General features: G+C 42.0%; 1 protein-coding gene across 2 annotated transcripts; it reads right to left on the reverse strand.

Annotated features, from left to right (window-relative positions):
• Positions 1-15,435: 15,435 nt before the first annotated feature.
• Positions 15,436-67,966, reverse strand: SEL1L (SEL1L adaptor subunit of SYVN1 ubiquitin ligase). Of its 2 annotated transcripts, XM_032797593.2 has the most exons (21): positions 67,800-67,966; positions 56,091-56,128; positions 53,447-53,672; positions 49,601-49,768; positions 48,096-48,201; positions 45,386-45,548; positions 42,100-42,153; positions 41,961-42,020; positions 40,617-40,698; positions 39,783-39,937; positions 38,160-38,216; positions 36,322-36,390; positions 35,501-35,578; positions 33,840-33,902; positions 32,001-32,088; positions 31,515-31,663; positions 30,074-30,239; positions 28,150-28,224; positions 25,420-25,592; positions 21,383-21,511; positions 15,436-20,048 (listed from the first exon to the last, which is right to left on the reverse strand). In XM_032797593.2, the coding sequence occupies exons 1-21, from the start codon at positions 67,870-67,872 to the stop codon at positions 19,845-19,847; spliced, it is 2,376 nt and encodes a 791-aa protein (XP_032653484.1). In that variant the 5' UTR covers positions 67,873-67,966; the 3' UTR covers positions 15,436-19,844. The 2 variants fall into 2 exon arrangements, with proteins under 2 accessions (XP_032653484.1, XP_032653485.1); XM_032797594.2 differs by lacking the exon at positions 41,961-42,020 and having other exon boundaries at positions 17,644-20,048; positions 67,800-67,942.
• Between the last annotated feature and the right edge of the window lie 56,063 nt (positions 67,967-124,029).

Raw genomic sequence — 124,029 nt, forward strand, 5'->3', positions numbered from 1 at the left:
TCATGTTGTCGTAGGTTTCCTTCATATGGACTGCATGACCAACTGGAATTGATGGCAAAACATTGCCATTATGCAGCAAAACAGCTTTAAGACTCGTCTTCGATGAATTAATGAACAGTCTCCACTCATCTGGATCGTGAACAATGTTGAGGGCTGCCATCACACCATCGATGTTGTTGCAGGCTACAAGATCACCTTCCATGAAAAAGAATCTTGTCCCATTCTTCTGACGGTCACGGAACGTGGAAACCCTAACATCACCTGCCAGGAGATTCCACTGCTGTAGTCTGGAGCCCCACAGCTAGACTAGAGCCAATAAACAACTTTAAGCATCATTTTCGTTCTCAGTGACCCAGAATTAGTAAAGTTTGACTACATTTATTTCAGAAGCATTTTGGCTGTAGAGCAGTGCTATCAGTCACTCTTAGGATTTTTAAATCCATCTTTTCACAGAGAACTTGTATTCAGAATTACAGGTCTCTTGCAATTTACGTGCATTTAACATGTGCGATTTCAGCTTTACGATGAAAGGCCTGGAGTTCGGGAGGGGGTGTGCCCTCAAGTAGAAGAGGCGTGGCCTCAAGATTTAAAGGTCCTGGGGCACCAGCTGTGGCTGGGAGTCCCAGGGCCTTTAAATCACCCAGGGGGCTCCCAGCTGAAGCTCGCCCCCTGGGACTAACTGAAGGGCCCGGGGCTCCAGCCACCATGGAGCTTCAGGCCCCTTAAATCCCGCCTGCAGCTTTGGCAGCTGGGTGGGGGAGGGAGCCCTTTAAATCCCGCCTGCAGCTCCAGCGGTGGGACCGGAGGGGCATTTAAAGGGCTCCACCGGGTTCCCCACTGCAGCAGGAAGCCTAGCAGAGCCATTTAAATCCCGCCCGCAGCTCCGGTGGCGGGACCTGGGGGGGGGCATTTAAAGGGATCCATTGGCCCTTTAAATGCCATCCCCCCCAGCCCCGCCGCCAGAGCTGCGGGCAGGATTTAAAGGACTTGGAGTTTTGACTATACACAGTTTTCACTTTACGAGATAACCGCGGAATGGAACCCCCGCCTAAGATGCGACAAACCTGTACTTTAATTACTGAACCATTCATTAAAATTCTGACTGAGCAAAGTGTAAAAGGGAAGTTTAAAGTTAACCACGTATTTAAATGCTGGCCTGAATAGAAACTGACTTCAGTATGTGGCAGGGGTGGGCAAACTATGGCGCTCGCAGGATTGCCACCTCTGTGGCACCACAGGCCCCATGCCGCTCCTGGATGTGGCTGGCACCACTTCCCTGTGGTCCCTGGGTGGGTGGGGCTGGCTGCTTCCGGGAGTGGCATGGGGCCAGGGCATGCAGGCAGGCAGGGAGCCTGCCCTGGCCTCAGTGAGCGCTGCTGCCACCCCAGAGCCACTCCAGGAAAGCAGCAACGGGCCAGAGCCTGCATCCCAAACCCCTCTTGCACCCCGCACCCCAACTCCCAGGCCTGAGCCCCCTGCTGCATCCTATACTCCTCCTGCACCCCAACCCCCTGCTCTGAGCCCCCTGCTGTACCCCACACCCCTCCTAAACCGCAACCCCCTTCCCTGAGTCCCCTCATACACCCTGCACCCCTCCTGCACCCAACCCTACATTCATGGCCCTGCGTGCAATTTCCCCACCCAGATGTGGCCCTCAGGCCAAAAGGTTTGCCCACCGCTGGTATGTGGGCACAAGCTTCCCTGAACTAAGGACTAAGAAAATAAACTAAATACGGTTTATGAAATATTCAGAGTGAGCAAATCATATTTATGACTGAAGAATAAAGACCATTTTCACCCCACTATTTTCAGAACTAGGACAACAAAGAAGCATACGAGCTAACATTGCATATTGACCATGGCATATTATTCTGTTCCTGTGATATTTCCAGTTGGTCTGCATTCTAAGTTTTATTTAATACACAGTTAGAGTATCTCAGCTTATTCTGTGAGTGGGCATTGGCTGCACTATTTCAATAAGAGCAAAAGATCTAAATATCCCCTTCTGTAATCTAGTCTGAATATACAGAAACGCTGCTTTTGTTCATCTAATTTGTCTGTTTAAATTGATTAGGTTTTTTTATATGAAAACTTTATTACAAAGATTATACTAATAATTGAGGCTATTTTGGGAGGCCCTGGGATTTTCTGTTTTGTTTCAGTCCAAAATGTGGATGGTTCTCAAACAAATCCCACTGTATGCTTAATTGAATTAGATTAGTTAGCACAGTGGAATGTTTCACTATATTGAACAAAGTGAGGTGTTGTGGTGGCAGTGGGGTGTCTGCCTCCCAGCAGAATTATAATTTAACCCTTTGGCGACTACACCTTAAGGTCGTGATTCAGCAAAGTAAATGCATAACTTCAAGTGTGAGAGCAGTTCCATGGAAGTCAACGTGCTTAATGTTACACATGTGCTTCAGTACCTTGCTGAACTGGGGCCAGAATTATTTATACAGAACCATGTAAATCACATGCTTACATACACAGCTCACAGACCTACATGCTCCTCGGCATTTTCACACACCCCACCTATAGAGAGGGCTGTCCCAAGGCTCTCAGCGCCATGTAAGACCTACAAAGGGACCATGGAAGAGGTGTCTGGTTGCTTAGAAGCTACATCGGGGTGCCTGCTCATCTTATATGTGTGGGGGAATGTTCTCTGCTCCTGCGCATGCTGGAGACTACTCAGTCTCTCTCGGTACTTACATGTTCCCCATCACTAAAGTATCTAAGTGCCTAACATTCATTAATTGGGGACAGGCCAGATATGGTCTAGGGAAAGGAGCCACTGAGTTGCGTTTATGTGCATCTAGTGGCCTTGGTACAGCGCTCAGCCATCTCCGGGTTTCTGGACACAGCAGCTTGTGTAGACAGGGCTGGTGCAACCATTTAGGCGACCTAGGTGGTTGCCTAGGGCACTAGGATTTGCGGGGGGCACCATTTTCTTCGGCAGCGACCACGGTGGCCGGATCTTCGGCCACCCCGGTTGCTGCCAGCATTTAGGCAGAGGGAGCTGGGGTAGGGGAGCGCAGGGAGGGCCGTCTGCAGCAAGTAAGGGTGGGGGGCGGCATGCAGGGGAACTCCCTGCCCCAGGTCACCCCTGCCTCGCCTTCTCCCCGAGCATGCCATGGCTGATTCACTTCTCCCACCTCCCAGGCTTGTGGCACCTAAGCTGATTGGTGCCGCAAGCCTGGGAGGATGGAGAACTGAAGCAGCCATGGTGTGTTCGGGGTAGGGGTGGAGGAGGGGTGAGCTTGGGAGGTGTCTCAGGGTGGAGGGGGGGAGCTGCCACAGGTGGGGGCGCCTCAGGGCAGGGGCGTGGCGGGGGGAGGGCGCAAGGTGGAAGTTTCGCCTAGGGCGTGAAACATCCTTGCACCGGCCCTGTGTGTAGACATACTCCGTCTAGCTCGGATACTAGAGCAGTGAATCTGTGGCAGAACAGGCTTCAGCATAATAAATACCCTGAGTGGTAGGCTGGCTTGTACAGCCGACACTTAAGCCTGCGTTGCTGCAACTTCACTTCTCGGGTATGTACATAAGAGCTACAGTCACACCCTGAGACTGCAGTGTAGACATACCCTTTAAGGGGTCGCGGCCATTATTTCAGCCCATAGGCTGGAATAGCAGAGGGAGGGAGGGAAGAAGGGGTGTGTATGTGTTAGAATTCACATTCCCAGCCACCCTGCATCCTACTCACCTAGAATGTAGTTACTCAGGCTTTATGCAGCAGAGGTAAATTTCACCTCTAGTGTGCAGTGCCCAGTGCCGTTGCTTCAGTGGGAATTGGGGACATCAACAAGTCCTAGGCTTGAGCCATTAGTTATCTGCCAATTTGTACAATGCCAGTGTTGCATGGGTTAATTTCATGAAAAAAGGCAGGGAGACTTAAAAGCTTGGCAAATATGCTTGACTATATCATTTGAAATCCATCTCTTCTCCAGCTGCCAGAAATACAATAGTCACTTGTGCTGTTTTCTGTATTGAAACATGGAACACTAACATTTCAAAGGAGCAAGAAAGACTGATGCAGAACCCAAGTATTTAGCTAGCAGCTTTCACAGTTCCTGTGTTCCAAGGGGCTTTATAGAAGAGCTACTGGTAAGATACGGGAAGTGTCATGAGTAGAACTGTTGTGAAGGTAACTCTGTTTTCTGTTCATGAAATAATCATGTTTTCACCAACTGTATTCATTATTCAGAAGTATTTGCTGAATGGTTTGTTCGTACAATTTTCACCAAATGGATAATTTACAAAATGGTTGTTTTGACTATTAAACTACAAGGCAGTCGCAGTCCATGGGGATGAGCATAAATACACAGGCAGACTAAATGTATCTTTGAATACTTGCTACTCATTGTGTGTGGTGGGTCACCTAAATTACACACGTGATCTGTGATTGGATTATAGTAACTTTTGGAGCAGAAAAATTGTGAAATGACAATTAGTGAACAACAAATAGGAAGCTTCTGCTACAAGTGTCTAAATAAATCACTGAATTTTTAGGGTCCCAACTCTAGCACAACAAATAATAATAAAACAGAGAGAATTCACCATGTTTATCTGCAAAACAGTTTAACTGCTTTTTGTATCACTGCACCCGCTCTTGCACTGAATGTGTACCAAACACAGCAGGCAGTAGTAGCTTACACACAGACTAAGCCAACAGAATCTGTTTTTAACTGGGAGAAGGAAGATTGACCAAGACACTGGAATTTATCTCATTTTTTTCTTAAAGTTCCATGAGTTCTTTAAACTTCCACCTGGATGCACTCCTCCACCACCCTGAATTTGACAGTTAGTTGGCCCATAGGAACCCCACCACGCCTGTCTGGTTAGCAGAGTGGCAGAAAAATCCAACACAGCTGCACATAGTGAGATCACATTTATGTCACTATTTAGATTCTCTCATTTTAGCCACCTCCCTCCTGTGCAACCTTTCCCCTAACTATCAGAATTAAAGGGACAAAAATCAGTTTAGGCCCAAAATTATTTTAAGAAACTTTAGAAGAAAAAAGAGACCAAAAAACCCCAAACCCACCTGACTATGGAGAAATGACTTTTCAGAATTCACTACCAGTGGAACACTTTTTACAGTGGGGGTGCTGAAAGCCAGTGGTCCCCAAACTTTTTACTTCATATCCCCCCTTACCTGTGTCTGTGCCCCTTCTCCCTGGAGCTCTGGCTAGGACCGGGCTATGGCTGCGGGAGGATGGGGGGGATGTGGACAGAGGTATGGGGGCTGAGGCTGGAATCACAGCTGGGGCCAGGAGCAGAGTCCCAGGCACGGTTCCTGTAGCCAGGACCCCAGGAGTGAGGCCAAGAGCAGAGCTCCCGGGGATGGGTCCTGCAGCCAGAACCCTGGGCATTGGGCTAGGTGCCGGTGGTGCCAGGACCCTGGGCATGGGGCTGGGAGCAGAGCCCCAGGCGCAGGACTGGCGGCACCGGGACCCTGGGTGTGGGGTTGGTGGCCGGGACCTCGCACAAAACCTGGGAGCGCTGGAGAACCCCAGCACCCCTAGTTCCCACAACTATGTTCACTACAAAACAGTGTTTTTGTGGATGCTCTCCTTCCCATGCAGTGTGGTGAGCTTCAGTCTAACAGACTTGGCTGATGAGAGCCAAAGTGAGAACCAGAGAATGAAACTAAAGTACAAATTGAAAATGAACCTAACCAAACTCATCTCAATGCCCTGAGGTCAAAGGAAAAAATTAACAAAACAGCATCAGTAATGAGGGTAATTAACCATTGGAACAACTTACTCAGGTATATTGCAGATTTTCCATGGCTTGAAGTCTTTAAATCCAGACTGGATGTCTTTCCCAGCAATATGCTTTCACTGAACCAGAAGCTATGATCTTGAAACAGGAATCACTTGGTGAAATCCTTTGGCCTGAGTTATCCAGGAGGTCAGATGGTTGTAATAATCCCTCATAATCTTAAAATCTATGACTATGAAATATTAATTAGATTTTTTTAAACATTAATTTTCAATAATCTAAAGCTGCTATTAGCAATATGGGTAAGATTTTAATTTAAAATAGATTGGCAGAGACCCTAGGGGTTTTCCACCTTCCTCTGCAGTGTGGAGCATGCTGCTTTGAACTAAAGTAAATGGTGGATTCTCTGTAACTTTAAGCCTTTGACTCAAGAGTTGAGGACTTCAGTAACTCAGACACCAGTTACAGGCCTACTACAGGATTGGGTGGGTGAGGTTCTGTGGTCTGCAATGTACAGGAGGTCAAACTAGATCAGTCATTCTCACCCTATTTCCCACTGTGGGACACGTGTGCAGCTCTCTCTGTATTATGTGGGCTGCATCCACATACTATATATACTACCTATATGGCCCTGAGGATGTCACATGGGCCACAGCTGTGTGTTGACTGGGCCACAGGTTGAGAATGACTGGACTAGATGATCACAATGGTCACTTCTGGTCTTACAGTCTGTGTGTGATTTTAATCTTAAAAGGGTCCTTTCAAAACCAGAGCGATAAACACATACTTAACTGCTTGCTTCCCCTCCAAATGCATAATTAACCTATGGAATTCGTTACCAGTAGATAGCAAGGCTAAGAGCAAAGTGGGCTTCAAACCAGGACTGGGCAATTATGTGGAGTGAAAACACCTGTAGCATGAGGGTTTATACACAAATCAAATGTAACTATGTTCTTATTGTCTGTATAACAGTGATTTTTTTCTGAATCTCCATTCTAGTTTAATGAGTCTGACAAGAGGCAGGTGGCATTTTGACCTATTTTAATGAGCAGCAGTGTCCACACTCTGACACTGGCTAGTTATCAAATACTCCAGAGGCAGGTGCAAGAAACCTAGTACTGGACAGTTATGGAAAAATCTGTAGGAAAAGCTGCTTCCTAGCACTAATCAATTAAGAGTCCAATATAAGATTTTCAATAACCATTATTATCCTCTTAGCTGCAGGCCCTCTACTTCACCTGCTGTGTTTCCCATAGGTCTGACATTCCACTGAAGTCAATGAGAAAGCAGTGTTGCAACAGCTTTCTGACTGGAGTATTTAGCAGGAAGTAGAGATGTTTTATGTGAAATATTTGGGAGCATGGCAGGGGCATTATGTGTGGATGTTGAACCAGCTGTGAGAACAGGGAGAGGTTGCAGGAACACAGTGAAAGAGCATTACACTGTACCAATATTGAGAGAGGGAAAGAAGAGAGACAAAGTGAAGATCAGTTTAGGCAGAGGGAGGGTTCATTAGAAAGGATGGGAAAGGAAGCAAAGGGGTTGCAGGAATAAATAAAGCTTATTTCAGAGCATAAAATGGAAGGGTTTTTAAATAATTGTTGTTTGAATTAACTTTGGTTAAAGGGACAGCCTCAACTTGCAAGCTTATTATTTTCAAATACAGATTAACAATAGCATCAGGCACCATGTCTGTCCTGGAGTCCCCCACCCCCTTTTGTAAATTTATAATAAAGAACCTCTCCCCCAGTTGTGTGTGAAAGATCCCCACACAGACATACAAGGGACAGTCTGTTTATTTATAGCTTGTGTATAGATACTTTTACTCTCTCTCTCCTAGTGCTATGAAATGCACAAATTAAACCAACTGAAAAAGAGGGAAAATCTACCATGCAGATTTTCTTAAAAACTATGTAGACTCAAGTCTTCTGAGCCTCACTAACAGACCTAAAATATCATTCTTAAAAAGTGTCTGCAAGCTAGGTATCTGGGGCCCTCTGCTGGCTGAATACACACCCACATCTTGGACACATCCCATTTTCATAGCCAGAGGGATTACAAGTGACAAGAGGTGGGGAGGAAAATGGATGCACACCTTGCTCCTGCCCCAGCAGCTGCCTCCAATATAAGACTACTATAAACACACGTGTTCTGAGAATTTTCAGAAAATGAAGCTAGTGCAGAATACACCCAGCTACTTATTACATGATGTGCCACACAGTCAACAGATGACATCATATAGTTTGGGATCTGTCTTGGCTTCCCTTTGCTCAGCTTGAGGGTAAGGAGCAACTCCAGGAAATGGTAGTCAGGGGAAAGCTTCTGTAACTTCTACCAAGAGGCTCTCCTAAGTTAAATTTCCTTTCCAGAGTCTTGTAATTCCTTCAAGAAAAATCCCCTGGATTCTAAAGGCCCTGGTGGTTTTTTGGGGTTGTGGAGGGCGGGGGTGTTTCTAAGAGAAAATAAAATCACAACACTTTCTTAGGAAGGAAATAAAAAGGGGAAGATTGGAAATGGGTTGATAACTAGCCAAATTGTCAAGATCAATAAATCTCTTGAGCAAATGATACATTAAAGTCTCCTTCAAACCTGCTGATATGCTGAAGGCATTAACAGTCTCCACCAGTAATAAATGCTGCACTTCCTTATGGGCCTTAACTAGGAGGGATGGGCTAAATGGACAGCTGATAGCTCAAAATACTAACACTTTGGTGAGCAACACAGGATGAAACTCAAGCTGGAAAAACCTGTTTGTGTCCGTCTTCCCTTCCTCCCCGCCTCCGCCCAGCATGTTGTTGTGCTTCCATGGAACTGGAGAATTCAGCCCACATCTGACCAGTAATAGGAAGGACTTCAATTAGCAACCATGCCCACAACTGGAGACCAACCAGCTGACTAAGATTTTCCAGATAGTATGATGGAGGCAAAGACCCTCTGCTTGGCCACCTGTATAACCCTGGCATAGGAAGTCAAGAAATCCTTGTGGTACAATTGATCAGATTTGCCCTGAGACATCCAGCAGTAGCTCTTTAGCTAACTTCCCACTTGGTTTGTTTAGTACAGATCTATAAACCATGGTGGCCTGTGAAGATGAAGCCACAGAAAATGACACCTGTCTACATGCCAAAAATATCCCCATAGCACTGAGTCTCAGAGCCTGGGTCTACAGACTCAGGTTTTTGCTACAGTGCTAAAACTAAGTGTGTAGTTGTTCAGGCTCAGGCTCTGAAACCCACCCTCTTCCCTAGGCTTCAGAGCCTGAGTCTGAACATCTACAAGACTATTTTTAGCACCATAGTGCAAGCCTGGGCTCTAGACCCTCTGCTGCAATTTTTTATTTTTATGTTTCTTGCCTTGTAGACATATCCCTAGGGGCCAAAACATCAATGGCAGAAGACAAAACTGCTCTAGGGTCGTTTTCAGGGAGATTATGAAGTCACAGCTCCAACTACATTCAGCTGAAGTTGCAAGTGCTTGCACTTCTGAAAGTCAGGCCCATGCAGTCCTATCAAGTGACTAATCAAAGTGAAATGGTGAAGGAACATGATCACACCAGAGATCTGTCCCAGCCTCCCAACAGCTGTTTCCATTGCTCAGGAGTGGGTAGCTCTAGAAGAATCCACTCCTGCCTTTCCCCCAATGGCTGTCTGCTCCTTCTTCCAGAAGGTGAGGCTAGGATCTGATCTTGATTATCTTAGTGAGGAGGTCTCATGAACTCATGCTCAAGTGCAGGGTGCTTCATTTTTTATATATTGGGAGCGGAGAACATTCTGCTCTCTGCTAAAGTCCATCTGGGAGAGGTTTAATTCAAGGTACATTTCACCATCAAGCCCAAAATACAGCCATGGAAGTATTGCCATTCTTTTCTATCCACAAGGGGAAAAAAACACTAGTGATTATTTCAGTTGGGTCACTCTTTGGCTCTTGTTTCACTCACGTAATAAGACAGAAACTCCTTCCCTGATCTTCCCCCCTCCAAAAAAAAAAAAAAAAAAAAAAAAAAAAAAAAAAAAAAAAATACAAGCAAAAACCTTCAGAAGATTAACAATTATGGATTTGATTTTTAGTTTTTTTCCTTCATCATTAAAAATCTAATTTCTAATGCTTCAATACTCTTGATTAAATCCTTAGTAGGGCTAGTGTTAGACTCAATGGGGACCAGGGCAGAAACTAAGGAGTGGGCCCCCACCTCACCTCCCAGGATTGAACCCTGAGCCCTGGGGGCTGAAACCTGAGCTGCCTGGCATCACTGCTTCCCCCCCAAATGTTCCTCCAAGACCCGATAGGCATACCTCACCATTTGAAAACTGCTGCTTTAGGGAGATTTATTTCCACTTTTAGAGATTAAATTACTGTAATGGTCACATTATATTTACCCACATTGTCTGACTATATATGTTGCAACTTGGCTTTGCAGGGCCCCAGGCAAGTGCCCTGCTTGCTACCTCCCTAAAGCTAGTCCTGGTCCTTAGTACATTTTATTTCCAAGATTTTTGTTCCCTGGGATGACATCTATGCCCTATGTTATAAATATATTTAAGAATTATGATTAAGTATCACCCTCTGAACGTTTACGGCCATTTCATGCCCCTGACCTGTATTAAAGCTACTGGGCTGAAGGTGGACAGAGATTATGAAGGGAACTTGCTATCACTTGCTTTAGAGATCCCACAGAAGATGCGCATGTTTCAGTTTGTTGTGAATTTGAAGCATATGTTTTCAAACAGAACTCTGGTCTCATACTGAAGTAGTTAAAGCAACTGACAACAAGGGAGGACGGTAGGGCTAAGAGCCAAGACAGCATCAATAACACATGCCTTTCACCAGCAAGTTTTAGTGGTCATTTTATAGCATTGTAATCAGCCAACTTGAGGCTCTCTTCTCCCATGGCAGAATATGATAACTTCTCCCTTGACCACAATGTGAGTGATTCAATAGCCTGCGTGCGCAAACAATGGAAAAAGGGTTGCCAACTTTCTGCTTGCAGAAAACTGCACACCGTTGCCCTGCCCCTGCTCCGCCCCTTCCGAGGCCCCACCCATTGCTCACTCCATCCCACCACCCTCGCTCATTTTCACTGGGCTGGGGCAAAGGGAAGTGCAAGAGGGGATGAGGGCTCTGGCTGGGGGTACAGGCTCTGGTGTGGGGCTAGCGACGAGGGCTTTGGGGTACAGGAGGGGGCTCAGGGTGTAGGCTCCAGGCCGTGCTTACATCAGGTGGCTCCCAGAGGTGGCCAATATTTCCCTCCGGCTCTTAGGTGTCCGTCTGCCCCCACAGTTCCAATTAACCACAGCACTCAAGGCCGCAACTCCCCCTAGGAGCTGGAGGGAAACACTGGGTGCTTCTGATAGCCATGCCTTGGTCCCGCTGTGCTGCTGACCGGAGCCGCCAGGATCTCTTTTCAGCTGAGTGTTCTGGTCAAAACCAGATGCCTGGCAACCCCAGATGTGTATTCCAGTTAGGTCTGTGTGCACTTAGTGTGCTGGAGTGGGAGTATTTTCCTAGCAGTACCTGTAGAGGGATGATGCTTGCACTTCGTGGCCATAGCCCCTTCCCTGGGTATATGAGGTGATGCCACCCCAACCCCTCTTGGTTCCTTTGCACCAAAAGCCAGGAGACGAGACTCTGATGCAAAGAGACAGAGGGTGGGTCATGGAATACATGTCTTCATCACATCTCAAAGAACCACAGTTTCAGTAAGTAACCACTTCTTCCTCTTCTTCGAGCAGATCCAGCCATGTACTCCACTTAGATGACTCACAAGCAATACCCCTCCCAGGAGGCGGGGCTCAGAGTTTGTCTAAACAAGGACTGCAGCATCACCTTTCCCAAGGTCGTATCCACGCTGGAAGATGCAGTAATGGCATAATGTTCATAAAAGCATGCACGGAAGACCATGTAGCGTCCCTGAAAAGATCCCAGATGGAAACGTATTGACATTTCTTGCACTCTCATTGAATGAGTTCACACCCTCTGAGGGGGTGTAGCCAAAGCTATTTCATCCACAGTCTTGATACAGGACGTTATCCATCTAGAGATAATCTGTGAAGAGTCTGTGCTTAGCCCTTCATATGATCTGCATATGACACAAACAGGCAAAGTGAAGCACAAAATGATTTAGTCCTGTACTATGAGAAGGCTGGACATTGCCTAATGTATGGAGATGCTGTTCCTCTGGAGACTAATGTGGCTTAGGAAAGAATAGAGGTAAGTATACCAGCTGGTTCAAATGAAACTGAGAAACCTCCTAATGACCACATCCAAAATTTTTGCCTAAAGTCACCTTGTCTTGAATTGTGTATAAGGAGGCTCTGCCATCAAAACCTGCAACTCATACACTCTCATTGTGGATGTTATTGCTACCAGGAATGCAGTTTTCTGACAAGACAGGAAAGGGACAAGATTTAAATGATAGGTTACATACCATATTTAATAGTTCTGCAATTTCATATCTGAGTTCCTTCAGAACTCTTGGGTGAATACCACCTGGTCCTGGTGACTTTAATTAGTGTTTAATTTATCACTTTGTTCCAAAACTTTCTCTAATGACACCTCAATCTGGGACAATTCCTCAGATTTATCATTTACAAGAATGGCTCATATGTGGGAATCTGCCTCACATCCTCTGCAGTGAAGAATGATGCAAAGAATTCATTTAGTTTCTCCACAATGGCCTTATCTTCCTTGAGCAATGACTGGAACATCGCTCTGGATGAAAGAGTCAAAATGGGTGTTTGAGAGTTGTTGGAAGAGGGCACATAGATAGCCTGAACCCATCTGCTTCTTTCTGTGGGATCTATGCCCCTTTCTGGGGTAGTACTGCTGTCTTGGGGAAGAGAAAGGCTGCCCAAACATGCAATACAGATGTTACTGCAGTTGTTCCTGTTGAATACCATACTGGTGCATCTGTAGTGCCAGTGTTTACACCCCCAAAGGACCTAACGGTAGCCCTAGCATCCCTTAAGGGGTGCAGTCTTCTCTGTTAGCTGAGAAAAGTGCCTGGCAAATCCTCAGTGGCCTGCTGGCACTGGGAGCAATGCTCAAGTTCTGCAGACAGAAAGACCTCCTCATGGTCATCGCAGAGGCCATCACTCTGGCTGAAGTATCTGTGACATTCTGCACGGACTGCCAAGAAGTCTTAGCCACTATGCTGCTCTTGGTGACAAATGTCCGAAATTCCTTCTGCAGGGAATTTGCTGGTTTACAAATTTAGATATAGCTGTCCAGTTGACAAAGTCACATTTAGACAGTAGTGCCTGCTGATTAGCAATCTGCATCTGCAAAGAAGGGGAGGTGTAAATCTTTCTGTCATCAGGTCCCTTCACTTAGTCCTCCTTGGGAGTGGACTTAATCTTGCTCTTGGGCTTTATTGTTCACTACAGTTACTATCAAGGAATTTGGGACCAAATGGGAATAAAACCCCTCAAATCCCTATGTGGGAACGAAGTGGCACTTTTCCATGCACTTAGCTGCAAGCAGAACCAAACCTGGGGTGCTCCAGGAGGACCGTAGCAGGCTCAATGAGCACATTGTTAATAGGGAGAGCAACTCTCCAAGGGGCTGATGGCTGCAGGATATCCACTAACTGAGTGTTCTGCTGGGACTCCGCTTGAATACTCAGGAAAGCCGCCTTGCCCCGCAACAGGTCCTGGTATGCCTTGAAATCCTCTGGTACTGAAGGGGAGGTAGAACGCTGCATCCCAAAATTGTCCAGGGATGAGGCAGTTAACTGTGTCAGTGCTGGATCCTGCTCCAGGGCTGACAGGCCTGGGCAGGATGACTTTGGAGGCATCAAGGGGAAGTTTCACTGGTACCTGGACCTGTGGTGGATCGACTGTTATTACCACAGAGCTGGTTGGTGATCTCGGCTTCGAGTGGGACAAGAAGTGGGACCTCCATGACCCAGAAGTGGCCCACAGAATCCACTGGTATAAATAGGGCATTGGTGGCCAGTAGGCACTGGGCCAGGGGTCCCAATCCTAGTCACAAGATGAGCGCCAATCTTGGTACCCAGAGCGCTCCACGAATGGCTTTTGTTCAGGCAATGGAGAGCAGGAGGAGTAAGATCCTGACTCAGACGCCAAGGAGTCTCAGGATTTGGGATACAATGGTGGGGTAAGAGTGCAGCCAGTCTGACTTATCCATAGCCCAGAATGATGAAGGGGCTGGTGCTCACAGTGGAAATGGTACTGATGACACCAAGTATGCTTCCATCACTTCCAGTGCTGGGAGTGGTATTGGTTCCGAAGTAAAGATTGATACCAAAAGTAAGTAATGGTGCTGAAATGGAGGTTGGTGACTGCCGCCACGGCAACACTGGTGGCGCCAGTTATGGGGGCACCGGAGAAGTTTCGAGTGCCAAGGAAATCCTTTGTGCCGAGTCTGGTACTGGCCTCATTGCCACTGAGTGTGGGGTGTAGTGCTGATAGGTGCATAGGTTCAGTAGTCTACCCTGCCAACAGGGCTATAAAAGATACAGCCCTGGCAAAGTACTGGACCAAGGGAGAGGTTGGGACAAAAAGAAGACAGATTTGCTTCTGCCTGATACACCACTGGGGTGGTAGCAATTGGTGCTGGTATTGGTCTTGTCGGTATCATACTCAATGGATACCCCAGGGTTGGAACTGATGTCAACAGTACAGCTCCGTGCATGGTGGTGGGAACAGGTTGATGGCACCTCCTCCATCATGCACACTGGAATTCACCCTGTGCTGATCTACTCTCCTTCTGGAGGAAAGATACGAGTCTCCACAGGACCTGGAGTGGCCTCAGTTGGCCTTATGTGAACTTTTCCTCAGACCACTCGATGGGGAACGACTCCTTCATCTCTTTGGAGAGGTGCCAACTCCAGGACGCAAAGCGGGAGCACTCCTCAAACTCAAGAGTGACCTGAAATCTTCAATGCTGAAGTAGGCTGCATGGCCTGTTTGAACAGGTGCTGCTTCAGACAAAGATCTCTTGCCAATTGAGTCAGCTTAGTGAACAATTTGCAAATTGAACACTGCTGTTTGACATGGGCTTTGCCTAGGTACACCATGCATCACATGTGGGGATAGTTACTGGGAATTTCCCCCACCCCACAATAATGTTTAAACTAATACTGGGGTACTAATGAACTATATACAATTAAAAAAAAAAGTCACTGAATAGAGGATTGTGAGGTTGAACACTATAGAGTTCTGACTCCAGCTGTGGGCAGTAAGAAGGAACTGAGAGAAGTTGGAGCTGCATATAGTCAAGGGTGGAGCTACAGCCATGAGACATGAGCGTCGTCCCCCTACAGGTACTGCTAGGCACATTCTCTGGCAGCGTGCTGGGCATGCACACCTAAGTGGAATACATGGCTACATCTAACTCAAAGAAGAATCTAATTCACTGAGCAGGTCACACACAGTTACGTAAAATTACAGATCAGTGTTGCACAGCAGCTCCATGTCTGCAACAAGCATTATTTCCATTTTAAATATTGGAAAACGGAGGCACAGAAATTAAGCAATATGTCATAGACTTGGTATGTGGACTTGTGCAGATCTGGCATTACAACCCAAGTTTCCTAACTCCCAGTGCCTTACCAACCCTGAATTCGCAGATGCAATGCCTTTGTGGGTTCAGGGCAGCATTTGGAATGAAAATACAAAGAAGCAGAACTTTATATATAGTTTTAGCCTATAGTTAGAACCCTTTGTTATCAGAACTACAGTATCTTACAGCATATAGGCTAACCATAGAGGCGGTAACTTTATTTCACAGGATTAAAGATACAGTACAAAATGAATCTGTACATCTTCCTATTAACATAATTTGTTTACACAATTATATTACACTTTACCAGCCTTTATGCTGCATTTCCTTAAATACAAAAGAAATTTTAAAAATCCCTATAATATCCTCTTAACTGTTGCAGCTGATAAAGACAAAAAGGACTTTTGCCAGTAGCCCTTGCCTGCCCTTATGCACTTATAGTAGTTCTCAAGTCATATTAACCCTTTTCATTGTTGTATACTTGTGAATATTTCTGGAACTCAAACATAAATATCAACTTATGGTTGCCTATTTATAAAGGAAAAGATTGGTGAAGTTGAGCTTTCCCCCTGTAATAACAATGTGCCAAACTTAATTTGTATATTGATGGCAACAGGATTGGTACATAATATTTTTGAACACTATAAATGCTTTGACAATATATTTAACCTTCTTGAAAAGTCACATAGAAAGACAGGTTGATGAGTTTTACTTCAGCAAGTTTATCACAACAGCCAAAGTCTCAAGGAAAAATTAAAAAAGTTTCACTTTTATGTTTTGAAAAAATGACCGAAGGACATTTGTATTAACACAAGCTCCCTTCTTCTGCTACTTATTCCCCATTTGAAATTATTAGTAATAGGGTGAAATATTTCCAAACAAATGAACAACAACAACTGATGTAAGCCAATCCTTGGACAAAAATCACCAAGGAAAATGCAGATGACAGAACCCTAAATTCTCAACTGGAAAGTTAAATCAACTATTTAAGAGTTTTGTTTTCAAATTACAAGCAACATTTTTAAGTTGACAGGTACATAAGGTTAGTGATTTGGGGTCACTGGAATAAAATTCTCTCCTCAGATCTTCATCTTTCTAATTTCTTTCCACATGTAGAACTCCCACTGATGGCATTTGGCTGCTCTACTGTTCAGTACAGTAAGCACTGGGAAGATCGGATAGATAAAGTTTGCACTTAAAATACTGCTAGAGTGGGGTGTGGGGAGGAGGTCTATAAAATTATTTCACTCAACACACACCACAGTTCACATTCAGAAATCCTGTTCTCATTCAAGGTTCCAAAATAAAGAATGAGAGAAAAGGAATATAGGGGAAAATAAACTGAGTAGAATTCAGTGTCTAAATTTTTAACCAATACAATCTCAAATTATCACTTATTTTTGACAGAAGTTACCTAACTGCCCGATGGTGAAGTATTCAGCACTTGCATATTAGCCTTCAAAGTTAGGCAGGTGCATACTCAACTTTAGTAACATAACTTCACTGGATTAGAAAAAAAATTTCAACTGCCACACCATGTGATCAACTAAATGGAAAATTTTATTTTAAACCCAGTTTCCTTTCAAACTGCTCTTGCACACAACTAGAAAGACAACGTGTGCCACTAAAAATGAAAAGATGCTCTTTAAAAACAAATAGCAGCAAGATAATTAAAAACCCACTCCTACTTACTTAGGAAATTGAAAGAACTGGTTGATAAAACTGTATGCACAACCTGAAATAATTCACTATTACTAAGTCTTTTTTTTTGTAAGAAGCAAAAATATGCTGCAAAGTTTGGAGCAGAACAGTAAGGGATTATCAGAAAAACTAAACCACACAGTAGGCAGCTGACCTAGAAAATCTACTCATATTTCTTTAATCCCTGAGTTAGTTTGATGTTATTCATATAAACTAGTTTCTGCTTATTATCACTTTATTCAAATGGATGCCATTTGACTAGATTAAGCAATGGTCAACAGTAGGGGAAAACTTCCTTATTGCTTATGTTGTACTTCTCAAAAGGCAATTCTATATAGTGAAAAATGTTTTGATATATTGCCTTCTGTTGATTTCTTTAATGTAAAATGTTTCAGCTCTGTGCAAAGCCAGCTACAAAAGACTAATGTTATAAACCATTTGGTGGGAATGAATTCCCACATAGCTAGGAGTGAGCCATTAGAATTTAGCTCTATTAGATTATAGCATCCAAAACCTTTTAAATAAAAATTAAAATTAGCAAATGGTAGACCTGTTAAAAAACAAAATAGATACACAATGCATTCAGTGGTGGTGAATTGGAAAATGTTTTCTATATCCAGCCTTTAACTACCTTATGCTGAACTAGAGAGATCTACAAAATCAAGGGAAGAGGTAAAATACCGCACAGGGAAAAGGTTCGGAAGTTCACTGATTTTTTTTTTTAAATAATGCAGTTAATGGACTGCTGTACATTTTAATCAGATCATGCAGAAATTCAATCCTGTTCCCTCTCAAACAGAACTGAAACATCCCCCTGCCCCAGAACGGAACTTCCATGAAGACCTGGTGAGATTCTGACTCCACACTTTTGGAGTATCTAAAAGTTTTTTCTGTATTCATAATACTGCAGTCAGCCGCAAAACATTAGCTTCCAGGAAAGAATATTTAGCCCTTTTCCCAAAATGCAACAAGTTAACTGCAAAGAAACCTTGCCCATTCAATTCTTTATAAAAACACATTATGTACAAAACGCACAAGATCTCAGTTTCGAAACCTTTTCATACAGGCTGGTTCTTACTTAAATTCCGATCTACTGAACAAAAGCCTTTAAAAAGGAAGCAGTTAACTCTTTAAATGCACAATGTATGATCTAGAGGCAGCGTGAGAGTCTTGAATATTCAAATTTCATTTTGCTTTAAGATAGTGTATCCACAGGGTATAGTGTTAATATGGAAACAAATATCCATATCTGCTGCTGAGAAAAAGAGTACAGATTTCTGCCTTATTCTCCCAGAAAGCTAGTCTCCTATATTTACTTTGTGCATTTAGCTTCCAAATGGTTATGATCAGTTAAAACAACTATCAAGAATTTTACAAAACAAGAACCTTGAGTTTATGGGTCTGATTCTCTACCGCAGTGTGGCACCTTTGCACTGCTCTGGTAACATGAAGGAGCCATAATCCACTGGGACCACCTCCATTCTGGATTCCCCCATCGAGGCGAGTCCTCAGATGCTATAGCCATCTGTTATGTCATTCTGACACAGATGACAGAGGGGACACAGCTAGATGCTCCTGTATTCCAGTGAGGGGCTGTTACCAGCCAGCACATTTCTGAGCACTCCTTAGGCTACTCTGAAGTGTAGCAATGCTGATGAAAATTGAGCTCCAAGAGTAGGGAGCTGGAATTCACCCCTTTGTACCTCCCCTCCCTTCATTTAGGTGTGCTCAGCAGATAGAGGCAAATTCTCTGCTGCACCCACTAGGTATGTAGCAAGATATGTAGATTTTAGCTGCATAAAGACCTTGTGATACAAGTCATTTCCATTGTACTTACTGATTGGATTGCTGAAGTTGTAAGACTAGCTGGAGAAACACGAGAGTTCCATCTTTTAATAAAAGAAACACTAGAAAAATAGTCTACCTATAACTGAGCTGAGAAGGCTTCTGGCTATGTCCCCCCATCAGAGTCTTTTCTTAACAATAATTCTTGCTGCATTCTACAGTTAGCCACTCTCTCAGCTTACTATTGAGACAAGATTAAAAAAATAAAGCAGGAAGACTAACAAACTGCCCTTTTGCTCTTGTGCTAAGAAATCCCACAAGTTGCACAGAGGCTACAAGAAAATATTCACCACTTTTCCAAATGTTTGTGGAGGACATTCTGTGGAGGATTTGTTAAATCATTCTTTTATTTTACAAATGGAATCTATCCCTATTCACCTTCTTGAATAGAGATTGGCCATTAGCAAAAAGGTGTGCTGCAAGGAAAAAACAATACGCCAAAGTGCAAATCACAGAGAACAAGAAGTTTTCTCACTAGTTACAGATTTTGCTTTTGTTTTTGCTTCTTCTGAATGGAACATCCAGGTTAAGTCATCAAAGGTAAATAATGAGGTTACGTGAACTGTGAAACTATTATTAAGGAATAATTAAAATAAGGTCTGTAGGAATACTTGGGATGCAGATAAGAAAAACAAATTCTCTTACAGTTCTAGAGGATCTCTTTTTTCTCAGAAGAGGTCTTCAGCCTTTCAACATTTTTCTTTCTTTCTACATGGGCCAGCTCCTATTAGCCAATGTATTCCACACACTTTATGCGATGATGAAAAAACTTCAAATAAAGGAACTGGATATAGCAGGCATCACTTTTGTAGTAGCACACTTGTGTTTCACAAAAAAAGCCATTGTGTTATTCCACTGGCACTGAAATAACATTCAAATCAGTCTAGAAAAAGTTACTTATCCCTGAAAAAAGGCATCATTCTAAGCAGCTTTCAGAAGTTATGCTTCTTTGAGCCTCTTCTGGGGGCGGGAAGGATCATTGATCTGTTCTAAATCACAATGAAAATAGTTTCTGCTGGAGAATACAGTTCTTTTCACTGAGATTTCTGTTGCTGCTATTGTGGCGGCTGATGTTCTGGTGGAGGTTCTTGTTGGGGGACAGCTGGCCGCAGCCCCATCGGTCTGGGGATAGCCTGGTGTTGCCTCTGTCTGTAAGCTATAACTGTTCCTAGGAGCAAAGCGATGATAGTCATAAGGTAAAGGTCCCACTCAGGGCCCAACAGCTGGTCCATGTCAAGATGTGACAATATCTCTCTGATCTAAAAAACAAAACAAACAACTCACCATTATGTTCCTCTGGCTGCATGAGTCAGAAATGTCGTAGCAGTTTCAGACATCTTTAATTCTGGGGAAAGCCACCTGCATTTTTTATTTTTAGCAGTTTTCTTTTAATACCCCAGTACCAATATTTGCCACTACAGATTAACGAAAATCAAGCTCCAGTTTCAACAGCTACAACAAAAAATGCTATGCACTATAAAAGGAACACCTGCAACTACTTCTTATGTATTTACATATCTTTCATGTGAGCAAAGCCTTTAACCCACCAGTCTTAAGCCTGAGGCAAAAATAACCCACACTGCCATATTAACTAGTAGAAACTGTTCTGCTCCTCTTGCAAACTGAATTTTTTTCCTATCATATTTTCTTCCTTGGAGCTCAAGACTTAACATCTGCATGAAAACTACAGGAAAAGAATTTTGCAGTAGTTCAGGTACCATTTGCTTATTTTCTGATGAAAGCTGAAATTTCTTTTTTTCTTTTCATTTGCTGGAGCCTGCCAAATGTCCTGAACAAAAGTGCAGAAGTAGAAACCAGAAGTGGAGAAACAGAGAGAAGGCGATGATGGACTTATGCTTATGGCACTGAACCAGGTCTTAGGGAACTGAATCTATGCCTCCTACTCTGCCAAGACTTTCTGTTTGACCATCAGTAAGTCAATTAATCTCTATGCCTCAGCTCCCTTTCTGCAAAATGAGTATGATCATTGCTCTCAGCCTTTGTCGGTCATGTCCTTAGGGGTGTGAGGGAATGCATTAAATTAGTGAACATCGGAGGCAGTCAGATAATATGGTGATGGGGCCATATAAGTACCCAGACAAACATTTCTTTAATGCCTATCACCAAGGACTATGTGGAGATCCTGTTGAGAGAACAGCACAATACAGTATGATCAAGCCAGAAAGAAGGAAAGCAAGCAAACATTGGCATGCTGTCCCTGGGATGGTAAGCTTAATTCTGGGGAAACCTGCCTGCTCACATACATAAGTTATCAAGTTTTGGGCCAGGAAAGTTCTCCTGAAGGGAGTATTAGCATAGCATCTAGAATACTGATTGGGGGATTAATTATTAGGATAAAATGAGTATATCCCACACAGTTTCCTGCAACCTCAGGAGGTAGGAAAGGCATTGAGACCTTAGTTCTTTCCATTTCTCTTGTGAAATAGAAGAAAACAAGACAGGGCAGAAAAGTTTATCCTAAAAGGTACGGAGTTTAGGGTGAGGATGTGATGTTTTGCTTCCAATTCTAAGAGGTTCCAAAGTTAGGAATAAGGATTCCTTGCTATCAATCTTAAGAGTTTGCATTACTTACATTGGTTTCTCGTACATACTGCAAGGAGTAGACAATCCCGAGTTTACAGAGTGCTAGGAAGACAGGAACTTGAGCATCTGGGCTGGCTTCAGCTGCCATGTCATAGAAGCGTTTTGCAAGGTGAATATCCTGTAATTAATACATAATACAGTGAAATCTATTTCCAAAGAAACCCAAACAAAATTAAGGTAGTTAAGTTGGTGGTTACCTCAGGGCCAAGAACTTCTGATACTAAAAGGAGTTTTTAGACTTTGCTTGTTTGCCAGATAAGAGCCAATAATGCCCATTCATTAAAAAAACCCTTTTCAAAGGAAGAATCGTTTTGTGGCCAACTTTCTTTCATTAAGATCTGTTCTATCCCACCTCCTTATGTTTCAGGCCATGTATATGCATCCACATCCATGCTAGGTTTATCTCTGTGTGAGAGTAAAACTGTTGAAATTGATGCAAGAGTGGCTGTTCAATCAATGTATTTTAATACACACAGGACTTTGCAAAGCAGTAGGGGAGCCTTAACTCTAAACCCCTCTTCCGCAGACACTCCTATAGCAGACTGGCCACATACATTAGAGAATATCAACCAACCAATCAAGCCCCAGTATTTTAGGCCTCATTGAATCCATTTTAGAATGCAACCCTAACTATGCAGATACTGCCAAGTGACTCCATAATCTTTCTGCTTGTTGCTATATGACAAAGCCTTAATTTATATTGGAATTTTAAGAATTACAGAAAACAGTTATATACACCTTGTGCTAATGGGTTATGTTAGCTATTTTACAGTTGGTTGTTTTATTTCAATAGAAGAAAGAAAGGTTGAGAGAATTCCTTAGAAATCTTCCCTAGCAAGCTTTTTATTCAAGGTGATAGTGAACACTTCCCTTTTCACACCTGTGCTATACTAACAGTAATAAGGGAAATGAAGTTCGCCATCAAGTTTGTTAGGGCTTTTCGTTAGAATTATAGCTGTTGTGTTCAGTTTACACACTGCTTTATACATCTTGCATTTCCATTTCCTTCTGCTGAAGGAGACTGTTTAGTGAGTTTGGTCCCTTCACAAAATATTTGCTATAAATTCGTAAGGTGTAAACTCAATTTTGAATATTAATGATACCCAGTACCTGTTAAAAGCAGCCACTCCCCGCTCAAGTCTCTTTTTGAGAAACCTTTGTAAGAAAACCTAAACACAACACGGCAAACTCATTTTTCTCAAATATTAAACCAACACAATAAAAACAGTTCTTCTCAATCCATTCTCCATCCCTCGAAAAACTTCTGTTTTTAAATCCATAATCAACCATCTCTCATTTGGGACAAATTCTAGAAATATCGATGTTGTTAACAACATTTATTTATTTATTTTTACAAACACTTCAAAATTTGAGAATTATTGAAGTGTGGAAGCACTTGTAAGAGTTTAAATAAAAACCATGAGTTGACTAATTCTAGTGAAGGTGAAAACAGGGTATGTTCATATTCTTGCTTACTGTAAACTCAAACTTGGGCTTTCCTTTAAACTCTGTAAATTTCTGTGTTTTCTTAATGGCAAGAGTCTTATTTCTAATTTCTTATTATAATTCTTTAATGCTACTTTAATGTGAGTAATGATCCATATTTTAATACTTAAGAAGCTGCCTGAAATTCCCGCACCCCCCCTCTCTTATATACACACACGCTCTCTCCCCCACTCCCTAGAGGCAAATAAAGATTGTTAAAAGAACATTAAGGTTGCAAAGCCAAGCAATCAAATTTTAGGAAATGCCAGAATTCAGGCTGCCTATGCAATTTTTGGAAAATTAGATGCTAAAATGTAATAACTCTACAGAGCACATAGTAACGATTTTTGAAAAGGTTATAACATTGCCAGATTTGAATAGACTTTCACAGAGATGGCAAAAGGCACATTTCTGATTTCAAGTCCCTGTTCCAAAGCATGGTGACAGGAAAGCTTTTGAAAGAAAAATGTGTGATTTAAAAAAAAAAAAAAAAAAAAAAAAAAAAAAAAAAGAACAAAAAACATTTCCCTAGCCTCATTCTTGCTGACCCATTTGGCTGAAATTATCCACAAAGTATTCAGCCTCAGGCTGACACCCAGCATTGCAAAATTTCTTCCCAAACAGTTAAAGTTTAGCAAAAAGTTATAAGCAACTGAAAACAGTCTTATAATGGGAAATGTTGGGCCACTTTCATAACAGGTGTTGCTACCTGCTCTGCCTATTATTATTATAACATATCACCCCATACATTAAGAGAATATTAAAATTTCAGACGCAAATACTCAAATTATGAAGTGACAGATTTATGGTTGCCTATTGCAACCATAATTCTGGCTCCTTGTGTAACCAACCTATGCACTGAATATGGTAGAGATTCTGTGGAAAAACAGTATATTACAGTGCAAATAAAGATACATAATGCATACATATAAGGTGGCAGAATGAAGATAGCATCCGCAATCGCAAATCTGGCATTTCTTAATTTTCAATGGCTTGACTTGCCAACCTAAATACGTTTTTTTTTTGGCATGCAATTTCCTGCCTGTGTGTGTACGTTAAGGAAAGGTAAAGAAAAATTGTACATCTGGAACAATCTGCACTCCACCCCTCTCCCATCATCACAGTTTGAACCCTGAACCTTCAGCATTGCATCACAGACTTCTACTGTTTGAGTTATAGAACTAATCACACTAGCTCATAACAGGAGAAGGCTGCCATCAAAGGGGGGGATTTTTCGGGGAGGGTTTATGGGTCTACAGAGCCATGTGCTAGTTCCAAGAAGTGGATGAGGAGGAGTTTGGCTTGGCTCCTTTCTTCCCCCCCTGCAGAGGTGGGGGCTCCCCTGCCCTACGTAATGTTACCACAGTGGGAGACAGGACTGTTAAGGACATGTGCTGGGTCCATGGCCTGGCTCCTTGTCAGCCGGGTGTTCTGTATATTGTCTGCTGCTGTTATGGCAACAGCATGGGTCCAGCATTTTCATAATGAATTATCCTGGCATGCTGCCAAAAGTTTTCTGAGGTACCCAAGAAAAAGGAGAAAAATAGAATTTTTTTAAAAAAAGTTTTCTCCCTGAGAAGTTTGAATGAATTTCATTTGGGATGTAGGGTACAAAACAAAAGAAAACCAAAAAAATGAAGCACATTTGCCTGAGTGTATGCTGGATTTCAAAGACCTGCTGCAAAGGAGGTGAGAGATAAATAAAAGGTCTCAATAATCCTTTCTAGATGGAAAGTAATAGGCAACACAGAGATAGGTTGCTACTAAATGCCCCGACAATAATGTGAGTTCTGAGCAGTTCTTACATGTACATATATTCTTCACCATGCTTTACACAAAAGAGTGAGAGAATAGGGTTGAGGTTTACTAGACCAAAAGATATATTTATTCATGCTTTCCAGGTTCCTTTAGATCCTAAAAGTGATTCACAAGTGGTGAGGAATAATGTTTCCTCAGGAACCAAATGTGTTGGCTTCTCTTTAAAGGAGCGTGGTTTGGGGAGAGAATCATAGCTTAGGTCAATGTGAAAATCACAACTAATATTGCAAGATAGTAAAGGCTACTATTTGTTGCTTAAGAATACGGATGCATAAAGCTTGACGGGCAATCTCCAGAGCACCTGAACACGACCTCTGAGTGGAAGGGCAATCTTGGGGTTAAAGCACTGGATGGGGACTCTGGGCTGAGATTTTAAAGATGTCTAAAGGATTTGCACACCCAATTCCCTCTTCCTAAATCCCTTAGGACGCTTTGGAAGTGTTAGCCCAGGAGATCTGGGTTCAATTCCTGTCTGCCACAGACATCTTGCAACTTTGGGGAAAGTCACTCTTCTCTGTGATTGAGTTCCCCATCTGCAAAATAGAGATAATATTTCCTGCTTTCTACCCTTTGTCAGTCTGCTCTATTTAGGCTTGTATATAGTGCCTACCACGGAAGGGACTGATGTCAGTTAGGGCTTCCAGGGATTACTGCAATACAAATATATTTATTAATAAATAAATACTTTGAATAAACTAATTATTCATATCAAGCTGTGCTCACCTGTTTGATGCCCAGTCCCTTCTCATGCATGTACCCCAGGTTAAACATGGCTTGGGCACTATGCTGTTGCTCTGATGCCAGTCGATAGTGAATAAATGCAGTTTCATAATCAACATCGGTACCAAAGCCATAGAAATGGTAATCTCCAAGCTTAATTCTAGCAACAGTGTAACCTAATTAGAGGAAAGACAGTACAAGTATAAGATGAGTGAGGTATGCAACGTGTGCCTCTAGTTTCATTTTAAGATGCTTTTCTAGAAATCAGTGAATTTTGTTTCAATACGTCTTTTAAATCATATCATTTGCTTTATTTTTCTTCTTGCACAATGAAAACACAGAATCTTTTATTCCCAAGGTGTTCATAAGAGCATCAGCAGCTGAACTGTCCTGTTTTCATGCAAGTGTTCAAAGTAATAAAATGATGAAGGGTTCCATATTCACAGCAGTATTAGCAAATTAATTGCAGTTTAAGACCAACCGAAGCCTCTGGGAAAGCTATAAAGCATGTTCGGTTGTCTTGCATAATGGTTCAGCTACTGTTTTATTTGCTAATTTTCTGCCTTACAATGTCCTTATATTGGCTAATTTAAAAATATACTCCCACCCCCGCCTGCTCAGAAAAGAGACATTTTTACAGTTTTAGCTTTTTCAAAAAATAATTGCCAAATGAGTTGGTGTCTTAGTCCTTTTCATACATCAATTTTTCCACGTTTCCTATGTTTTGTTGGAGCCAACACTATAGATCTGTGCCACATGCCCAAAGACTTTTGGTATGTCTACACTATAAATGCTACAGCAGCACAAGTGCAGCTACATTGTTATACCACTGTAGCATAGACAGACACTTTCTACAGCAACACAAGGGGTTTTTCCATTGCTATAGTAAATGCACCTCTCCCAGAGCTGTTACCCAAGCCAATGGAATTCTTTTGACAACCTAGCTGCATCTACCGTGAACATTAGGTTGACCTAACTACATTGCACAAGGTGTGAAAAAAATGTAACTAGGTCAACTTAAGTTTTAGATATAAAGTAGGGTTGTTTTTTTGGCAATTCCTTAGGCCCTGTCTACACTGCAAACTTGCCTCTGTTTAACCCATTGGTGGCCAGTTACTGATATGGCTGCACCAGTGCAAACCCCTAGTTTAGAAAAGGCAAGTTGCAATTTGCAGTAGTGGAGCTTACCCCTGCTTTAATCAGGGTATGCCCTATCAACACAAATCATATCCTAACTTGTCTACACCAGGCATTTGCAACTACACTAGTGGTTGGCCACTGATTTGGGGCACACTGCCAATGAGGCAAGGTCTCAGTGGACAAATAGCAGTGTATTGTTTACAACAACTGATACTTGCAGCTAGTCTTAAAAACAAGTCAAAGTTGAGACAGATCATTTGACACTGTCCCTTCAACGTTAAACTGTTTAAGATCTTATGTATAATTTCACACTTTGCATTGCTAGTTTGAATGGTAACTGACGTTATTATCCAGAAAAATAACGTAAGTTTATACATTTATACAAGGCCTTTCACCTGAAGGATTCTCAGATGCCTCGTGCACTGAAAACTAAGCTATCATCATATGCAGTGTACTTGTAGCTGTGTCATTCCAGGATACTGGAGAGACAAGGTGGGTGAGGTAATATCTTTTACTGGACATTGAAAGCTTGTCTCTCTCATCAACAGAACTTGGTCCAATAGAAGATTTACCTCACCCACCTTGTCTCTATTATACCACTGAAATACACCTCTCTCTGGATTGAAGGGCACTAGGTATGCACTACAGAGTGTACCTGATGTGGAGAGGAAAGTTTCCCAACCACACACAGGTAAATCTCTATTCTTATAAAAGGAGCCATGGGACAGTCAGTGGCAACATTGTGCAGAGCCTCAGTTTATAAGGACCCATTCCAGAGATTATCATCAAAGTTAACCGCATGGCACTCTAGCTTGGAAGGATGAAAGGCTCAATCAAGACTGTAGGGATTTAAATGTGGAATTCCAGTGAGCCTACGTAGTTCAGTGTGAGTACTTAAATAATTAAATTATGTCCTTCAAGGATCAGTTCAGAGACAGTTAAACCAACATATGCTTGGGAGGATGTGCCACCTCCAAGAATCTTAAATATCTGACTTTTTCCTTCTCATCTACTCTCTCTGTAACAGCACGAGGACTTACTTTAATCTTGGCCAATGGCCAGCAAAACAGCTTTTTGGAAAATAAATCTGTTCTTTGAGTCATAGGAAAACATGACCTCCAAGAGATAGCTCACTGCTTTGGAGCCTATTGTTTACACTCAAATCAAGGACTATCAAACAGATTTGATACAGACTTAAAACACTGCCTGATTATTGTCAAAGTAATTATAAATCCTTCAAAGTAGTGATTCAGAAGGCAAATCACTGGGAGCAGTAGCCATGCTAGTAGGAAAGCCTATAAAGGTAGGCAGAAAGTGTAAGACTGAAGAACTGAAAATCACTGAATCTCTTCTAATTCCCAGAAGACTCAAGTTGTATGTGAGCTAATTCTCATATTGAAAACTGGATAAAGAGTAAGTCTTGGACAGACAGCAGACTACTTGGGTCAAGGAACTACCCAGAAAGTAACTGTCTGTTGATACTACATTTGTTTTATTCCAAAGGAGAGAGTAATTTACTTAATAAATAACCTGTAGATAATAAACTAGACCATGTGCTCAAAGTGAAATGGTCATCATTGAACTGTGACTCACCTTGGGAGGCTGCTCTATTCCAATGCAGCAAGGCTTGGGGATAAGTCTCATTCTCTCCTACTATGCTGGCCTCTTCTGCAGGAAAAAAAGGAAGTAATTAAGTCAAGCAGGAACAGGACACAGAACTTCCATAGTGTCTTCCTGAATATGTGCATGTCAGCGTGCATGTTCACCATTTACAAAAACCTTCGCTGAGCTGGATTAAACAGCTGTGCCTCAGAGATGATAGGTCAGATTCTGACCTTTGGTTCTTTCTTCTCTATGCTGCACTTGTGGTGCAAAGGGAGCAGAATTTTGAGCGGTGTAAAGCTGGTGTAGCTACCTCTATGCCTCCCATTCTATACCCTTTTCTAGGTTCCCATGTGGACCAGAAGTACAAAGGGGCAATCCACATATGGCAAAGGGGAAATCCCTAGATTTCCCTAGCTGGAGTAACAGAGCAGCCAAGTTAGAAAACATATGATGTGTTACAATATAAAGTTTATTTCTCTTGTAGACAACTTGTGCTGCAGATAACAGAGTACTTAGCACCTTTAATGAGGCCAGATTATCACAATTTTAGCTCCCATGTTGGCATCTAATACAATGGTCAATGGTTCCCCCCCCCACCCCCCAAGAGCTTAGCCCTCAGCAACTCCCATGGTTATCACTGAAAGCTGGGAAGATTTGAAAATGTAGCCTTAAAAAGCAGTTTTTGAATAAAAGAGTTGAACAATTCTAGTTATTTTAACTTGAGTTACACGTTTCAAAAGCATGTAACTTCCAAGCATGGTTGAAGGGACAGGATCTAAGTAATTAAGAAAAGTTACACAGTGTGCAGTGCTAGAATCCATTTCAGAAATGTGTGGAAGTTTTAGGCTTTTATTGACACAGTGTCACACAAAGGGATGGCTGTGGAAGTGCTGCATAGGTCAAAAGATTAACATTCCATTTCAAATTCTTTCAACTCTAAAGTAATATTTCAAATTTGAAATATTATGTGGCAGTAAATGATACCCTATGTAAAATGAATTAGTGTCAGTCTAGTCCTCAGTGGACATGTGATCACTTCTTAAGAGTGACACCACAAATGGCAGTCTCAGAGTCCATGGAAACTTGTCCTCTTACTCTTAGAGGTGATGTCTTCCAGATCAAGACTGAGATATACGGGCAGAACAAGCTTCCAAAATGCCCTGCCACTGTTGTATCCTTTCTGGATACTGAAGCCATCAATGTGCTCAGTGTAGCACCTTTTAGCATCATTAAAAACAAAACAAAACTATGATGTCTATTAGCAGTCAACAGGCTGACTTACTTAGTAAGCTAATTACACAAAGCCCATAGCAGTTGTGTTTTTGAGATCTGCACAAAACTTAAATGTTGGGTTCCTGCACTTTCTGATAAATGTCTAGGTTGTTAAAAAAAACAAACAAACACAACATGTATCACTGTACTTCTAATATGTTCTGATAACCCTGCTGTATTGCAACACTTTACTCTGGTCACCCATTTTTAGTGAAGCTTGATTTAATTACTAAGCAGTTCTTTCAAGTCTAACTAAAGAGCTCAGCTGCCCAGCTAACTATTTGTCATCCTTTCTAGTCAAGAATAAGAGGGTAACAACTCTTCACTAAGAAGTAAAGCACTAGGCCTCACTGTCTCACCCTCTCCTTCCGTAACACAGGTAGGTCAGACTTCAAAGGTTCATTAACACTCAGATCAGAAAAATTTCTTTACAGGGCAAGAGAAATAGAATCAATAACTTCTGAATACAGGAAGCAGTCAGGATGGGGGAGAATTCTTGCTTTCCAAGCAACCTTATTAGTTCAGACCAGCTACTTAATCCTAGGTATGCCTTGCTTGATGATGCATTGCATGTTAAATGGACAGTTACCACTAACCCACAATGAGCTATTATTTGACACAAGCTAGCACAGCCCCTTACTCTGATCAAGTATGAAGGCAGCATTGCTCTGTGCCACTTCATAGCCTTGTTCTGCCAACAGGAGATATTGAACCACAGCAGCATTTGAATCACCATCTTTATAGCTATTGTAGGCAGTCATGAGTCTCTCAGACCAGCGCCCTCGTTCACATACGTTCTTAAATAACTGTAGGGAAAAAAAGAACACCACACAATTATCAGGGGCTTCTTCAGAAGTTTATTGTTTAAAGGATAAGAGGCGGTATGTCTTAGACAGCTTTTCAAACAGTTTATTTAAGTGGGCAGTAATGGTTCTGGAAACAGGAAGAAACGTATAAGAAGAAAGACCTAAGTGGCTTAATAGTCTAATAGCACATCCTTAACAATGCAAGTACAGCAGAAATACAACAGCCTCAGAACAAACCAGTAAAACACTCGGTTTCTTTGAGTTTAACTCTAGATCCAAAAGGCAGTCGCAGTTGTAGGAGGTCCATACCTCAACCAGTGTGAAGAGTAAGTGGCTAACTCAGGCAAGACAGTATAAGGAAAAATGAGGTCACCAGTTTTTTTGTTTTTTAAGAAAGCGCTGTTTAGAATTCAAAAAATTGTCTGTATTGCATGTGTTTGTGCACAGGGCTCACACTTTCCACAAAATCTGTGGCAGAATCCACATTACTTCAGAATCTCAGCTTAAAAGCAAACAAGCAAACACTTTCTAGCTCTCTATTACAAAGATAATCTTGAAGCTCTCCCTAGCTGGAGAACTCACGTTTCAAAATAAATAGGGACTACCATCTTGGTTGTATCATTTGCGTTCATATTAAAAATCCTTCCCCGCTTTTTTTTTTTCTTTCCTAATTTAAGTGAAGCTATTGCAGCACTTTCAGTCTGCCACTGCAGAGTGCTAAAGAATTTAGGAACTTTGCCTGGAATATATAGGTGCTTGTTCATTTATCAAGTTCCAAACTCAACAGGAAAAATTCAATACTAGTGGGGACTGATTTCAAGTGGGTTGCTGCCTACTTACACAGTCAGTAAATTTCACTCAGTTTCACACATTACTAGAACTAGATGGGAAACCCTTTTCCTGTCCCAAGAACGTTTAAGAATTTGAAAATTTTCCTGTCCTGTATAGGGACAAAGTCAAAATCTTGAAGATTTTCACAAACAGTCTGGAAAAAAAAAATTGGTTGGAATCAACTGAAACATTGTTTCAATTTTGACCTTTTTTTTTAATTAGCTTAAATTTCAAAACAAAAAATAATTTCTAAGAAAAAACCCTGGAATTTTTATTTCAGAAGCATCAAGACATTTTCAACTTTTTTCAGAACAAAACTGACTGCTTCTCATGAACAGTTTTGTTTTGACAAATCAGCATTTTCTACAAAAAATCAAATCATAACATTCCTGACCAGCTCTACGACTTAGGCTGGGTTGTAAGTTTATGAAGAGAGGTCCTTACCTCAACAGCAGTATGACAGGAGCGCATCACCCCGGTGCCAGTGGCGTGCATCTGTGCCAGATTATAGAAAGCCAGAATATGACCACCCTGGGAGGCCAAATTAAAATATTTCAAAGCCTGTTTATAGTCTCTCTTCACTCCAATGCCATCTACAAAGAAAGAAGCCACACGAGAGGTCAACACTATTCAGAGACTGCGAACGAATACCTCACAAAGGCAGAACTGCAACCAAAATTAAGGATATAGTATTTGTGTTTTTAATTTTAACAATTAAAAAACAGTAGCTGAAAGCAATTTGTTAAGAAAAGGTAAGGTCTAAGTATTCAAACTGAAGGAACATGAAGACTATTTCACTATATTTTGTGCTAGGTGGTCTAAATTCTTGTGATGAATATACGGTACTGACTCATATATGTTAAACACACTCCTAGTGTCCCAGCGCCATCCAGTGAATACTTAATGCAACAACATTCTGAAACCACTTACTGTAATACATTGAGCCCAGCTGAAGTTGTCCATCTACCCACCCTTGTTCTGCAGCCTTCTGGAAATACTTTAATGCCAGTTCATAATTCTGCAGGAAGACAGGTTGAGTCATTATAGAGCCTAGCAAGGTGGCACACTAAGGAGATATATCCTCATCAAAATGAGGATGGACTTGTAATACATTCTTGATGTCCAGATACATTCATACATGCCCATAAATCTGTATAAGATAGGTTTTTGCTGACAACAGGAGAATAAATACATTAATGCTTCTTGTCCAGCTATGTAGAAAAGTTACACAAAAAACACAATGAAGAGTTCTGTTGAGTAAGACAACAGCATGATGCAGTTGTGAAAAAAACTATCATTCTTGGTGGGGGGGGGAGGGTGTATTAACATTAGCATTGCATGTAAGAGACCGGAGATAACTGTCCCGCTCTACCTGGCACTGGTGATGCCTCAGCTGGAGCATGTGGCCAGTTATGGGAGCCATATTTTAGGAAAGATGTGGACAAACTGGATAGAGTTCAGAGAAGAGCTACAAAAAGGTTCAGCAAACCTGATCTATGAGGAAAGGTTAAAACAACTGGGTATGTTTAGTCCTGAGAAAAGAAGAGTGAGGGGGAACCTGATAATGGTCTTCAAATTGTTAATGGCTGTTACGGAGAAGATGGGGATCAATTATTCTCTATGTCAACTGAAGGCAGGACAAGAAGTATTCCGCTTAGTCTGCATCAAGGGAGATTTAGATTAAGTATTAGAAAAAACTTTCTAACTACAAGGGTAGTGAAGTTCTGGACTATGCTTCCAAGGGAATTTTGGAATCCCTGTCACTGGAGGTTTCTAAGAACAGGCTAGATAGACAAACACCTGTTGGATAGGACTAGGTATACTAGGATCCTGCCTCAGTGCAGGGGACTGAACTAGATGACCCTCACAATCCATTCCAGCCCTATGTTTCTATGCTTTTTATGTACTCTTCAGAGTAGACTATTCTCTAGCACTTGATGGCAAGTGTCCAAAATTGGGCTATTATCTCAGTCTTTTAGGACACCCAAGAAATCACTAAATACTTTACACGTTCTCCAACAAACCTCTGCTTCAAAAACCTATGCCAGTAGCTATAGGATGGGTATCCATAAAGCTTTGATACTACAATGGCTGATTGCAATGCTGTGCATGGATATAATTAGTTTGTTTAGATAAATGGAATGGACACATTGTACTGTTTCAGGAGAAAACAGCTCTAGAACCTCTTAGCTGCTCTATATAGCTTTGAAATAGTTCAGCTCAACTACAGACACACCTTGAATTTTGAATATATCTGTTTGCAAAGCTGAACACCTAGAGCTCCAGGAAGGTATGCTTGCTAGTGATCCCATGTGCAAGATAGGTGATGTAAGCATTTGTCTCTGCAGATTTCCATAAAAATCTACACATAGACTTGTGTGTCCTTGAACCAAGAAATAAACAGGAATAGTTCAGAACTATATCTAATTGCAAGACAAAATAAAGCTGGATTGTAAAAGTATTTTATAGTATGTTTTGTATTTTAAGAATTATTTCAGTCCTGTGACTACTAACATCTTTAATGGGCACTGAGTGTTCAAGTTATTTGAAAATATCAGGGTATTATGTTTCTCAGTACTGGAGTTTTACTTTCACGACTTATATCCATAGGATTCGAGCAACTAAAAAATGATAACTTTTGAAGGAAAAGTCAGCAAATAAGATTATGTAACCTAAGACTTATCCCTCTCTTCTACCAACCAGGTATTTTAGAGATTGACTGATTTTTCCACTAGGCGATCAGGACTAAAAGATACTATTCAGACTTACCACTGGAACTCCTCTTCCATACAGGTAAGCCATTCCTAGTCCACTCTGTCCAACTGGATTACCCTGACAAAGAAAAAAAAACACTTAAGGAGGAAAAAAAAAAAGTGGGGGACCTGGCTACAAGTTATACCAAAGTCTTTAATATGTCCTTTAATGTCCTCTAGGATAGCTGTTGATGATTAACAGATTTTCAAAAACTCTTTAATAGGTCATTGTCCCTCTTTAAGCCCTATGGTGCTAGCCTCTCCTTGGCGCCTATTGTGCTACCCTTATTCTGCTACCATTCCATTGATTTCAGTAGAAAACTAGGGTGTACCCAATGCCAGAAGTGAGATCCTGTGCTGTACCTCTCAGAGACCCAGCACAGAACTTGCAGGCCAAGGGGAGGTGGCACTAAGGTAGCTTTCAGCCATCTATGTGCTCCTGAGTCTGGGCTGTTCTGAGCACTGGAGGGGCCCATGGTGTAGCAAATAGCCTTGGGGCCCTAAGTTATGACAACCTCTCTGGAATGGTCAATTTATGGCCTACAGCACTGCCTAGAATCTCTACAGCACTGCGTGCTATGGCTGTGCCCGACACCCACCTCCAGGCAGCAGGGCTTGTGAGCGTTCCTCTGAAGGCAGCTTTACACAGCTGTCTTCCACAGTGCATACACTGGGGAAATCTCCCCCAGCCAGGGCTGTTAGGATCCTGTTATGCTGGGTAAAAAGTGCTGGAGTGGTGTAAAAGGTCTGGAAAAGCGGTGAGAATCTCACCCCAGGTATCTTGACAAATTCAAGCAGTAATCAAGTTGTTAATGTTAGTTATCTTGCAGGGCACAGAAGAGCAAGAAAAGTACACCTCTACTTCGATATAACGTGACCTGATATAACATGAATTTGGATATAACGCGGTAAAGGAGTGCTCTGGGGGATGGCGGGTGGGCACGGGGCTGCGCACTCAGGTGGATCAAAGCAAGTTCGATATAATGCAGTTTCACCTATAACGCAGTAAGATTTTTTGGGCCTCAACGACAGCATTATATTGGAGGTAGAGGTGTACTAGGACTTTATCCCCAAACCCAAAGAACTGCATTCTCACCACATTTTATACATACACTGTATTTCTTTCCCAAAAAGCTACTTCTGTCTCGAGCTAATCTTCCCGTAAAATAAACATTTTAAATGCTCAAGCTTCTTTTGTATTTAAAACTCAGTGAGATAATCTGAACATATTATCAAAGGAAATGAAAGCATATGGTGCATGGACAAGAGAAGCAAACTGCAGTCCCAGGTAGAACACAGTGTCATTTTAATTTACAGCTATGCTATAAAACCATTTCAGAGAGTAAGTGAAGACAACACACACCCCACACACAGTGCAGGGGAAATTTAGAGATGGGATTTAAACATCTAAAACAGAATCAATAGTTGCATGTCATAAGAGAACTGTTACACCTGTTGCATTGAGCAGACTCCACGAAGCACTGTGGTCAGGAGCTTAATTTTAGGTCTTATGAAACAGTCTATGTTTGTAAAGTACTTTACATATGAATTTTTAGCTATTTAAGTTACAAAAAATGAAGTCAAAGGGAGACTTTTGTGAACCACTCACGATCTACCTTTCAGCAGATATGGGCTTTATATTTCTAACTCATGAGTTAAAACAACAAAAAAACATACCATATCAGCAGCTTTCTTGAAATACTGAAGAGCGGTCTCATTGCTCTGGGGTATGATGTCACTTCCTTCTGAATACATCTGGGAGACAAAAGCACAACTAACAGTTAATTAAGAAAAGGGCATAGTTTAGTTTTAAGTGGGAGAAGTAAAGAACCTCGATTAATTTTTGATGTTGAATTCATGTCCGTTTCTTTTACTGGCTGTCATTGAAAATTTACAAAAAATTTAGTGCAGATGTGTTTTTAGACTAAGGCTCAATAACTGTTTTTAAAAAATAAGAAAACCCACATCTATGAAAAGAAATTGCTCTTTAACCAATAAGATGTCGTTGATTAGGAGGTTTTGTTATGGGAAAACAGGAGCTATTTCATCAAAAGGGATTCTGGAAGAAGCTGAGGTACCATATTGCTCCATTAACAGTAGGGTATACAATACACACATAGACCTAATATGCTGGAAAGGCTTAGGTGTCAATAAGGCAGAGGTAGAACTCTTGTATTACTGCAGCTGCTCAGGGAGACAGACTACTGTGAAGTTTCTTACACCTTCCTCTAAAGCATTAGGATTTGAAGAGGAGTTCTTTGTAGCTCAAAAGTGTCTCTCTTTCACCAACAGAAGTTGGTCCAATAAGAGATTACTTCATCCTCTTTGTCTCTCTAAAGAGGCTTTATTTGTTTTAAAATGAATGCCTAATTGAGGAGCTGAAGTCTTTAATAAGGCAACTAAATAATCATCCCGATTTTCAAAATGTGGAGAGTACCCAGCAGCTCCCGATGAAACAGTCATCCACATTTGAATGCTCTGGAAAATATTTGTCTTACCTTTCCTAGAAAGGCCATGGCATGCGAGTTACCAGCATTAGCTGCTTGGTTGAAGTATTCAAATGCTCTCTGTGAGAAAGAATTCAAAAGTATTTTAGTCAATAAAAGCATTTACTCCACAAACAAATAGTGTTTGTAGATTCTATATTACACTCCATTGGTAACAGGTATATTACCAAATATTGCTTGTGATGTACAGTAAAGGTTCCAACATGAAGATGAACATCTCTTGGCATGCCATGAGTTAGGAAGAGGAGTCAGAAATAATGCAATTCATTTCAATTTACAAAGCAGCTTCATATCAACCTGTCTCAGAAGATTAATCTTCTAGGCACTTGCATAAGGTAAATCCACTCTATAATTACAATTCTTTTTCCATAATCCATTTTGAGAGCACTGCCCCCAGGTGCTTTTTTTTTTTTGCTGCCACAGAAAAGGCTACACACAATGTCTGAGGACAGCCTGCCATGCATGAAACCTGCCTGGTCTTCTGCAGAATGGCTCTTGCTTTTTAAGCACAGAATGGCCAAAATCCTGCCCAAGATTTTAACACAAAGTTGAGTGTCACTGTTGGGAAACAGGAGCTGTTTAATTAGACAGTTTGCCCGAGTCAACTGAATGATTAAATATACATAATAGGAGATTTCCTCCACATAATTTGCATACCTAGACCAGCAGCCACTGTTGGCCTGGCATACCCCCAAAATTCAGGAGGCAATGCCTCATTTTTCCAGTTGTGAGCAGTCTATGCAGCTGAACCCAACTAGCCAGGCCTAACTCATCCCAAAAAACTTAATTGCAGGGACATGTGTGTCTATAGGATGTTTTCCAGTCTGGGTAGGTATTTAGATCTGATTTTGTACTATTCTGAGCTGAATACCCAAGATTGTTTGATGTCAATAGGGAAAGCTCATTTAAGTCAGGTAAATTTAAAGTTCAGTTTGACCAGAACTAGCTGCTGGCTCTAAGAGGCGTTCTTGGTTTTAAATTCTTGATTGATACTTGAGAGCAAGTGGGAACACTTGATCATTCTGGCAGTCACAAAACTGCATGTTAGGTATTCCAAATTGCCTCTATCTTCAGTGCAGTCTCTGTAGCTGTGCCAAGTCTGAATGATACATATGGATCAAAAACAATGCTGAACAAAGGATGTTTTTGTTTGTTTTAAGTTGACTTAAAGACAAATGCAGGGTTCATTCACTCCCTTGTTGGGAATTAGTCTGGAATAATCATCTTCATGGCATGCCCACTCTGAGTCTGAGTTGCACCAGCTCTTCATTTACCATCACATCAGCTTTTTAAAAATTCTGCCTGCCTTTGCAGCAAGTCAATTTCTTCCTGTTGCATAAGCCAACCCAGCATAGAGCTGGGAATTGTGAACACCTGGCAGTACTGAAAGCCACACATCCATTTGCTGCTTATTCAGCCATGAAAGAGTATATTTAGTGTATGGCAACAATTCTCGTAAACAACATGGGCCAGATTCTAATTTCAAATCTATGCATCAGCACACCACGAAAAGCCTCTTATGCATGCAAAAGCTCAGTCACTGAGATGTGCAATGAAGTCTGTTGTCTCTTCTGTACGGGAATCTTGCACCATGTATTTTGACTTCATCTCCAATGTCTTCAGCTAATGTGGGGCAGGGAGAGAATCTGGGTCTTTCTACCAATCAGAATAGTTCATATAACAAGCTAGAAAGCAAGTCACAATTGCTGTATCAAGCCAACATTTAGACAAGAGTTTTAGTTTTTCAGGAGGACTAGACAATTTACTCTCTTGTAATCATTATATTTATCACTAGGGCATAAATGCCAACAATGACGTAAAATGGGTACCTGGTGATTTTGCTCCACTCCTCTTCCTCCATGTAAATGTAACTGACCAAGGCCAACCTGAAAAATAAAACAAAAACTTAAAGCATCGTATCCCCCTGTATACAGAAGCAATACAATTACAAATTGAGTAAATTAAATCACATGCACAGCAAACAGCATACCAAATTGTTTATCAGAGATAAAGATGACAGGAAATAAGCTTGAAAACAAAAAATATTCTGCTTCAGTAGTCACCACAGTTTGAGGCAAAAGGGTGATTAAGGCAAATGAGTTGGCTTCCTCAGGTTTAAGATCCTTGTTACGATATAAAAAAAAAGATTGAGCATCTTTGAATTTGTTACCCTAGTTTTTAAAAATCATATCCTTTCAATTTTTTATTTGTTATGGTCAGACCTCTCTCAGTTCTTTCCGATTCCTTCCGTTAATGTGGATTAAATATATGGAAGGGAGTCATGTTTACACTCTGCAGATAGCAAAATCTTCTACCTAGAGAACAGATACAATGTGGGCAGTGGAAGGCCAAGCTTCCTCCACCTGGCCCTACTAGCGTGCCCCAAAACTGACCTGGAAGGGCTACTTTATTTTCAATGGTCTCTCTGCTGAGATTGCTAACAAAGGAGCCAATTAATGATAGTTGTGATGTGGACGCTTGTCCAGTGGTAACTTGATTGAAAACAATTAGTTTTACACGCAATGGATTATTTGCCATCAGTGACCACACAGCAGTATAAGGAATGGAGTATTTCCATATATTTATAGGAATTAACTACAGCATCTCAGATAACACTGCAAGATCCCTGCTGGCAAACACTTACTTTAAATGATGACTACTGTACATTTCTTCATGTCAGCTTTTGAACTCCACCAAAGACCCTTTGGCTTCTACTTAACTGTGTCACTGCTGCCATACATGGTTGGTATGTTGTTGGTCCAAAGGCCACTCCAGTGTTGTGCCACGTTTATTCCTTAGGGTGAACATTTCTAATGTAATGCGAGGTAGAGGCAGAGAACAGCAACGAAGGGGGATGGAGAACATTCATGGCTACAGATGACAGTTCTTCTAGTTAAATCTAGCCACCTTACAACCACAGACAAAATACCTAACTATGGTGATATTGGTCTCTCCAAGGTCCTCAGCAGTCCTCTACTCCTCTGTCCTGAAGGCCCTGCACTCTGACAGTCATTCTGGCCAAGGCTCCCTCCAGAACAGCCAATTCTACTCCTAAACTGGCCAGAGGAGTTGGAGTATTGCAAAGCTCTCTCCTCCTCAGGGTGTGAGGAAAGCAACCATTAGAATGTTGATCAAAAGAGGAATTTTAATTTTCCAAGCACACACCAAAAAAAAGAGAAAAATGTTCGTCAATTTTTATTGGTGGAATTTTTAAGTTTGAAAGTCAAGAACATTTCTCAACAAATACCTGAAAATTTTAACAAAACAAAAAATATAATCAGAAAGCTATTTTCCAACAAAAGAAGTTTCAGTGAAAAGTTTCTGATCAGTTCTAGTAACCATGTTGGTCTAGGAGTAAGAGAAAAAACTGGATTCTTGAGAGCTTCACACATTTGCAACTGCTCCAACAGCCTCCAGAAGAGTCCTACCCCATCATGTCACACTGATCATACCTGTGCTTGTACATCTCCTTTTTCTGCTAGAAACTGGTAATATTGAATCAAATCTTCCTCCAGCATTCCACTAGCCATTCCTGGATTTTCCACTTCATCTGCCAGGCGAATTCTCTGCACAACTGTGCCTCCTGTCAGAGATATATCGCTAGCCACTGGTGACAAGAAGATGAGAAGAACAAGAAAAAGAAAGTGAAGTTAACATACTAAGACATATGAAGTAAGCCATTTGCAGGCATCTTTCAACTGAGCACTACATTTTTGGCACATCACCAAAAAGATTGGTTTTATCAAAATCAAACATCCACCCAGATCCCATAAACTGGGCAAATAAGGCTGTATATTAGAGTAAGTACTTCTCAAGAACAAACGAGTTATACTATGATTTTGTGTATTGTAGGCAGGTGATAAAGAGGAGTAGGCAGTTTTAGCTGTGACTCTGCCATACGTGGATGGTGCATAGTGCAAGACAGCTTAGGTTCCACAACCAACATAAACTCTGAATTTCCAGAATTCAAAGAATATTTTTTAAAATAAATAAAAAGATCTATTAAGGTTTTCTAGAAAGATCAGTTAATTTAGAGATTAATCATGCCTGGGAATACCCATTTGTGAAGTCCTTTGGCATCCTTCAGAATTAAAAGTTTAAATTCAAAGGTTATACATGGAAGAAGATATCAAATTGGTCTACAATATCTGTAAGAGCTAACCTACCAGTGTGTTCAACTAAAGAAAGTATAAGAATAAAAAATTCTAAATATTCTGAAGTATGCCCAGACAAATATAGTAGGTAATTCTAGATTTACACCTTCGTTAATATGAATTTTTTTTTACCATGATTAGCCACAAGTCGATAGTGAGTGAGAGCAGATTCACAACTCTGAAGGACTCCTATTCCACCCCAGTACCGGTAACCCTGCAAAGATACAAAAGCAAGAAACCATCAGTTGTTATACAGCCACTTATTGGACATTTTATGCAGTTAAATAGCTGGCTGCACTCGTGTGACTTTCATCAACTTCTCATAGTGGAAGGAATGCTTACGATTAGATGTACTCCTAACACAAATGAATAGGGCCCAACCAAAGTCATTTTGGTCAATTTCATTGTCTTAGGATTTAAAAAAATTGTAAATTTCATGATTTCACCTATTTAAATCTGATGTTGTAATTGTAGGGGTCCTGACTCAAAAAGGAGTTGTGTGTGTGGTGCGGGGGGTGTTGCAAGGTTATTGGGTTGCAGTACTGCTATCCGCACTTCTGCACTGCTACTCGTGGCGGTGCTGCCTTCAGCTGGGAGACCAGCTCTGAAGGCAGAGCCGCCGTCAGCAGCAGCACAGAAGAAAGGATGGCATGGTATGATATTGCCACCCTTACTGCTGCACTCCTGCCTGCAGAGCTGGGCCATCAGTCAGCAGCCGCCACTCTCTTGCCCCCAGCTCTGCAGGCAGAGCTGAAGTAAGGGTGGCAATACTGCAACCCCCCTAAAATAACCTTGTGACCCCTCTGCAACTCCCTTTTGGGCAGGACCCCTAATTTGAGAAATGCTGGTCTCCCCCATGAAGTCTGTATAGTACAGGATAAAAAAAAACTTTCCTGGGGGAAGACCAGATTTCATGGTCCATTATGCGTTTTTCATGGCTGTGAATTTGGTAGGGTCCTATAAATGAATGCAAGAGTAGTCAATGAGCCTTGTGTTTTAAATCAAACAAAACAACTAAGCAGATTTTGATGCCTCAGGAGCAACAATTTAACACATTCTGTTTAAAGGGTTTGAATTTTATATGCCATATTCTATGTGTGTGTTTTATATGTGCTGTTGGAGAAAAACAAGATCCTGCTTTGGTTTTTAAGGGCTTGAGTCTCCTCTCATTTATACCAGTGTAACTTCACTGAAATCCCTGGAGATAAATAAGGACAAAACAGTTGTGAAAGGAGACTCAAGCCCTAAGCGTTAGCTTCCACCTTCTGTGGAAGGTTTCTGTATTAAATAGTAATGGAATGGGTAGGCAATGAGCAGCACTGTATAGACATGCTCTTGTGTTTAAAAACTGAGCACCTACACTTTTAGGAGAATATAAAACGTTCATGATCTTAATAATCAAGATATAAAATTAGATTAAAAAGGGGCATTTCTATTAACTTTAGTTCTGTGTATTAGCTATGAAATCTCACTTACTAAAATCATGTGCGCTATCAGATTTCCTCCGAGAGCTCCAAAAGTGTAATAAACCAGGGCCTAGAATAAGAATAGAAGGTATTTAATCATTTGCATCTGAAATGAAATAAAAGCAAAAGTGAAGATTTGACAGAGTTACCTTAGCTTGACTGGAATTAACACCAAGACCAGATGCATAGAGAAATCCAAGAGCCTGAAATAAAAATACAACTCAATGAATATTTGGAAATTTTAGGATTAGGTTTGTAGACTAGGAACAAAAAAAAAAAAAAAGGTAAATATGTTGCAGTGACCTGGAAAACAGTTATTTGAGTGCATATAAGCAGACCAAAAAGTCCACTTTATTTGGGTATCCTCCATGCCTAATTCATTTATTATTAAACATAAAGTACATGATTTCTCCAAGGTCAAGTAGGCTAGCATGGATTTCTCTTATGTTCTAGAAGAGGCAGTGCCGTCTAGTATCCACTGGAGCGTAGGGCTGCAAGCCAAAGACTCACGAGATCTAATAATGATTGACAAACTTCCTGAGTTGCCTTAAACAAGCACCTTAACCTCTATGCCTCAGTTCCCTCATTAGTAAAACAGAAATAACTTCTCTCTCACATGGAGTGTTTTGCAAGGATTACTTAATTTTCAATGCTCTATACAAAAAATTAAGTTCTATATAGAGAAGGAGCTGCCGATAGGGTGTTCTCCAAGAAGGCTCTGGGACTGTGGAAATTACTTTCCACCTTGGCTCAAAATAGCCCAGAGTTGATGGATTTTCAGGTATGCTGCAAAATCTATTTGACATAAATCTGGCCAAGGCAGAGTCTGAGTGTATATTCCTGGGGACAGGTGCTTTAATTTACAGGTTGACTGGGCTAATTCATTATTTGTATATGATCAGTTTTGCTGCTGGGCAGTAATCATTTGTGACTGTAAATCTAATTAGTTATGACACCTAGAACTTTCTGAAGAAAAAACAAAAATAAGTACTGTTCTAACTCCGCCACCTGGTACAGCTGTGTGGGCCATCAGAGAGGGAACATAGAAGATACAGTGTCACACACAAATATAAGAGCTAAACTTCCAAAGTTTGACATGTTAGGATAATCAGACTTCACCTAGAGTGAACAGTTAATATAAATCCACCAAAACCTGAAGTCTGTTGTAGCCACACCAGCTGATCAGTTATCAGTGATGGCTGCATACTGTATTTCAGAAGTAACACAGCTATGGGCAAGTCATGAATCATGTATCAGTCTTGATCTGGACCTCACTGCCTGAAATTGTGGAGACAGGATAGTCAACAGGTTTATATATATTAATCTACAGACATCTGTAACCACAATCAAAACGTGTGTTCTGGAATGAAGACTAATATGTAATTCCACTTAAAAACCTCCAGTGTAGATGTATGGTAGTCATGATACTGCAGTATGAATGCAGCTAGTCAGTGGGCCTCAAACTTTTTTAATGGCGATCCCTTTCACACAGCAAGCCTTTGAGTGTGACATCCCCCCCAATAAACTAAACATACTTTTTAATATATTTAATACCATTATAAATACTGGAGGCAAGCAGGGTTTGGCACGGAGGTTGACAGCTCGTGACCCCCCCATGTAATAACCTCACAACCTTGAGGTGTCCCAACCCCCAGTTTGAGAACCCCTGTGCTAAGTGAATAAGGAGCTTATGAATTAGCTCTCTCCCTCAAGAATTTTTTCTTGTAGACAGTCTTTAGTAACTGAAAAAAGATACAAGTGTTCCTGCTGATATTTCCAGCACTCAGCATCCCTACACTGTAACAGTCACTGAAAAAGTTCTATTGTTTGTCATTTGCTCTCAAGATATTCAGGGCTGCAGATGCAGGGCTGAGGAATAAGGGAAGGGGAACAGTACTCATTTAGACAACTGTTCAAACAATAGTCCTACCCTTTAGACAAGTTACAAACAAACCTCAGTGCTGCTAACATGCCTGTGAATCACCTCCATTTGTTTGACAGAACATGGATATTAAGAGAATGAACTTCACACAGCATGCTCCAAGATTCCTTTATTTTCCCAGGAGGAGGGGTTGAATTAGGTAGTGGAGTGAGGGAGTTTACTTGAATGGGGCAGGAGAGCTTTGAAGTAATACATTACTGGTCATATGTTTAGACTGTATAATGCCTTTAGACAAGCATAGGCACTTTTTTAACAAAAAAATTTCACTTAATGTGATTATATGCACATGGTTATATTTCTAGGAATAGCTGCGTTCTACTCCATTGCCACAAGTTTGTATATTTTTATAAAAAACATTTTAATAAAAACTACAAAAATTATTTTTCAGCCTCCTACTTAGAGCAGGTACTTCAACGACATTAAGGTGTGTGTGAGGAAGTGGATGGAGATAGAAGAGAAATTAAGGGATAGAAGTGTGAGGGGGAAAAAAAAAATCTCAGATTCAAGTTTAAGGTGTCAGGATGAGGCTTTCCTTCAGAATCAGATATCTAGACATACACTTTATACAAGGTTCAAATATTTAACAAAAATTCTGTGTTGATACCTACTGCCTTTGAAACCAAAAGTCAACAATTCTAGAACATTTAAAACATGTATGTTTGTGACTAAAAGGGCAATTATGTTTCATCCAACAGTTGTCAAATTTCCAGTGTAGCCTAGATAACCTTGAAAGAGCTTAACTATCAGCAGTTATCCTTATGGAAATCCCATAGCCAAACAAACAGCACCAGGCCATTGACTCAGAAGTTTAAAAGATATTTGGTTGGCTAGAGTCTTCAAATTGTAGCTGCCTGTAGCTTCCTGACCTGTACCCAAGCTGGTAGTTAGTAAAAGCAATGAACAGACCAGAACTCACTACTTACACATAGGTTTAAGAAAAATAAAAAAAAAGAATTTCCTTTTAAACGTCATTAGGTCAAAACATAAGTTCTAGACGTCAGATTTATTTATTTAAGAGCAAAAAAGGTGCTGGATTGCAGCCCAAGAGACTTAAGTCCTGTTTATACACAAAACATTTATAGCCCAAGGAAAAGCAGAGTCAGCTTCCCCCATCAACGTTCCTCATCCCATTCTAGAGGTGAGAAGAGAGGTCAGTCTTCATGGCCCATCCCACCCTTGGTCATGGCTGAAGCTGACAACACGAACGCTAAACAAAAGCTCCCTTTAGAGCAGTGCTCCCCTACTGTAATCTGCCCGTGCCCCCTTGGGAGCAGAGCTGTGGCTGGGGTCAGGAGCTGGCAGCTGAGGCTGGAAGCAGAGCCGTGGCTAGATCAGGGCTGAGCTGGAGGCAGAGTGGGACTGAGTGGCGCTCCTTCCCTGACCCCCATGGGGACTGGCCCAGGTCCTGCTGCATTCCTCACAAACATTATTCTGCACCCTCCTAGACAGGCATTTCCCACAGTTTGGGGACCACTGCTTTAGAGAATACATACCGTTTGCCCTTTAGGAGATCCTTCCTCAGTCAGTTTCTCAAACAGCTCTTTAGCAGACTGGATGTTTTGCTTCAGGTAATCCCCAAACAATAGAGCATAAGACACTTTTTCCATTGCCTTGGTATGGTTCATGTCGGCTGCTTTCAGAAGATACTGATATGCTCTTAAAGAAGAATGTAATTAAAAGTTTAGTCACCTTTAAACAAACAAAACAAGTTCTATCAGCAAAGCTAAAAGTTACAGAGGAAACTTTTCACTGCCTCACTCTATCCTAATTGCCATTCAGTATCTACCACTACTTAATTTGCAGGCATTTCCCTTTTTAAACATAGTATAATATTCAAAACCTCACATGACTAAGACACCACAAATTAAGAGCATATCCATGGGTTCACAATCCTCCACATTGTTAACATATAAATTAATATTATTCATGAGCCTTTTTAACGGTTCACAGAGTCAGACACCTGCTCACTACAGAGGTTTTTTTCTGTTGTTGTTCTGGTAATGGAAGACACAAAAGTAAAGTTATCATCACCACTGCTTTTTAATGGTTTCATATGTCGCATGAGGCATCAACTCAATTATCTTGATTCACTTCAATATTAAATCAATTTAAAACTAAAAGCACCAATGGATTCCATACAAACACTGGGCTAAAATGAATTCGTAGTTGTTACTATTGTAATGAAGTGGCTAGATTAACCATGAGAAGTTTTCGGGAAAAAGACCTTTTTGCTAAATTAGTTCAGCTGATTTTGCAAGATCCTTGATTGAAATAGACAAAAGCTCTCTTCACTGTGATTCTGACATCCAGAACTGTGATTCCCCAAAAGGTACCATCTAAACAGGTTAATGTATAAAAAAAATTGTTTTGTATACTTTAATCTGTGTAAGATATTAAAACTACCCTGAAGAGTTTAAAGGAAATTGTCTCACATCCTTCTTTGCTCCTATTTGTTTGCTTTCCAGTTTCTATTCTCTGGACTTCTTCTTTTTCCCCTATAAATAAATCTTTATATTTCAGGCTCCATGTTGGTTTCTTTCACACCACTCTCTTGTAGTCTTATGTTTAACAGAAAGGTGAGTAGTGACCTGAAACTGATAGACCACTGCTACTAATTCCTATAATATTTAAAGCACAAAAAGTAGGATGATCTTGCAGCTAAGACACTGGACTGGAACCAGATTTTCAGAGTCCAGTTCCTGCTTTGTCAAAGATTTCCTGCATGACCTTGGATAAATCATTTAGCCTCTTGTGCCTCAGTTCCCATGTGTAACATGGGAATAATGCTTCCTTTCTCCCACCATGTCTTGCCAGACTAAACTTTTGGAGGTCTTTGTCTCTTATTGTGTCTATGTAGAGTGCCTTAGTACAAGAGGCTCTAATCTTAAGTGTGGCCTCTAGATGCTACTGCAATACACATGATTTGTCGTATTTACAGTAAGTCGGAACTACCTGACATTGCTGCTGATTTACTAGATGGATGGAGCACAAAGAATCCAGACTGAGCAGAATGAGAGTTTCATCTCACCCTTGCTCTTCCTTAGTTTCCTCTTTTGCATTTATCCATTTATGTTATACAAAACTAAAAATTGTAGTAACTGAGTTAGTTAGCTAGAACAGAGAATACAATCAATACTTTGCAGTTATTGATAGTGTTTTCATGGTAACAAGCAACAGTAGAGAAGTTCCTACTGAATCTTGTTAATCTAATCTTTGAAGAAGTCAGTGAAATCCTGAGTTGAAGGGGAAAAAGATCTCAGGAGTCTCAAAGGTGCCAAACAGGCCCTGGATATGTCAAATGTCAGTGAATCCAGATTTGAGTTTTTAGAGTTCATATCAGGGCAGCTGTTACATTCTGCAGGGGTTGTTCTAAGATATTCCTCTCTGCTGCTGAAGTAGGTACCACATTACAACAAAAACATTTCTACAATTCATGATCTCAGTATAGTTAGGTATAAAGAGGGCCAGGAATTTGACAAAGTCTTTTTCTGATTTTTAACTCAGAAAATATTTGTCAAAAACGTTTCATGTAAACATAGTAGCTTCAATGAAACCAGAGACAAGTGGTTAAGGACTCACCAGGCAGAGCATGGACTTGGACCTGGATCTCCCACATCTCATGTGAGCATGCTAACCACTAGACTATTGGCTACTCAGGTTGTTGGCAGGGAGGAGGGGAAGGGGTTGTCTTTTTTTCCATTAAAGATTTCAAAAGGTTTTAGGTTTGTCCTACTATAGGATGGATTTAAAAAAAACACAAAACTTGAAATTTTGTCTGTGGAAAAAACAAACAACAAAAACAAAAAAGCCCAGATTCCTCCTGCCCAGCTCTTGTTACATGGCTAGAGAAAAAAAAATGGTTCTTTTTCTGAAGTAGAGAATTGCACTGCTTAGCAGCACAATGAACACTGTTAGAATTACCTGCACACATTCCATAATGGAAAAAGTCTAGCTACTTTTTGTGGATCTACTCAAAGAAAGCTGTCATGAGTTTCTGCTCCTGTGAATATTCTCCAATTACCATTTATTCTCAATGCCACATGACTGATTTACATAAAATTAAGTCTATATAACTTCTAGTATCACTCAAGTCTAAAACCCAGTGTCTCATTAAGCTGTGTCCTGGTTACAAGACATCATACCAAACCAAGTCATCCGTGTCTCCCAAGAAAGACCTATGTTAATGTTCAAGCATGGACTTACTCTTTCTTCTGTGCCTTTTTACTGCTCTCGTTAAGGATTTTCATCCCAGTCTGGTAAACATCCTCTGCTTCCTGCATCTGTCTTCTCTTATTAGACTGCTCTTCAGCTAAAAAATAAAAAGATAAGTGGTTTAATCAAATGCAAGAGGCTGGTCTCTTAAACATCTGTTTCTGCTGGTTGTCATGGCAGTCTTCCTTGGCCACATGATTAGGGCGCTACCAAATTCACAGCCATGACAAATGCGTCACAGTCCGTGAAATCTAGTGTTCTCCCGTGAAATCTGGTCTTTTGTGTGCTTTTACCCTCTACTATACAGATTTCACAGGGGAGACCAGCAATTCTCAAATTGGAGGTTCTGACCCAAAAGGGAGTTTCAGGGGTGTTGTGAGGTTATTTTAGGGGAGTCGTGGTATTGCCATCCTTACTTCTCCACTACCTTCAGAGCTGGGTGGCTGAAACATGGTGGCTGTTGGCTGGGCACCCAGCTCTGAAGGCAGCGCTCCATCATCAGCAGCACAAAAATAAGTGGGGCAATACCATACCATGCCACCCTTACTTCTGCGCAGCTGGAGGGTGGTGGCTGCTGACTGAGGGCCCAACTCTGCAGGCAGCAGCCTAGAAGTAAGGTTGGCAATACCATATCATGCCATCCTTACTTCTGCGCTGCTGCTAATGGCAGCTCTGCTTTTAAAGCTGGGCTCTCAGACAGCAGCCACTGCTATCCAGCTGCCCAGCTCTGAAGGCAGTGCAGCTGCCAGCAGCAGCGCAGAAGTAAGGGTAGCAGTACTGCAACCCCCACTACAATATCCTTGCAATTCTTCCACAACTCCTGTTTGGGTCAGGATCCCTACAAATTACAACACCCTGAAATTTCAGATTTAAATAGGTGAAATCATGAAGTTTACAATTTTTTAAATCCTATGACTGTGAAATTGATCAAAATGGACTGTGAATTTGGTAAGGCCCTACACATGATCTTGTAAGATCTGGAAGACAAGATACAGAGGTTGTGCTGGCAATGAGGGATAAAGTTGTCTCAATGGGCTGTTAGGTTTTTATAGCCACCCGTTTTTGTGTGTTTGCCTAGTCTTTCATTTATTTTGCTATCACCATGCCGCTCAAATCATCCTCCAGGAAGGTGGGGATAAAAGAGAGAAAATATCCTCAAAAACACGTTTTGGCTTCCTTTCTGCAAGAGACAAAAGGGTCATATTTGTGCAGCAAGCCACCGACTTTAGTGGGAAGTATACAGTGAATTCCCCATGTAACTCTCAAATTGTACCCATTAAGGTCACTTTCAGTTTCCATGAACCCAGGAAATGGGAGTACCACATGATAGTGTGGGAACAGGTATCTATGTCACTAGGATGGCTCTCCCTTTCCCATTACTTCTACTGTGCAAACCTTATGTTTATGGAGACACTTGCCCACAAGAGATAAGAAGATCATTAAACTCAGTAAATATTCTTTGATGAAAGAAAACAGAAATGTATCTGGTTACTTACTTTCACAGAAGCCCCACTTTTGATCTCTCTTGTAATCATAGGTTGTTGCACACCAAAGCCTGCCATCTTCCCTCCCATCAGCAGTACATTCTGCATACTCCTTCTCCAGGAACAGGAAGGGGAAGTGGCAGGGCTCACTGTCTGCAGTGCCTCCGATGGCTGTCAAAACTGGAAAAAAAACCCCCACCAGGAATGAGCTCTCTCTCATGATTTCTTCCCAAGTTAAAGTCTGTCTCTCACGCACATAGCAAACAAACTGTTCACCACCACTGGGGGACTGTTCACTGTACACCAGGTTTCTGAATTTCAGTACGACAAACTCATTAAGCTAAAGTTTCCTTATTCATGCAACACTATAAAGAAGGGAAATAAAGGGACATATTTGATAAAAAAGATTTGCATTTTAATGTTATCATTACTATACTATTAGCCATTTTAGATTATTAAAAGTCTTAAGATATCAAAGCTAGAATTTGAAAATCTAATTTCGTTTCCAGTGCCCATATACTACTTGCTTCTGTACTGCACTTCACTCAGCCAGGGCAATGAAAAAGACTGATTAGATTGACATTTGGTTATAGGAAGTTTGATTGCTGGTTCTCATGTATTAACTTCCGCAATACTGCAGTTTGAGTCTCTAACATCATAGCGAAAGATTTAGATCTAAATCTCACTGAATTTTTATGGATTTTTAAAAAATGGATGACATTTCTATTAGTTTTCATGAAAGCTTCCCATTTTACAAGCACTGCCAACTCTCATGATTAAATTGCAACTCTCACAATTTTCATTAAAATCCCAGCTCCTGGAGTCATGTGAATAAAAAGATACTCTCAACTTTAAACAAAACCGTAAGTTTCTAGCCATCAGGATTAGAGAGAAAAGCTTGAAAACATGACCCCCTGAAGGCTCAAAAACTAGAAAGCCATAAAACACTTTAAAGATTGTGGGGGGGGGGGGGGTTTAAAGTGAGCCCAACTTATGATTTCTGAATGGTTGGTGGTGTCAATAATATTTTAAAAATACATTATTTTACAGGTTTGGTTTAAGTCACCTCTATAAAAAAAAGCTCAAGTTGTTTACATACAGGTCTTCTAGAATTACTAGGAACACTGCTATGCTGGACAATTCCAAAGATTTCATTTTTGGGAAGACAATGACATATGAGCAAGTTAGTTGCTTGCCTAACAGTACACACTAAATAGTGGCAGAACGATTTTTCTTCAGAATATGCACACAATTATTTGCCAGTTCCAGCACTTATGGCACAGTGGCTTAGCACAACAGTCATGGGTAACTGCCAACTCTGGAGTAGTCTGTGGAATTAAACTGACTACATGTATATTCTATTGTCACCTGTTCAACTACTGAACTAAAAAATGTCCACAGTGAACAACAAACTCAGCACCTTGGCATCAGCCCTGCTGAGAACTTGGATTTTGTCTATATTGCAGTTATTATTTTGGAAGGTCTGACAATTTTTCCCTGTAAAGGGGAAGTTTTAAAGTTACTTTTTTGGTGTTTCCCCCTTATAACCATGTTAATCAAAAAGCTATGGAAGAATATTCATTCACTTTTTATAAGAATCCTAAATTTACTTAGCATTATCCCCCTAAGCTGGTTTCACATAACACTATGCTGAAGTCAATGAAGTTAGAAAGATTTTTAAGTACTGGTGACATAGCATAGCAGTGAAGAGGGAAAAAGGTAAATCAGCTTAGTTGCACCTGCTGTGTCAATGTAGAGTAAAACTGAAACTCTGGTAAAGAACTTCTCTCTCTCAAAGTTGCATAAATAGACAAATGATGGTTTCATATGAACCAATAGCAACGAACATTTCCCCCTCCTCCACTCAACAGTTCACCTTTTTGGAACTCAACAGCTGTTTACAGGCCAAGACTAGAGTTCAATGAATATAGAATTTGCCATATCAGATCAAACTACTGGATTCATCAAGTCTGGTTCCTGGCCTCTAGTAGTGGAAAATACTGGATGCTTCAGAGGAAGGCAAATAACAAAACACATAAAATGCACCAAGCAAATCATGTAGTGCTTTAGATGGTGGCATTAGTTTACAACTGCCTCTCACACCTTATTGCATAGCTATGATATTAGTAGGCAAACACTCAGCAAGCCACATCCCATTTCCTTCCCCCACCTCCACCTTCTTGTTTTTATTTTAAATCCAGGCACAGTATTTGTTTCTCCCACATACAGTTGTTTTTACTAACACCTAAAAGAATGCAAGATGCTACAGTCCATACACTGTGATAATGCTGTTATGGGAGAAAAATGGAACCATGAACTTTGTATGAGAGGCAAGTATAAGATGAAGTTATTTATAAACGTATACATATTAAGATATCAGGTATGGGCTAATAAGCATATTTACTCAGGTGATAATCTAAGCGGCTGCACACAATCAAGTCTGGGATTCAGCTATCTTGCTATAGTAGGGAATGTTCCACGCAACCAGCTCAGGCATTTTTACAGATCAGATTTGAACAAATGTGAAGACAAAGCCCTTTCATGGCATTTTGATGGGAAGATACAAAGTATCTTAATGAAATCTCACTTTCAGTTAAGAGGCCTGGCTGACTAAACACGATGCTTGAATCTGAAGGCTACCAACAATTGCGTATACTACTAAAAATGTCTTTTTACTCACTTTTCCACTTCATTGATATATCTTTCATCTCTGTACAATGTCATATGCACCTACAGCAACATATACAAGTGCCCAAGAAAAGTGTAGAGCATTTTGTATTAGCTAAAGGCTACTTACGTTTAATAGGAAGTCACTTTTTTTTTTTTTTTTTTTTTTAAGCGTATAGAGCTGGTGGAGGTTAGCAGATTTTATTAGAGGTAGTTCTGCACAATTACTGCTTTCTTTCACCATGCTAATCTGCATTTGTGAAAAGGCATATGAAAAGAACTGCTAGAGACAAAGTGTTGAGTTAAACATTACGTTACCATGCAATCACCCTGTTCCATAAGGTTAGAGTAAAAGTTAGTTTACTCTGGGCACATTAAAAATGTTTCCTTTTTATGTACATCAGCCTACGTCAGGGATATGCAAATGCCAGCTGCAAGGCAAGGATATTAATCAGAGGAACTCTTAACTTTTCATTATGAGTTAAAAAGCAATTCCTACTCAGTCTCCCTGAAACATCTGAGAACAGCCAGGCATGGTTATGGGTATTTTTATTTGAAAAGTACCTATTTTATATGAAATAAGGTGCTGCCCTACAGCTCCTGAGAGGTTGTCAATGCACAAAGTTGCCTCGGTGTCAAAGTTTGCTTCCACTCTCCTCAATTTAACTCAAACCTGCATACAATCAACTACCAGAACAAGACGACCACTTATAGTCTTCCCCCTCTTCCCCATACGACAAAGCTATAATCAGGCCAAAAAAGTGACTACTTCTGGGAGAGAAAAGCTTTAGATCATAATCTATGCTTCAAACTAAGAAGATATGAGTCATGTTCATGTTAGAACTTCAGGATTTGGATTGTCCTCTCCATTCACAAGTTGTTTAAAAAAAAAAAAAAAAGGAGCAGGGCACTCTTACTAACTTGAGTGAATTTTCTTATGCTGTGCAATCAACAGAAACTATGGAAAACATTTTAAAATGCATCTAAAATAAATGATATAGGTATTAGCCAACATTACAGTTGGGAAAATTAAGGCTGCAATGACCACTTCATTCTGAAACCCTCTATCCAGTTAGACAATAGAGACAAATGAAGACTATTTCTGGACCCCACTAATCTTTCAAATTTTTCCAGATTGATTTTGCTTCTTGCTGTTGGTTTATGAAGCCTGTAGAATTCAAGGAAAGTTACCTGGTTTCTGTATTTCTACATCTTCCAAGTTCTTATTTAACAGGTTTGACATTTCAAGAGAGTTAAGCTTCTCCAACATGCTTTCTTTCTTCTCTTCTGGGCTCCTAAAGCTCTCTTCATCTTCAGTCTGAGAGTCTGATTCCTCTGACTCATGGAAGATCTGACCTGCTACAACACGGGTTCCTGTGGAACGGTCCCCCACCTGTTCTTCTGAAGCCAAGGAAGTCTAGAGAAGAAGAGAGTAGAATTTAGGATACTAGTCCTCTCACTGACTACTACTATTCATTTTCTACCCCTTTTTAGTTTATAAAGCTTGCCAGGAAACTGAACTTAATATCAGAGAGGTAGCTGTGTTAGTCCAGATCTGTAAAAAGCGACAAAGTCCTGTGGCACCTTATAGACTAACATACATATTGGAGCATAAGCTTTTGAGGCTGAATACCCACTTTGTCAGATGCATGTGTCATGTGGGTATTCACCCACTTATGCTTATGCTCCAATACATCTGTTAGTCTAAAAGGTGACAAGACTCTGTCACTTTGAACTTAACATGTTACTTCTCATTCTTGAGCTTAAGATAAATGTGTTGAATTGTTTCTTTCAGCACCTATTCCTCACTTCCCCTTTAATTCTTATAAAAACACCAGACCTCTTTCCACAATGGAGACGTCCCAAAACTCTCTCACAAAATTGGTTGCTCTTCATTTGTGCAGATTGTGGGCACATCACTTCAGCTTATGTGAAAAATGGAGCTTCATTTGCGTTGATTTGGAATGACCTGTTTAAAGCTAAGGCACTCAACTACAGTCTTGGAAGTATAGCAGAAGGGGAGACTAGTTCCCTTTGTACTTAAGGGAAAAAACTCTCTCAAGTCACAGGAAAATCAAATTTGGACACATGGACTCAAGTATTTAGTGGAGAGCTGACTGAATAAGGTTTTCTAAAGGGGAATCCTTTGTCCCAATGGGAAACAGCTAAGTAGACTGAAATTTCTCCATACAAGGGTAAAGTTTTTCCTGTACTGTCTTGTCTTCCACCAACAGCTCTTGACTCCATCTGAGGTATTCCATCTGAATTGTAACAGACTTTTCTATTACACTTAATTGAAAACTTCCTACGGGACTTCACTTGCTCTATCAGTTTTGTAATATTAGTGCTCCCAACAAAGTTTCAAGTCTATCACTTTCTGACCACAATTCTTTGTTTCCTCTCTCCTAAAATCTCTCATTTATAGTCTAATATTTGTGAAAAATTAGAAGGCAAGTTGTCTACCATTTAGAGCAAAGAACTAGAATTGAAGATTGATGGGTTTTAGCCCTAGTACAGCCAAATAAGGAGGGAGAAAGAAGTGGAAAAAACCTTCACCCCACCTAGTCTCTTTGCTTCAGTTTCCTCACCTGTAAGACAGGTATATCAACTATCTGACAGATATACTATAAGGCTAAATTTGCGTTTCTTAAAACTTTGATGAAAGGTGCTACAAGAGTGCATCATAAGGGAAAACAACCTATACTTAAGGCTGTGAGTTTGTCACTGAGGTCACAGAAATCACAGATTCTGTGACTTTCCTGGACATCCGTGGCTTCTGCAGCAGCCGGTGCAGTTGGCCCGGGGGGTGCCTGAGCAACTCGGGCAGCCTGTGAGCCACATGCACTGGCCCTGCTGAGGCAGTCTCAGTCAACTGCCCCACTCCCCCGAGCCCCAGCAGGAGTTTGGATGCATGTGAGAGGGGCCTGAGGCACAGGAGGGGGTGAGGGCTCTGGGCGGCGCTTACCTTGGGGGGCTCCCCAGAAGCAGCGACATGTCCTTCCCTCAGCTCCTAGCTCTGCGCACTGCCCCCACAGCTCCCATCGGCCATAGTTCCCGGCCAATGGGAACTGCAGAACCAGCACTTGGGGTGGAGGCAGTGCGCTGAGCTAGGAGTTGAGGGACAGACATGTCATTGCTTCCAGGGAATCTGAGGAGCCGGGTAGGGAGCCTGCCAGCACCCAACCCCAGCAGTAGGGGTCCCAGGCCATGCACCCCCTCCATTCCCCCAGATTTAGGCAGGGGTATATAGTATGTCATGAGTGGGTCATGGGCCATGAATTTTTGTTTACTGCCTGTGACCCGTCCATGACTTTTACTCTAAATACCCATGACTAAAACGTAGCCTGCAGATGCTACAATTTTAATACTTCCACAGGTCTTTATTACTATTAGTTAACTAAACCCTCAGTGCATGAGGTAACAAATATTCTTTTTTTCAATGAGGTGAGCTGAAGTTCAGAGATGTTAAGTGACATGACCAAGGTCATATAGCCAGTTAGTGGCAGTTTCTAAACAGACTCCATTGAGTTCTGATTTTCAGACCCTTGTTCTAGTTCAGCAGTTTTCAAAGTTCTGTACTGGTGACCCCTGTCACATAGCAAGCTTCTGACTGCGCCCCCCCCTTCCCTTATAAATTAAAAACATATTTAACACCATTATAAATGCTGGAGGCAAAGCAGGGTTTGGGGTGGAGGCTAACAGCTTGCCACCCCATGTAATAACCTCATGACCCCCTGAGGGGTCCTGACCTCCAGTTTGAGAACCCCTGCTCTAGTAGCCCCACAAAGAGGGAGAAGAAAATGGAATGCATTATTGGGGGAGACTTATTGCTTACCTTTGAGTCTAATGACTCATCCTGACTTCCTTCTTCATCTGTAAAGAATTTTAAACTTTAGTTCAGAAGCTATTTTAACATGTTATTGCCTAAATAAAAAGCAGTAAATTTAGCTAGAACAAAACCATATTGCTTAGCATTACTCTTTTGAGATATTCTAGAGTTCGCTAGTACATCTAAAAGGCATTTAAATTAGAATTGCTAAGAAGCTTCAACTTTTAAGTTGCCAGAGAGTTTAATTATCAAAAGGCATTGATCAGGAAAGCCAGTTAGCACCTTTTTAGTTAGATATATTTAAACATGGCTAGAAAGGTGCCTATGTGGTTTATCAGGCCAGCATATTCAAAGCCTCAGAGTGGAGATTTAGTCATTCAAATAGAACAATGTCAAGTTATCAGGGCACTAGACCATTATGTTGTCATACAAGGATCCAAATTTAGTTCCAGCCTGCAAACAAAAAACAATCAAACTCTGTTCAGCCCTGGGGAAAGAGGTATTTGTTAGACTCAAGTCAGCAAAAGGACAAGAAACTCTAGAACACACAGTCTAGAGTTTGTTTGTTTTTATGATCTCAGGTAAGAGGGAAACAGAATTGTTCCACAGATCTATTTTTAGCAGCTTCAAATCTGTTTTGTAGACTCCGGTATTTCTCATATTGATTTTCGCTAGGTCCTATATAGTTGATGCACTCACTCTATTGTAAACAGCTTTTCTTATTTTTTGTTTGCACTAGTCTTCTTGACCAAGAGTCTCGAGTTGTCACACATGATGTGGGACCTTCGCAAGTATGAGAGGAGACCTGAGCATTGTATCATGCCTAAACATAAAATACAACTTGCACAAGCAAAAATACAAGATAACCCCCCAAAATACAGCAGTGTGTTAAAACACTGAATATTTCACTTAAACCAAGAGTCAGGACAAATAGGGTTAAATCTACAAGTCTGTCCTTAACTCACCTTACTATGTCCAGGTTATGCATTGCAGAGCCTTAAAATGGGAAATCTATTGTACTTCAGAAGAGATGGAACAGGCTGAGTTCAGAGAGACAAACCTTACTCTCGTCAATTTAGGTACCCTTCATATAAAATAATAGCTGTTTGATACCTTGAATACAAAATTCTATTTGAAGTGCTAAGTATATTAGCCACTTAAGGGCTTCTGTATATACAGTAAGTGGAATAAAACACATTTCTGCTATTAACTTACACACATTGCCTTTGGAGCAAAGATGTGCTGGTGGAAAACCAACAGAAGGCCATCACATTCTGCTGCAGCAAAGGGGCTGAATACTTGCAGATTTTCTATCCCTAACAGCTCTGAAACAAGTGATGGAAACTGCGATGAACGTGACATTTTACTGACTTCACAGCTCTGATGATTCTACTGACACCATCTGGGAAGCACTACAGTTTACTGCCATGCAATAGCCAGTGTTAGAAGTCAGCTACTAGAAGCTGATGCCCTTGCCCTCGTTTGCTTAGCCTGACTTCCTGTCATGAAAGATAAGTACCAGGATTTATTCCTGAACCACTCAGGCTTGCCCTGGCAGATTCAATAACGGCAGTAGGAAATTATAAAGGCACCTTAAAAGTTTAAGAAAGAAGCAATGCCAGCTGTATTTTCCATTCTGAAGCAGACTATAATGCTTTTCAACTCAGAATCTCACACACTGCAATTACTTCTCCTACTACTGGAGTGCAGCACCTTCATGGTGACACGCAGTGGATTTTTAGAAGCGCATAGTAAAACTGCACATCAGCTTAGGTAAGAAAGTGAAGAATTCAATATCTGTTTTGCAACTGTAGGGGAAATTAGGAAGCAAAATGTAATTAGCAGTTGGAGTTTAGATAAAAAGAACAGGAGTACTTGTGGTACGTTAGAGACTAACAAATGTATTTGAGCATGGTGCCACAAATACTTCTGTTCTTTTTGCGGATACAGACTAACACGGCTGCTACTCTGAAACCGGAGTTTAGATAGGACACTCAGAATAACATCTTCACTTTCGAAAGCGGTATAGTTTAGGCCAAGTCTACACTAGTGAGCTTACGGCAGAGCAACTATACTGATGCAGGTGAGCCGCTGTAAGAATGCTTGTGTAGCCACTCTATGCCGACTGGAGCTCTCCTGTTGACATAATAAAACCACCTCCACAAACAGCAGTAGCTATGTCAGTGGGAGAAGCTCTCCCGACAACACAGCCCTGTGCAAGCTGCCACGTATGCCAGTAAAATCTAAGCACCAATAGATTTTGATGACATAACTGATAGACCTGGCCCTAGTGTTCTAAATACAGACTAGCAGTCAGGAATCCTATCCCATCCTTCATTTTAATCCTGACTTTGACAACCTCTATGGCCTTGGGCAAATCACTTATCCCCAGTGAGGAAGGTCAGGTTACATTACAATGGGATTAACTGCTTGCAAAGCATTCTGAAGATGTCAGCAACACTGTTTAATGCGTTACAAGCCCAAGGATATTTTTAAAGGCAACAACTGCTTAGGACATGAGCTTTAGGTGTTGTCATAAACAGATAGTTAAGGGTTAATGTCTTTTTTATCTGTAAAGGGTTAACAAGCTTGGTGAACCTGGCTGACTCCTGACCAAAGGACCAATCAGGGGACAAGATACTTTCAAATCCTGGGGGACCAAAGTCTGTTTGTGCTTTTTGGGTTGTTCTTTGTTCTCTCTTGGGATTAAGAGGAGCCAGTCATGCAACCAGTTTTCTCCAATCTTTCTGAAACAGTCTCTCATGTTCAAAATAGTAAGTAATAGCTAGAAGATGGAATAGTCTTTTTGTTTGTTTTCTTTGTTTGCAAATGTGTATTTTGCTGCAAGGATATTTTACCTCTGTTTGCTGTAACTTATACTTAGGCTAGGGGGGAGGGAGTCCCTCTGGTCTATGTAAAGCTGAGACCCTGTAAACATTTTCCATCTTGATTTTACAGAGATAATTTTTACTTTTCTTTCTTTAATTAAAAGCTTTTCTTTTTAAGAACCTGATTGATTTTTTCCTTGTGTAAGACCCAAAGGGATTGGGTCTGAACTCTCCAGGGATAGGTGGGGCAAAGGAGGAGGGGAAAAGGTTAATTCCTCTCTGTTTTAGGATCCAAGGAGTTTGGATCAGTGTACCTCTCAGGGAAAGTCTGGGAGGGGGAACGGGGAGGGAAAGGTTAATTCCTCTCTGTTTTAGGATCCAAGGAGTTTGGATCTGTGTATATCTCAGGGTAACCCAGGGAGTGGAAAATCTGGGAGAGGGAAAGAGGGGGAATGGTTTATTCCTCTTTGTTTTAAGACCCAAGGGATTTGGGTCTTGGGTTCTCCAGGGAAGGTTTTTGGGGGACAGAAAGTGTACCAAACACTATATTTTGGTTGGTGGCAGCGTTATCAGATCTAAGTAGGAATTAAGTTTAGAGGGGTACATGCAGGTCCCCACTTTCTGGATGCTAAAGTTCAAAGTGGGAATAAGACCTTGACAGGTGTCATCTACAGATTCATTGTAATCATCAAATATCAGCTAATACGTTCCTAAAAGAAAGATTTAAAAATAGCACTGATAGCCAGCCCCTCATTGCTAGTTGGCATTGCATATTTTATACATACATACACACACTATATATATTATATATATATTCCAAGGCGAAAAGGTACCATTGTGGTCATATAGTCTGATCTCCTGCACAACACAGGCCAGAGAACTTCCCTAAAACAATTCCCAGAATTCTATTTTGATTGAAAAATTGTCAGTGATGGAGAATCCACCACAACTCCTGGCAAGTTGTTCCAATGATTAAGTACCCTAATTGACAAAAATGTACACCTTATTTCCAGTCTGAATTTGTTTAGCTTCAACTTCCAACCACTGGATCATGTTATACCTTTCTCTGCTAGACTGAAGACCACATTACTAAATATGTGTTCCCAATGTAGGTACTTGAAGATTGTAATCAAGTCACTCCTTAACCTTTTTTCTTAGTTAAGCTAAATAGATGGGTCTATCCCTATAAGGCATGTTTTCTAATCCTTTAACTTTTCTAGTGGCTGTTCTCTGAACCCTCTCCAATTTATCAACATCTTTCTTGAACAGTGGGCACCAGAATCGGACACAAAATTGGAATACCAGTTGCATCAGTGCCAAATACAGAAGTAAACTAACCTTTCCACTCCTACAAGATTCCTGTTTATGCATCTGAGGGTTGCATTAGCTCTTTTGGCCACAGCATCATATCGGGAGTTTATGTTCAGCTGATTATCTACCACAGACTCAAATCATTTTTCTGAGTCACCACTTCCCAAGATAGAGTTTCCATCCTGCAAATATGGCCTACATTCTTTGTTCCGAGAAGTATACACTTAGTTATATTAAAAACACACTGTTCGCTTGCACCTAGTTTACCCTGCAAACCAGATTGCTCTGAATCAACGTCCTGTCCTCTTCATTATTTACCACTCCCCCAATTTGTGTGTCATCTGCAGACTTGATCAGTGATGATTTTATGTTTTCTTCCAGGTCACTGCTAAAAATTTTAAATAGCAGAGGGCCAAGAGCTGATCTTTGTGCGATCCCACGGGACGTACACCCTCTTGATGATGATTCCTCAGTTACAACTACATTTTGGGACCTATCAGCCAGTTTTTAATCCATTTAATACATGCCATGTTAATTTTATACCGTTCTCATTTTTTAATTATGCAGTATCAAGTTAAACACCTTACAGAAGTCAACATCATTACTTTTATTAACCAAACTCATAATCTCAAAAACTATCAAGTTAGACAGGACCCATTTTCCATAAATCTATGTTGATTAATTACATTACCCTCCTTTAGTTCTTTGATTAATCAAGAGACTTTATTAATTGTATGGCAAAGTCATGCAAAAGCCAAGTCACATACAGAACAAAATACCAATAGTCTAAAAGGGTGTATTCCCTCCATACACATTTTATTCAATGGACAAACATTGGTTAATAATTCCCTCTTATTTCCAACAGTGACCTACCACTGCTCATTAACAACAATTACATGTGTATAGGGACATGAATGTAAAATTAAGGTGGGAAGGTAAGAGGAATAAGTAGTACAAACCAGGACTAAATTTGTTTTGTTTTGTCTCAAAAGCAAAACAATTGAACTGTTTCATTGTAGTTGCATCATGTAGCTTCTTTCAGAAGAACCAGCTCTAAATTAACAGACTACAGGTATAACACAGTTAAGAGGCTGTTACACAGATGTTCTTTCCAAACCAGACTGCTAAAACAAGGTAAAAACAACTTTAATTTATTTAGCTCTACTGGGCCCTTAAATGATTTTCCAGCTAAATTAGGTGGACTAACTTGCAGCGATACTGGATAATGCTAACAGCAAAGGGATCATTTACAGACCTACAATTCTTGACACAGGACTGCTGAACAGTACATGGACATTACCGTTATAATTAAAAGCACGCCTACTTTGAGAGATAATGAAAAATGATCTTTTGGAGGTGTTAATGAGGGGCTAGTGGTAGGTCACTGTTAGAAATAAGAGGGAATTATTAACCAATGTTTGCCCCTAGAATCACAGACATTATAATGTTTATGCACTTGCCAAACAGTGATTAGAGCCAATTGTTCATTTGCTTTTCTAAATGCAAATCCAAGCTCAGAAAAAGTGGGTCACTTACAATTTGCTGGATCTGTTTGAAGGGTTGCCTAGTACTATAGATGTTAATTCTGAAAGGGCTGATTAGAAATTAATCCTACCATTTTTTAAGCAAATGGAGGGATAGTGCAGATTATTAAAAGGTAATGAGCCAACGGTACAAGACAAACAAAACATTTTAGTTAAAAATTTAATGCAAAATTTCTCCATCAGCCCTGAACTTTCTTGTACCCCAAATGAAATTCTACCTACTTAAGTATGAGGCATTTCATGAGGATTAATTACTTGTTTTGCCACTTCTTTTAAGCACTCACACGCTCAAGAAAACCCAACCTATTAATGATGAAGAAAGAGGACTGATAGTACACACTATCCACATTAGAAGTACCTCTAGGAACAAGGGCTGGGTAAGACATTTTTAGTATTTTGTGTGATGAACCAGAAATTAGGAAAAAAGTTGTGCAGTGCAGGCCACCTGAGGGTAGACCACCACCAGAGGTCAGACAGGTTTAGCCTAGATTCCGGAAGGGGAAAAAAAAAAAAAACGGACAAGTCCGGTGTCTGTGCGCAAAGCTGTGGAAGAGTCAGCATGAGCAGAGAAATTCTGCTAGGTTTAGTCTAGAAAAGCATTAAAATTACAGGTTAAGATGGCTACTCATCCTTTGGAAATAGGCAGAGATCTAGTAGCGCCATAAGGAATCTGCTAAAGCCTTATGAATGGCCCAACTTATCTTTGAGAATTAAGTTTTTCCATCCAGATTTTTGTAAAAGATCCAAATTCTGAACAATACAACCCACAACCCAACCAATACTCAAGATATTTCAGTAATAGACCATCAGTGCAGGGTCTTGTGTGTTTTTATTAACTAGGGAACATTTCCTTCATTTTGGGGGGGTAATTGATTGTTTACACTTTGGAATAAAATTTGGCCTTTACTTAACAAAAAAAAAAGAGGATAAACAAACATGAAACATTAAAAAATGACTTTCCTCATATGGATAGATTTTTCTGACTATGCCAAATTTTGACACAAAATGCACTTCAGGTAATAGACACATGAACCAAGTTTGTACACAATGCATGCTTATTACAGCCAATCACAAGGCATGCAGTGATTCAGTAAATGTCACTTCTGGCTGTTGCCTCAGCAAGATCAGTTTTAAATTGTCCTGTTCAGTTATTTGTCCCACCACTATTCCGTTAGTGCACTACAAAGACTGTAGTCAGTCAGTATTAGTCCTCTTACGGCAACATTTAAGGTTCCTTCAAACTCCCTTCGAACTATCGGCTGAACTTTTCCAAAGCTACCTCTACAGCAGTCCCCTTCTATAAATTACGATCTGGGGTTTAGGAACTTTGAGGGAATATTTATTTTTGTATGAACAGACTTCAGCACACTACTTCCCACTCAAGTCAGAGAGTAGGAGCACAGCACAGCAGCAAGAACGGAATGGAATGGAAAATACCTCCTCCCCAGTCAGGGGGAGGATGGAGAATGGGGGCGGGGAGAGAGAGACAAAAATCCCACAAACAAGCCAGGAATCAAACTTGCATCTTCAGCATAATTAGTGCAGGACACAGCTTCAAATCAGACCAGCAACAGCTATATGCAAAAACAAAAGAATAAAGGATAAAATTTTAGGTGACAATTATTTGGTTTTGAGATTTTAGTGAAAAGGAATGAAGCAGAAAAAACATCATTCTGATAGCTCACAAATACCAGAACACCTTGAAGTACAAATGAAACATTTCCAATATGTAACAGCAGCAAATGATGTGAAACCTAAATGGGTGTACACAAAACAGAAAATAAATAAATAAATAAATAACTAACTCTTCCCAGAAGCCCATGGTTACATTGAACCTTCATAACTAAGAATCAAATTTCTTTTATCCCTGCTTAACCCATCTAAGTGTTCTCACTGGAGGACTGTCAACATATTACATAGAAAGAATGTGATTAAAAACGAATGGATAGCATTAGCCAGTACAATACTGTGACTGAGACAGTGGGTAAAAAAAACCAGAACTGTATATGAAAGTCTGCAGAAACATCTCTAGACTTAGCAATTTCAGCATTTGTATTTTACACAGACTTTTTTGGAAGCCACTTATGAAGCCAAAATAATTAAATATCAAGCCTTCTCTTAGTACTTCCACAATCTGGAAACTGATTTGTTGCAAGAAGATCAGTAATACCTGGTCAAGATTTATTTCTGACTCTTTGAGACATGAAATAAATCAACACATCAACACAAGTATCATACTCCATAAACATACCTAGAAGAACCCAAATAAGTCAATAAAGGAGGGACTGATTTGGAACAGTCTTTTTCAAGACCCCACTAAATAACTGTTTAGATATCTCCATACCATATCTCCATACCCAATACAGATTAAACAAAAACAAGCTTCTCTCTACAGTGCTGGTTGACAATCATCCAATAGCAGGAGGGAGTCCAACAACACCAGAGATTGCAAACTCTACTAACAAGTTGTGTGTACAGAACTTTAACCAAAACGGTAGATGTAATCCTTGCCACATCTTCCAGTTGCTCCCCCCGATTTACCAGCATCTCATCAATTTTACCTGGATTGAGCTTCATCATGAGAGTCCTCATCTAAAGCACAATCTCTACCAAACAAATTTACATCTTATTCTATAAACAGATGGTGAGGCTCATTCATTTGAGGCCAACAGCAAGCAAGCATGGAAGTCTCCAATAAATTACCGATTTGAACAAAGTTTAAGATTTTCATTAAATTAAGATTTCAAACTAGGATTGCGAGTCTTGGTTATAAGGTCAAAGACAGTACTTGATAAGCTATGTACCCAAATAGAAACCTTATCAAAAACTCTTGAATCCAGACAATTAAATTGTAGATTCAATAATTTGAGTGAGGCTTCTCAGAAATCATTTTTCCACAAACCAGATGATTTAGGATTAGCCTCCAGAAGTTATGGGTGAGTATTTAGGAATTCAAATATCCACTTGGAAGGCCTGCTCCAAGCATAAAACAACTGAGTTAGTATTCAACAGCAAGCCTCTAGGCTTGTACTGGACCCTGTCAAAGAATGTTTCAGGTACCAATATTTTGCAGGATATCAGATAATCCAACAGTAAGAATCACAAACCAGAACCAGTTCACAAAATAACTTTCTAAAGCAAATGTTAATTAAGAAATGCCTTTCCAGGATCACAGTGGCTGCCAAAAATCATTATGGTACATTCAAAGCTATATCTGGATCTTGACATGATGACCATTCCAACTTTTAGCCATAGCAACCCCCTTAGCAATATATAACAAACCAAATACACATTACTTATGCATTTTACTACAGCTGTTTGTACCTAACTTAAGCATCTGAAAATTATAATTTGGTGACAGCATCAAACTCTGCAATACATAATACACAGGTGAATGTGTGTTCCAAGCCCCGCTCTGTGCTAATCCACAGAGGATATGAGTTGTTACAGCCCTCAGCTACAGAGCCTTGGCTCTTTAGCTGTTCTTGTCCTTAGCTTTGGATGTTCCCAGAACAAGCCTCAGTATTTCAGCCAAGAGGGCGGCCAACAGACATACATAGTGCCACGTGTTTTAAATGTACCCTATTGTTGAGGTTATTCATTATACCTTCAATATACTCAAGATTTAATTTTGTATAAAAAAACCCTTTGAATACTAGGTTCAAAGTTCAACTACCAGGATATCACACTCAGAGAACACAGCCCTGTCAAAACAATTACATCCTGCGTAAGAGCCATGCTAATCATATGCAGTTAAATATCCTGCATGTACAACTGAGTGATTCATATGTGGTCGGATGAGACCAGTTTTCATTTTTAATTTCTTTATAAGCACTCTGACAAGTGGTAGATGGCAACTGTATTGGGTAAGTGGGTTATGTTATCTTTTTGGCTTCAGAGAGCTAGATGCTTCTGTACTACACTTTGGGAAACATGCAGGTGGCCAATTATATTATCTACAAAAGCCGTGACAACAGCATTTGAGATCTAAGTTGTCCTTGAACAAGGCAACCTTAATTTATTAACCCTCTAGTTCAGGGGTGGCCAACCTGAGCCTGAGAAGGAGCCAGAATCTACCAATGTAATTGCCAAAGAGCCACAATAATACATCAGCAGCCTCCCATCAGCTCCCCCAACCCCCTCCTTCCGCCCACCGGCAGCCCCCCACATCAGCACCTCCTCCTCCCTCTCCACATCTCCTGATCAGATCAGCTGTTTTGTGTTTCCAGGCAGCAGGAGGCTCTAGGAGGGAGTGAGGGCATAGCAGGCTCAGAGGAGGGGGCAGGGCCTGTGGTAGAGCCAGGGGTTAACCAGTGAGCACCCCAGGCACACTGGAAAGTTGGCGGCTGTAGCTTCAGTCCCGGGAGTCGGTGACTGTACAAGAAGCCACATATTAACTTCTGAAGAGCTGCATGTGGCTCCGGAGCCACAGGTTGGCCACCCCTGCTCTAGCTGGTAGCATATGCAAAAGACAAAAATTCTAGGACTTGTTTACCAAAAACCTATCAGACTTACTGTGAGATCATATTCTTGAGTGACACCTTGCAAGATCACAAATCTTCCAAAAAGCCCCTTTGGAGAGATCTTCTTCCCAAAAAGTTCAGGGTGAAGCTGTCTCTGCCTATGTCTACATTATAGCCATTACAGTGGAACAGCTCTACTGCTACAACTGTGCTGGTGTAAGGTCTCCCATGTAGCTGTTCTATGCCGGCATAATTAAACCACCCCTAACAATTGCTGGTAGCTATGTCGGCAGGAGATCATCTCCTGCCGACATAGCGCTGTCCACACCAATGCTTTGGTTGATCGGGGTGTGTTTTTTCCCATCCCGCTGTCCAACAAAAGTGTTATTGTAGACATAGCCTCTGTAGCCAGCTAACATCCTTTCAAGCATCTGTATGTAAAAACAAGGGGTGTGTGTGTGTGAAGTGGAGGCTGAGAGGATGTGAATGAGAAATAAATTAAACAATGTAATTAACAAGAAATAAGTATTTGGAATGACATAACTAAGCACTGTGGATATATTATGCACACTTACAACACAATAGATGTTTTATTAATGGAAAAAACTCCAGTACTGCTTACTGAGTAAAGACATGTCTAAATTAGGGAAAAGGGTATTTTAATTATATATATATATATAATATCTAACACATTTTGCTTACAAGATGTTTAAAAACATTGGCACCCAGTGTGGACAATGCTTATCACCTTCCAGGATCCCCCTTAACAGCAATTCACAAACATGCTTAATAAAATCACTTTTTTTCTACTCTACATAAGACCTAACAGATTTGGGACAGTTGACATGTTAACTGAAGCTATGATGTTTTTCAGTCCTTCCCTAAAACACTTTATCAAAACAGACAAGTCCCTCACCAGCAGCAAACCACAGTCAGAAAGCTAGAATATATTGACATGTGTTTCCACCTAATGCTATACCACAAGTTAGGTCAGCCACCTTACTGTTACCCTTCCCCTTCCTCTCACCCTCACAGCACCCCATCCATCCTGCTGTCACCTATACCCCAACACTCTCTCCCCATCTTACCCCCAACTACAACCATCGCTGGGTAGGCCACTCTGCTTTCCCCCATCCTCCCACCACCCCAACACCGTCTCCCCACCCCATCCACCCCGCTGTCACTCATCCCCCACTATCCCGACACGCCCTCCCCAACTGACCACACACCGTCCCCCCGCCCCAAATCCCACCATCCCATCCTCACTTAACCCCACACCACGCCTCTCGCTGGATCAGCCCCCCCGCTGTCCTCCCACTATCCCGACACGCCCACTCGCTTCCTCTCACTACGCCCGTTCCCGTGTCGCTGAGCCACGAGTCCCCCGAAGCCCCGCGTGCTACTGCCACCCCAGTGCCCCCATCCCCGCGCCACCCTCCCCCCAGCTCTCGCGCTGCCGTCCCCGAGGGGCGGCTACCCCATGCGCAGGGAGGCGGCGGAGAGACGAGCCCCTTGCCCCGCCCGGGAGAGGGACGTGGGGGTTACGCCCTCGGGGTCCCAAATACTGACCAGCGGTGGCTAGGCCGCAGCTCAACAGCGCCGCTGCGCAGAGTAACAACGCCAGCCGCTTCCGCAGATCCATCGCAAGGCTCCTGTGAGGCGACAACGCCGCCGAGGAGCCCCAAATCCGGCTTCCCCACTCCGCCCACCTGCCTCGAGGGGGCCAATCACGCCACACTAGCTCTAGGAAAACAACCAATTACTGTGAGTCGTTCACAGCGCGGGTGGCCCATTGGACGATGGCTTCTCCGACATGGCCCACTCGGATTGGCTGAGCACGACGGATACCTTCGCCCGGCCAATCGAATGTCAAGAAGGAAAACGCTACCCCGACCGCTCCAGCCCAGGTAGATCAAATGTCCGGACTACAATACCCAGAATGCATTACGGGCCTATCACCACAATGCCCACAAGGCATGGCGAAGAGTGCGTCATACAGCAGCTGAGGCGGCCAGTGTTAGGAGTCAGTTTCTTGTTCACGCTTCACCGTGGGCTGGAAGAGATTTGTGCTCCCTCAGCTGGGGGTGGAGGCGAGGTGCAAATAAGAGCTGGTGGGTCCCAACAGCCCTGTATTATAAGCGACATCCCTGTCCCTACTAAATCTTCAGCATTTTATCCTGCGTTTTACAGCGGGGTCAGTACTCACTGGTGCATCATCTTTCCACTCTCCTCCCCTCTGTGCTGCGGAGGGAAAGCTGCCAGTTTTGGTTGGACATATTTTCGGGAGGTTGCATCACATGACATAATCTTTAATTAAACATTAATCTTTAATAGCTGGAGACTCCAGGACAATCTTGGAGGTTGGCAACCTGAGCAGATGAGGCGGTGCTCAAGGGCCAGGGTTGGGAGGGGAGTGGAAAGATGCACTCTGTGAGTACTGGCCCATTGCTGGACAGGGTCCCTGCTGACTCCAGCCCTTAAGCACAGCAATCACATCTGCTTTCCCTGCACAGGCTTTGTCAGGCAGAGCGAGTGTAAAGACTGTGTGTCCTGGCGCTGCACCAAAGGGTGGAGTCAGGAAGGAGCTCTGTCCAGTAGTGGGGGTCATTACTTCCAGGGTGTAGAGTCTCTGCCAATGACCCCAGCATGATGCACAGTGCTGCAGCAGGGAAAGACCAGCAACTGTAGTCTCCAACTTGGTTCCTGGCATCCCTACTGAACCTCAACAGGAGTTTCAGGGCATCTGGCCCAGCAACTGAGGCCCTGAGTTCTCTGCTACATCCACAGCTGGAGAGAGAGAGAAATCCTAGGAAGCCTGGGGGTGGGGAAAGGCATAGGTGCTGACTCAGTGCGTGCTCTGCACCCATCAGCAGCCAAGTTCCCCGCCCTCTCCCAACTCACCTCCATCTCCACCTCCTCCCTTGAGCATGCAGCATTCCCTCTTCTCCCCCTAGCTCCCAGTGCTTGTCGCCGTGAAACAGCTGTTTTGCAGTGGCAAGTGCTGGGAGGGAGGAGGGGGACCAGAGCAGAGATTTGGGGAAGGAGTTCAATAGGGGCAGGGAGGGAGCACAGTTTGGGGGGTGGGGGGACCTTGGGGAAGAGGTGTAATGGGGGAGGGGCAGGGGTGGGGGCAGGGCCGGTGGCGAGAGGGGTTGAGCACCCACCAGTGCCAGGAACAGTTGGCGCCTATGGGAAAAGGGACATGTCCCCAGAGGTTCAAGTCAAAATTGGGGTCATCTGAGGTCTGTTCCGTAATTTTTAAATACAGTGTTGGCAACCCTCTTGGAAAAAACCCATCAAAGGGCAACACCAGAGCTAATGCACACCCTCTGCCCCCAGTTCCTGAGGAGTGGAGATCAACCACCAACCTCCCCTGTGGAGCTAATCAGGAAAAACTTTGTAGAAAATTCTTCCCATTTTATTTAAATCTCCAGATTTGATTAGAATTACAAAATTTGAAAACTCCCACCCTGCCATAAAACTGAACAGAAAACACGGCACTGGTAGCGAATTGTGAACCTCTTGTCAAAATGTCACCTACTTTCTTCCAGAAATTTTGAAATTTAATAAGAAATTGAGAAGTGTTGACCACTTCTACTGCTAGCAAACCCAGCAGGAATTAGTATTGCTCAGACTCATACTTTGTGCTACCATATCTATGCAGAGGGGGCGAATGGCAGCCTCTTAGCTCCTGAAAAGTTGGGAATGGCTATTTTAATTAAGCTGGGAAACAGAATGTGCCGATACAAGAAAGCTTATTCTTGGAAGATTTGGACAAGAGCCGATGAGTAAGAAGAGACTAAGTTGCAAAGGGCCTTATGGTAAATACTAGAAAATTGAATTTGATATGGTGAAGAAGAGGGAGCTAGTCCAGAGACTCAAAGAGTGTGGAGGGTGACATTGTGAGGAGGGGTGCCATTTCAGATTTTGTGAAGTGTGGAAATTTTAACATGTCATTTCAAGGGCATATTCATATTTTAAGGAAACTAGTGAAGAGACCTATTCCAAGGCTGTAACAACCTAGTAGGATTAAGAGCCCTCCAGGGGTACATAGACTAATTCAAAAAAGAAAACGGTGACACTGAGCCACAAAGGGTTATGCAACTAGCAGGCTAAATGACCCAAATTCTACCTTTAGAGACATATTAGAAAAGTATGCAAATAGTAATTAGGGCCATTCCTTACAAATAGCTAGCAAAGCCATGTTAGATAGAATAGAGCTTTGAAATGCAAACCTGTATTGTTAGAGAAGTAGAGGTAAATAATAAAAGGCATTTGTACGTGTTTACTCATATCTTGTTAGAGGTTAATGATGTAACCAGACATTTCCTGTCTGTTACTATATTCTATTGATTCAGAGATCAGAAGGGAATATTACATTTAGATGGAACTTGGGTGTGATAATATCATTGGGTATATTTCTCTTTGAAGTTTGTAGTAAGCTGTCTATGAACTGCTTAATGGATAATTACCTTATGCTGATGAATGCAACTAATTACCTGTGTATACATAGGAAATAGGAGGTTTTATTTCAAAGCCACAGTGCTTCACCCAAGGAATACCTGCATCCAGAGATTAGCAATATCCTGCCAGAGATCTGTAAAAGAACTCTAGGGACCAGATCCTGTTATTTCAGATCTGCTTAAGCTTGATCAGGGGGAGCTTGAGTCACAAGACTGAGGTCTCCAGCTCCAGTCTGGATTATCCTGCTAATTTTCATGGAAGAATTTGAACAAACTGTATATGGACTGCCTATTTGGACATAACCTGATGAACTGATTCTGGAAAGTATCAGAGGGGTAGCCGTGTTAGTCTGGATCTGTAAAGCAAGCAGAGAATCCTGTGGCACCTTCATAGACTAACCGACGTTTGGAGCGTGAGCTTTTCGTGGATGAATACCCACTTCGTCAGACGCTCACGCTCCAAAAACGTCTGTTAAGTCTATAAGGTGCCACAAGGATTCTCTGCTGGCTGATTCTGGAAAGAACTTTTTGCAATTACAGCCACTACCACATCTTTATTATAAACCTGACCTGACCTAGTAACCACAATACTCTCTCTCCTTTCTTTTTCATAAATCGTAGTTTGTTAATAAGAATTGTTTGATTATGTACTTTGGTGAGAATCGAAGGTTATTCCATTGACTTGGCAAGTAAGTGTCTGAATATCTTGAACTGCGTAGAACTTTATCTTTGAGGAACTTTCATATTTGACTTGGCTGTCTGGGTGGCACCCAAGGATGGATTGTTTATAAGGGAGTCTGTGTTTTGGCTTGTGGGTAACCAGTAACGGTATTTGTATAAGCATGTGTTGTTGCTGGTGTGGTGAATCTGATTATGTAGAATAACTAATTATAGAATATTAGTTTGTGCAGGATTATTCTGGCCCCGTTTCTTGCAGTGTCCGTGATCATGGAATCAATAGAAGATCTGAGTTGGACGAACCTCAGGAGGTCATCTAGTCCACTCCCTGCTCAAACAGGACCAATCCCCAAATAAATCATCCAAGTCAGGGCTTTGTTCAAGTCAGGCCTTAAAACCTTAAGGAAGAGATTCCACCACCTCTTAGGTAACCATTCAGTGCTTCACACCCTTCTAGTGAAAAAGCTTTCCTAATATCTAACCTAAACCTACCCCACTGCAACTCGAGACCATTGCTTCCTTGTTCTGTCATCTGCTACCACTGAGAACAGTCTAGATCCATCCTCTTTGGAACTCTCTTTCGGTAGTTGAAAAGCAGCTATCAAATCCCCCTTATTCTTCCTCTCTCGGAGACTAAACAATCACAGTTTCCTTCAGCCTCTCCTCATTAAGTCATTCGTGCTCCAGCCCCGTAATGCATTTCTGTTGCCCTCCACTGGACTCTTTCCAATTTTTCCACATCCTTCCTGTAGTGTGGGGCCCAAAACTGGATGCAATATTCCAGATGAGGCCTCACCAATGCCGAATAGAGGGAATGATCATGTCCCTTGATCTGTTGGCAATGCCCCTATTTATACAGTCAAAAATGCCATTAGCCTTCTTGGCAACAAGGGCACACTGTTGACTCATATCCGGCTTCTCGTCCATTGTAACGCCTAGGTCCTTTTCTGCAGAGTACTGCTGCCTAGCCATTCGGTCCCTAGTCTGTAGCAGTGCATGAGATTCTTCCGTCCTAAGTGCAGGACTCTGCACTTGTTCTTGTTGAACCTCCTCAGATTTCTTTTGGCCCAGTCCTCTAATTTGTCTAGGTCCCTCTGTATCCTATCCCTACCCTCCAGCATATCTATTACTTCTCCCAGTTTAGTCTCATCTGCAAACTTGATGAGGGTGCAATCCACGCCATCCTCCAGATCATTAATGAAGATATTGAACAAAACCATCCCCAGGACCAACCCTTGGGGCACTCTGCTTGATACCGGGTGCCAACTAGACATGGAGCCGTTGATCACTACCCATTGAGCCTGATGATTTAGCCAGCTTTCTATCAACCTTATAGTCCATTCTTCCAGCCCATACTTCCTTAACTTGCCGTCAAGAATACTGCGGGAGACCATATCAAAAACTTTGCTAAAGTCAAGGAATAACACATCCACTGCTTTTCCCTCATCCACAGAGCCAGTTATCTCATCATAGAAGGCAATTAGGTCAGTCAGGCATGACTTGCCCTTAGTGAAGCTATGTTGACTGTTCCTGATCACTTTCCTCTCCTTGAAGTGCATCAGAATTGATTCCTTGAGGACCTGCTCCATGATTTTTCCAGGGGCTGAGGTGAGACTGACTGGCCTGTGGTTCCCCAGATCCTCCTCCTTCCTTTTTTTTTTTTAAACGGGCACTACATTAGCCTTTTTCCAGTCATCCAGGACCTCCCCTGATCGCCATGAATTTTCAAAGATAATGGCCAATGGCCATGCAATACACCTGCTAACTCCTTTAGCACCCTTGGATGCAGCGCATCCAGCCCCATGGACTTGTGCTCGTCTAGCTTTTCTAAACAATCCTGAACCACTCCTTTCTCCACAGAGGGCTGATCACCTCCTCCCCATACTGTGCTGCCCAGTGTAGTATTCTGGAAACTGACCTTGTTCATGAAGACAGCGGCAAAAAAAGCATTGACTACATTAGCTTTTTCCACAGCCTCTATCACTAGGTTGCTTCTCTCATTCAGTAAGGGACCTACACTTTCCTTGACCTTCTTCTTGTTGCTAACATACCTGAAGAAACCCTTTTTGTTACTCTTAACATCTCTTGCTATCTGCAACTCCAAGTGTGATTTGGCCTTCCTAATTTCACTCCTGCATGCCTGAGCAATATTTTTATACTCCTCCCTGGTCATTTGTCCAATCTTCCACTTCTTGTAAGCTTCTTTTTTTGTGTTTAAGATCAGCAAGGATTTCACTGTTAAGCCAAGCTGGTTGCCTGCCATATTTACTATTCTTTCTACACATTGGGATGGTTTGTTCCTGCAAGCTCAATAAGGATTCTTTAAAATACAGCCAGCTGTCCTGGACTCCTTTCCCAGTGTGCCTCCCCCCACCAAGGCAACAGCTGGTCATAAAAACATTTTTATTTTCTGACTGAGAAGTTATAGGTATGTATAATAACGTCCTCTAATTTCCACTAGCAGCAACTGAAATGCATAAGGGAAGCACTGGCTGTTACACTGAAAATAAAACTGATCAGATTTGTGGGAGAGATAGAGACTTATGGAGATCAGCACTCAACAGGTCTTTTCTCTTGGCCATGGCTATCCAGAAACTGCTCTCTCCTGTGTTTCATCCTACCAGATGAGTAACAAGGAGCTATTTACTCAAATGAAGTGCTTTGAGTATTGCTGCAGTATTATCCTATACCAGATATCTTATACCATTTACTCAAATGAAGTGCTTTGAGTGCTCCTCTGGTCCCAGAAATGTGAGTTATTTACAAGGTTAAAGCAGGTAAACATACAAACACAAATGAGATACAGTCTTAAGTTTGAGAAAGTAATAGAAGCTGCTGTAATGTGCAAGCCAGGAAACCCATTCTAAGCTGCTGGGGAGCTTTGGCTTATGCTTAGTAATCTTTGCCCCACAGAGTCTAAGCAGCAGGAAGATACTGATCCTTCTTGTCAGGGAATTTTATTCCTTTCCCTCAGAGTTCAAGCTGATGGGATGAGTTCACCTACACTTCGCCTCTTCATGGGTGTGGGGGAAGTAATCAACAAAGTCTTTTGTCTACTGATCCACAGTGGCTTGTCTGGTGTCACAGTGCCTTCTTTTGTTGGAGAGGAGATGACACCTTTTGTGACAAACTAGTATTTCACACTTGGTAATGCTTCTCTTCTGACTGTGGAGGTTTACAGTTTTAGAGCAAGTACATTTATAGTTACAGCACAAACACTTAAATATTACCTTATATAAACCTTTTGCCAGCAACACAAACAGGGTTCAGTATCTAGGGATTCCTCCTACCAATACAAAACAGAACAAACTGGGGCCATACCCAGTAATCTGGAAAAATTAAACACCACCGCTGGGCAGCTCTAAGCGGGAATACTTTCCCACTTGCAAGCACTGAGTCTATAGCAAAGAAACTTTAATAAAAAGAGAAAGGGAACCCAGCATTAATTCTGGAAACCACCACCACCACCACGATTCAAAAGCATATGACCACGATCAAACAGTTTGTTGGGCAGTATTCTTTGCCTAGTTTCTCACCTTGTGGTTTGAAAGTCCAACAACAAATGCTCCTTTAACACATCACTCCCTTCTTCCTCCACTGCAGCCCACTCACAGTTGCAGTCCTTGATCAGTGAAGATCCAGAGTTCAGATGTGCGTTCACCTCCCATCCCCAACATCGGGGAAGCGGAGGGGAAAGAATGTCAAGCAACACCTCAGCCGCTGCACTACTGCTGCAACTGGCTGACAGTTGCCAGTGTTTGCTTTTCTGTCACTGCCTGTCATAGGCTGCTGTGCCATCATTCACTCTTCTGCCACCGTCTTTGCTGCAATGTCATAGTCTGTAGTTCTACCACTTAACCCAGCTCTCAGTGATTTCATAGGGTAGTGGAGAACCTCACTGGAAGTGCAGGCTGTATAGTCTCTTTCATTGCAGTATTATCGTATACCAGATCTAAAGATCAGTGCCTGGCTATCAGCAATTTCAGCTCTAGTGAACATTGAACAAAACAAGGACTTTCAATATGGCTACATTAGAAATTTCAAAGCGCTGCTGCGGCAGCACTGTGGGAGCGCTGCTGCGGCAGCGCTTTGAAGTGTGAGTGTAGTCAGAGCCGCAGCGCTGGGAGAGAGCTCTCTCAGCGCTGCTTGTAAACCACAGCCCTTATGGGTGTAGCGTGCAGCGCTGGAAGCCGCGCTCCCAGCGCTGCCGCCCTGATTACATTGACACTTTACAGCGCTGCATCTTGCAGCGCTCGGGGGTGTTTTTTCACACCCCTGAGCGCGAAAGTTGCAGCGCTGTAAAGTGCCAATGTAGCCAAGCCCTAATTATCTCTGTCTTTAAAAAGTGGGGAAGGGCAGGTCAAATGGTATCAGACTCCTTAGGCACCAGCCATACCAGGTAGAAACTCCTATGCCCACACCCTTCTCATCGCCACTGGGCTTTTGCATCCCTACTCCGTGCTTAGCAAGTGAGCTTCAATTTAGGGGGAACCCCTCAATCAGGGCAGGCTAAGTACAGTTCTGCTGCCCTTTACTCATACAATAAGGATAACCACATTTCATTAGCCTGCACTCTATACTAAAGTGATTTATAACCCAACACCATCCAAAACTGATCACTTTGGCAGAGTAGCTCTCTCTGCTGAATACCTAGACAGAGTAGGCATGTCTATGCAAGCACGGTCTGTTCCTGAAGGCTTTTCCCCCAGTTCATCAAGATATCAGGGAAGAGCTCATTCAGACCCTGCTTACACTTATAACATGGAATACAGATTTCATAAGTGAGATTAATGCATGCAGCAACTCAAAGCATTTCATAAAGCCCAAACACTAAACCCATTTTTATCAATCTAATACCTATCTTAAAAATACTAATACAAAGGTAAGCTATGTTTCCAGCTATGCATTTGTCTGTGTTCAGTGAGGCCGAGGAACCTTGGCATGGTTTGCCAGTGTCACAAGGTTAAAAGTCATATGTATTTTTAAAAAGACTTCCTTACTTTTGTTACTAAAAACAGTCAAAGAAAAATCTACCTTGCTTTCATTTTTAAAACTTTTTTCACATTTCCATCAACTTTGAAAATGACAATTGATGTGTCACTCTAGATTTTATTTGTGTGTATTACCATAGTGCCTAGGAGCCCTAGTGATGCACCAGGATGCCATTGTGTTAGGCACAGTACAAACACAAAACAAAAATATGGGCCCTGACTCAAAGAGCTTACAATCTAGGTACTTGTTGCTTTCATTTTTGTTTATACTTAATTTCTGCTTAATTTCTCTTTCCCTCCTTTGTGCATTAGCACAATCCTGCAATGGTAGGGCTGAGGACATTGCAGAAGAATATTGATTTATTCTTTTACAAATTTCCATTGGAATAATAATAACAAATAGAAACACTTTCTATTGACCTTAGATATAGGGACAGCTTTTAAAAAAACTAAAATCTAAATTTTGGGCTAAAAGTTTTCCTGGTAGTTATCTCTTCATCAGCTTTGATATTGTGCAGTGGGAGTTTTGCTTTGAACAGCAAAAGGAACTGCTGTCTCCCTAACATAAAATTATTAGAAGAACAAAAGATAATGCCCTTAATGAAGGCTTAATCAAAATGGATAAACGAAACTTAAAAGTAAGCAAATTACTTCGAAAGAAAATAAAACCTATCTAAATGATAAACTGTTCTGTTGATTAGAATTGAACAGAGCTATGGGTTATTTAGCTATCGACAGCAGAATCCATAATGGAGCTGTGTGAAGAAAAAAAGTAATTAAATAACTTTCCAACATTAATTATAGGGAAGAAAAGGCCCATGGTGCAGTGTGAGCTACAGAAGTCAAGATACCTCAGCAGGAGGACTGGCCCCCATGTTTTGATGTTAGAGTCATTATGAAGTGATAGGTTTCAGAGTAGCAGCCATGTTAGTCTGTATCCGCAAAAAGAACAGGAGTACTTGTGGCACCTTAGAGACTAACAAATTTATTTAAGCATAAGTTTCGTGGGCTGCAGCCCACTTCATCGGATGCATAGAATGGAGTATATAGTAAGGAGATATAGATACACATATAGAGAACATGAAAAGGTGGGAGTTAATCTACCAACTCTAAGAGGCTAATTAATTAAGACGAGCAATTATCAGTAGGAGAAAAACAAAACTTTTGTAGTGATAATCAAGATGGCCCATTTCAGACAGTTTGACAAGAAGGTGTGAGGATACTTAATATGGGGAAATAGATTCAGCGTGTGTAATGGCCCAGCCATTCCCAGTCTCTGTTCAAGCCTAAATTGATGGTATCTAGTTTGCATATTAATTCACGTTCAGCATTTTCTCATTGGCGTCTGTTTTTAAAGATTTTCTGTTGCAAGATTGCCACCTTTAAGTGATACTCTTCCTGCAGTGTCTTATATGCTTTGTGTCTGCTTATGGTCTGGGTAGAAAGTTCATGTGGCATAATGTCCTGTAGGTTTGTTGGTTTCTCTGAAATATTTCAAACACCTGCATTACTTTTTTGTAACGTTTTCTTTTAGTTGTTCTTAGGAAGTGTGGACTGAATTTTTGTGCTTATAAAAGCAAGCAACTCTCCAGTCAGAAATATAGTGGTACAGGCAAGTGGGCTCTTGCCTCGCAGTTCTACTAGCGTCCCTGCTTTCTGATATAGGGCTATATTTTCAAAAACTCAGCACTCACAATTGGGGCCAGAATTTCGTAGTTGCTCAGCACCCAAAGTGCTGAGTTCTTTAAACATCTGGTCACTTACTCTGATGCTTAAATGGGAGCTGAATTCTTATAGATTTCTAATCCCAGCTGTGGGTTCTGAGCACTTCTAAACATTATGGCCTATGCCCCTGCTATTCCAGCTCAGTCTAGATGCACCAGTGCTCCTCTGTTATTCTAACCGTGACATCTTCAGCTTGTTCCACCAATGATCCTTAATCCTGACCTGCAACAGTCCCTGCTATCCTATTCTTGGACCTTGTGTGAACAGAGAGGACTAATCAAACTGATCAAACTGACTAATCAAAGTGAGTGCAGTGAGGCAGGCATGGTGGCTGTGACATGGAGGCAGAGCCTACCTGCACCAAAAGCCAGAGATCCATAGGTTGTCTCCTTGAAAGCCTGACCTCTATAACAGGTCCTGCCTTCTCCCAGATCAGCACTGCTCCAGGAAGATAGAGCCCTATAGAATCTGAAATCTGTCATCCACTTCTCTGTATCTTAAAAGTGTGAACTGGAGGACGTGGCCTTATTTAAATTACATTTTTATTTGAATATATTTCCTGTTATTCCTGGAGTATATGCTATTCATTTGGTTTTACATTTCCATTTTCACCTTGTTTCCAGCCCCAAAGCTATGAAGCTTGTGATTTTAATTTGTCTTTGAGGGGAAAAGGAAGTCCCCTGAGTCATTCTTTTGTTTTGTGCCCCATCTAAAAATCTCAAGGCCAGTAATATTTTCAGAAACAGAATTTCAGGCAACTCAACAAGTTTTCTTTATTAGATGCCAGGTTACAAGTAGTTGATTAAATAGCTACCCAGAAAAGCAGATATGAAATGAGAAACTCACAGAGGAGCTAATTAGCCTAGCTTTATCTTCATAAAAGTGTCAGTTCCAAGAGGGATCCAGGAGCTGTTTATTATAGAGCATCACTCTCAGCTTTCATTAGCTTCACGGGTTTCTGCAGATCAGCTCTCTCTAATATTAAAGGAATAACAACAATAATAAAAGAGAAGGAAAAGTGTTCAATAGTCTCAGACTGTGATAGATTTAAGACCTGGCTGCACAGTAAATCTTATTATGTCACAGGAGCATACTATAACCCGGTAATGCCTTCCTTGCATTACGTGGTCTGATCTTCCTTGCGTAGATAGTGCCAAGCTCTGTATTACTGCCCTGGTCTTTACAATGCTTGTGTAACAGAACTGTAGCCACAATTGTCACATGGGAGGGATTTTCAAGAGCACTCACACAGTTGGTTAACTCTTTTTTCCACTGATGTCACAAGAACTTTATGGTGCTGGCAGGGATAGAGCCTAATTCCACCGATTCCAAAGCAAAAATCCATACCTCTTGAGCTAAAGGAGACTCCCAATAAGCCAGTATCCATATAGGCCTTTATGACACTGTTGAGCAGTTCTGATACCACTGCCTCTGACTTGATGGTAACATGCATCATCCAGTTTTCCATATCTCTAATGGTTCAATAACATAGTTATAACACAAGTTCTTACCCATCCAAACAAACAAGACCAAACTGTATTACAACATAGTTGCGGCACTGTTGTCTTATGATGAAATCCCCAAAGCATACTAACATTTACTGGGTGTTTGGAGAGTGTCTGAGGTATTTTCCAAACTATGCTAGGAAGAACTATGTTTAAACATGACTGCATCCATCTGTAGGATCTGAAAGCAACTAGAAAGCCAAATAATCATTTGTCTGAAATGCTTGGTGGATGGAGAGAGAGAGAGACAGGCTCTTTAGAGAGTTAGGGGCAAGCTGAACAGTTCAGATGTAGATCCAAACCTTCCCAGAGTTCTGGGTTGCTTGTATCCAGGGATTTGGGGCTTATTTTTTAACTGGCTAATTCGTCCCTAGTCAGTAATCCGTTAAAGTCTTCAGTGTGAGTTAGTTCCAATTAATTTGGTATATGCTGTCCTGTATGAGCTTGATAAATTTATTGCTGCCTCTCAATCTATCTGTGCACCAGCCATAAAATTCCCATTACTTAAATAATTTTATTCTGTAAAATTTTTAATAGATACTTATTTTTCTGTGCTTTTTTCTGTTTTGTCTGTGCCAAAATATGTACTTCACTTATGCAGACATGACCTGGGGCTTCTGTAGAATCCATTCCACAGGCATTAGACTGAGAAATGCAGATCATGATTAGTGCCACTTCTTTCCAAATGAACTGACAAATAGTGAGTACTCAAAGTTTAAATAATACTTTAAAAGCACAAAGTACATTTAATCCAAGGAACTCAAAGCATTATAGGTTTTGTCTAAAGGCAATGGAAGTCAGTGATAACACTGTCACTGACTTCAGTAGACGTGGCGTCAGACCCTATACAAAAATTAGACTCTCAGCTTCTACGTAAAGTGTTAGAGTCCTGTGGAAACTTATAGACTAACAGACATATTGGAGCATGAGCTTTCGTAGGTGAATACCCACTTCGTCGGATGCACCCATGAAAGCTCATGCTCCAATACATCTGTTAGTGTATACGGTGCCACAGGACTCTTTGCTGCTTTTACAGATCCAGATTAACACGGCTACCCTTCTGATACTATGTAAAGTGTTGTTATTCCCATTTCACAGATGGGAATGAGATAGAACAAAGAGGACAAGAGAAGTTTAGGGATAGATCCACAAATAGATTTAGGTGCTTACGTCCAAAATTTAGATCCTTAAAACCCCTGATCAGCTGCTACCTAACCCTGTAGGTGCCTAGTTTCTTCCAATAAAGTTCCCTAAATTTCTGCTGCTGGTCACATGCACAATCGCCTAAGTCCTGATGCCCAGAGCCTACATCATGCTGAAAGCCTGCTGGGGCTTGATCTAGTGGGCATGTTCAGAGCATGCCTAGTAGCTCAGGCAGGTCCAGCACAAAACAAAGCCAGAGGAGGTGCTGATTCCCTTATACCCCTAAGTTAGAGCACTCACTGAGGATGTAAGAGATGCAGGTTCAAATCCCCGTGCTGTCTGACTTGAAGCAAGAATCTGAACTCAGGTCTCTTATCTCATAGATGAGTGCCCTAACCACTGGTCTTTGGCCCTCTTGATGCATTGTATGAAGTATTTAACTATTAATGGGAGTAAGGATTGGAACCCCAGTTTCCTACATCCTTGGGGGAGTACCTTAACTGCTAAGCTACAGAGTCACTAATTCTCTGGCCTACCAAATGAATTATGGAATAATTTGTCCAAAGGGAATTCTGTTGCTACTGGTTGGTGTATGCCCTGCTGCATAAGGGCTTTAACCCAAATTCAGTTTTTATCCAGTGTAAAGTTACTGTGGGTGTTATTATCCATGTAAATGTGTAATCCTTTTTAAGAAAATCCAATTAAGCTGTTGGACTTAACTGTGGAACTTGCTGCCACAAGATATCATTAAGTTTGTTGTTGAAAAAGCAGATACAAGAAAAAGGACTTGCCCTCCCCCCTCTGACTTAAGTGCCAGTGATACTGCAGGACATATACTGGGTATTGCACATAATATGAGGTAACTATTTTGGATGTCATTATGGATAATGATCACTGGACTGGAATTAGGTGGTTGCCTATGGGCCAGTGATCATGATATGATTACATTTAGTATGGCCAAACAGGATATTCCCAACCAGTAGTATATCTATCTGGTGATTCAAAAAGGCTAAATTTCCCTAAATTGTGGAAAAATTTAGACAGAAAAATATGAAGGTAAAATTGCAAGTTAAGGAGAATATATTAGATGGCCAAAAATCCACAATCAAGAAAGGACAACTTTGAGTAAAAACCCCATCTAGCTAGGAGCAGAAGTGAAGGCTTCAACAAAAAATAAAAATTCAAAAAAAGGGGGCCTCAGACAGCAAACAATATAAATAAGAAGTTATGAAGTGTAGATAATTGATTAGGGAAGCCAAAGACATCAAGGAAAAATCCATTGCAGGTGAAACTAAGGACAGTGAGTTTAAATATATTAGGAACAACGAACAGCAAACAATGGTATAGGTCCATTACTGAAGAGAGATGATAAAATTGTTAATGATGCAGGAAAAAAAAAGGGAAAGGTATTCAATAAATACTTCTAGTTTTGGGAAGAAGCAGAATTATGTACTCATATCATATGAATAATGAATTACTTTCTAATCTATTTGTAACTGAGAAGGACATTAAACTGCATATATCAGGAATAAACATTTTTTAAATCAGCAGACTTTGATAATTTTAACCCAAAAGTTCTAGATGAGTTGGCAAAGGAGACCACCGGGCTCTGAGTGTTAATTTTTAATAAATATTGGAATACTGGGATAATCCCAGAAGACTGGAAAAGTGCTAATGTCTCATGAGAAAATGTTTTGTTTGAATGTTTTTAAAATCAGTCCCACTGTATATACATGTAAAAGCATTATCTCATTTGGAGTTAGTAGGGCTTGCTAGTGCTGCTACCCCAGGCAAAATACTAACCTCTTGTTCTGACTACACTGATCTGTTGATCTTGCAAACCACCCCGGAGAAAGGAGAATGGCTTGCTTTTCATATTCTTGAGGATCAGCAGTGACCTGAGCTGATGAGTAAGGAGCAATTGGCTCTGAAAAGTATTCCATCCAATCCCTTCTGGCCAGAAGGATGTTAACTGTGATATGGAGCCTAGAGGATGACTGAGATACAGAGGACTCCATAGATGCAATAAAAGTAGATAATAAGAATATAATAGTGTCTTATTTAGGAATGCTGGCGCATATTAAATTGTTGCTAAATCTCATCAAAAATGTATTTATTGATTACATATATGTGTGTGTAAATAATGGCCAAAGCTCCGATACAGCAAAAAGGTCAAGCAAGGCCCCAAGAAATTCATCATTCCCACTGACAACTGGGAACATCCTGCCCAGGAGCAGCGCCAGGGTTTCTGGCACCCTAGGCAGAATTCGGGGGCCGGCATTTTGTGTGCTCCCCATGGGACACACGGGAGCTTCCGGTTTTGCTCCCATCGCACCACTGAAGAAGGACTCTCCGCCGAAATGGCGCAGGCGACAGCGACAGTCATTGAGCTGCTCAATTGCGTGCCACTGTTTTCCGCTGCACATCGGCAGAAGGTCCTTCTTCGGTGGCGCAACGAGAGCGGAACCAGAAGCTCCCGCACGCCCCGTGGGGAGTGCACAAAATGCCGCCCCCTGAATCCTGGCACCCTAGGCGACCACTTAGGGTCGCCTAATGGAAGCGCCGGCCCTGATCTTGCCCATAATTGTTCAAGTTTTCAAACATCGCAGAGAGCCACCAGATCCCAGAATGAGGCCTGCAGGTAAGCCAGGAAACCGTGTATGCATCAACTTTTTTTGGTGAGTGGACCTGTAACCACTGTGGGAAGGTCTGCTGCTCGTGCATCTGGCTCTTTTCCCATAATACTGCTAAGCACTACTGCTGGACTGAGCGCGTTGTGCCTCCTTTCATCTGTCAAGATGTTGGATAGCCATATCCATAAATTACCTGTGCAGCTCCCATTGCTGCTGACAGAACTAGAGAGAGAAAATACTAATGAGAAGGTGGCCAGAATTGCTGCATTCCATTATTAAAACCTGAGCCCAAACCCACTGAAGTCAATAGAAGGACTCTGATTGACTTTAATGGGTTTTGGATTAGGTCCTTATTTGGTAACTGCTGTACTTCTCCTAATCCAGAATTTGCATGCTGTGTTGCCCACCCACTTCCTTCCTGCAATGATTATGTGGAGACATAGGTGCTGGAAATAGGAGTGCTGGGGGTGCTGCCACAACCCCTAGCTTGAAGTGGTTTCTGTCATATACAGGGTTTACAATTTGGTTTAATAGCTCTCAGCATCTCTGTTACAGTAAGATTTGAAACTCCAATTATGTTACCTACAAGAGCGCTTTCAATACCCTTAAAAAGGGTAATTAGGTTGTGGTCCGCCCTAAAAGAATTGCCAGAGTATTACCAGGGTGCTTGTCTCTGACCTGCAGAGGAATGAAAAATTACAATATATTTTAGACAGGCAAGAAAGAATACATATCAGAATCAAATGCAAGGGAATTACAACTGAAAGAATTAAAATGGCACAGTAAAATAAAAAGGCACAGGACATTTAACGTATACAGGAAATACAGTATTTTCAATGTAACAAGCATATAGAGGGTCCCATATATCCAGAGACTCTTGATCCTAATGTTATGATTTAACTCTGCACTTAATACAATGTGGCATGAATAGACTCTATATACACATAGAAGAAATAATTGTAGCATTACAGATTTAAAAAAGACATTTACTTAGTACTTAACTTTTATATTTAAATTAAACAGTAACATTTAATACTTAATATCAATTATTCATATTAATATTTTCATAAGTAGCCCGTGAGGGTCAGCTGAGTTGTCAGAGAATGCATGGGGCGATCTCACTTAAACACAAACATCCAGCTTTATTGATAGGTAAAATCCATACATTCCTTACATAATAGGTAGGAAGAAAAATCAAACTTATACAGATACCAAAATCCCTCTGACTCATCAGAATAGTCCTTCTGCTCTGTCACAGCAAACTGAAGTGAAGAACTTGTCCAGAAGATTGTGGCTTCTGTGACTGCTTCCCCCCAACTCTTGAGGTGGTTAACAGCAGGTTCTCTGTTGTAGAGAAGGTAGCTTGCTGGAAAGCAGTTCCTCATTGCCACAGCAACCCTTTAGAATTCTGTCATTGCTGCTTCTTTTCTAAGTAGCTGCTTCTCAGGTAGTTTCTTCTTCGCAGGTGTCTTGCAGCTTCTGCTCCTCTTTGAGCCCCAAACCCCACTACAAGTTCAGCCTGCCTGCTGTGGGCCTTATATATTGGTTGCTCTCTCAAGGTCTGCTGTCAGCTAATCAGCTGCTAGCTTTCTAGCTCTGCCCCAGAACATCATGTGGTCACATATACCTACATGTGCTTTGTCAGTCACTCTTTTATTATGTAATCTTTAAGCTCCGCCTAGTGACATGTACGTACATGTGCTCATCTGTTTCTAAATTTAAACTAATATTAATTTCTACTTAATTGAGCTTTATTCCTGAAACTAGCTACTGCTTTGTGCAAACCAAAGCGTACTGATATTGTCGTCACTCTTCTTATGTCCATGTGAGAGAGATGAATTTTTCAGCATTTTAAACCCCTCTGGAGGTTTTTCTGCAGGCCTATTTTTAGATGTTGTAAGATGTCTCAGAGCATTTAAGTCAAAATTTCTTGTTACACCTCTACTATAAAAATTGTCCCAGCACCTCTGTGAGGAGATCTTTGTTCCCTCCTCACATTTTCGTATTGATCCTCACATGTGAAACCTTTCCCTGTTTCTCTCCCCACACTTGGTTCTCTTCCCTACAGACTGACCAAACCACCTAATAAAAGCTGTTAATGGATCTCATCAGTAAAGGATTATCTTGGAGCTTTACTTTCAAAAGTAAAGACAATATGAAGACCTTGTGTGATTGAAGCCTTCAGGGTCCTGGGCTGATTTATCAACTTACAGGCTGGTCTCATATCTTCCTCCAGTAGCTGGGAAGACTGAGTAGGAAGTGTTACTACCTGACTTTGCAGAAGGTTCCTGATTTCTATGCTACCAAGATCTGTTCTATGTGGTTCCTATCGACTAATAAACCCTTCTGTTTTACAACTCTGACTGAGAGCCACTGCTGATTGTTAAGTTGGGGTGCCTGTCCCTATGGGCATGTAAGGCTTCCCCAGCTGTTCTATCCAGGTGGATTCGCCTTGGGGAACTCACAGGGTGGAGAGGGGAGCTGAAGACTGCGAGGTCAGACCCAAGAAGAGCCAAAGCCAAAGAAGCTTCTTGCCATGGTGCAAGGGTGTCCTGAGGAGAATCACACTGCACCAGAGTCCTGATTGGATTACTCAGGGCAGTTCTGGAGCACCCAGGCTGTGACTCCTGTGACAGCTTCATGTTTCATTTCTGCAACATTTGAAAATAAAATCTGAAAACCTGCTTTAATATTACTTTTTTTTTAAAACTAGCAGTCAGTTGTCCCCCCTTTATCTGGTTGTGTCATTGTACTGTACCTCTAAACTACAGGTACCACAAGGAGAAGATTGCTGACATGCAGGAGGTGAGACTAGATGATCATCATGGTGCCTTCTGAGCTTAAAGTCTATGATTCTATGATTTTATATCTTGAGTAGATGTGGTCAAAATTTTTAGGACAGAACAGTTTTCTGTTGGAAAATGATCATCTGATGAAATTATAACATTTTGTGAGAACCATCAGTTTTGTTGAAATTTTTTACAGGAAATTATTGAAACATTTCATTTTGATATGGTTGAAAAGTTTCATTTTAACTTCACCATTTTGACTTTTATGTTATGTTATAATTCAATGTTTTGATAGGTCATTTGTTTGCAAAAAAAATTTCAGAATTTTAGTTTTGTGATAAATTCCAAAATTTATATTTTATTGTTCCAATTTGGAAGAAAAGAAAATTTTGAAATGTCAGAATTTCCTGCGGAAGAGATATTTCATCCCCGGATTTGACCAGCTCTAGTTTTGAGTAAAGCTGACTGGAAAATCTACATGAAAACAGTGTAAACAAAAGCAGAAACAAAACTTGGCAGCGATATTACCAATACTCACTACCTCCGCCCATCTTTTTTTGTGTCTAGTGCTAGTCTACCTCACAGGAGGGTAGGATGTATGAAGCACCTTTCTCCCTTGGAATTTAAATGTTTCATAAAGTTATTTAGAGCTGTCCCCTCCCCTCCATCAAACCAATATTCCAGTGGTAGTTCAGGTAAACTTGATTAACATGTCCCTTCATCCTGTTACCCATGGGTGGTAGGTGAATCGCAGACTTCAGGAGGCTAGCCCCCAGCCAGCCTGCCCCTTCTGCCCAGGGTCCCGACCCTCCTGCCCCGCTTCCCCTGATGGAGCCCAGAGGCCCCGCTGACCAGTCCTGAGCCATCCAAGTGCCCGCTCCCACTCCAGCCCCAGAGTACCCAATAGGCGGGCATGCAGGCAGGCTGCATGGCCCCCAGCCTGAGCCCTGGAGCGGTGGGCAGGCAATTGAGCGACGGGTGCTCAGGCAGCTGAACATGGTCTCCAGCATGATGGTGGGTAAGCAGTACGCCCCCCTCCCCCCTGCCCCAGAGCACCGGGTGGGTGGGCAGCACAGCCCCCAGTCCCAGGTGGGCAGACGGTGCAAGCACTGGCTTCAGCCACCGGGAGTCCCTGGCTGTAGGCTGGCCCCCACTAGCCCCAGTCCAGGGCAAAGGTGCCAGAGCCCTCCCCAAAATTGGTGGTGGCAGGGGCCCCAATCCAAGATGGAGGTGAAAGCAGCCCCCTGCCCTTGTCCTAGGCCCCCCGCCCAGGCAGGTGGAGGGAGCCAGGCTCCCCAGAGCTGCCCATGCAGCTCTCCCCGACCCTCCCACGCACCTCTCCCTGACCCAGATCCAGGCGGGGGGGTGGGGAGGGGGCTTGGAGCTGCAGCCTGGCCATGATAAGAGTCAGACAGGCAACTGTGGGGCCACTTTCAGTCTGCTGCGGCTCCCCAGCTGATCTCCACACTGGCCAGTCTGGGGGTTGGGCCTGGGGGGGGAAGATGAGGGGAAGGAGGCGGGGTCTGTCCTGGCAAAAAATGGATGGGTCAGGCCCATCTACTTTCAAAAAATGGGAGGGCTATGCCCCTCTGGCCCTCCCTAGTTCCAGCGCCATGGCCTGGGGCCCCGGACACATGGAAAGGAAGAGCCACAGTACAGCGTGGTGGGAAGCAGGAAGAGGTGAGGTGTGGGTGGCACCTGGGGGTGGGGTGTGGGTGGAACCATGCAGGCAGTTTGGGTAGGCTCAGCCTTCTCCTGCCTTTGATACCTGCCACCCATCCTGTTAGCCTATGATTTTTATACTTAATATACAATAGCCCATCACTAATTACTCCCAAGCTACCTTTATTCATTCCTCAGGGTAGTAAGTGACCTGTGGGGAAAGAGCTGTGTTCCACCTCATGAGGTGGGATTTCACTTAGCATTCTGGACATGCAGGGGGAAGAGATGCAGACAACTGTAGGCTGCAAAACAGATTTATGAAGGCATAGTTAAAGTGACCTAATAGTGTATATGTGGGATTCATAAAGAGGCCATCTGCTGGCACTAACATGAAGCTTGTGTGCATGAATATACTGGATTGACAGGTATGTGAGAGAAAGAGATAGAGCCTAGTTATTTCTATAGCCCATTGCCTCTCTTTTCAGCAGACATCAATGTGTCCTGCTTAGAGTTTGGCAGACCCCTGATATAGCACAACATTATAATTTTATTTTATATATTGTATTTATCTCCCTCCTCCTCCTCCTCCTACTGAGTTGCAGAAAGGAGTTGACTTGACAGTTCTGGTTATTGAGGAGATCTAATTATCATAAGCTTTTCAAATGTATAAGTAGGAGAAGAAGGGAGGTGTTACTACTTTTCTGTATGACATTAGTGAGATGATTGCTGGAATACCGTGTCTGGTCCTGAGGTCCACACTTCAAAAAGGATGTTGAAAAATTGGAAAGAGTTTCAAAAAGAATAACCAGAATGATTTGATGTCTGGAAATCCTGTCTTCCAGTTACCAGTTTAAGAAGCTCAATCCATTTAGCTTATCCAAGGGAAGGTTAAGGGGTGACTTGATTGAGATCCATACATACCTTGTGATGTTCCCCTCTTGTGCTATCTGAACTGGTGATCTGCTAGGTCACTCCAGTCCTTGACTCTGGGAGCCAGCCTTACCCTGCTCTGCTGTGAGAACACCCACTCCTGGGCTATTCACGCACAAACTCTAGCATGTAAGCTGCTTGGATTGTGCAACCGAATGACACTAGCCAATATCTCCGGTCCCAGACACTACCCTAGAAACCTCCATCTTGCAGTGTCCAGTTATGCCTGCTGGATGCTGCAAGCTTATATGAGTTCGTCAGTCTAACAGAGACATTGATATTTACCAGGTTTCTTATCCCAAGGGAAGTCTCTGACAAGCTTCAAACCAAACACACTGCTTCAGGTAGAATAAACAAACACATTTATTAACTACAAAGAAAGATTTTAAGTGATTATATGTCAAAGCAAAACAAGTCAGATTTGGTCAAATGAAATAAAAGCAAAACACATTCTGAACTGATCTGAACACTTTCAGTACCCATACAAACTTAGATGCTTCTCACAACAGACTGGCTCATTGCCCTTGAGCCAGGCTTTCCCCTTTGATCAGGGCTTCAGTTGCTTGGTGTTGGTGGTGTCTGTAGATGTAGGTGGGAGAGAGAGGGGAAACATGGCAAACATCTCTCTCTTTTATCATGTTCTTTTTCCCTCTTGGCTTTGCCCCCGTCCCTTCAGAGTCAGGTGAGCATTACCTCATCGTAGTCCCAAACTGCCTAAAGGAAGGGGGGTAACTCACTTGAGAGTCCAATAGATCTGTTGCTGCCTAGGCCAGGGTTTCTTCTGTACATGCCCTGATGAGGTGTGAACTGCCCCTCTGCTCTTGGAGAGTTTTTGCCTGAGCTTGTTTTGAGCCATGAGGACACATTTTCAGCCTCATAACTATATACATGAAATTAAAACTTATAACATAACATTACTATAACAACAATGCTTAGTGTGTCATGAGCCTTCCGAAGACACCCGACACAACTAACTTTGCATTGGATACCACATATTCATATTATAAGGATGAACATGGGGGTGCTGGGTGTTCCCCCGAGGTACAGAATGTCATATACCTACATGAAGAGATTTCTAATAGTAGAGGGCTTCTTAATTCATCAGCCAAAGGCATAATAAGATTCAGTGGCTGGAAATTCAAGCTAGACAAATTTAACCATGAGTATGATTAGCCATCACATTCGCCTAGGTATGTGGTGGATTAGCCATCACTTAAAATGTTTAAAAAGAAAATTGAATGTCTTTCTAAAAAGATATGCTCTAGCTCAACCAGAAGTTATGGGATTGATGCAAGAATTACTGGGTGGAATTCTATGGCCTGTGTTATAGGAAGTCAGAATAGATTATCATAATAGTCCCTTCTACCTTAAAGTCTATAATCAGGTATCTAGCACAGATGTCAGCAGCAGTATAAGCTTCTTCTACGTTTCCTTGCTTTATGTACCTGAAACTTGACCTGAAAGCATCACTTCAAGGCCTGAGGGTAGTTGGGTCTCTATAACCAAGTCATTTCTTGGCCTCTTGCTGACATTACCAACCTGTGGATGAATTATGGTGGTGTTTTTGTGGACATCTGTCTTCTGCAATGGATGGAAACCTCTCCAACTCACTTAACACAGGTGACTGAAGAGCCAGCAGATAGTGATAACTTCTGGTTACTACCCTCTTGGACCAAATGTGTGACCTAGAAATAAAAGGCTCTGGAGCCCAGTTGTAATTCCCCACTCTCCGAGTTCCCACTCTTTGACTCTATTTTTTTCTTCCTCTACTTTTTGAAGTATTTCTATCACTCATTTTTTATTCTTAAGTTTATCATGGAAGAAAGCCAGTTATCTTTGCTGAGGTTTCCTGTAGAAAATAATGAAATCTACATACTGCACATTTGTCATAGCTGTTACAATGTGGCCATCAGGAAAAAAAAGGCTTCTTGATGCTGTTGGGTTGTTGTGTTCACTTTCCTGCAATCTCCCATGTCTCTGAGTTGTTTGAGAAGCATCGGCTATGTCTATTTGGCAAATGTCCTCTCCAGGAAAATATACAACAAAAGCAAAAGAAAGCTTTGTTCAGCAGCAGTCAAGAATTAACATAAAGATGGTTTGTTTTAGTTAGCGACAGGGAACATTCATGTGCTGTCCACCAGTTCAAGCCTCCTGAAACTCCAGGATCAGTATGAGGAAGCATGGGGAAGCAATAGTGCTAGAAGAGATCTACTGGAGGTGATGGCGTACAGCTAAAATAGTTGACTGTGCAGTTCAAAATGGCTTTACATGCATCTCCAAGTCACAATGATGCTTAATGCAGAGGCATCGCAAAAGCTGGGAGATAAATCATTCTATATAAAAATCTGATGAGACTGCTTCTGGAACACTGTGCAATTCCGGTAATCTCAGTACCAGAAAAATGTTGATTAAATAGAAAGAATTCAGGAAAGACCAACCCAAAACTTTAAGCGGCTGGAGGAATGGATTTATGGGGAAAAATAAAATGAAAAAAAACCAACCCAGCTATTTTTTAATTAGAAGAAGCATGTCTAGTAGTTAAAGCACTGAACAGGAACTCAGAAGCCTTGCTTTTCTAGTCACAAATCTGCCTCAGACTTTGTCTATAAATATAGGTAGATGCTGTACCTAAGTTTCCCGCAAATTTGTGCCCAAGAGGTTGCAATGTAGGATCACTAGAAAAGGAACAAATTCTCATCCTTTGTGCCTTAAGGAAAAGACCTTGCTGCTTTTTGCTTCAATAATTTAACAAGCAAACTTCCGTCCTCCTGGAGCTGCTGGCACAGTGGATAAAACTAAATGTTCTACATTCTACAGTCTAGCTAATACATTAAAAGCTAATCAAATCTTATCACAGCCCCCTAATGGACACAAACTGTATCACTGAGTGGCCACATTAGCTTGCAGGCACACAGAAAACTACAGTGTCCACTGTTAATGACTCCCTTCCCCCTCCAGCAACATTTCTCAACTTTTATTGAGATTGCAATTTTATTCCAAAAGAAATTTACAGTTGCAAAACTTGGTTAGATGCAAAATGTAGTTGTGGTGAAGAATATAGTGATACAACTTGTGTAAATGAAAACAAGCACATCAGCTCCTTATAATTCCTCCATCCTTGGTGGACAAATTACACCAGGAATGAATTGAACTCCTGTAGTGCAGGCTAGTTTAAGCAAATCTAGGTTGTGTTCCAAAGACATTTGATCAGGGGCTCTCTGGATGCAGATTCAGTAAGTCGCCTTCCCCAAATTTCCCTGGTGTGCAAGCTGGCCAGCAGAGGAAGAGCTAGTCCCCTCTGAGGGAGAGAGGCAACAGAAAATGTATCAAGAATTGGCAGGTGTGTTTTTGTACAGAGAATAGGACAGAAGTTTCCTGTTAAACAAAGTCAGAGGGAACCTGAGAAGTGCCTCATTCTTGACAGTGATAAAAAGGGAGATGCCTTGATTCCGGTGAGGGTGTAAGTTATCACTCCTAAGTTTTCTTTCAGGCAGCAATCAACAGGAAGCACCACATAGCACTGGAGTACGCATAATACACATCACTCTAGCCCAGGGATCTGCAACCTTTGGTATGCGACCCTTCAAGGAAATCTGCTGGTGGGCCAGGACTGTTTGTTTACCTGCAGTGTCTGCAGGTTTGGCCGATCGCAGCTCTCACTGGCCGTGGTTCGCTGTTCCAGGCCAATGGGAGCTGCAGGAAGCGACAGCCAGCACATCCCTCAGCCCATGCCGCTTCCCACAGCCCCCATTGGCCTGGAACAATATAATTTGGGTATAATTTGTTCAGACATATGATTAAACCATTATAAATAATGAACAATATTGGGAAAGTAACCACTTGTTGGATAATTTTGAATAGGAAATAAGTTTTTTTGTTTTTTTAAAAAAACAAATAGTTCACCTATGTCTCATGGGGGTCCAGGCCTGGAATTGTAGGATTGAGTAATGGGAAAGCTGGGAGTCAGAACTGAGGTATAGTGGTAGATAAGTGTTGGAGTCAGCCCAGAATGAGAATACTGGAGATGCGCTGCTGGTCAGGCTCAAGGTGCATCTGCAGGGATTTGTTTGGGGTCCCAGAACTGGAACTGCAGGGGATGCAGCAGGTCAGTATTGATGTGCATTGGCTAGTATGTGATGGCACAAGAGTGGAGTAAGCGTACATTTGCAGGCCAGAATTAGAAGGCGCTGGTAGGAATGTTTGTAGGGAACTTTGCCATTACAATTTTAGCTCCATGGAGTCCATGACTCCATCACTACATTTCCCCTGCAGTTAGTTTCCCCTGTGTTTTCTCTTGCAGTCAGTCCCTTTTGTAGGTCCACACAGGCCGCCATAAATTGGCCAGATAGGTACAGGATTCAAGAAGAAAAAGCCAAAACCAACCAACCAAAAAATAAAAAAATGCCGCCTATAGGAAGGCCTACGACCTGACCCCAACTGGCAGAGTTCGTAATTCTCCTATTGTTCTAAGATGCAGGCAGGCATGCTGGCTGGCCGGCCTTAGGTGCCAGGTCAAGGCAGGAGCCACTTAAGCCAGTTCACAGGGCCCTTAGTTCAGACCCTTGTATTAGTACAGCCAAATGTCAGAAAAACAAAGTGCATAGGACCCATGTCAGGCTAGTGACTGATGGCCTGCAACCTGTAGCAGGCAGTAATAGCTTCTTTGTGGTTGCTTGGCCCCTCTTGCTTAGCTTCCTTTTCACATTTATATAGCCAGGTCCCTGTGGGGCCAGGAGGCCGCCCCAACCCCTGCCTGCCAGTGGATTTCCCTGATGAGCCGCATGCCAAAGGTTGCCGATCCCTGCCTTAAACAGATCATGCAGAAACCAGGACAAAACCCTGTTTTGAATATAACCTGTGGCAGCCATGAAAAAACAAGATGCATGTCACTCTTGTCAAAAGAAGAGAGAAGTGAGAGAGAGAGAGAGAGACAGATGGAACAGGGATTTCAGACATGAAGCAGAGAATCACAGCAATGTAGGGCTCGAAAGAACCTCCAGAGATCATCAAGTCCAGCCTCCTGTGCTGTGGCAGGAGCAAGTAAACCTAGATCACTCCTGGCAGTTGTTTATCCACCCTGTTTTTAAAAACTTCTAGTGATAGGAATTCCTCAACCTTCTTGGAAGTCTATTCTGGAGCTTAACTACCTTTATAGTTAGAAAGTTTTTCCTAATATCTAACGTAAATCTCCCTTGCTGCCGATTAAGTGCATTACTACTTGTCCTACCTTCAGTGGACATGGAGAACAATTGATCACCATCCTCCTTATAACAACCCTTAATATATTTGAAGACTGTTATCAGTTCCCCCCTCAGTCTTCTTTCCTCAGGACCAGGGCCGGCTCTAGCCATTTCGCTGCCCCAAGCACGGCAGCACGCTGCGGGGGGCTCTCTTCTGCTCGCCGGTCCTGCAGCTCTGGTGGATCTCCCGCAGGCATGCCTGCGGATGTCCACTGGAGCCGCCGGACCAGCGGACCCTCTGCAGATACGCCTGCGGAAAGTCCACCGGAGCCGCCTGCCGCCCTCCTGACAACCAGCAGAGCGCCCCCCACGGTATGCTGCCCCAAGCATGCGCTTGGTGCGCTGGGGCCTGGAGCCGGCCCTGCTCAGGACTAAACATGCCAAGGTTTTTAAACCTTTCCTTATAGATCAGATTTTCTAAAGCTTTTGACACTTTTGTTGCTCTCCTCTGGACTCCCTCCAATTTGTCCACATATTTCCTAAAGTGTGGCATCCGGAATTGGACACAGTACTCCAGCTAAAGCTTCACCAGTGCTGACTAAAGTGGGACAATTGCCTCCTGAATCTTACATATAACACTTGTGCTAACACTCCCATGAATATTGACTCATATTCATTTTATGATCCACTGTAAACCCAAGATTCTTTTCAGTGCCTACCTAGTATTGCCATTTAGCCAATTATTCTCCATTCTGTAGTTGTGTTTGATTTTTCCTTCATAAGTGAAGTACTTCGCACTTGTCTTTATTGAATTTCATCTTGTTGAATTCAGACAAATTCTCCCATTGTCAGGGTCATTTTGAATTATAATCCTGTCCTCCAAAGTGCTTGAAACCCCTCCCACAAATTTAATAATCCCACTCTTTTACAAAAATTAAGGTATAACACAGGGTTTGACAACCTTTGACACGTGGCTCGCCAGGGTAAGTACCCTAGTAGGCTGGGCCGGTTTGTTTACCTGCTGTATCCGCAGGTTCGGCCGATCTTAGCTCCCACTGGCCGCGGTTTGCCATTCCAGGCCAATGGGAGTGGTGGGAAGTAGTGGACAGCACATCCCTTGGCCTGCGCTGCTTCCTGCAGCCACCATTGCTTACCCTGGCGACCTGCATGCCAAAGGTTGCCGATCCCTGGTATAACACATCTACTACGTTTCCCCCACCACCACATTAGGCCAGTAACCCTGTCAGTGAATAATTATCTGAAAATACCACCCTCTTCCCTAGCCATTATTATAAAAAAAGGGAAATATAGAAGGAGCGTCACCCTGCTTTCACGGGCTCTTTTCCTCTAAGGATTCTTTATTGATGTGGTAGTCTGCCTTCCTCCCCTCCATCTCCTCTTATTCTAGCTTTCATTGTTCCAGAATCCCCCCTCATTTGTTTTTTTTTCCCCAATCACTTTTTATCTTTTTCCTTTCTTCTCTTCCTTCTCTGTTTTCCCCATCCCACCTTTTCTTTCTCTTTCCTCCTACATCATTCTCACTGAACTGACCCAGAGGGGGATGTCAGAAAAGCCCCATGTGATTTCCCTCCTCTCCCCCTCATGACCACTGTTAGCATCAGTATACTGTGCATGCACAAAGTGCACCACTACTGAGGAGCAGCCCCTAACGGGTGATTAGCCAGGAGAAACACTGAGGTGAGCATCACTTGCCTCAGTAGGAGATGGTGGAAGGTATGGATGCCACCTGCTTCCTTTTTGCTCTTATCTGATCACAGCCACCCTTTTTCATACCCAGAGAGCCCCCTCAGGCAAAAAAACATTCAGACACTACAGAGGTGAGAGTGGTATAAGTATTTAAAGAAACAAACAGGCAAGGCCAACACAGATAGCAATAAGATGTGATTTATAGTATCAAAGGGCTTTAAGTCAAATCTATTAAGGATAAGATGGAGTACTAACCTAAGGCCCTTACATTACTATGGTTACCCAGAGGGTCTGAGTGGTGGTAAAGTAAGAGCCTGAGAACAGGTCAATAAGCTCTCTCAAGAGCAGAAGCAGGGTACATGCTCTTCTTTCAAGTGTATTATCAAAGAGAACCAGGCCTCTAATGATTTCAGCTGGCTGTGTGGCCCCTCTAGGCAGTCCATTAAGTAGGGCTCCTCTATGCAAGGAGTCTTTAGGACAGCAGAGAGCTTAAGCATAGCAGCAGCAGGGTGATAAATATTTGGGACAGTAATTGAAAGGAATCCTGAGCCCTGATAGTCAAGGGTTTTTTTATGCTTTCAGTTATGCCACACAGCTTTGTTGATTTCCGTGAATTTATGGTTTAATTAAGAGCTGAAATTGACACTGTTTATTTTCATGCATTACTTCCCCACCACTGAAACGCAGTCACCTCTTGGGATGAACTGTGGCAGCTGTGTAACTGCAGACTAAGTCTACGCAACTGTGGCAGACAGGAAATGCAGAAGAATCCTATATTTCCCACTGAAACAGCAGGAGAATTTTCAGAGGGCAGAAAGTAGTAACTGGAGATGTGCAAATTCTGAAACGAAACCTATTGCAGCATTCATCACAATCCAAGTTACCAGCTACCTAAGGATGATAAACATTTCAATGATCCCTGGACTGTTTGAGTGTATGGTCAGGTAGCAGCTAATATTGGCTATCACCCTTCTATAGGGAGTAAGCATATAACAGTTCCTGTGTCTTCATAACATAGAACCCAGGTTTACAAGTTACTCAGGGAAGGTGTACCCCTGTACTCAGGCCCAGCCAGAGGAGCCACATAAGTAGTTAGTAGAGATAGAAACTGGGACTATCAAGATCAAGATCAAAACCACCTCCCTTATCACTTAAAATATATGATTAACTCCCTTAACTGTAACTATTGTGATAAACTCAGGACAGACAGCTGCAAGGGGCGGGGTGGGTAGAAATCAGTCTCAGAGGGTTAAAAGGCCCTCCTCCCTATCAGCTGAGGTGGGGGTAACTACAAGTCAATCAGGTTCAGCTGAGAAGGGGTTACCAGAGTATCAATAAGAATCAGCTGAGAGGGAGCTACCTGAGGTTAATTAGGATCAGCTGATTCCAACTAAGGGCTGCCTGAGACCTTTTTAACCCCTCCCCTGGGGGAAGAAGAGGGGTGTGTGTGTGTGTGTGTGTGTGTGTGTGTGTGTGTGTGTTACTGCCAGTAGGTTAGGAGTGGCAAGCCTCTCCAGGAGGGGAGGCTGCATTCCCTCTCATAAGGGAGAAGAACAAGCTAAAAAGACTGGTGGAGAGAAGGAATGGACTTCCCCTGTGCCACCAAGAGGGACTATTTTACCTAAGCCTGTCTCGCCAGGGCTAAAAGCAGTGGAGACTGGGGGGACAGAGAAGGTGCCTTGCCACACTATATATGAGGCTTTTATTCAGTATGTGCACCAGTACTACTATAGAGAGCAAAAAAGATCAGAGATGTATAGCCACTGATTGATAGTACTATACAGCAGGGAATGTTTTCTTGGCATGTGGCTGTTTGCCTGCACCCCAAACATAAAGCTGTGCACAGGAGCCATTTCAATCATGCTGCATGTACACAGATATATTTATGATCAAAGCCAGCCTAGTTGTGTTTGTTTGAATGATTCTGTTCTGACCACCTAAAAGTCCTGAGATTTAAAAATAAATAAATTTGGGGCTTTTTTCTTTGCCTTCTGGTTTGAGCCTGCAGGGTGTCCTCAGCTCATTTTTCAAGTTTTTCTGCATAACTATGTGCGTTAGAAACTTACTGTTTTTAAGATTAACGTTGGGATTCTTGCATAGTCACTAGACTCCAGGAGCTGGGGCTTTAAGAAGAGCAATAAAAGTCTCCAGACTGTTAATAAAAACTGCAAGAATTGGCAATTACTGTCTTGTTGCTACCTCTATATCAGGGATTGGCAACCTTTGGCACGTGGCTTGCCACGGTGAGCACCCTGGCGGGCTGGGCCGATCTGTTTACTTGCCACATCTGCAGCTTTGGCTGATCGTGGCTCCCACTGGCTGCAATCCACTGTCCCAGGCCAATGGGGGCTACAGGAAGTGGCATGGGCTGAAGGATTTGCTGATCCCTGCTTCCCATCACCCACATTGGTCTGGGATGGCGAACCATGGCCAGTGGGAGCTGCGATCGGCTGAACCCGTGGATGCAGCAGGTAAACAGACCAGCCCAGTCCACCAGGGTGCTTACCCTGGTGAGCTGTGTGCCAAAGGTTGCCAATCCCTGCTCTATACTGAGCTGAACCAAAACCCTGAATCTGAACCTCCCCTGAAACTTTGGTGATGGAGAGGCTAGAAATTCAGAGCCAAATTTCTGCAGCTTGGGACCATGTCTATTTTTTTTATTTATGTTTCTTAGCAGCAAATTTAGGGGAAGGTGGCAGATTGACAGTCCTGGAGAATGACGTCCTGTATTTATCTATAGAGGATGTAAAAGATCGTAACTGGCGGAGTGCATTAAAGGGAAGGAAGGGGGTTCACCTTCCTCGAATTACTTGTTGTTATCCTGCCTCCAGCTGCGGCTATAGATTTAGTAGACCTAATGGTCTGATCATGTATAGCAGCAACTCCACAGTTCATGTTTTTTTTTTACTCTCTCTGGTTCCTCTCAGGTGCTTCCTATACAGAGAATGCTCCAAACCATGTCCCTCCCACACTGTGTTGGACTTCTTCCTTTTAACTCCTCCCTGAGCCTGATACAACCACCAGGTGTGTCAAGATGGGCCCAATACAGCTCTCAATGTCTAGTTAACCCCTTCCTGCCCAGAGTGGATTTTATACACCACATCTTACTAAGGCTTTGGAAAACCCGAACAAGAGATTTTTCCAGAGAATTCAGCCTTGGTTTATATTCAATCCAGTTTATTCTGGACCAAGACTTTGGCACTTCAGCATGTATACAGTGATGCAGATCAGTACTTCTTATACTTCTGTACCTAATCATCAAATCTTAGGGCCTTGATTTAAAGAACTGCCAGTCAGTGCAACTACCACAAATAATTCCACAATCATGACACTTATGTGATTAGACCTAGGCTTGCAAGTTACCATTCCATTAAGATGAATTAAATAAATATGTTCCTCTCTTGGTCCTGTGGTTTCAGTCTCTCGACGGAGCCAACCAGACATCAATGCATCGCACTGTGAAAGGTGATCATCCTTATGCTGTGAAAGGTGATCTTCACAAATGGAAGGGCTACAGATTGCATTTTTATGAAAAGGGAGCATGTATTCTGCAGACATCAAGAGAAACAAATCTAATTTCCTGTGGGAATTCTTAAATGTTTGGCATTTGAGATTTTTTCCCTCACTGGAGTTAAAGCTCTCCCACAACAGTAGCATTTGCACAGGTGGATTGCTACTGGTTTGATGTAGTCCTATTGTTGTGTTACCATCGGGTCACTGTCAGGGGCCAACAATATATGAAAAGAGTTTGGTGGAGCTCAGAACAGGTGTCAACATAAAAAAAACTCATCATTACAATTGTTGGCAGGCTGAGCAAGGATGCCATAGACTGACATCTAGGGAGGTGGTGGAATCTCCATCATTAAAGGTTTTTAATGCCTGACTTGACAAAACCTTGGCTGGGATGATTTAGTTGGTGTTGGTCCTGCTTTGAGCAGGGGATTGGACTAGATGACCTTCTGAGATCTCTTCCAACCCTAATCTTCTATGATTCTATGAAAGGGTCCTGGAGGCTCAGCTATTCTCTTGTCCCCAAAGGGGGCACCTTGCAAGTCAGGGTTGAGGGGTGTTGCCACTGGGAGAAAGGTGGCAGCTTACAGGAAGCTTGCACTACTGGTGCTTGTGTTGTGCGTACACAGAGGATATCCATTTCCAGGGCTGTTAATGAAGCACCTTTCACTGGCAATGCATGTTCTAAATAGTGAAATAATGAAGTGAACTTTGCAGAAGACAAAATTCCTGTGAAAGAAACAATTCACTTTGAAGGTGGAGGGGGGTGGAAGTGAATTTGATTTGCATTTACTAGTTGGTAGATGACCCTTGCTGCTCCCAATACTCCCTTCCAGGTTGTATGTTGGATCTCAGGCCAAGGTATGACTGAACCAAACCTCAGGATCTGGAAATCTCAAACTTTGGGGAAAATTCAAACCAGGATCTGAACTTTATGGCTCAGGCCCTTCCCAAATACGCACCTGGACAATGTAGATTCAGAACCAGGGCTGCCCAGAGGTGTGTGTGTGTGTGGGAAATGGAGCAATTTGCCCCAGGCCCCCAAGAGAGTTTTCCGGGGCCCTCAGAGTGGGGTCCTTCACTCACTCTAGGGGCCCCAGAAAACTCTTGCGGGGCCCAGGCCCCTGGAGCTTCTTCCACTCCGGGTCTTCAGCAATTTGGCGGCGGGGGGTCCTTCCGCCCCGGGACCTGCTGCCGAAGTGCCAGGTCTTCGGCGGTAATTTGGTGGTGGGGGGCCCCCACCGTGGGTCTTTGGGGGAATTTGGCAGTGGGTCCCAGAGCAGAAGGACCCTCCGCTGCTGAATTGCCGCCAAAGCGGGGCCCCATGCTGCCGAAGACCCCAGGCCCCCTGAATCCTCTGGGCGGCCCTGGTCAGCATTAGGGTACATTGTATTGTCTTTTCTATTAGAGAACAATCCCTCCCAGCCTTTGGGGGTATTGTCTGCTCAGTTTATTAAAGGGTAGGCCTGGCTTGACATAAGTAACTTGCCTCATTTCTTGGTGGACATGATTGGAAAGGTGACTGGAAGGTTAAGTTGTAAATAGGGGCTTGACTAAGAGTATACTGGAGTCAGGACATGTGTGCTAGCTAAAGTAAGCTGCAACACCTTGATGCCATGGACTACGGACAAGAGAAATCTGGAATGTAAAGAACAGATTCCATGTGAACATGGACATAACATGCTGAACAGCACGGATCGGCAACCATTGGCCCACGGCCCACAAGGGTAAGCCTCTAGGCTGGCCGGGACAGTTTATTTACCTGCAGCCCCCATTGGCCTGGCATGGCGAACCATGGCCAGTGGGATCTGCAATCAGCCGAACCTGCAGACGTGGCAGGTAAACAAACTGACCCGGCCCACCAGGAGGCTACCCTGGCAGGCCGCGTGCCAAAGGTTGCCTATCCCTGCTGTACAGGGATTGCTTCCTGAAAAGTAACCAAGCCAATCCAAAAATGTGATTTAATGTATAGAAAATGCAATGTAATGTGTAAACATATATAAAGGAAGAGGTTGTCTGTGTAACTGTGGATGTGTAGTACTCCCTAAACCCACTCCCTATACTTGAGTCTGATCAACCGATCAATATAGGAACTTGAGTGATGAAATTCAGAATCAAACTGACTGTTTTGGATCCCAGAGAACTGGATGAAGTGTTTTCCCAGAACTGGAGACGGTTTTCTGGATAAACCGAGTGGAAATGGTTTTAGAGGGAATCCCAACATTAGGATAAATCTTATTCCTATGAATTAACAATCTGTAACAGTGGAAATGCTCTTTGTCCACTAGATGGCACTGTGGTATCAACATTGAACTTTCTATGACTTGAATTGGCTGGTACAGCATAGCTAAGAATCTTTTGGAGAATACGTTTTACATGCTTTTCAGATATGATAAAATCTAATAGAGGGGGGTGGGTTGTTAGAGAGAGAAGGATAGCTTTGCGGTAAGAGCACTGATCCAGGACTCTGAAGAGTTAGGTTCAGCTCCTGGATCTGCACAGACTCTCCTGGCTGATTCTAGGCAACTTGCTCAGAGAAAATTTTCAGAAAGTGGCTATTGACTTTGGGTGCCCAGCTTCAGACACCTTGGACCTCACTAATTTCATGGATGCTGAGCATCTGTGATTTTAATGTGAGCTGCAAGTGTTCAGCACCTCTGAAAATAACGAACCAGTTGGGCACCCAAAATCACCGTCCAGTTTTGAAAATATTGGCCGTAATCATCTGGCTTCAGTTCCTCATCTGTGAAATGGAGTCTGTAATACTTCTCTACCTCACTGGGGTAGACTGAGAATAAATGACTGGAAGGTTCTCAGATATTACACTGATAGGGCTATTTAAGTGTCTAAATAGATAAATACGGGTGACTGAGAGATGAGAGACAGAGTAGGATTAATTTCTTCAGTAGAAAGAACAATATGTCCTGTAATCTAGGTTTCATGATTCAGCATCCCTGTGAATAATTTGCAACACAAGGCAGTGAAATAACAGCTATTTTATATGGGTGCAGATAAATTTGGGTGTTTAATGGTTGGGATACCTCGTGATGAGGGACAAAGAAAGGTATATTTTTGGAAAGCTGATTTGGGCCTAGAGATGGTATTAGGAAATAGAGTTAGCATGGTTTGTCCTCATCTGTGAGAGGAAGGCCTTGTGTAGTCCTGGCCTTTTTAGAAAGGTGTATCCTTAGTTGGCTGGTTCAGTTGAGTTATCCTACAGCAGTGGTTCTCAAACTAGGGCCGCCGCTTGTTCAGTTAAAGCCTCTGGTGAGCCAGGCCGGTTTGTTTACCTGCTGCGTCCGCAGTTTCGGCTAATCGCAGCTCCCAGTGGCCGTGGTCTGGAGTGGCGAACCACGACCACTGGGAGCTGCGATCGGCCGAACCTGCGGATGCATCAGGTAAACAAACCGGCTTGGCCCACCAGGGGGTTTCCCTAAATAAGTGGTGGCCCTGGTTTGAGAACCACTGTCCTACAGCACTCCTCTGCAACAGGCAGAACTTGTACCAGGACTGGGTAGGTAACAGTGATTTGGTTTCTTAGCAGTTTTGCACAAACCTTGAACATTTTTTTTTAAATCCAGGGGAGCTTTGTGTTGACTTCCAAGAATCCAAAATGTCAAAGCAAAGCTCAGCCCCAGTCTCCACATTCTCCTGGTTTGAGGATGAAAACGTTCGACCACTGAGTTTTGTGTGTTTTCCATCCAAAGTCATAACACAGTTCTGACATTATTGGAGGCCTAAAACAACTGTCCTGATTTTCAGAGATGCTGAGTACTCACAGCTGCCAGTAAAGTTAAAGGGAATTACAGGGGCCCAGCCCCTCTGAAAATGATGACATTTATTTCTGTGTCTAAATATGGGGTTAGATGTCTAACTTTAGGCCACACAATTTGAAAAATGTCACAGTAATCTCCTGGTGGCTCAGTTTCCCCATCTGTAAAATAGAGATAATAGTACACATTGAGAGAAGATTAATTTATAAAGGGCTTTGAGATTCTTTGATGAAAAGTGATATGTACATGGGAAGTATTAATTATTGCTTTTATAAAATCTCGCACCAATTTAAAAGCATTCCCTAACTTATAGCTACAAAAATGTGTGTGCACTGTAAAACAACTAAACTTTCTCCATATACCAGGTTGGCATTAACCCATTTGCACTCACAAACAGGGCAAAATATGATTTTTAAAAAAACTATCCTTAATAAATACAATACATTTCATGTGTATTTATGTGGATTACAAGTAACAGATGCCTCTCCTGGTGTCCTTTAAAGCTGCTAAAAATAGTCTCAAAGTCTGAGCTGAAATTAATGAGATAAAATTTTCCTTGACGGAAAATATCAGGTTAGGAGGCATTGCAACAATTAGCATTGGGCCAACAAAGGCATTTGCCTTGGGGGACTTGGTAATGGGATACACTAGTGTCTTTAATTATGGATCACTGGTTTGAATTCAGCACTGGGTTTTAGTGATCAGAAATTGGTATCATGTGATGGTTGTTTGGAGGCCTACGTGAAATGAATTATGGTCTCAGGCCAGTATGACTGCATTGTTAATTATCTATAAGCATTGCTTCAGTTGTGCTCTTTAATTGGGTTTATATGAACAGCAACAATTTCCTTTTTCTCCTTTCTGTGACTATAACATACAATAATAATTTGAAAAAATCTATCTCCACAGTTGGCACCTCATTATCAGTCTTAGCAGAAAGGAGAAGGGCTGAATGGGTGATGGAAACTACATTGCCTTCTTACTCAGACAGTAAATACTACCAGCACAGAATAAAGATTTAGCATTCGATCCTGCAGGGTGATGAGTATTCCGCCCTCAATCCAGCAAAGCACTTAAGCACCTGCTTAACTTTGAATACAAGTAGTCTCATTGAGGTCAATGGGATTACTCTTGTGCTTAAAGTGAAGCACATGCTTCACTGGGTTGGGTTTAGAGTGCTCAGCACCTTCAAGGAACAAACCTATTATGAGGGTAACCTTGCACTATTGCTTCATGGGCTGTATCTTTTCTGAGGATGATTAAAAATCTTCAGCCTTATGACCCAAGACAGGATTTCAGCACTAGTCTATTGTTATTAACAATGATCTCACTTTTTTTAGCACCAATATGCCCAGCACAGTACAGTTTACAAACAGAAAGAAGTTCACTGCCCCAAAGACCTTTACACCATACAATCTAGACACACACAGGAGACAAGATACATTGGGACATCCAGGGATAAGAAAGTCTTTTGCCTTTTTTTCTTCTTCCTCAGAGTTACAGCACACTCACTTCTCTTGGGCAATGTAGATCAAGTGGGTTTTGTGGAAGAATTTGAATGAGGATTAGTTGGAGAACTGGGACTAGGAAATCATGGAAGGTAAAAAGCTAATGAACTATCCCACTGCACCATCTAGCTTCCAGTGGCCTCTATTCACCATAACATCTAAAAGTGACTTCTAAGAATCGATAACTTAAGACTTACTAGACACCCCAGTGATGGATAGATCATCATCCTCATTTTACAGGGGGAAACTGAGGTATGGAGAAGTTAGGTGTCTTGCTCAAGGTCACATGGTAAATCAGTGTTAGTGGTGGGACTAGAACTCAGGTCCAGAGCTTTAGTTACCAGACCATGGTAGTAAAAATAGCATTTACACCATCTTTCTTTGTCAAAGTCACAATACTACAAAGAATGAACTTCGGAATACAAGCATTTGGCACCATGATGTCTAATGTAAGATATCTATAGAGTTACTGGACCAAGGATCTCTGAGCAAGAGAGATTGGTAATGCTCAGCTTCACCACATCAGAGATAGCTGAATTCCTGTTGATCTCTTCCAAATGTCTTGTTTTCCTTCTACCATATCAGATGGTCATTTTATTATTGCAGCTTTCATTCAGCAGTGAGTTTGAGTAAATTCAGAATAACAGTATTTAGCATTGTTAATATGACAAATTTCCCCATCTTCTGTTTTACTACCTAGAGTCTGAATAATATTCAGAAACACCACTACTTGGTGCTCTTAATTTAATTGAGGATTGACTTTGTTTTACAGAAGGTAGAAGAACATCAAAACAACAAACAGTCCTTCATGATTTGCCATTTATCCCTAGCTCTGCTGAGTATGTATTATATATTCTGCTGTATTACATTGCTCAACAGCATCTCTCAACTTGACTGGGATCAACTTTCAGCAGGCTTCCTTTCAGGGTCTGATCCCAAACCCATTGAAGTTGGTGGGAGTCTTTCCACTGGAGTCTTTGGATCACACCTCGAATGTGCTTGCATGTTATTGGGTTTGTATGTATAAATCCTGCAAAAAATGGCATGTGCAGGTTCAGTGACCTATTTTGGGTGTGCAAATGTGCTCAGACATTTTACAGGCGCAGCTAAGGATGCCTACTGGAACCGTGATCTTCATTTCTAAACATGAATTTCTGTGGAAAAGTGTTGGAGTAGCTCTGATCTAGAAATATTGCTGAGCCAGACCCGATTCTCTTACCAGTTCTAACTTGAATCTGTTAGTGGATTGGGGAGTGCTATGAATTATTACTTTCTAGCCAGTCTCATGTGTTGATTTGATTCATCTCCCACTAGCAGCTTTCCATCAGATCACATCACAGTCATTTTGTATTAGCTTTCTTTTAGTTAATGGGATATGAAGATAAGGAAAATTTATATCAGCAGCTGACATAATCTACTGGTAAATGTGAATGCTACATGACAGGAAGCTCTCAAAATGTATCAGCACAAACACAGTTCTCTCTCTCTTTCTGCCTCTTTTTGCTGTATTAACAATCTGATGCGGAAAAAATCCAGAAAGTGGGCAAAAAGCCCCATTTTCAACAGCTGCAGCAGGATGCAATAAGAAAGCTACATATTTTCACCTGTCAAGTCTTTTTCATGTTGTGTCCTCCTCATATAGCTTCCCATCACATCCTTGCACATACGATTGCCAAATCATTGCACTCTGTTTGGTCACTGGAAGAGCATTCATGCTCAAGCAGGTGACATGGCAATTTACTTCATCTTTTGAGGCTCTCCCATTGTCACAGGTATTGGGGCCAGTGATGTAGCCCCACTTAATCATTGCATCTCCAGAGTGGCCAGGTCCAGTGTGGAGTCGATTCAGGCAATGCCATGTAGTCCAGGTTTGAGCTACATCTGGTGTGGGTCCCAGAGTGCACAGGCTGCAAGGTTATTCTCATGTTTGCCATGACTGAGCCCTTGTCTGTTTGGGGGACAATGTTAGGGATTTAACGGTGGCAAGAAAACTTTGTTGTAACCTCAGTAGACTCAGCATCAGTGTTATATAGCAGTTGTCTTGGATCTATACATTGCCTTGTGTGCTCTACTCTATTAGCAGCTTCCCAGCATACATTAGGAGGAGCAACTGTCAGGTTCCAACCAGGGAGATTAGAAAATTACAAGCACAATAAAATTACAGATCTAGCAATGTTTAAAGGCCTTTTCACAAATTTTGCTGTTTTCTGCAGAATCCTGACATTCTTTTATTAAAAAGAAAGTCTGGACTCCTTTGCATCACCCATGCTATGCTTCCCCTTAACTTCTCAGCCAGGGAGGAAAGTGCCTTAAGCCATAATAGCAGCAGGAGTGTGAACTCCCCTGTTCGGCTTAATGAGGACAAAAACTGCTTGGCACCATTTAACTGCTAGTATTATTAAATCACAGTGGTAAGGGCAATTTCATCCCTAGCAGAACTCTACTGCTTTCTCTTGTTCCTGCTGATCAGTACAGATGGGGGAAAAATGGCAGTAAATCTCTGTTTATAGCAAATTTCTGTTGTGTTTTTTGCAATTTTCTACAGTACATGGTCTGATCTTTCATTCCCTACTCAAGCAAAACTTTCAGTGAAGACTGGAAGATTTGCTTAAATAAAGAGTAGAGAATCCATTTGGTAAGATTTCTACAAGCACTTATGTGACAATTTGTTAGAAAGACAGTTATACACTGTCAGCCTGGTCTAGTGAAGTTGCAGCACAGCTACCGAGAGGTGGTGAACCCTTTCCACTCCTGTTGGTTTCAGTGGGAATTGATGCTCAGCCCATTGTAGGAATGGGTACTGTGGAAGAGGAAAATCCCTGTCAGGTTCCTCTATTTCTTTCCCACCATGTCCTTGGGTGTGTATCTTGAAATCAAAGTAAGTTAAAAAAAACTGATATGCAATCTTCCAGGGGTGGGGAGAGGGTAGGGTAGAGATATGTTTTGTATCTGAATTAATAAAAACTAGGGGTTTGCTGTGGAAAATCACATGAGAGTGAGATGGGAGTTAGGGAGTTAGAGAGCACCGAGAAGCGATGAGCAGATGTGACAAAATTAGTTTTGTCTGTCCAACACTGGTGAGTACGTGCAAAATTTTTCTACCATTGTCTTCTTTGCTTGAAAACAAGGTTGAGCAAATGGCTTAAAAAATAATCCAGGAACATTTCTGTCATGGTATAAAACCCTACTCTGAACCTTAGAGTCCAAAAGATGTGGTACCAGCATGAATCCCCCTAAGCTTAATTACCAGCTTAAATCTTGTAATGCTGCCCCCAACAGGACTTGGAGTGCCTGGTATACTCTGGTCCCCCCAAAATCTTCCCTGGGGACCCTCAAGACCCAAACCCCTTGAGTCTCACAACAAAGGGAAATAAACCATTCTCTTCCCTCCTTTCTTCCTCCTAGATCCTCCCCTCCCTGGGTACACTAGGAGATCATTGTGATTCAAACTCCTTGAATCTTAAAACAGAGAGGAATGTTACCTCCCCCTCTCCTCTTTTCCCCTCACCCAGAGGCAATACAGATTCAAGCTCCATGAATCTAAAACAAAGAGGAAATTGACCTTTCCCCCTCCTCCTCTCTCTCCCTTCTCCCACTAGTTCCCTGATGAGTACAGACTCAGTTCCTTTGAGCCTTAACAAGGGGAAAATCCCTCAAGGTCTTAAAAAGAAAAGCTTTTAATAAAAGAATAAAAAGTAAAAATTATCGCTGTTTAATCAAGATGGAATATTACAGGGTTTTCAGCTTATAGACACTAGAGAGAATCCTCCCCCCAGCATACATACAAATTAAAAATCTTTCCGCAAATACACTATTAAACCTTCAACCAAATACACATTGCAAATAAAGAAAACAATCAAAAAGACTAAACGCCTTTCTACTTTTGTACTTACAAATTTGAACAGAAGATTAGAGAGCCTGTAAGTATGTGTGTCTCTCAAAACCCAAGAGAGAACAACAGACAAAGAAAAACACACACAACAAAGACTTCCCTCCACCAAGATTTTTAAAGTATCTTGTCTCCTGATTGGTCCTCTGGTCAGGTGTTCCAGGTTCACTGTTTGTTAACCCCTTACAGGTAAAAGAGACATTAACCCTTAACTATCTGTTTATGACAATTTCAGTGACTCCTAAGTCAAATTTTGCTTTGGTATATTCACTTTCATGAACAGGAGTGGGAGCATGTTTTTTTTTTTTGTTTGTACTAATATTTGGGGAGAGGGAATTTCAGGCCTGTAGCTGAGGTTGTTTAATCAAGAAACAAGGAGCAGTAGAAGTCGTATAGAAAGGTTAGATTATCCAGTCAGGTAATGGAAACTACAGCATGTGACTTAGTTGACCAGTCACACAGCTCTGTTTGTGCTTCTCAAATATGCTGGGTCAGAACACCAGAAGCTCACACTTATTTGAACAAAATGTTTGGTCAGACAACTGCAAGTAGCAAACAAATCTGTAAAAATCATACACTGTTTGTGGATAGTGTGTGAGTAGGAAAAGAGCTACAATTGGGGATTAAATTATTCATTGTGAATTGCTCACCCAGCTCTTCTGGAAAGTGATCTACTATATTAGTGTTTGGTGCCCTCTGAGATAAATCAAAACAGTCTTGCTGCGTGCCATTGGGTTGCTTCTAGTCACATTCTATTAGGCTTAGCTCAAGCATGCACCTTCTTGGCCATGGCAGTACAAGATTATTTTATGATGTTCTCTCTCTTTCCTCAGATTCTGAGTCAAGTTAACCACCCCTGTAATACAGTGGCTGTACATTTTTAGTATAATTAAAAATGTCAATTTCTGCCTTTCTTTCTAATAGTGACACTGAGGAAATTTTTCATAATCCTCCCAGTTTTCCTGTAGTAATCTTTTATTCCAGGAGCCTCTTTTTGTTCTTGGCTTCACATCTGATGGGGAAATTTCATGAGGTAATCATTCCTGAGAGCATGGCTAGCAGCAAAATAAAAGTAATTAACTACCATTGCACAGCCAGGGTTTTGTGCCAACTAGCATTATTATTATTTCAACTGCAGTTGTGGACAGAAGCTCAAATCAGGTTTGGGCCTGTTATGCCAGGTACTGTACAAAAATACAGGAAGATGTGGTCCCTGCCCCAAAGAGCTTCCAGCCTAAGAAAAGTGCCATATGCAGGGTGGAGGAGAAAGGTAAAATAAAATATAGACAATTTGATATAGCTATAGTCATATGTAACTAAAATATTATAAATACATAAAATATGAGCCAGCTATCCCCTGCTGCCTTCAGTCTAGCCATCATTCATTGGCAGATTTCTTACGGGGATAGGGTAGATGTGGATCAAGTCGTTTGGGCTGTTCTAGGTCAAAGAGTCCATTAACTCTAATAAGAGTATTTGTTCATGTAGCTTGAATGAAGATCTGAAGAAAACATACTTCAGTGGGACTTAAGTACGTACTTCAAGAGAAGCACATGCTTAAACACTTTGCTGCATATGAGGTTGTTTGTAAGGATTACATAGCATGTGAAGAAAATAAAACTAGGGCTCCTCTATTAATGATTTGAAACTGTTTCAATTCATTTTTCTGGCTTGTGATTTATACTCCTCCATCCTATTGCTGAACATTCATGCAGCAGAAAAAAGTCACTGAGATAAATTCAACGATTCACCTTTGAGAAAAAGAGACAAGAACGTTCATTGAAAATACATTGGAGATTAATTTATCTGGGGAGTTAGATACACTTCTCCCTCACTCTGCACTACATTTTTACTCTGCAGAGTATTAAATTCCAGATGAATGGTTAGATCTATTAGCCGATGGAATAGTCTCCCAAGGGAAAGAACGGAAGCCTCAACTGTGGGATATTTAGAACTAGACTGGATAAAGACCTGAAGAATTAATGTTCTGTTTTTTTAAAAATGTACCATTCCAGAGAACAGACTCTCAGGAGCAATCCTGTGCTGGGTAGGGGGAAGGAAGATAAAGAGATAAATGACTTAGGCCTTTTCAACCTTTAATTGATATGACCCAAAGGAAATTCATTAGGATTAATGCTGAATGTCCTGAGCTTTCTTTTGGGGAGGGTTGGCCTAGAGAGAGCAGGGCATCCTAATACATTTACCTTTGGCCTTTCACTTTCTGGATAGGATTTAGTCCCCTGACTACACTGAACTGAGAATCATTCCAAGAATCAGAAGCAGTCCTGCTAAAGGATGAGAGTGAGGTGAAACTAGAAGTCTTATGGGGGGGGCCCCCAAGTGTCCCATGAGGATTCCCCACCTTACCCTCAAAGCTGCTTCCTTGTAACTTCTCTCTTTAAAAGCCCCCTCTCTCCTCTTCTTCCCCACCATAAGCAGTACTTGAGGGAATGATGTCCCACAAAGCCTCTCACTCTAAAATTCAATGTCTGAAGGCATACTACTGACCTCTGGGCCAAGGGGCACAGGAGACAGGGATGTAGCACCAACTTTATGGGATATGCAATGACCCAGGTAAAAGCATCCACCTTCCTTATGCAGAGATGTCATAGCTTTCCTGCTCAGATCTGAACCTTAGAGTTCAGAAAATAAGATGCTAGCATGAAACCTCCAAGCTTATTTACCAGCTTAGATCTGATAGCGCTGCCACCAGCCAAAAATTCCAGTGTTTGGCTCACTCTGGTCTCCCCAAAACCTTCCCTGGGGGACCCCAAGACTCAGATGCCCTGAGTCTCACCACAAAGGGAAATAGCCCCTCCTCTCCTTGTCTTCTCTTTACTTCTCCCAGGCTTCCCCTCCTGGATGGCCCGGGACGATCACCCTATCTCAAATTCATTGAAAAACACCACCGGAGATCAAGTGTCTCTCCCCCCTCTCCAGAGGCTATACAAATTCAAGCTTAGTAACTCTAACACAAAGAGATTTCCCCCCTCCCTTCGTTCATTAGCCTTAACCAGAAGAAAAAAACAAACAGGTCTAAAAAGAAATCTTTATATAAAAAGAAAGAAAAAGACATAAAAATGGTCTCTGTTCAAGTGACAATATACAGGGTCATTGGCGTAAAGAAACAAAATGATAAAACAGCCTTATTCAAAAAGAAATACAATTGAAAACATTCCAGCAAACTACACACATGTAAATACAAAAACAATATAAAAACCATTTGTCTTAACCTGTACTTACAACTGGAAACAGAAGATTACAAAGCCTGAAGGTAGAGAGTATCTCTTCTCAGAGCCAAGAGAGCCTAGAGACACAGACAAAGGACACGCACCCAAAAATTCCCTCCCTGAGCTTTGAAAAATCCGGTTTCCTGATTGGTCCTCTGGTCATGTGTTTGGTTCCCTTTGTTAACCCTTTACAGGTAAAAGAAACATTAACCCTTAGCTATCTATTTATGACAAGAGGAGAGTCTATGTTCAAGTGCATTCTACATCCTTTCCAGTACTGTTATTCAGGAGGCAAGCACAATACAGACAGACAATTCTGGTCACCTTCCACTTTTCTGTCAGGGTGAGCTTCAGTTGTCATCCGAAGGAAATCACAGTATTTAATGAGGAGAGATGATTAGTAATGGAGCAGAAGAGAGAACAAATTCCTTAAGAAAGTCTTTTTGTTCTGTGTTTGTACAGCCCATAACACAAAGAGGTACTGGTTTCCATCTAGGGCTTCAAGGCTCTATGATAATACTAATAAACAATAATTAATAATAGTCAATCAAGTCCAAAAGGTGTGATTTTGATGAACCACTAAGGTATGTGGTGTTGTCCAGCTATTTTGAAGTCTTCTCTTTTTCTCCCTGTAGCCATCTCTGCAATCCATCCATAACATAACTAGATAGTAATCCATATTACAGAAGATAATTTATTCTCAGTCTCCTAAATGGCAGGACAAGAAGCAACAGCCTGAAACCAAGGAATGGAAAATTTAATTCAGACAACAGGACAAAATTCTGAATGACAAGTGCAATTGAGACAGTGGAACAGGCTCCCCAGTGGAAGTGGTTGAGGTACCATCAGTGCAGAGAATAGATACAAAAGGAAATTAGAAAACTTCTAACAGGAATGACATAGGGAATAGTCCTGCAAAATTCAGCCTCTGATTGGACACGTGTTTGTGCGGATTGTTAAAAACAATATCACAATACGCTGTTTGTCCATCATCTAGAGATGGTCAGATATTGAAAAAAACTGATTCATAAATATTTTTGCCAATCTGAGAGCTAGGTTTGTGCCTGCCAAATATTGAAAAAAAAAAAACAGAGACATCAATATCTCAGCAAATAAAAGTGCCAAGTTGCTAGGATTCCTTATTTTCAAGTATTTAGCTGGCCACCAAACATTTGTGAAAATGTTTGCAAATCCTGAAAGGTTCACAGATCTTTGCATAAAAGAATATTCTCCTGCAAATTCTTTGTTATTGTGAGACACATAGGAAAATGGGAATTGCCCCATTGATCAGATCAGTGGTGCGTCTGGTCTCCAGTATCTTAGAGTGGCCATACCAGATACCTCAGAGGATGATGTAATAAACCCCATACTGGATAAATAAGTAATAAAGCTCTCTTAAGGAAAATGGTCAATTCTACAAAAGCTGCCACAAAACAGAGCAAATTCTCAACACAAGATAAAACAATTCTAGAGAGTAATTCTGTGTTGCTCTTTTCTAGTTCAAAAGGAGTTATTCAATCAGCAGAAACAATACCATGTGACTTAGGCGACCATCACATACCATGAATCGTGGTTAATAGTGGCAAATGTTCAAATCGAACAGTTTACAAACAGTCCTTAAGGCTGAAAATTGATCATCATCCAGGATATTCGGTGAATAATTATAAATAATAGATCCACTTGCAGGAATCAGGATTAGTTTGCAGACAGTTTGCAAATGAGAAAAGGCAACATTCACAAGGAATATTATCTACAATTAATAAATAATTTGCCTTGATCTCTAGCCTTCCTATAATGTGTAATGTGTGTAAACTTCTTCTTCCACTGAATGGAATGCCAGGCCTGATTAAGTGTGTTAATATAACTCTCCAGAGGCTCAAAGTAATAGTATTTCCTCCTCTAAAAGCAATTAGCCAGCCCAAAAAAGCTAATGGCTTTTTATGTCAGAATATGCTGGAGACATCTGCTAAGTGGGATGTTAGTCACCTATACACTGCCTGTCCCTGGCATATGCACAGCCAGGCACAACAGCACAAAAAAAGAAAAGAAAAAAAAAATGACAGGAATAGTATGTTCGTCCACCTCTCATCCCCAGTGAAACTGACTTTAGGAATTTTTCTTGTATGAAAAACCTTAGTAAAAATTCACAGATCCTTTTCTTAATCAGGGATCTAATCTGGCATTGGAATCTGAATGCCTCAGTATGCTAGCCTGGTTTGGCTACTGTCCATGCAACCCAACTGCAATGCTGACAACTAACCCAAAGAGTTAGGCGGGGTGCTCCCCAAACCCTGTTTGGTTTTGTCGCCATCATGTTGGAAAAAGTCTCCAACTGCCATTTTCTCAATTCCCATCTGACCCATCAAAAATTTTTTTGAGAGGAAATGCTCTATCACCTATACACTATCCCATATGCTACCGCAGTGGATATTCCTGCACTGAAGGATAATATTATTAATGCACAGGATAGCCTAGGAAAATGCAATTCAGCAGCAAGATTCTTGTGTCTAGGTATATTGACACTGGAACTGGAGGTGTAATTTCCAATGGAGGTGTAATTTCCAGCTAGCGCATTAAAAATAGCAGGGTAGCTCTGGTGGCACTAGCATTGAGATGGGCTAGCTGCCTCAGATACAAGCATGTCTGAAACCTTGGTGTGAACTAGGGTAGCTAGCTTCTCTTGCTGCTCTGGATCTATGTCTAGTTTTAGGATGGGTATATTCCCCTGAGCTGGAAATACCACCAGCTTCACTGTAGACACACTCTATGATTTTAATATGTAGCTTACATGGGTGCTTAGATTTTGCATTTGTGTCTGTTTCCATTCTATACTTTGTGCTATACTGGATGAAATATGGCAAACCTGGTCAAGTTTCTACGATCAGATCATCATCGAGTGGCTGTGTCCTAAAAGGGAGATAAATTCAAACAAGGTAAAGGAGAAGAGGAGGGGGAATCGGGAAAAGAGAGAGATGGAATGCAGAGGAGAAAAATGGGACGATGAATCCTAAGGCATGAAAGGGAGGGAGGCAAGAAGAAGGAGAGATGAGAGGAAGGGGAAAAGGAAAAGAGAGGGAGGATGATACTGAACTACTCTACACCTGATGCCACAAACTCCACACTTTTCTCTGGTATCAGCTTCTCCTTTCTTATATTATATACCTAACACATTTCATCACAAAAGATCCTAACATTGATCATCACCAAGGGTTGTGGTGGATTCTCCATCACTGACAATTTTTAAAACAAGACTGGATGTTTTTCTAAAAATATGCTCTAGGACAGTGTTTCCCAAACTTGGGACACCACTTGTGTAGGGAAAGCCCCGGTGGGCCGGGCCGGTTTGTTTACCTGCCCCATCCACAAGTTTGGCCGATCACGGCTCCCAGTGGCTGCGGTTCACTGCTCCAGGCCAATGGGAGCTGCTGGAAGCAGTGGCCAGTACGTTCCTTGGCCCGTGCTGCTTCCAGCAGCTCCCATTGGCCTGGAGCAGTGAACCGCGGCCCATGGAAGCCGCGATCAGCCGGACTTGCGGATGGGGCAGGTAAACAAACTGGCCCAGCCCGCCAGGGACTTTTCCTACACTAGTGGCATTCCAAGTCTGGAAAACATTGCTCTAGGAGTTACTTTGGGGAATTTCTATGGCCTCTGTAACACAGGGGGTCAGACTAGATGATCACAATGGTCCCTTTCAACCTTAGAATCTATGAATTACTTCATCTCCCACTGAAATGGTCAGTTGATCATTTTTATAAGGTGCCTATCACTTTGGTATCGAAATGCCAAACAAAATTATGAAGAAACATCAGAATCCAGAGCAAGTGGCATTGTCTCCTTCAGTACCATTGGATTGCAGGAGGTGTATTATATGTACCTGGATTTCTATACACTCTGGCTGCTGTGGTAATGTGTGTGTCCAGGAGCCAGCATGACCCCAAGGCTTTGCAGTGTGGTCAATACTGAGGTCTGGGTAATGGCCAGTTGTTCCAAGTGTTTCCACCCTTTCCACTTATGCCTTGACCTGGCACTCTAACAGGAGAAGTAATCAGGGTGAAAGGAAGAACGAAGGAGTTAATACAAAAAAGTGTAAGTCATTAAGCAAATGTGCCAGACTGCAGAGTGGCTCCACACTTTGGAGAGATGCTGCACATAACCTCCTGCCTTAACATTCTCCACAGGCTGGCCATGTTTAAGGTTTTCCTGTCATGAGAACTTACCAGCCAATTAAAATAATAATCAGTCAGCAGAGCAGAGCACCACAGACAAGCTTGAGATGGAGGTTTATTTACTTCCCTGGCATAAATTTTTTTTTTTAAAGGAGACTTGAAAGAAGCAGCCGTTCCATCTCAGCAGAAGAACAATGCAGCCATGCGTCCCTTGAAGGAGACTGGCTTGTCACTGTACAGACGCTGCTCAGAACTGAAAAGCTTTTCCTCTCATTTACAAAGTCTTTTAAAAAATAATCATAATAATCCTAATAAAATCCCAAGCAAGGACTAAACCAACATCCACGTACATGACAGATTTTTGAAGCTGGGATGTAAGAGTAAAACCCTGAAGACAGCAATAGTATGTGAGAGAAAATCAATTTCCCTTCCATTGCATAGCCCTCCTCCTCCAGAAAAATCCTTTGTGTGTGTGAACAGCAACAGAACTGAAGTTGGATTCCATGGAGCAGTTGTCCCCAACCTTTTTGGATGGCAGGCGCCAGCTGAAGGACCACTGCGGCGGTGGAGCACTTGCCGAAATGCCACCGAATTTTGGTGGCATTTCAGCTGCAACGCCTCTTGATGATGTCGCTTGCCGTCGACAAGAGATGTCATCGAGAGGCATCCCCACTGAAATTCGGGAGCGACACCTCTTGACGATGTCATTTGTCGACGGCAAGCAGCATCATCGAGAGGTGTCCCCGCTGAAATGCTGCTGAAATTCGGTGGCATTTCGGTGGATACTCTCCCAGGGGCCAGGATGCGGATGCATTAAGATGCCCCTGCGGGCGCCATGGCACCTGCGGACACTGCGTTGGGGACCCCTGCCATGGAGGGACACAAAATGAATGGGCTGGGCCTCCCCCCATCATGAGAACATGTGAACGTTTCTGCAAATGTTCTGTCAGGTCTGATCATCTGTCAAATCTGCACCTCCTGGAATGGAGACCACAGGAAGAAGTGGCAGCAACAGCAGGGCCTTGAACTGGGATCCCTCTGGGTGTCAATCTTACTAGCAAAACCAAATTTCTTGCAGGCCTGGGATTTGCAGGCCACTGCTTCTCTCCTGCTGGAGATTTCAACAGCTTTGTTTTATAAATTCTCATATTTAAAAAGAAAAGAAAAACGCAGCAACATTTGGCAGAGCTCAAAGCTTAGAAGCTTCCTCATTCTGTTCAAGCAGAGTTCCAGGCCTTCTGAACTTGGAATAACTGATCCCACCCAGATATGATTGGTTAATCTTTGCTTCTGAATGAATTTGACTGCCAGATTAATAGACCTGGAGGCTGAGAGTCTTTTTTTTATCCATAGTCCAGCTACACCCTGAGCAATGGCCATGCAAGTTCCACAAGGTAGCCCACTGAATGAGCCTCTAGCTTTTGCCTGGGAGGACCTCTGCTAAGGGTGAAGTGACATCAGTATCCTATCTAGGCTACAGCTGCTAATGAGGGCTCTGATCTTGCAGCGAACTCCAGGAGGACAGATCCCGGCACCTGCCCAGGGTCCTGTTGACTTAATTGAGTCTCCAGCTGGGCACAGGGTTCCGCCATCATGGTCATTGCAAGATCAGGGACCTAGTTTGCAACTTAGCAACATGGTACGGGTCTAAACATGCTTTGTGTCTACATATAAAATAATTGCTAGGTTGCTGTATTCTATTTTCTGCAGCAGAGGGGACTGCCTGCTAGGCTGCCAGTGCTACAACATCACAAACACACTGTTACTTAGGCAGCGTTAATGGATAGTTAAGTCTCCATGACCCATTCATTCCCTGACATCTCTATGAGACTACACAAAGGGGTCAGTTTTAACAGTGTTAACACATTTTATAATGTCCAAGTGTATCAATTTGGCAGGAGATTACTATTCAGAGGAACTGTTCTAATGATCCCTCCACAGTCAAAGGTATTTTGCCCCCACTGCTAATTTAGCTCATTTCATCTTCAAAACTCACTGCACTGGCTCAGATAACTTCAGACACTCGATCACTGTGCTGTTATTAAATGACTACATGCTAACAGGGTCAGATGAATTTGTAAGCGTCACGTTATCAAAGACCAGCTGAGCAATCAAAACAGAGTTTAAAAGAAGAAATTTAAGACCAAATTCTGTCTTGCTGGCCATGGCCATTTCTTTTTTTAAAAACAGTTGAAGGAAATTTTATTGTTGATGAAAGGTAGGTAGACAGTGCTGGGGACTAATGCCCCTCTGTTTATCCATAGTACAGGGGTAAGTTTTCCCTGCCTGCCCATGTTTCTCAGCTCAGTCCTGGAGGACCAAGATCGAGGGGTAAAAAAGTAGGAACTGCAAAGGAGAAGCCTCTGCAGTGTTGCCAAGCTCAATTGTTCAAAAATTATGAGTCTGGATCCCCCTCCCCACCCCAAAATTAGATTGACTTAAAGTTAATGAGATTTTTAAAAATATATATACATTTTTGTTTCTTTTAATTTGCTTTCTGAGCCTTTGGGGTTCATCTGCTCCCATTTTCAAGATTTTCTGCGCAACTATGAGGGCTAGAAACTTACTTTTTTAAAATGAAACCTGAGATTCTCATGTAATATCAATATTCCAGCACCTGTAGGTTTAAGAAATCACCAAAATGCCTGAGACTCACGATAAAAATCACGAAATTTGGCAATGATGAACCAGATCCCCAGCATGGTGTTAAGTTGCTGGGGGGAGGTACCATTTCTTTTTTACCTGAGCTGTAAGATGAAAGCCTTGACCAGTTTTGGTCATTAAATGTCCCATAGCATTTGCCCAAGAGTAAGCATGTTTAGCCTAAGTGTCCTGGCCTATCTTGCTAAACTCCTCTTGAGATTTCAAATGAATACAGCATTCACCTCCTCCTTCTGTTCTAAAGTGTTACATAGTGTTGCTTTGTGCTATTGTGTTCCAGCCAAGAGGTTGCCGCATTGCAGTGTTGGGTGAAGTGACTCCTGTGTGTATATACACAGGTTGTAAAACATGTTGAGATCCTTTGGGATGAAAGTGACTATAAAATATGTGATACTGTTGTTCTTATTAAATATCTTATCTTTCTGGAGGTTCTGTAGATCGTATTTTTCCTCCGTAGATTTCTCACCAATTTTATCTGCAGTTTTTCTAGTGCCCTTTAAACTAAAGCTCCTATTTGAAATAAACTTTCAGATGCAGGCTAAGTGCGTTACTACAGCAAACCCTCCTGCTGATGGAGCTGTGTGTCTAATTCTCGGAAGGGCTGGGGAAGCACTTTGGGTTTGCCAGTTCTTCATCTTTTCATGTAGTCTTATGGGATATCCTGATTATTCTCAGTCCCAGCTCAAAGGGAAAGAGAAATATGGTCTATTTAAAAAAATTGCAGTTGAATTATTTATTACATTCAGTTATAAACCTTTGCTTGATGCTTTTGTATTTTAAAACATAAGTGAACATAATGCAGTTGCTTTTAAGAGGGGATTGGAAAATAAGTAGTAAGGTAACTGGCATCCACTAATGACAGTGACACACATATGCACACGCACACATACACACACATGGACACACAAACACAGACACACTCTCTCCATAAAAACATTGAAGAATGTTCAGGCTGCAAAATGAAGTGCTCAGAAGTAAGAAAATGCCAAAGTCAGATCTGTCTGTATAATCTTAACTTTGCCCATTTTTGCATGTGCATTACAAGATAGTCTTTAATCACAAAGTCTATTGTTAATGCAAGATCACTGTCCCATTGTGGCAGTGAGTGCTCAGTGAATGAGGCAGCTGTTCAATATTTGGGATGGATCCTCCATTGGCAGAAATTGGCAAGCCTCCATTGATGTCAGTGGTGCTGACTTACACCAGCTGTGGGTCTGGCCCATATTTTTATTCTCATAATTCAGTTTGTTGCCCTCTGCTTTGCACACTACATAGCATCCAATCTCTATGCTGGATGAAGGATGAATCCTGCTGAAGGAACTGAGAAACCCTTCAGGGCCTCTGGCCCACACAGGGCATGGAGCCCTGTTCAGAGAATCACAGAAATCAGAGTCAGTGAATACCTAACAGGACTCTTGAACCGTGGAACTTAACATCCCACTTGTGCTCTGTGACTGGGTGTGTGTGTGTGTCTATGTGAGGGGGCTTTTTCACAGGAACTTGTTGGTATTCAATGGAATCCATCCTGGAGGGCTGGAAACCCCTGGCAGGACAGATGAAATTTCTAGGTTCAAGGAGTGGTGTTCATCTTCTGTGGGACTGAACAGGATTATTCCATGCTGGAGATAGGCCTGAGCCACATTTGGATCAAGCTCTGGATTTCAAGCTCAAAGTTTGAGATATTCAGCTCCAGAGTTTGGATTGAACCCATTAGACAAATAGGAGCTAGCTGAGAAATTCAGACCCAGGTTTGGGTTTTGTTTCTTACCCACCACCCCGAATGTTCAAATCTGGGATTTTCTCTATAGCCCATTTTCTAGGGCTTTGTCCAATTCTGCTTGTGGCAAAGTGACAGATGGAGATGACCACTGGCAGTTGTAGCCACAATACTGAATGTAGGCAGCCCTGGGACTAGTGGCCATTCAGCTCCATCCCAGGGGCAGCAAAGAAGTTTGGCAGCATCCTAGGTGACTGAGCAGCCCTTTTTAGGATCACATTGCTCACTTTTTTTAAGAGAAGGGGCTAGAAAAGGTGCCCTAAACATTGCCTTTCCCATAATATCTGGCCAGACTACTGCTGCTGGCACATCATCCTACAGCAGTCGAAAAACAATAAAGAAGAAAAGATTCACTCTAGGAGCATGGAATGTCCTCACCCTTATGGATGGAGCGGAGGTAATGCATGAAGGCCTGAGAGAAGAACAGCTCTTGTCTCCAGAGAAATTGCCCACTATAATATTGATGTTGCAGCACTGAGTGAGATTAGATTGGCCAGAGAAGGTTCCATCAGAGAGCTAGGAGGTGATTACACTTTCTTTTGGAAAGGAAAAGCATCAGATGAAGACAGGATCCATGGAGTTGGATTTGTCATAAGAACATCACTCCTGAAACTTCCTGACCTCTCTGTTGGCCTGAATGAAGGGCTCATGAAACTTCAATTTCCCATGAATCCTCTACAGCATGTCACTATCACCAGTGCCTAGGCACCTACACTGACTAGCACATAAACTGGGCTGCTGAATCATACAAATCATCCATCTGTTCCATGACCACATGACAGTGCAAGTACTTGCCAGTGATAACTTTTCCGATGCATTTGAAATCTTGAATGGAGTGTAGCAAGGCTGCGTACTTGCTCCAGTGCTGTTCAACTTGTTCTTTGCTTGTGTTCTCAGCCGTGCAACAAAGGACTTGGATCAGGGGATATACATCTGCTACCGACTTGATGGTTCCCTCTTTGCTCTTTGAAGACTCAATGCTAAGACACTGGAGAGGCTTCTTGTCGAGGCACTTTTTGCAGATGACTGAGCCTTGATGGCTCATAGACAAGATAACCTTCAGGTCATCGTTGATAGCTTTTCTGAAGTATTCCAGCTCTTCGGCCTCACCATCAGTTTTGGGAAGACAGGGGTCTCGTTCTAACTAGAACTTCATTCCAATGCCCCAGTGCCAGCCATCTTCATCCAAGGCACACAGTTGAAAAATGTAGATCAGTTCAAGTATTTGGGCAGTACCATCTCAAGCGACAGCTCCCTTGAAAGGAAATCTACAGAATTAGTTAAAGCCAGCCAGGCCCTTGGCCAACTTCAAACAAAAGTTCTTAACCAACACAACATCCATCTCTCCACCAAATTGAAGATCTTCAGTGCAGTGGTTCTAACATCTCTCCTGTATGGATCTGGGATGTGGACTCTTTATAGACAACCCATTAAACAGCTTGAGCAATTTCACATGTGCTCTCTCCACTCAATGAGCATTTTCTGGCAGGACAGAGTGACTAAATATTAAGGTCCTTGAGAGAGCAAACACATCCAGCACTGAGGAAATGTTATTGAGAGCGCAACTTAGGTGGACCGAACATGTCATCAGAATAGAAGATCACCATCTCCAGATCTCCCAGATCTTGTATGGGGAGCTGAGTCAGGGCAAAAGAAAGAAGGGTCATCCATATAAGCGCTTAAAAGATAATCTGAAGAGCAGTCTTCAGTGAGCTGTTATCAGTCCCAAAGAACTTGAGCAAATGGCTCAGAACAGGACTCACTGGCAGTCTCTGACAAGATCAGCGTGTGACAAGTTTGAGCGGGATCAACAAAATTATCTCCAGGCTGCACATGAAAGGCACTACAGAGCTGCATTATCAAACATCATAGATACAGACTTCTCATTTCCTCAGTGAGGCCAACTCTGTGCATCAGGTTTTGGACTGCAGCATCATATGCCTAGTCATATATGAGAACTGTGACAATATTGTCATCATTGTCGGTGAGGGACTACCAATTGAAAGTGCAAAGGGGAGTTAGGGAGGCAGGATGTACTTACACTTTCAGTTGGACACAACCTTTTTCTTTACTTTCTCTTAATGGTGTAGGAGGTCACCATTAAACACCTACCACACTTCACATACACGATGGCTACATTCAGTGTCAAGTGATTCTTATCCATCCATCCACCACCCATACTCTTTGGAATCTCTTGATGCTGTTAAAATAATATTAACAGGAAAATATTAGATTTATTATTATCCATTTAAGACCTGCCCTCTTCCCTGCAATGAGATGTGACACGTTTGACATGAACAAAATAATTCATTCTCTCTATCTCTAGATTTCATGCACAGCCTCACCATATTTTGGTTCTTCGTATCCTAAATGGCTCAGCTGCTTCCAGTTTTGCTTCAGCTGCCTTGATTATTCTTCCTGATATGTCAGTTGATAAGCTGCTTGGCTTCTTTCAGTTACCTCTGTCACTCTCATAAATGTAGGTGCCTTTGAGGTGTCTAATTAAAGTCACAGGGAAACCACAAAAATTGCTGCCAGCCACAGCATTTGCTCGACTGCCATCCTTGATTGCTGCTTTTAGTCCTTTATCACCGGTTTCCCTTCCTTCATGATTATCCAGCTTGAGCTGATGTCCTGTCCCGCGTCCTTAGAAGAGTGACAGCTCCTCTGCTCTTGGTAGTCACACATTCCCCAAGAACCCCCCACAGTGTAGACTGAGTTAATTCCCATAAACTGCAATGTTACAATCCCCCATCAGCAGCCCTCTCTCAGTTAAATCAGGTGTTAGTCTGAGAGATTTTACTGATCTCAGCTGCTGTACGATCACATGAGAAGAAACGGCCTAAATACTTCAGAGACCTGCCTAATGCACCATTAGAGATTTATAGATTAAATCCAACACTTTATAATAAAGTTGTAAATATATTAACATATAGATTGGGCCAAATCCTGAAGAACATACTCAGTCAATCTTTTCTTAGTGAAAAATCCCATTGACATGAATTGGTTGAGTAAAAAATAAGTAAAGACTTCACAGTTGGGTCCCACTGTTTGTAAAGTGCTTGGTGATCTTTCAAGATGAAGATGCTGTATAAAGTTTGTGATGTATGTCGATAGGAGACTGCGATGCCTTTTGTCTCTGCTGCATGGTTATATTTCAAAGAACACAGAGACAGTGGCCATTTTGTTCTCTGAGCTGTAGCCTGTCACCGAGGAGATGTGCATGCTTTGCTCTCCTAAGAGGACTTTACTCCTTGTTGGTCATTTCCCCTAATCTAAACTGAACTAAAAGTAATTCATGCAAAGTATATGGCTGGTGTCTTAGTATAGATAATACATCAGAGATGGGTCTGAATCCAAACCCCTCTGGGGCTCAGAGGGCCGGGGCCTAGACCATTCAGTTTGATACTTCTTTATGTGGGAAAAAGATTGTGCCCTAACTATAATAAAAAAGGAATAAAACTAAATGCATTCATCTCATAGTCACTTCTCCTCATCCCTTCATGGATTGAGAACTGGTTAAAAGACAGGGAACAAAGGGTAGGAATTAATGGTAAATTCTCAGAAGGAGAGGGGTAACTAGTGATGTTCCCCAAGGGTCAATCCTTGGACCAATCCTATTCAACTTATTCATAAATGATCTGGAGTAAGGGGTAAACAGTGAGGTGGCAAAGTTTGCAGATGATACTAAACTGCTCAAGATAGTTAAGACCAAAGCAGACTGTGAAGAACTTCAAAAAGATCTCACAAAACTAAGTGATTGGGCAACAAAGTGGCAAATGAAATTTGATGTGGATAAATGTAAAGTAATGCACGTTGGGAAAAAATAACCCCAAGTATATATGCAATATGACGGGGGCTAATTTAGTTGCAACTAAT

This window comes from Chelonoidis abingdonii, chromosome 4 (assembly GCF_003597395.2).
Source record: "Chelonoidis abingdonii isolate Lonesome George chromosome 4, CheloAbing_2.0, whole genome shotgun sequence".
NCBI lineage: Eukaryota > Metazoa > Chordata > Testudines > Testudinidae > Chelonoidis > Chelonoidis abingdonii.

Coding starts and splice junctions, on each gene's coding strand:
- SEL1L (XM_032797593.2), bottom strand. CDS start 67,872: ATGGATCTGCGGAAGCGGCTGGCGTTGTTACTCTGCGCAGCGGCGCTG. Junction 33,903..35,500: donor TCAAGAAAGCTGCTGATATG/GTATGTTTTTTT, acceptor TTTCTTTGTCAG/GGTAATCCAGTTGGACAGAG. Junction 20,049..21,382: donor AGTATGTACGAGAAACCAAT/GTAAGTAATGCA, acceptor TTTGTTTTTTAG/ATCAGAGAGATATTGTCACA.